Genomic DNA, 142,729 nt, shown 5'->3' on the forward strand with positions numbered 1-142,729 from the left:
ATAATTCTGGACTTTTATACTTTTTTCAACTTATTTTGATAAATTTAAATATCAAATTTATGGTAGAAATTTTCATATGATAAATACTTTGTTGAACAAACATTAAAGTAATTATTTACCTAACGCATCCGTAAAACACTCTACTATATGCTGGTTCATTGGTGGATCTTTGTCCATGATGAGAAGACATTAGCTGAAATATAGATAAACTGCCAACCATTTTAAAGTTTTATGACTTTATGCTAAATTATTTTTTAATCTTAAAATTTTGGTAACTTTTTATGCTTTTAATTTTAATTTTCGGATATATCCATATCATCCTACCTTCCAAAAAAAATTCATATCATCCTATGTCAAATAAACAAAGAAAAAGGAAAACGATTGTATTTTCAAGGAAAATCAATTTCCTCTTTATATATATAGTCCATTGCCGGTTTTGCTGACTTTGGGGCGATAAGATATACTTTGCTTGAATATTAGTATTTTGTATATTCTCTAATAGTATGACCTATGTGATCATAGGTTTTTTCACAAAGCTTCTTGATTTACGGTAACGGGTAAAGGCGAGTTGTGGAATTTGGAGTGCTAAAAAGTTTTTTCTTTTCTTTTCTTTTCTTTTGTGAATTGGAGTGCTAGAAAGTAAATAAGCACTATATACTATTTTCTTGAATCAGCTCAGATTGTGGATTAGTAAATGAAGTTAATAATGAATTAGATGATTATGCCTCCCTAAAAAAAATAAAGCAAACCACGCTAAAAACTTTTTAATTAAAAACATTAGTTTTTTTTTCAACCTTGTAATTAAAGTTTTTAATTCTATGGTGAAATCCCAATGTATTTCCGTAAGTTTTAGTCATTTGAACCGATTAATTCTTGATTTGAAGTTTAGTCCCACTTAAAATTTATCATTATTTTTCAAGAATGTATTTTACAGAGATTGAACCCAAGTCTTATTTCATAAATTCAACATGTGTTGTCAATGAGTTACATCTATTGGATCAAATATTAGGTATTTACATTGTAATACTTCAACTAGTTATTATAAAATTCAATAAACATAGGATACTTAAGATCTACTTGTGATTGAAAAGGATAAAAAATGTAATTATATAAAAAGTTTAACTGTCATAAACTAATAATTGTCATCCAATTACAAATTATTGATAATTGTCATCCAATTAAAAACTACTGTTGATATGAATTTTAAAAATAATTATTATAAAAATAAATAAATTTATCATATACATAATTATGATTATAAGACAATGTAAAATTATTTTATATTATTAGTATATAATTTATTTTTTCTTATATATAATAATTTATGATTAAATAACAATATAATAAAATTTCACACTAACAATGCATTTTAATTACATTTATATTTGTAAATATTTAATCTAAATTAATATTCCTTTATATTAAATAAAATATTAAAATGACATGATGTAATGAAGTAATAATTAATTTTAAACTTATATAAAATTTTATAAATTCAAGTTATTTTATTAAAATTTAAATCAAATAGTTGAATCAATAAAAATATAATTCTCAAATTATTTTTAGTGTTTGACACTTAGTCAATTAATCTTCTCAATCTCTTCATATATACACATCAACTGCAATATATTTTTTAATAAAAGAATTAAAAAATGCATATATTACAAAGTTTATTAAAGAATAACATAATTATACTTGATCTGCGTTGTTTAAATTTTTTTGAATAATTTTAAATCCTCATACAGTATTTTTCTATGAATTTATTACTTCTCTTGTATGTAAATGTTAAATGTATTTTATATTTTTAAGATATTAAATGTATTTATTTTAATTTAATTATTTTTTTTACAAGATAGTAGGAAAAAATATACGGGAATATAAAAAAATTTAGATGAATATAAATTTTTTTGCAATTTATTTTCACATCCTAATTCGGTTGGTAAGGACTAAGGAGTTAGTTGGATGTTAAAGAAAATAAAGGTTTATGCATGTCGTAACAGAGTAGGACCGGCCGATAGCAGCGGAATAAATGATAATGAGATTGAGACCAGACTACCTCATTACCCAACTAATAACTGCTATACGTCACCTAATGTTTTCTGATCCAATCACAATATATGGGGTACATTTTAACTTTTTTAACATGGAAACTTTTGTCAAAAAATATTTTATCATTATTAATTTGTACAGGTATGAAATCGATCTTTTAAAAGATGAATAATATGAGACGAATATAATAAATTTATAAAAATAGGTAAAAACACTAGTTAAGTCCTTAATATATTATTTAAGTGAATAAAAAAGAATTATTCAATTTTTTATTTGTATCTATAGATGTATGATAAAAAATAATAGAATTTAAAATATATTTAATGCGGTCACATTATTCACCCAGCACACAGTAGACAAATAGACAATCGCTTTAAATAAAACACTTTAGACATCTAAAGTTTGCATGTGGGGATAATTAGAAGCATTTAATAAAGTGCATTTATCGTTATCTAAACAATGTCCTTTATTTGGGTACATAAACAATGTCCTTGCAGTAAAAAAAAATGTCCTCGCAGTAAAAAAAAATGTCCTTGATTAGTACACTTGATATAATAATATGACCCACATATAAATATATAAATATATTTAATTGAAGGAAGGAAAATAAAACTGTAACAAAGAAGGTGCGGTCCTCAAGCAGATGTAAGCAAGCATCTTTTCCTTGATCGAGCACTAAATGCAAATTTTCCCATAGAAAAGAAATTAAAACATAGAAAATGTGCTTGCCCTTACAACAGTTTTCTACATTTAATAACCAAAATCAATTTGGTTTAAACCAAAAAAAGAATGTGTGCAATCATCTGTAAAATGTTATAGCTAGTGGTAGAGTCTGGAAATTGTGATATGGTGCTATCATTTTTTGACACATACCCTAGAACGATGAAGCAACTAAAGATAAATAAGCAATAGACTTTTTGCAAGATTAATTAATTCAATTGGGTTTAATGGGGTTCGAGGAAGTGTTGGATGAGGATGTAATAATGCAGTGGGGATACTAAGCATTTGCTTTGCCGTTCAAACCTTGGTAGTACGAATTATGAGACATTAAATACAAAAGGTACAAAAATCTTTTTCTGAGCAAACTGCGTTTGAGAACTTTGAAACGGTGCTCCAAACATGTTCTAACAGATGTCAAAAATGGCTTTCTTGTGAGTTCTTCAATGTTTATCATTTTTTTTTCCAATGAAACGTGTTAGATGGACAAATGACATGGAGAATAATCCACATGATATTAATAGCCAAGGATACATGTTGCATGATTTAGCGGAGCGAAGTTTCCAGAAATTTAATTAAAAATATTTAAAACTGTGAGGATTGTCTGAAATCATTTAAAATTATATAACTACTTAATTTTAACCGAAGGATAAGAATTTGTTTTTTTTTTTTAAAAAAAAACTAATGAAAGTGAAACTGTACTGCAGATTGAGTGAAAAAATGAGTTGAGTGTGTTGTTAAAAAGTTAGTACATCTTAACTTTTTTTTTTTGACAGGTTTTACATCTTAACTTCTAACACTAAGTGTTAATTAAAACTAATTTATTGGATCAAATTGCCCACCATGCATCCAAAACGAACTACAATTGGAATTGGATTGTCACCGCACTTGATTTTAAAGAACTTTACAAAAACCATTAACAGTTCCATGTACATTATCAGCCCTAACTCTATCACGATTTACATTGGCAAAACGTCAACAAGAGAAGGACTGAATTGTTAACCTGTCTCAAGAACGTCACCAACAAAACGTACACATATTTACCAAAGGAAAAAAAAAAACCCTATCTTCAATCAATAATTGAGAAATAGAAAAAGAAACCCAAAAACGAAAAGGAACGAACATATAAAATGATGAATCCTCACAAACTTTTCTGGTGGCCATGTTTCCCTGAATTATTGTCATTTGAATAAGCCTTGGAATCACCACTTCTTGGAGAAGCTAAATCTTCAGGATTCACCATCTTCACATCATTCAGCCACCCCCTAACATAATCTCTCTTCTTAGAATTCATCATCATCGATTTGTTTCTTGGTTTTGAACTATCATAATATTCACTCAATGTGGGGACCACATACCACACAACACAAGTGCAAAGTGTAGCAACCGATCTCCCAAGAACAACCAAAAAAACCAAAATCAACATCACAACCGCTGGCACATAGAAAGATGGTCTCTTCAACACGTTCCAAGAAAAGCTCAAATTCTTCTTCTTATGAGCTTCCAACTTATTGAGTTTTTGCTTCCTTTCTTCCAAGGTTGTTTCTTCAGAAGATTTCTCCAATTGCTCCGAGAAAGATGTTATGTGTCTTGCTTTGAGTTCTTCACTCTTGTGCTTCTTCTGATCCTTATTATTTTTTTTCACTTTGACCACTATGGGAACGAAATCATCATTGCTGGAATACGCAAACCGAACAAAAGATATGTCCTGAGGACTCATCTGTGAGTAAACCTTTTGCCTTCTCTCGTCAAGATCAGCCAAAAGTGCAGAAAACTTGTCTAAGCCTCGATTGGAGTATGGGTTTTTGTTAATATTCCTACTTTCTTTTCTCCTGGAGTACTTCTTGGGGCTTGAACATGGTACATCTTCTTCTTGGTGATGGAAACTGCCACAAATAAAATGGTTCAACATATGGAAATTTTGAAGAACAACAAAGATGGGTTTTGGTCAATTAACGTTGTTGGGTAGAGTTTTTTCGGAAGGTTTAAGATTATAGTGAAACAATGAAAAAGATGAGATGAGAAATGTATTTATTCATGGAGGAAAAGATGACTTGACTTTCCATTCAAATAATAAATCCAAAACACGCCTTAGGGTTAAAACAAAAGTTTGAAATTTAATCATGAAAAAGTTTCCAACGTGGCTATCTTCATCTTTGACTTATTCGAGAGAGAGAGAAAAAAAAGGGTTGCTTCATTGCTTAGGTTGTTTTTCTCTAACCATATATGTAATCCAATATTTTATAACATGACGATGGCGTAGAAAAATGAATTGTGGACAAGTTGTTGCTTGGGGAGGAGGGTGTTGATTAAATATTGAATAGGTCTATGTCATTCATTAGTAATAACGTATTCGACGTTAACGTTGACATTGACATTAATGCCGTCAATATTTTACTAGTATCAATCAATTAACCGTGTCTTATTGAAGGATGTAAGGAAAATAGGAAATTGGGTTTATCGAATCCTCAATCTGAAACTGGGCGGCAGCAGAAGGGGAATTATTATATGGTCTAATTTATAAAAATTAATTAATAATATATTTCATGAAAATTAGATGGGACTATATAGTCCAGTATCATGTAATAATTTCACGCAACAAAGGTAGTTAACAAGGAAAAAACCATAATGCTTTGGTTGGAAACACATTTTTTTAAATTAAGCAGCATTTAATTGCAACAAAATTTATTAATAGCATGTAATTTGATTTTGAATTTTTTTCATTTTAATTGGTATACAAAATAATCTAATCAAATACCTCACTGAAAAAATATATTCATAATATAACAAGATTTAAATGATTTCAATTTGATTTATGTTAATTGTTTGAATTGGACCCGTTTGATTAAACTTATCAAAAGTTAAATTTTTGTCTGAAAAATAATTTAATTTTAGAAATTTAATTTAAAGTAAATTTATTTTTCATTTAATTATAATCTTATCACTTTTTAAGATTATAATTTCGTTAATAACTTGAACAAGTACACTGACTAATTTTTAGAAATGATATTTATAAAATATGACTAAATTTCCATCGAAAAGATGAATCAATCTGCTTTAGTTTCATCTGTATATTCTTTATGGATGGTTTGTTTCTCTAATAATTCATATGGGGTATTTTACAAGAATAAACTTGTATGTGCAATTTCGCAAGTATAATTCATACATAACTTCTAATAACATGATTTAAATCTCTTAAGTAAGTTCTTCATTCAAATTTTAAATATTGATATAATCCAATTCAATCATAAATAATTTACATAAACAATTAATTTTTAGTTTTTATTTTGATTTATTTTTTAAAAGTAAGAAATAAATCATATAATAAAAAATAATTCAAAATGTCAAATATTTTATTTTATAAATTAATTTCTACAAGTTTGCAATTAATACAGTTCATTTTAGATTCAAATTGTTGAATTTTTACACAATATCATAACTAGCAATTATAAGTCACAACTAACTTATTTTCTTTAGTTGTGTTTTTTTAACTTTACTGGTGATGCCTTTTGCTTTTTTTTATCCTTCCACCCATTATTTATTGAAAATTTATTCTTTATATAAATAAAAGCTAGTATTGTTAGAACCAATCTCAAACCTGTGTAGAAATTCAGTGTAGTAAAATTTGCTCGTATTCAATAAATATTCAAATACAGATTGAGAACTAACACGGTAATCATTGACATGTTCAATTCAATGTCAAACTCAACTCAACATTTTCCTATTTTATATCCCTTAAGAAACAAGTGGCTCTGACACGCATTTTCAATTTTCATGACAGTCAACTGCGTTATTTTAACACATGTTTAGGGAACTATCCACGGCTTCTGGTGGAAGAAGGGTGCCTCTGACTAAATGATAGCAAAAATTAAAATGTGTCATTTTAATTCTTGAAATTATAAACAATTACTTTATTCTCTATCTTTAGAAAATGTACTTCAATTTAGTATATTGTGATATGAATAGATATTACTTAGTTCCCAAGCAAAACCCATCTCCAAGAAAAGATACACTTGATGCGATCATGAATTGACTTCAAAAAACAAACAAAAATCTCATTCAGAACTCTAAGCTACAGAATTATAATATTATACAAAGTTAGCCAAATCTTAAAATAGTTCTTTGGCCGTTGGACAAGCCCTGAATTAGCTAATATCTTGAAAGTAGTAACTCCCCTGCCTCCACTATGTTTTCATGATCTTTCATTACTACTAGGGCGAGAAATCCAAACTGTCACAATAAATTACCTGTGCAATAACTGCAACCAGAGTCACACGCTATAAGTAGAGTTCACCATGGTTTCATACGTCACAGAACACAAAATTGAAAGCAACTTAACAATGAATGAAGAAAGTAAAATTACTTACCAAGGTGTCATTCTCTTTCAATTATTTAGCTTTCTCCATCATTCATTATCATCATCCTTCATGTACTTCTCTTGCACTGCTGCAACTGTAAATTGCTGAATTAAGGGAAGCTCAGAATTCAAGTGAAACTTTGACCACGAAAATAAGCAACATAATTGATACATTCATGATTATCAGAACACTAATTAAGACTTCAGCATTAGCAAGCTCCAAAATGCAACTTAGAGACTATTGTTTTATTCCTTTTCATTATCCATGCATCCTTCATGAAGCCAGGGAAGTCATTTCACGGCATCATTGAAGACTTGGATTGATCACCCAAGTGATTTTCTAAAATCAAGACAATGTAGACTGAGCGTGTAATTCATGAGATTTGAGATCAATAATGCAACAAAGTATTTTTCCAATGGGATTGAGAGCAATGTCATAATTTCTATATCAGATTAAACATATAACACAAAGGAACTTTTTATTTATATAAATATATAATAGATCCTCAAGAGGATGAAATTCTAAATTATGGTTGAGCAATAATTGCTAATATGTCCACCTACCTGAACAGAGCTACAGAGCTCATTATGATGTCCAAAGACTAACAGGTCGGTCATGCAATGCTCCCATGAACAACTGATTTGAAAAATAGGACAATTTTCCCTCCCAGAACATTTCCTATGAGGTTTTACATGAATCCTCCATGTTTCAACCAGTCATTTCTGCCTACTAATGCATTTAATTCCCAGTCCACAATAATTTAGTTAATTGGTTCCCTAAAGGAAAGACAAATAGACAATTATTGTGTATATAATTTATATAGTGCCACATCATCACTGTTGATACTAGAGGCCTGCCAAAGAAGCAGTTAAAACTTAAAAACAGTATATGCATGGAAAGCAATGAACAATGGTAGTTCTATTACACAATATTACAAGTAATGGTACTTTCTATAGTAAATCATCCAGAGGTATCAGAATATACACATGAGGAAAAAAAGGATATCTATAATAATCCCAATCAACAGGACCAACCGCAATCTTGCTAAATTCAACTGCACTTGTTTCCATCCCAACAAATATGTACCCATTGCTTTTGTCTATCAGCTTCACTAAATTCCCTACACTCTCTTTGTCCTGAAAAGAGAAACTCCAACTTAGGATTCCAAACATTTGACACAAACAGATGAAAAACCTGGGCATAATTGGTGTACCTGAATATCTAAGGTTGAAAAGCTTACAAGACTGAAGTTTTCAATAACATCACATAATTCCTTTGTGAGCTTTCTGCAAATATAATTATTATATATAGTACTCAGAATATAAAAAAAAAAATGTCTATCTTAAGGATTAATTAGAGAACACAAGGTAAACAACAAGAAAGAGTTAATTATGATGCATACTGACAAAATTTTCTTTCCATCTGACCCATTTAAACCATCCTTAATAACCATTTCCAACATTTTACTTCAAATTGTAGGCTGGCTAGCATTCAAAATGTACTCAGAAAGAATAATAAAATATGGACCCTAAACATCAACCAGGGAATTTGATTCATTCACTCACCCACATTGGCATATTTCAACATCTGGACAGATTGGATCCTAGCAAATTATAAACATTTCAAGTGAGGCAAATGAACAAATAAATGACCCAATCAACACATTTTTTTTCATTTTTTTTATATACATTTGCTGCACATTTGTCATTATAAGTTGACACAAGCCTATAACCAATGAGAAATCATAGAATTGAACTTTAGGTGTATGAATATTTATTTCATATTTTAGCCTAGTATCTCTCCATCAAAGAGAGAGCTGTTGACAGAAGCACTAAAATTTAAAATCTGCGTCTTTATTCCTGTTTGTCTCATGGAGTATACAGAACCTATTAAAAACAACGTAACATTGCAACAATTCAAAATGGCATTAATGGCCAGGGTAAACAAGATAAATACTATTAGAAACAAAAGCAAGGTTAGCAGGCAAAGAATCACCACATAGCACATCACACCTGTACTTAGCAGAGCGAGGATCCTGATCAAGATGGTATTGTAAATATGACAAGTCTTGCACGTCTGTATAGAAATCAAGGTTAAAGGCTGCAATAATCAAACATAAAGTCAGCATGAAAATCTGTCACTGTAACCAGGATAAAATAAAATACATCTAACCCCTGAAATCTAAAAATAAGTAATTACCACACCTAGCTTTCCATAGCTCTCAATTAAATCAATTTTTGACAAGACATTTATGTGAGGGAGTTCTAGATGTAGCATTGTGGACAAGGATAAAAGCAATGCACTAATATACTTCCCAGGGTCACTGCAAAGATGGGCATCAATCAAATGCACTGCAGTTAACTGCATAGATAACATATACATGAGTTCTTAAAATAACATATGGTTCGACATCAGCAAGACATAAAGGACAGAACTATACCCTTAGGTTCAATTTCTTTATGAGCTTCAGGATGACATTCTTGGCACTTGAATGGAGAAAAAAAAGTTCCACTTGGCCAGGAAAATCAAAGAGTAGGTAGTGATCTAAAATGTGAATACTATCGTCAGGTTACTAGAGTGTGCGAACTGAACAAGTAGAGCAATAGTTTGTAGTCTATATAAGGATAATGTTGGAATTTATAGTGTGATTATTTAGCCTACATCTAGAAATTAAGGCATGATAATGCACTGACCTTTCAGAAGAGGTTCCAATTTTGCTTCCAACCAGTCAATATTTTTCTCAAGATAATCCATACAATACACAAGACCTGCTTGTACAAGACAATAGAAACTTCAGAATACGTACACAGTAAGGCAAAATACCTTTTACAAGAACCATTGATTTGCATACTGAGTAACTTGTTGAATTTCTTGTCATGCATAATCAAGAAGACCATCAGCCTGTGTCTACACTTTTGGCAGTTCAACACCCACAGTACTATGGGTTTCATGACATTATAAATGCAAATTTCTTAAAATAAATAAACAATTTAAACAAGAAAAAAAGGAACCAGCTTACCCCCATTTGGTCCAAGCGAATGTTCCACCATTACATCACTTAGTTTCACAAGATCCTCAATGTTCACAGCACAATCATATCTATATTCTTTATTAGGGGAAACAATAATAATTGAACTATACAACTAAAATGTGACATGTATCAATTGAACTATACAACTAAAATTTAACACCTTTGAGAAAAATGATGTCTGAAAGAGGTAAAGGGAAGGATACGGTAACGAATCATTAGCAGGATCCAAATTGATAACAGCAACCTTCCTACATTCCAAGAGCAGCACATTTAAGGCAAACACAAAACCCAAATTAGTAGAAAACTAACAATTAACATAATAAAAACATATTCTATGTTATCTCCCTTTAGAGAGTAAGGCTTACCTTCCAATAAGACTAAGAAACTGAGACATGCCATTGCAGTAAGTTGTTTTGCCAGAGCCAGGAGGACCAACCACTATTTGCCCAAACACCATTTTCCTTCCTTCCTTTCTTATGACCAAATGCTATTTCCCTAAATAATAAAAACTAAAAACTTAAATAAGTAAAATTGACCTTGTAAAAGGACAACACAGAATCTGAGCAACTGATTTAACCAAAACAGCCAGGCGTTTTATCAAACAATCTATGTGCAACCAAGTAAAAGAAGCTACAGGATAAAAGTAAAGAAACAAACCAGCTTAACTTTGCATTATACTATATAACCAGAAGCAGAAATTGTAAGCACTAAGATGAACATCTATCTCTATTGGCAAACCTCACACAGACATCAAATGTAAAACCCAACCCAACAATTATTTTAAATTATCTGACAAAAATAATAAGTTATCCAAATTGTTGATCCTTAATAAAAAAAATTGTGGACAAAACAACACCATCTATGACTCAAACAACTATATTCCGACGGAGCCTTCACAATCAACAATGATGATTAAAATGAACAAACAGAAGTGGTGCACACTGCACTCCCGACACCTTACACAGTTATTCGCCAAAGCACCCATACCTATCAGTGGTGAATGCTAATGCCAAAGCTAAATCCCCATTACTTAACCAATTTATCTTTCACATTTCAACTGTGAAATTTTGTTAAATCGAGTATATACGAAGGTAATCAGTGAGAACGGTTAGTAGAAACAAACTGAAAAGGGAGTTATAAGGTTGGCTTGGTGATAAAAGGAGAAGGGAGGAAGGGAAAGGTCCTGGGTTGATTGACAAAAAACTAACAATTAACAACTAAAATTTGCCAATACAAAAAAAAAAAAAAAAAAAAACTGAAAATAAAAATTTGAAAACAAAAAATTAGGATGAGAGAGGGATTTTGCTCCAATTAGAGAATTCAACAACATAAAAATCCACATCGTTAATCAAATGTGAACAACCAACAACCTTTCCTATGAGACGAAAAAGGAAAACAGTGGACTTAAAAACCGATCCGGTCAAGGCACTGTGTCACTGCAGCGAGTGAGTCACTGACTGAGCTGCATGACTCGGTCTGTATTAAAAAAATATGAAAATGTTTGTTTACACATGCATTAAACCCACCGCACTGATTAAGAACTTACTAAGAAGTAAGAAGAGCAACAAACTAAGAGCACCGTACCTTGTTAACTGGAAGCGGCTGAGGCGTGCGACGGTGGGAGCTTGCGCCGACGAGTGCGAGTGCAGTTGAGTAGAAGGAAGGTGGTTCGAGCCTTTGAGGTCGACGGCGCCGGTGGAACGATGGTGGTCCGATTCGACGGTCCGGATTTTAAAATAGTCCTCGCGTCTATTAGGATAGCAAAACAATATGAAAAAAAACGTTCTTCTACTCTTTACTACTAGCACTAGGTAAAGGCGTAAAGCCCGATAACTCAGATAAATAACTATTTTAAATAAAAGAAGAAAAATAAAAAAGGGGCATTCCGAGAATCGAACTCGGGACCTCTCGCACCCAAAGCGAGAATCATACCACTAGACCAAATGCCCTCTATATACCTATTTCATTTAAAAATAAAAAAGTAAACTGGATGTAAAATGTGAAGTTGCAGAGTGTGGGACAATAAACATATGAAACCCTAGCTGTCATCATAGTTGGAGTGCTACTAAAGATTGCACTTGCACACACCAAACCCCATCATTGTAGGTACTTTGTGCTAAATTATACACCCTGACGTTGATCTCTGAACTTTTCCATAAACAAATAAAATCCCCACACCAATATATTTTACTCCGACAATGGTAACCGTAAAAGTAATGCAACTAATGAAAATCCAAGGTTTCTATACAGTTAATAGTAAGGGTTGCATTGCAATCCATCCCTTGTAACTCAAGGAAAATATTTGAAATGAGAGATTCGAGAATGAAAGCAAGCCAGCTAGATGTTGAACGATGCAGTGCCATATGGAACCCCACATTACAAAGTGGCTTTCAAATCTAATGCGTATATTTAATAATAAGAGATCTATTTTATTTAACAGAAACTAACTCTATTTTATATTGATTAATTAAGGACTTAGTTGGAGACTTTGGCGATTCTTTAATTTAGTTCAAGGATACAATAATAGATGGAAAGGACTCTGCAAAAAGATTTAGGTCAAACGCCAGAGAGTTATGGTCGGTAGGGTCATGTTGTCCACCTATCTTACATTATATTATATGTAACATTATGATTCTCCATCTTCCAATCTTAATAAATATAAATTTAATAATGATGGCACGAGGCAGTTATAGGAAAAAAAAAGGATCTTGTAATTTTATTTTCTTTTTCTCTATGCCACCGTAATTGGAAGTTACTGTAGTCTGTACTTGACTAAAAAGTTAAACTTCATATTTTTTTTTGTTGCGTATATGTTGTTATTATGGTTTGTTTCTTGTCCTTTAGTTTGTACGCCATTTAACTTGAAACAGTTGAAGACATTAAAAAACTGTAGGAGAAAATGCTAGTTAGGACTTAGGTGGTTAAAATATTGGACAAAATGATTGTCAACGACAGTATATTTGTTGGGGTGTCTGCTTTTTGTCTCCTGCCTCCTACATTTCACCACCCCCTTTATCCTTATCTCCTCTCTTCTTCATTTGTTCTGCTCTTCCCCTCTATTTAAAGCTCACACAAAGGGATCATATACCTTGGTTGCACTTTGGTAAGGTGAGAGAATAGGAAAAAGGGAAATATGGCATTTGCAGGAACAACTCAGAAGTGCATGGCTTGTGACAAAACAGTTTATCTGGTTGATAAGTTGACAGCAGATAACCGAGTGTACCATAAGGCTTGCTTCAGATGCCACCACTGCAAAGGAACACTCAAGGTCTCTCTCTCTCTCTCTCTCTCTCTTATGCACTCTTTGGATTTGTATCTACAGATATATATAATAATAATGATAATTCTTCATGGTTATGTAGCGTTTGACTCTAGTTGTTCAGATCTTTCTGTACCTGGATCTGGTGTCTCTAGTTGATCATCTGAACAAACCAGTGGCATCAATTTTAGCACTTGCTTTGATTGATTGTTCTGTGTTTTTAAAATTAAGCATTTTCATTACAAGACACTTCCTGTGAGGACTCTTACCTGTTCTTGATATTGTTGTAATTTTTTTTCTCTTAATTTTCTTTCCAAAAACTCGCCTGGATTTCATTTTGTCGAATTATGAACCAGCTTTTGAAATTAAAAAGTGAAAAAACATGTATTATACCTCAGAATACAATCCATCCAAATTTAGATTGGCAAATCTATCTACTTGTGCTCATTTATTTTCTTTTATTTTTTGATTGATGAGGTGGATGGATCTAACTCTGCCTCCTCCCTTTTACGAGAAATTACAGTCTTGGCCAATTACCACGTGATGCATTATTAACTCCTTTTCATAAATTAAAAATTGATTATACTAATAATTTAGGACAACATAATTCTGAACTATACAATAATTTTTTTCCCTTTTACTGTTTTTCCACTAAAACTGAAATTGGTTTGGCAATCTTTAGTTTTTGGTTGATATGGTTTAATTTGTAGATGTTCTGTTAGTTTTCAAAAACTGGCTATGGCAAATAATATTGGTACCTCTTTGCCTTCTTGTGTATTGAGGTGTGTAACTGGATTTAATTTTATAAAGTTTACTCACAGAGTATTGTACTTTTAATTGCAGCTTAGCAACTATAACTCTTTTGAGGGGGTTCTTTACTGCAGGCCACACTTCGACCAACTGTTCAAAAGAACTGGTAGTCTTGACAAAAGCTTCGAAGGTAACAAAGGATCAAAATCCTATTATTCAAAGCCTCACTAACTCTATTTTTCAAATGGGTCACTTATCTTTACTTCCTTTTGGCTTATTAGGGACACCAAAAATTGCTAAACCAGAAAAAACCGGGGAAGAGGTAACCAATCTTAAATCTAAATACCTACTGATGCGCAACAAAACACCTTAGCAGCACACCCTTTAGAACACATTTTTTATCATTGGTTTAAATATATTTGGAATCACAAAGTTTTGTATTTTCAATTCTTATTTAATGAGAGTTACTCATGACTTTGTAGTTTCAAATAAACTCTAAGCAATAGTGGAGAATGTGTTAAAGAATGTAGCCACAACTCAAAGCATTTATCTAATTTTTGAGCTGTTTTTAATCAGAAACCTGCAGCAACCAAAGTCTCAAGTATGTTTGGTGGAACTAGAGATAAATGTGCCGGTTGTCAAAAAACAGTGTATCCCACTGAAAAGGTAATAACACAACCATAATTTTTGTCCATTAAGGCATTTTTGTGCCACATTCATAAGTGCAAAGCATCGATTGCACCTCCTTCTCTAACCCAAAACCTTGATGCAAAGTGCTAAAATTTCTGCTTCAGAAAGGAATATTAAGTTTTTTTATGTTTGGAGTCCTTACTATCAATTAAGTGATGACATGACATCATCTTAGCTGCTAATTATATTAAGTTTTATATATTACACAAACTAAATCAGTGTTTTGAAATGGTGTAGGTTACTGTGAATGGAACTCCTTATCACAAGAGTTGTTTCAAATGCACTCATGGAGGGTGTGTTATTAGTCCCTCCAACTACATTGCACACGAGGGCAAACTCTACTGCAAGCACCACCACGTCCAACTGATCAAGGAGAAGGGTAATTTAAGCCAACTTGAAGGTGACCATGAGAAGAGTGCAGAGCAAGAGAAAATCAACGGTGAAGTAGTTGCAGCTGAGACATGAAATGAAATGAAATGAAATGCTTGAGTTATCACAGATGAATATTCCCTTCCTCAAGTTCCATATTTCTGTATCATGTGTTTATGCTATCTCTCCTGCTTTGCCAATATGGAGTCCATAATGCTCTTGAAAAATATGGTACTCCCTTTTTTTGTGGTTGGGGTGTGTGCAAATCCATCGTTTTGTTTTCTGTTGTTGTGAAGTTGTGGATTCTAAAAATGAGACTTAATGGCATGCAATTCTGAATATGTGATTCAGAAGCCAGTGCTACTGAATTTCTTTGAACTCTCTCTTTATTCATATTGATACATATACATACATCATCCTAATCTCCGAATGTCATTTCCCACCTACCAAATTATCACCCAAATATATGATGAATGCAACCAACTTGCTATTTCGACTCTGCAGATTGTTGAACATATGCAGAGTCCGGTGCATTCTAAGATGGTGGTAAAACCCGGACCAGTTTTTCAACTGGGTCATTTTTGTTATAAATTAGTAAAAAAAAAAAAAAAAGTGATTCAAATGTAAAATGTAATAATTGTGAATACTTTGTTTTAGATTAAAAAATAAATCCCCTAAAAAATTAAAAAATAAATAAATTTTGGTGAATATAAAATAATTTTATATCATAATTCAATTATAATTCATAATATATGATTATTTTATTGATTTTTATACTAATTATTTTTAAAATTATATTAATAGTAATTATAATTAGATGATAGTATAAATTATTAAATTGTGCAAATCAATTTATATTTATATTTGTGATTTGAAAATCATAAATCAATTTTATCATGATTATTAAACTCAAAATAATTTAATGATTATTTTCTAGAGATTTAAAAAACGTAGAAGTTAATTTATATTTATATCCAATAACAAAAATCAATTTGAAATAAGTAGTTGATTTCATGAAAAATTATGCGAAATAGTTTATCAGTTTTTTTTTTTTATTTCTGATTATAAACATAAAATTCTAAAACTATTTTTTAAAAAATTATTGTTTTGTGATAAAAAAAAAGTAATTAAACCAATGCAGATAAATAAATAAATAAGAAAATTACCCGAACCTCTCTAAAGTTTGTTTACGCCAGAGAGAGAAGGTTGGCATAACCAAAGCACAAATTTCAAGGAGTTTTCTATAGATTTAAAAAATGAAAAAGGTATTTGATGTAATAAGGACAAACTCAGGGATCCATATAATTTAATCTAAATAAATTAAACATGATCAGATATAATTTCCTTTAAGGATTTTCATATAATTGCTAATTAATATTTGTGGGAGAATTTACCTTTAATACGTATTTCTCTAAACTCTCCATTTTATATATATATATATATATATATATATATATATATATATATATATATATATTACCTAGATTCAAATCAAAATCTTGCTAAGGAGACCAAACTAATGATATATTGATATTTTTCTTTTATACCATGACATTTGTGCAAGGTATTCATCGGTTTGCTAATGACTAAAATCCGTTAAATAACTTATATTAGTCATTTTTAGTGAGATTTTTCTTTTCAATCATTTTTTTCATCAACAAGACTCGAACCTTGTTTAAGGAGACCGAGTCTAGTATCACTTGGATCAACGACTTGTTGGTATCATATAATAACATGCAGGAGTAAAAGTAGGTGAAATTGTCCATTAGGAACTCATGGCTCGGCTTGTTTAAGGTCTAGAGTGACCCAACTCATTTAACAAAAAGATCAAACTTAAACTTTTTAAAAAAACTTATTTAGTTAAATAGGTCAAGTCACAAGCCTTAAAAAAATATTAAGTGTGACAGATCGACCTATTTAGTAATAATATTTTATATAAAAATTATTATTAATATGATATAAAATATTATAATTATTTTAGTAATTTGATGATTTGAATTATTTTAGTTAATGTTTAAAGTATGTTAATTCGGATAAGTATAGATGGATAGTAAAAATTTAAATTTTTCTTTTGGTGAGACTTAAAAAACTTTAGTAACATGTTATATCTAATGTTTGTAGGCCAATTTTATCCATATCTTATGGTTTAAAATTGTTTTATTGTTTATAATGAAAAAATTTGTTTTTATTTAAAAAATAATATTATTTTTTACATTTTTTAATATGAAACAAGTTTTAAATGACTAATAGGTATGAAGAATTTTTAGATAGATCAAACTCAAGTCTAAAAATAGAGTTATGATGAATAATAGATTCAAATTTAAACTATAAAAGTATAAAATAGATCAAATTAAACTTAGGTAAAAGTCCATCTAAGTAAACCAATTTCCAACAATTTCCACCATGCCACATCCTCATAAGAGTACGTAGCATCCAGCCATTGCACCTGTAGCGCCTCGCTATTGATAAAAAATAAAATATCTTAATTAAAAAAATAATATAACTAAAATCATAAATTTAAAAAAATGAACGCACTAAAATTACATTCAAACCTTAAATATATAAATTACTTTAGGAATAACATCTATCGGTTCTACATAATAATAACACTCTAAAATTTATGTAGTATTAAGTTGTACCCCACAAGAATGAGATAATAATAAACTGAATAAAGTTCCACATATGGATTGGTCGTAGGACACATGTAGAATGATTCAATTGTAAGTTTGATGCAGGTCAACACTCAACAACATATTTCGTCGCACGCCTCCAGGTAGCAGCACATCTCGAGGCAGCAGAGCCCAAGTCTACAACACAAAATAGCATATATAAGCACTACTCTATAACGAAATTGAACCAATAAATAAAAAAATGGGATATACATATATATATATATATATATATATACTTTTATCGCAATCTCAACCAATGTTTTTTTAATTAATGGCCAAATCCGACCTAGTTTTATTTCTTATAATAATTTTCATTTGTAACTTTATTAATATTGACATTAGTTTTACTTTTTATGATTGAAGAAATAAACTAACCTTAATTATTTCTTAAATTAATATAATTTGCATATTCAAAAGAGTAGAAAAATTATATTCACGTTATTAATATAATTTACATATTCAAAAGATTAAAATAAATTTCATGTTGTATGTATACTTTTATGAAATTTATATCAATTGGATTAATTTTAAAGATTATAATTAGAGAAAAATAAAATCTTTTACATTACGAAACAAAAAATCGGCGCATTTTCTCCCTCCCAAAATAAGGGCACTCTAGACATTTTTTTAATATTTTATTTTTATTATTTAATAAATTATATAAATTAATGAGATGTTTAATAGAACGTGGATTTTAAATATATTATTATTATTATTATTATTTATCGTGGAAAGGATGATGGATTTTAAAAGCATCTGACCATTTGAATTCATGCATTTATTAATTATTTATTATGCATTCATTTATTATATTTATAAACTTTAATGTTTAATAATAAAAATATTATTAAAAATAAAATAAAAAATAAAAGGTATTAACCTGTAATTATTGCTTAATTAAATATTTTCAATTATTTGTTGGACAAAAGTTTGACAGTGTTTCAATAATTATTTTCAATTATTTTATGATATATATATATATATATATATATATATATATATATATATATATATATATATATATATATATGTATCGGAATCATAAAAGAAATTGAGTCATGTTATTTAATATGAAAATAACATCTTTTATAATGTAAAAAAACTAATTTTGAAACATTTTTTCTAGTCCAAAATAAGGACAAGACAATTTATTTTTAGCTTTTTTATTTTTATTTATTTAATAAGTCATATTAATTAGTGAGACATCAATAGAAAATAACTTTTAAATACAAAATTATTATTTTTTACTGTGAGAAGGATAATGATTTTTAATTGACATCATTAATGAATATTTGTATTCATGCCTTTATAAATTTGTTATTATACATTCATTTATTATATTTTTTAATTTAATTTGTAAGAATAAAAAATATACTAGAATTAAAAAAACAAAGGTATTAACCTGTAATTATTGGCTAATTAATTATTTGCAATTACATGTAGTGTGTAAAATTTTTTTATTAATAGGAATGAAAGATAATATCTTTATAATAATTCAGACATAATGTTTAATCAATTAAATTAAATCCCATTGATCAGAAGTGTGTGTAAATTTGAAAATGCTTTAAAAAGTTATTAATGTATAATCATTAAAGAAAAAATATTCACTTACTTTAAAAAAGTTATTTTTCATTCTCATGTTCATTCTATTTTTTGAGATCTAATAATTATAATAAATAATTAATTTTAATAGTTAGATTTTACGAAAGTGGACGATGAAGGTTTTAAAAGAGTCATAAATATTAAATTATTTTTGGTTATTTCTACAAGAAATAAGTGTAGTGTATTTTACACTTGTTTCTTATAAAAAAACTGCAAATAATATATATCAAAATCATAATGATAAAAAGAATTGAATCATGACTTTTTTTCAGAAAAATTTAACCATGCCATCTAGTATAAAAATAGCAAAATGACGAAAAACTCTTTTAACCAATCACAAACGCGTTACAACACATGGTGTTGTCAAGAGGTTGAAAGTTTATTTCCAATAAAACTTGACCAATTACAATTCGTGCAATTTGTGTTAATTGGTTCGTACCATTTATCTTTTTTCCCGAAAAAAATATATTTCTACCTTCAAAAAATTAATAGTGGGTAAATTAAATAAGCACAATAAATAAAGAATTTTTTTTCAACAATTAGTACATAACTTCGAGTGATTATAATAGGAAATGTAATTTATTAAGATGATGATGATTGTTAATTATTATTATTGATAATAAATAAGTTGGTTTACTGATTAATTAGTATATTATAATATTAATTCTTATAAAAATTAATTTTATACTTCACTTTATATTTTTATCTAATATTTTCATTTGAATAATATTAACTTTTTTGGTAAAAGTTATATTTATGTGTTATTAATAATACCTCCAATCTTTTGCTCGGTCTTATTTGAATGCATGCCACAAAAATTGTTAGATAAAACAAAAAAATGTGTTCCCTAAAAAATAAAAAATTAAAAATGTGTTTAATTTAGTATTTAATTTTATGGTTCTTCTGGACTCAATATCATTAGTACGTGTTTAATTTAGTTTTGTTATCTTTTGTTCTTTTATCAGTAGCAGTACGTAGACTCATGCAATACACCAAAAAGAAAAATAATTATATTATTTAATTGATATGTAATATTAAATTTTATTATATATATATATATATATATTTATTAATATGTAAATTTCTAAACGCATTTATTTTAATATTTATTATAATAAAAGGATTATAAATTTTAATAATATTAGTGACATTAAGTGAATGATTTTTTTAAAAATGATGATGTTTATTTCCATGTTAATATTGTAGTGATGGTTATATATATATATATATATCATATGATAATTTTTAAATGTGCATATTATATAAAATATTGGTGACTTTTATAAATATAATTTTATATTGTATAAACTAAATTTTTTTACGTATATTAATCAAAGATAATAACTACTGAAAATCTTAAAAGGTTTGATAATGTTTTCAAAGGTTGATATTTACATGATCAATTTAATAAACAAAGATAATCATGTATAAAACAATTAATGAATATATTTTCACTATAAATTCAAAGGAGCTTAAACAATAATGTTAAGGTCAGTGTAATACTATTTTTTTTTTTTTTACAAAAGGTCAGTCTAGCACTATTAAGTTTAGGTCAATCAATTAGTTTGAGGACTGTTAATTTATGATCAATGTAGTAGAAATTGTGATGTCAATCGCTTTTAAATTAATTCAAGGTAAACGCGTTGAGTTTAATCACTTTCAAATTGATTTGAAGTTAAGATTAAAATGAAATAGCCCCTTCATGTGTTATTGATATTATATTGACCCTAAATCAATTTATTTCAATTTTAAGTAAAAAATAAAATTTATATGATATACATTAGAAAAGTAGATTATATCTTAATTAATGTAATTTTAATTTAACAAAATATAATTTATACCACCATTAATTTGATTGGTTTAAAGAAAGTAATTCATATAAACAATTGATTATAATTTTTATAAAAAAATAATAAAATGGAAACTTTATTCCGTAGATAAGAGAAAGTGTAAAAAGAATATTTTCATTATATACTTTGATAAAAAAAAGATTATGAAATAATGTAGAAAAGGTAAGTACGTAGGTCTCTCACATATGTGAAAAGATTTTTAAACCGTTGGATTTTTGAACCTTTGAATGAAAGGCTCGAATTTTTTCTTTTAATTTTTCTTTCTCACTTTCCTGATTTACTCCCTTATTATTTTCTTTCTTTTTCCCTCTTGTTTCTCCTTCTTCCCCTTTGTGCTTCTATGCAAGGATTGCATCCAGACGCTAGTGTCGCGGACACCGGTGGCTCAACATCGAACCTGGAATTAGATTCCGTCAACTCGTTCGACACCAGCGAGCATATGTTCTTGATGACACGAAAATCACAAAGACTGTCTCTTGAAAGTCTTTTTATGGTTTCATACTTTTTTTTAAAAATTAATTATTTGGTTATTGTAGTTTCAGGATTCGTAGTGTATAATTTTTGTAACCTGTAAGTTATATTTTTAATCTTTATAATTTAAGTAACTTTTTTTAGTTTTTATTATTTATTTTTTAAGTTTTACTAAAAAAATATATAAATAATTAACTTTAAATTAATTATTAATTATTTTTTATTATAAATTATTTTAAATTAATTATAAATTATTTGTTAATATTTTTATAACTAATTGAAATAAAAAATATTACTTATATTTTAATAATAAGTATTAAACAAAAATTAAAATATAAAATATAGAGATTAAAAAAATTATTTTTAAATTATAAGAATTAAAAAATTTAAAATATAAATTATAAGAATTAAAAAATTTATTTTTAAACTACAAGAATCAGAATTAAAATCTAAATTATAAAGATTAAAAAAAATAAAAAAATAAAAATGATAAAATTATAGTGAGATTAGAACTTTTTTCATCGTGTTAGTTCACCCATCACCGTAAGAGTAAAAAACTAAGCAACAAGCTTGAACCTCGCAAAATATTGGGCAAATACCCAGAGAAACCCCCTCTGCCTTTCATCCGTGGCTCCAATTTTCCGGCTTCGTCGACATCGTTGGTTGCCCCAAATTTTCCGACTTTCGAATCGGAGACCTGTCTGTTCCTTCGCCGGCCTTGGCTTCTTTTCTCAGTTCACCGTGGTGTCCACTCCTCTTCGGCCGTCATGGATATTGGGAAGGGAAAGGTTGAAAACGGTAGGGAATAAGGGGTAATTTGGGAAAGAATGAGAAAATAATAGAAAAATAAAAAAAGAAAAGGGGAAAAAAATCTGAGCTTTAATTTAAAACTAAATAAATCTAACGGTCCAAATACCTTTTTTCATTATGGGAGACCTGCATGTCTTTCTAGTGCCAACCGTCACCTATGCTTTACAAAATAGAATCCTATTTCTATTATATATTTTATAAATAAAAATGCATTTTTTTGTGTGAGAGAAAATGAAAAAAAATTGCACAATTTGATAACAAAATATATGACAAAATTAAGTTTTCATTATATTTCTTTTTTCAATTTTTCTTATAGAATGAAAATATATTTTCATTATTTAGCTTCACAATATAATTACGGTTTCATGAAAAGGGCATGTTGAAAAATAATATTTAAAGCACGAGGGGGTATGAATAGTAATTTCCGTCTCTCATTCTTTTCTTCTCAATACATAGATTCAAACACCTCTTACCATGCTAAATCAAATTTGAATAGGTGCATAAAGATGTTAAAAAAGCAAAAGAGAAGTTTAAACAACTTGATGCTCAGTACTCAATACTCCGTACATTACGTACAATTTTTTTTTTTAAACGCCAACTTGTATCAAGTCGTTAAGAAATTAATTATCTGCCTCTTAAAAATAAGATGATTTCTAAACTTTTAAATTATTTTATGTATTTATTTTTTATTTATCAATTACAATATATTTTCAGATAAAAAATTCAAAACTTACTATGTTTAAAAACCTGTTGGAGCATTATTAAAATGGCCATTGTATTTGTACACCACCTGTATGTACAAACTTTCTTGAAAATAGAGTATACTAGAAATTTACTAGCGTATACCAATTTTTTTTAAGAATATATATATTGTTTGCAAGTAAGTGAAAGATATGACATATCATAATATAGATTTTAAAATAATCTTAATTACCTTAATTAAAACATATAAGTTTGAGAATAATTAATTTAATTATTTCAAGCCTTTTAAAAAAATTAATTATTTCAAATTAGAAGATATACTTGTTCTAATTATCTTAATTACTACAATTACATAATTATGAATTAAAAAAATTCAAAAAAAATTCTACTCAATGAAATAAAATTTCTCTCAGAGACTTGTTTACTTTCATTATAATAAAGAAGACAATTCTTACATATAAATCATTTTTCTATTTTAAAATAATCATAATTACCTTAATTGAAAATATATATTTTCTGATGATAATTAATTTAATAATTTTAAATTGGAATATATATTTTTTAAATTACCTTTATTACCATATTTTATAATTTTATGAATTAAAAATTAGAAAAAAAAATCCTCTAAAATTTTTCTGCTCAATTGCATAAAATTTCTCTTCCAAACTTGAACATTACTTTTATTATAATAATTTTAAAAATAATCTTAATTTACTCAAATAAATCATATACATGTGTTTATAATAATAAATAGTTAATTTAATTATTTCAAATTAGAATCTATGTTTGTTATAATATATAATTTAGTTACACATTATATATACGATTCGTTAATTATTAATTAGAATCAAAGTTATGTGACTTTTTGATATTAAATTTCAATCCTTTATATACATATTTATACGGCTCAAATTTAATTCTTTTATTCTCATATTTTCTCTCATAATATATATGAGAGGAATTTATCTTATAAATAATTAAATATGGATCATATAATTAAATATGGATGATCAAGATTTAATGTCATGTAACTACTTAAAAAGTCATATGATTTTTTGACATTAAATCTCAACATCCATGTATGGTTATATGATCAAAATTTAATTCCCTCCCACTCATATAATATATTTTTTCTCATAAGATATGTCTTCTTTATTCTAATTACCTTAATTATTATATTTATATAATTTTATGAATTAAAAACAGAATAAAATTCTCTAAAAAATTTCATTCAGTTGCATAGTATTTTCCTCTAATACTTGTTTACTTTTATTATAATAAAAATAAAGATAAAAGTATCTTTGATATTATAATCAAATCTGTGTAACAGACATCTTATATTAAAAAAAATGAATTATCTTGTGTTATTAACATGTCATGGTTATATTTTTATAAAAAAGACATACTTTATTATAATATATATATATATATATATATATATATATATATATATATATATATATATATATATATATATATAATGTGTAATTTTTTTATAATTTCAAATCAATCAATTTTTTACAACAATGAGAATGCCACGTTAATGTTTATATAAACAATTTCAATAAGAATATGTCAGCATATTATTATTCTTTTTATTTCATAATCAATATTAAAATATTATTTATTTTTGTATTTGTTTAGCTTGTTTTTGCATACCTTGTAGATTTGGAGCCACGTCTCTTTAATTACATAGACGAATGAATATTAAAATGTTTTTTTATAAATATTTTTGGCCAGTGTTTCTTTACAAGTGTCTCACTGGCTTGTTTTTTGTTTTTTGTATTTATTTATTAATTAAAATGATAATTTTATAATTTCAATAAGAATATGTTTTTACACAGACGACAATCAATTCAGATATAAAATAAAATATATATGGGAAAATAACTGTTTCAGAATATTGATTGTCGTCTATAATTTCAGTTTTAGTAACTGAAAATCACATAATAATTTGTAATATTTTGTCATCATGACATTGTAACTGTTATTTTGCAATAATTTAGTTGATGAGGTTCCTTTTAAAAATAGAAAATATATTGAACTGTTCCTCTATTATTTCAGTTGTAGCCTGCGTTTTCTTTGTTTGTGCAACCATGGCTGAGAGCAGTGACCATTCTGGTGGTGGCAACTCACAGTCTCAAGTGATTCAGGTTCCTGAACCTCAACCACACCCAGTCATGGAGCAATTACCTGATGTTGAGTATTGCATTAACAGTCCTCCTCCTTGGCGTCAGTATATTCATTACTTATTGTTTTTTCTTTTTATGGCAAAACAAATTGGAAACTAGACTAGACTAATATGCATTCATGCATAATATATTTGTTTCTTTGCCATACACAGTCCAAAGGAATATGAAATGACTAAGCATTCAATAATGCAAAGTGTTATGAATTTTCCTTTGGAACATTTTGGCAGAAACAAACATGCACATACTTTTCATGAAGCGAAATTTATCTTCTTGCTTGTTTCAACATTTTAATTATCTGGATTTGTTATTGCCATGCATGCAGCACATGCACTGCTATTGGGATTCCAGCATTATATTCTGACTCTTGGCATGACCGTTCTGATTCCAACTACGATTGTTCCTGAAATGGGTGGAGGCCATGTAATAATTTTTTTTTCTATTTATTTTCCTTTCACTTTTTCTTTTCTTTTTCAAATTTTACAATGCTATTATCAATAAACTGAAAATCATTAATTCAACGTAGGCTGAGAAGGCCAAGGTGATACAGAATCTATTGTTTGTTTCTGGATTAAGCACACTTTTGCAAACTTGGTTCGGAACACGATTGCCAACTGTAGTTGTTGGTTCATACAGTTACATAATACCCGCAATGTCAATTATCCATGCCAAGAGATACACTAAATATACAGATCCTTATGAGGTCAAGGAGATTATCTTTTATGCTTTTACAATTGCTTATGGATAAGCTTACCTTAAAGAAGAAAATACAATGGAAAAATGAAATAAAACTTCTTTCAAAGCTAAAAATAACTTAGGCATAAGTTAAAATCATTTAGTTTCTCCAAAATCTGATTTTGTAGCTTATGGAAGAAGTTCATTTCAATTTTTCTTTTTTATTTTCTTTTTATTAGAAAAACTTGTCCAAATACGCCTTTATTCACTGTGGACCTGTGGTTCTACTTGGGGATGTTCATTCCTTGTTATTATATGTTGTTGATGAACAGAGGTTCACTCACACAATTAGAGGAATACAAGGCGCCTTGATCATAAGTTCAATTTTCCATGTGTGTATGGGATTCTTGGGCATTTGGAGGTTTGCTGTCAGGTTAGTAAGTGCATGGCATGCATCTTTTTTGGCATGTTAGAGCTTATAAAATCCTTTAATCAATTTTAGCATTTTATATCCATCAGTTAATTGCTTCTTTTTGTGCTGCTTTAGGTTCCTAAGCCCACTTTCTGTAGTCCCTTTTGTAACTTTCACTGGACTCGGTCTCTATCATCTTGGATTCCCAATGGTAAAAAGTTCTACATTAGTCTCTCAAATTTTCAGTCAAATAGGTTGAACGCTTGAATCTTAATTCTCAACTTTTATGCAATTTAGCTAACTGTAAGTCTAGGACTTGATTATAGGATTATATTACTGAATTTAGTTCTATTTCGGTCTATCACTGCTGTAGCTGGCAAACTGTGTTGAAGTGGGGCTTCCAGCACTGATTGTTATGGTTTTCATCTCACAGGCAAGTCGTTAATCTTGCTCGTGTCATGCAGAATATGTGGATGATAATAATATGTATTATGAAGGCACTTGAAATAATGTTGGTTACGGAATACTTATGTGATAGTAATATAAATTATGAAAGCTGTAATATGATACGCTAAATTTTAAATTCACTATTTCTTATTCTTAAATTTTGGGCCATAGTGTGTTTATTATCAACTATTCTCCTGCAGTATCTTAATCGTTTTATTAGCACCAAGAGGCTTATTTATGAGCGATATGGGCTGTTGTTTTCCATCGCAAGTGCATGGTTACTTGCACAGCTTCTGACTTCAAGCACTGCATATAACAACAAGCCAGAAAGTACTCAGAATAGTTGCCGCACTGATCGTTCTGGTCTTATTAGTGCTTCTGAATGGTAAGTTTGTGGACTCATTAAGTTAACTTTTCCCAATTAATGATCTATTAACTAGTATGCCTTTCAGAATCCAGGTTTGTTTTATCCATCCAGTTTCATTCTTTCAATGAGATCTTGATTTTATGGTTTATAGGGGAATCAAGGAGCTTATGATCTGAATAAAAATGCTCTCTCACTTTGTGGATGTTTACAAGTTAATTAAAAGAATTTGTCTGCATTTATACAGGTTTCATATCCCTTTTATTCCATTCCCATGGGGGTTTCCTACCTTCAACTTCGGAGAAGCTCTTGCTATGATAGCCGCTTCTTTTGTTACTCTATTTGAGGTAAGCCTTAGGACCCTTAATAGACACCCATATTTTAATAATTATGCTGGTGGACTATGCAACTCACTAGCCTTTCATCACGAAAAACTACTTTAAACTGAAAAAAACACTTGAAAATGCATCCAGTCCCATCTTATATTTGCTTCAAATTTCAACATTTTTCATGTTTACATGCAGTCTACTGGTACATTTTTTGCTGCGGCAAGATATGGAAGTGGAACACCCGTGCCACCACATATTATCTGCCGCGGAACTGGCTGGGTGGTAAGATACACATGAACTATATTTTGCAATTCTTTCTGGAATCATAAACACAGGAAGCTTACAATTGATTTTTGGTCGTGTCATTCTTATTGTTGTTTTAGGGAGTAGCTTCTATGGTCAATGGCTTTCTTGGTTCTGTAACTGGATGTACGGCATCAGTGTAAGTTTAGGTCAACAATGAACCCCCTTGAATGTATTTGTAGATGAGCTTTGACATATCAGATATCACTCATGATTTCAAGTTCAACCAATTTAAGGGCCATGCTTGTTTGGTTTGAAGAAATATTTTTCTTTTCATTTCTTTCTTGTATAAAATTTGTGCAGGAAAGAGTGGAACAACATTCGTTTTAAACATTCCCTACACAAATCTTTAAACTAAATAAATACAGTATGATGTTGGTAAAAAAATACTAAAAACTAGAGAGTTTTCTTTGCCATCCTAGTTCCTGTTACTCTGTTAGTACCTAGTCCTGCTCCAAAAACCATGTTGGAGTTGAGCCTCATTATCCATCTGCATAATTTTGCGTATATGCATTGCTCTTGTTTCAGGGAGAATGCTGGATTATTGGCATTGACAAAAGTGGGAAGCCGAAGAGTCATCCAAATATCAGCCGGCTTTATGGTTTTTTTCTCTATAGCTGGTATGATAGACTAACATCTTTGGTAGTCTGTGCAACTTAATGCTCTTCCTTTAATAAATCTGGAATTTCCCAATGGGGCGAAACATACATCCAATTCCTTAAATACGGTTGGTGTTGTTCTCCAATTAGACCTCATTAAAAACCTAAAGAACTGTATCTATGTTTTGTTCATCCTAATGTTGCCTATGAAATGTTATTATTATTATTCTTTAATTAGTGATATCTCATGTTGCACACTTTCCCTTCAACCAGGAAAATTTGGAGCAGTTTTGGCTTCTATACCTTTGCCAATCATGGCAGCAATGAACTGTTTATTCTTTGGCTATGTCTGTAAGTTCTCTCTAACTATCTGTCTTTGTAGCTTTGGCAATCCATAGAACTTGACAAGAGTTTGCAACTTGGGATGTGCAGCTTCTGCAGGTCTTGATTTTCTCCAGTTCTGTAACCTCAACAGTTTCAGAATCAAATTCGTGTTGGGCCTGTCATTCTTCCTTGGCATCTCCATACCACAGTATTTCGTAGAATATTTTTATGTAAAGCATCATCACGGATGGGTGAGATATCTGAACATAAATCAATCAAACGATACATAATTGTGCCTAGGTGTTGTTCAAATATGATTGTGGTATACATGATTCTTTGCGAGTGATTGTGATTTCAATGAATTTGCAGTTCAACGATATCCTTAACGTGTTCTTCATGTCGCATACGACGGTGGCTGTGTTGGTTGCGTTCATTTTGGACATCACACTCTCACGTGATGATGATGAAGTCCGTAAGGACATTGGTTTGCAATGGTGGGAGAAGTTCCGTGTATATAGTGCTGATGGTCGGAATGCTGATTTCTATAAGTTACCTTGCAGACTCAATGAGTTCTTCCCCGCCCTTTAAGCAGCTTCTTTTGTTATATTATAGATGTTCATTTTTTAACCCTTTAAGCCAATTCATCACCTTTTTTTTTATCTCAAAACAATTTATATGTAATTTCCCATACCATTATTGTTTTGACTGGAGTAATGTTGGACAATTGGAATAATTTATTTATTTATATCCTTGATAGTATTACACTATTCATTATTGTATTTGTTGAAGAGAAGTGATTTAGTTAGTTTTAATGAAAGTGGTCACAACGCATGGATCAGATCAGAGGCTAGTGCTCATTTTAAGAATACATGAATCCAGAGAGAGAGAGAGAGAAAGGATTGACCTTTTCTGCCAGAGAATATATGGGATCACATTAGTAATTAGTGCTCATTTTAAGAATACATGAATCCAGAGAGAGAGAGAGAAAGGATTGACCTTTTCTGCCAGAGAATATATGGGATCAGATTAGTAATGAATGGCAAATAACGGTTATTTTTTAAGGTTGAGTTGTCTCAATTTGAGGTTGCAACTTGGCGAAACTAAGAAATAGGGGTATTAGGTGTCACATTGAGGTTTATGCAATGTCATTCTTAATACCCGCTGGTATGGTGCAATGTCCTATGCCGGGACTGGGACACCATCTTCCGGTACCACCTTATCATCTTTTCCCTCCAATTATTGTCTCTTTCCTTTTCCCGGCAAATCAGTTTTTTTTATTCGGGTAAATCTTTATTTAGTCCCACCAAAATTTCAGGCAAGTCCAAATTTCATACAATTTGTTTGTTCTGATTTACATTGGATGGCACTTTTTATTTACACGTGAGAACTTTGATCAATATCAGCAATCTCTGAACATATGTATATGGTGCAAGAAGGCACTTTCCAAATAGAAGAAATAGAGCGAAAATATCCAATTACAGGTGTTTGAACTTGAATTGAAAGGTGGAAAGATGGGCGGAGTCCTGAATGATTAGGTATTTAGTCATTAAAAAAAAAAAATAGAAGCATAGGCTTCCATTTTCTAGTTTGCCAACTCAGTTACAAGGTTCCTATACTGCTTTCACACTCATAAATTCTCCAAAAACTTGACTGGACTAGGTAGTATACTAGTTTTAGCTTTAGTCTTTCTAGCAAATACTCACGTTAAACCTTTTCCTTTGAGTGTAAAATTCACTGTATCAATTTTTTTTAGGCTACTTAGTTTTTCTGCTTAAAATCTGTGTGGAAGATTAAAGGTCATAGGAGCGAAGTTAGCTCATTGATTCTATGGAACCTTATAGCATCAATTTAATCAACATCGTGTTTCATTTTGGTTGCCTGCTTCTGCAGTTTTGGCCTTTTGGATTTTCTTTTCTTTTTTCCCCTTTTACTTAAAAACTAGTCTGTTGTTTTGGTTCACTTTAGGGTGAAGAATTTCTTGAACGTTCATAAACTGACTTAATCTTCTCAAGAACAAAAAGTTGTGAGCTAGCAGTTGATCATTGGAAAGTGGTTTCTATCTATATGCAATCTAGTTTCTTGATTTGAAGTTGACATTTTGAAAATGATCCGTTGTACCCACATTGCAGAGATGACACCTGGTGCATATGACGGGTTGATTGCTACGCCCGAAAAAATCAATGATTTTGTTGATTGTGAAGATGAAAGAGCAAGTTCAAAGTTTCGGAAGGGAGTAAGACTATGGAGAAAACTAAAATATCAGCTTGTAGAATACAATTCACTGCCACCCTACATGAGGGACAACGAATTTATCTTGGGTTATTATCGAGCAGAGTGGCCATTGAAACAGATCTTCCTTAGCATTTTCTCAATTCATAATGAGACACTTAATGTATGGACGTAAGTACTTATTTTTCTTCATTCGAGTACAAATTTCCTTCATTATCTGATGAACTTGATGCCCTTTTAATATCATATTTTTCCACTTGAGGTGCCTTTTTTAGTTTTGAAAAATTCTTGTATTGTAAGAGTGTGAATTAAATTAATGTTACTTCTTCTATTTTATATATGTTGTCCATATTTGAGCTTATTTTTGTTTATTTTTTCTACTGGCCATAATAGTCTTCTTTCTAACAAGTCCTATTAAGATATCCTACAAGATAACGTATTTTTATCACACAGCAGAATTAACCACAGGTGGGAGAAATAAAAGAGTAGTAGGTACTTATGTTTAAGAGCTTTCTTCTATTGTTGTGAACAGTGTTCAATAACAAATAATGAAAAGATCTACTTTTCTGAACTTCTAATTTCATTTGTGTTTACCTGACAACAATATTTTGATTCTAGTTTTCCAAACTGGCCAAAACTTAAATGGTGTATTTTAGTTGCTTGTGTTATTTTCTAATTACAATTGAAATTTCATCTTAGTAACTTACATTAAATGTTAAACATTAAAGGATAGCATAGATTAGTGAGATGAAACTCCAACTTTAATTGCAAAACAGCACCACAATCACTTGAGCTGCAGCTTGAATATTTTATCTTGACATATGATGATGGCATATGTCGCTTACTTTTATGTCACTATATAAGAAACAACATCAAAGGTGCGTAGTTAACTGTCTAAATTACATTTCATTACTTGACGTTAATGGCATTATTTCAGGCATTTGATTGGGTTCTTCCTTTTTCTCTTTCTCACCATATACACAGCTAAGAGAGCTCCAATGATTGTGGATTTCAATTCTGTTCAACATTTGTCTGAAATGATAGGGAAAGCTGATTTAAATAAGATTCGTTTAGAGCTCTTGAAATGCCTGCCTTCACTGCCCAACATGCCCGAGATTCTCAAATTAAATGACTTGAGTACATCTCTTTATTCTTTGGACTTCTCCTCATTATCAGGTTGGGCTCTAGTGGAACTTCTCACCAATTGCTTGCCTGAGCAGTTTTCCCTAGTAAGTTCCTCTTCCTCTTCATGGAGTGTCCTCCAAGATTCTGTTTATCTGTTCTTAAACTGATGCATCTTAAAACATTACATTCTTTTAAATGATTTATGAAAATGGAAATAATGTAAGTATTACAAGTATGAATTTTAAGGTAGTTATTATAAAAGTTAACAAACTTATCATACATGACAATTTATGATTGGATAACAGTGTAAAAACTCTTTATAGGATCAGTGCATCAACTATTTACTCATAAACTAACCACAATGAATCATGTTTTTTTTAACAAAAACAAGCATATGAGAAATAAGAACCGAGTTAAATACATTTTATTCAAGTTTAAGAGTAAACATGTGTTATTATACACCACTGATATTCATTTAGATTGGGAGAATTTAACTTATCACAGTTGTTACATTGTTACAGAATGGTCTGAAAGATGACATGAACATGGTATCCCCCTTAATGCAACCGATTACAAGGTGGCCTTTCTATGCCTTCTTAGGTGGGGCCATGTTCTGCTTGCTAGCCAGCAGCACATGCCACCTCCTTACTTGCCACTCACAGCGCCTTTCCTACATCATGCTCAGAATTGACTATGCTGGGATTGCTGCATTGATTGCAACTTCATTTTACCCTCCTGTGTATTACTCATTTATGTGCAACCCCTTTTTTTGCTACCTCTACTTAGGCTTCATAACATTAATGGGGATTGCTACTATTGTCTTCTCTCTTCTCCCATTTTTCCAAAAGTCCGAGTTCAGGAAGTACCGCGCTTCCCTCTTCTTTTTAATGGGATTTTCTGGTGTGGCGCCCATAATACATAAGTTGATATTGCACAAGCATCAACCTGAGGCCTTGCAAACTACTGGTTATGAGATACTAATGGGAGTTCTTTATGGTTTGGGAGCAGCAATCTATGTCACAAGGATACCAGAGAGGTGGATGCCTGGCAAGTTTGATATTGCTGGCCACAGTCACCAACTCTTTCATATCTTGGTTGTGGCAGGGGCATACACACACTATCATGATGGGTTGATCTATCTAAGATGGAGAGATTCTCAAGGTTGCTAGGTTGATATTAGTGAATCTTCATCAATATTAACTAAGATATCAATTGGATGGAAAGTGAATCAAATCAAGAAAATGATATTATTATCTAGCATATCCTACATTGTTCTTTGCTGTGTTGGATGTATGATCATACAAACCAAGGGGGGCTGAGGGCGGTGTCGTGGTTATGTTATGCCACGGTAGCCTGAGTTTGTGAAATTTTACATATACTACCCCATGCATGTGTGTTGTTGATGGGCCTCACAGAATAAAATTTTCCCACAACCAATTTAGTTGATGATCTTTTTTCCTTTCATAGATATATGTGTTTGGCCTAGCCACTTCTCATTAGAATTTCAGACTCCATCCAAGTCATGCAAGACCTGAGTGTCTAATCAATTTTCAAAAGAGCTTCACTTGATGCATTTCGTTGGATAGCTCTTGAACAAGATTAACAGATTAATGTTACTAACTTGGTGGTGCGTTGGTTTGCGCATGATGAAAAACTATTGTGTTGTATATGATATAGCAGGCACGTTGACTGTTGACAAATCTTTCATATAGAAATTAGTTTCTGTCCTTTGTGCTTACTGCTCAGTGCTCAATGCTCAATGCTTAGAGTCACATGTTGTGTCTGAGTCCTTAAGATGAGAAATAAAATACCTCACGTGAGACTATAATAAAATACCTTAATTGATAGTTAAAATTGGTGTTCATAACATATAGTACTACAGAATAAATAGATTTATTTTGTACTTCAAATATACTACATAAAAAAAACTTATGTGCTTAGATATTGAAGCAGAGAAGGTTTATGAAACAAGAAGGAATCATGGAGTATGTGTTTTTTGCCAAATTGTAGAACAGCAATGGCAACAAGAAGATGGAATCATTCCAAGATTTTGGAAAGGTAGACTAGAACAGTAGCACTATCTTTTCCATCATGTCCCTAATGCAGAAAGACCAATCATTAACAAGAGATAATGGTGGAGACCTGTCGTAAGATGTTACAAATGCGATCAATTAGAACACATGGAGAAAAAAATGCAAGGCTCATCAATAAGAAAATATCAACATTGATGAAGATCAAGTAGAACAAGAAGAACTACTTGCAATCGTCATGCTTTACAACCAACAAATCTACAAAAGTTTGGTTTATCGTTAATGTTTGTACAAATTATATGACTTATGATTGAGAACTAAGAGCTCAACAAAACTGCTATTGAAAAGTCAGAATTAACCATGGAGCCAGGAGGTACAAAGAAGCTGAAATTGACAAAAAAAAAAAAAAGAAAGGATGAATGCAACGAAGAAGCTCAAGTTGAATATAGAGGTGATCCCACACAAGAAAGGTATCGATAAAATTTACAAGCAAAAGGAAGAAAACATGCATATAAAAGAAGAAAGTTATATTTCAAACTTAAAATTCAAATAGGATGTGCAAAGATATTAAGGTAAGCAAGAGAGTTGAGAATATGCCAAAATATATTTAGTTTAAAAAACTAATTATTTTTTTAGAAATTTTTTATTTATGTTTCAAATCTTTAGGATGCTATTTAAATTTAAAGATATTATCAATTTGATTTTATTATTTTAGAATTTGTTTCTTCTTTAAAGAATGATATGCTATTGTTGTAAATAATAAAAGAATAATATGCTAATAATATTTGAATTGTGTATTACAGTTTAGCTCTGTATAGAGATAGCCAAGATATAAAAAAATTCATACGCTATTCTGTATAACATATCTCCTCTTCTTTTGAAAAGTATTTTTCTATAAAAAAAAAACCAACAAAAATGTGTTGTTGGATTAGTTCATAATTAAGATGGAAAATGCTTATTAGTACGAATTTGATTTCGTACTAATCACACAAGGTAATTGATTTCCCGTAAAAAAAACCACTTTGTCTTTTTTCATTTTTAATTTATAAATATTTTTAAAAGGAATAACAACCTATACATGATCATTTGTGCCTTTCGTGTGAATAGCAAAACGAATGATACAGAGAGCAAAATATCACTTTACTCCATTTTCTTCATAGTGAATAGCAGTACAAAAGATTATATATTTATGTTTGTAGCACATCATATATCTGATAGTATCGCACTAATACACATTGCAAATAATAGTTATATATCATTTCCCTGTAATCTCTACATCTCATTTACTTAACATATTGTGGAAATGCTTGATGATAGAACGAAAGTAAGAAATTGATCCATTGCCTATGCTACTTGTATCATTCTGGCTGCAACATAGTTGGAATGTACCCTCTAATTTTGATGCTTTAGAAAAACTTGTACTATTCTGGCAGGTACTCCGTTAAGATTTGAAAACATAGCAAGTACAATAATAGAAGAAGGGGAGTTGCAATGCTGAAATCTAGAGCATTAGTAGGCAATAGGCTATTGGCTAGCCCTATTGCAGGTGTTTTTGCAAATTGCAATATGATGGAGAAGGGTCGTAAGCAAGCATATCAAAACTGCTAGATAGGGTGATCACATGGGTCCTTTGTGGCTTTTGTCATGTGCGTTTATAACACCACACACGAGTATATCATCCGGAAAACATGGTCAGCTGTAATAGGATTGCCGCCGCTTTGAGGCTCAAACACGCTCGCTCCTATGCCCTATTCTATTCTATTTAGCAATTAGTCTTTCCTTCTGTGTCCAATTACATTGCCTCTCTTTTCTTTTTCATCTTTTGGGAACTTGGAACCTGCTTGTGCTTCAAATCCCTGAGGATTAAAAATCCAAACAATTATTGCCCTAAAGACAATATTTGGAATTTTTTTTTTTTGGTTTCCCCTTGTGTTGTCATCAGGTATATTCCCAAAATGTTATCGCTTTCTTCTACTATTTTTTATTCAACACACATACACAATTAGAATTTTAATCTCTTACATATTTTAAAAATTTAACTATCTAGCTAACAATTGTGTCCTGTTTTATATAGGTTCCTTCGAAAATTGTATTTTTTTTTACTCAACAAACGCAATGCTTTAATTTATATAAAAATCATTAATTGTTAGCATACTTTAAGCCAAAATGTATTCTTTTTCTTTATTTTTTAATTCATGATTTTAATTCCCTTATTTTTTAATTGAAATATTTTATAGTCAATTTTATATATTGATTATGTATTTTGTAAATATTGACTAACAGATGTTATTTATTATTCACATAACAATTAATTTTTAACTATTTAATTACTAACAGGCTTAATTAATAAAAAAATATATAATCAAATCTAAAATTGATAAAGGAGATTAAAGTCATAGATTTTTTTAGAAAACAAAATATCTCAATTAAAAAAATAGTGAGATTAAAATCAATTTTTGAAAAGTTGGGTAAAATGTTTCAATTAAAAAATAAATGGACTAAAATTATGAACTTTTAAAAAATGAGAATGAAATATCTTAATTAAAAAAATAAAAAAACTAAAATTATATATATGAAAAACTAGAAAAATAAAAATTACATTTTAGTCTAAATAAAATAAATTCACCAATATAATATGATATAATTAAAAGATAATTATGTCCTTTAATCATACTATATATACTCAAAGGTTTCATTTATAAGTCCTTGTGTTGTACATATAGAAGAATATTGGTTGAAAGATGTTAATTCTTTAAATAAATTTAATTATTTTAAGAAATTAGTTTTTAATTTCCTAAACAGGAGATACTCCAAATTCATCTAAAAGAAAAGATAATAATAGATTGAGATTCCTGGAAGGAAAAAAAATACAGTGATGCATCATGAGAGGACAAATAGTACCAAAACCACGACACTTAAAATCACGTGCTTCATTAGGGCCGTGGGGTCGTTGGCAATTTGTCATTTTTGGCTAAATTCTGGTCTTTCAGGAGGGTGAAGAACCAGTGATTGTTTCTGTCACACTTGAGAGCTCGTAGTTTATGCGCATGCCAATGCCAGTGTCCATAAACTAAAGTAAACTCGTCAACAACACTAGATTTCCATGCCTCGCCTTTCAATCTTTAACGTCGCTCTTCATAATAATTGAGATCATCATGTCATGTGTAAGCTTATTTTTATTTTTATTTTAAATTTTAAATCTAATAGAATATTCATCAATAATAAACTCAATCAGTATAATTGAATTGATAACATATATTGAATTTGCAGTAAATAATGACCTAATTCAATTCTCAGAGAATAACTCTTGAAAGTTGAAAAGAATGAATTAAGTCTAATAAAGATAACACTAAAGAGCCTAAAATCTTTAATTAAGTTGGTAACAAATAAAAAAAATATTAATTAATATTTTATTTCTTAACACAATTTATTTTTTGGTAGAAGGGGATTGAAGCAATATATCTGTAAAGAAAGAAGATTTGGTGGAAGAAAAGGGTAGGGAATCTTGAAAGACTTTGAGTATAAGCAATATATCGGTTTGCACCGTCGCAATCGGCAATCTTTGACTTTGCTATTAAAAAGTGACTATAATAGCAATGCTCGTGCGGTAGGAAAAGCCATGCAAGCTGTTACATACACAGTTCTACTATTGCTGCATAATAAGGTGGGGAAATAGAAAGAGGAAGAAAGAAGAGAGAAAACGATAGATTTAACAAGTGAGATTGAAAGAGAAAAAAAAACAGTATGAGATGGGTAAAAAATGTAAAAAACTAATTAAAATTTTAAGATAACCTCAACACTTTTGACAAAAACTATTATGATTAATATACTTTTAACTTTTGATCGACTCTCCTTGTATAAAGTAAACGGGTAAATTATATTTTTGTTTCTTCAAAATATTTTAAAATATTTGTTTTAATTCTTATAAAAATGTAATATATTTTAATAAAAATACTTGTTTTAAATTTATAATGAGAAATCAAAACCACATCATTATTTTTAAATATAAGAATTAAAAATGTATTATTCATCCTCCCCGTGAATATAAAACCATATATCATATATGGATGCAAGCTTGATTCTCTTTAACGTCACTAATATTTGACTTGGTTCGCCTTCCTTCTTTCACTTTTTATTTATAAGAGAATCCAATTTTAACATATTTTGGGGGAATTAAAATATATGTTAACTAATGTAAAATTATTTTGGAGATACTCTCTCCATCATGCTTCTATATTTGCGTCTTTTTTCTTTCAATAAATAACAGTGCAGTAGAACAGTGCATGTAACCCGTGTCCTCATAACACACACACACACATATATATATATATATATATAACGACAAAAGTAAACTTCCACTTCAGAGTTTGGGAATCTTTAATTCTTAGTTTTATAAAAAAAATATTTTAATTTTCTTAAACATTGCTTACTTTATAGAATTTTTTATTGGCATTAATTACTATAGTGAATAAAAGTTAGAAATCAATGGCAGAATTTTGTAAAATCATTAAATTAATCACTAAAATTACATTCACTTACAATATCTAGAAATCAAGGTGTCGGTAAAAATAAAAATAAAAAGAATAACATCAAGGTTTATTGGTAAAAACAAACAGCACGGGTCACTATTCACGCCCCCGGGTCCTCTCCAAAGAAATAAAAAAACAAAACAGAAAAAAGAAGATTGAAAAAGGGAATGTGATATAAAGTCTGTCTCATTGTCTCGTTCTGATTCTATAAACCCTGGAGCCCCAAATTCTAAAAGTGAATTTGCATGCTGTTGTTTAATTTAATAAGGTTTAGTTGACTATGTATACATATTTCAGTTTGATAATCCCCGTGCTTAACAGAGTAGCATGCATCAGAAATTTTGCAGAAGGACACAATCTACTAAAAGAGAGGGACATCTTTGCATAAAGTCACATTTCATTGTCCACATACTAAACAATTTTTCTTATAAAAAAAATAAATAATATATGAATAGAGATTCACTAGCTTCTTGCATCGAGCAAGGGCCACTGGGGTGATTACACTCAATTGATTATTCGCAAATAAGTCCAAACCAATATAGAAAAGCAAAATTTATTGTCATTGCCACGTTTCCAACGTCAATCACGAATTGTTTTTTTTCTTCTCACTTTTTACTGTTTAAATTGGTATCTATCCGTACATTGCATAATATAGTAAGCTAGGTAGATACCTGCCACACAGTGTTCCCCAAATATGACATTATTTTCTGTGTACAAAATCACACATATAGTAAGAGCTGGCCTATTATGCTGGGCCCTTCATGTGTTATAAGTACCATATGGATTTTCTACCATTTGGGAAGGGTAAGTTTTTGTCTCAAAAAGCAAATTGTACACATGCGGGGTATATCTTAATGTACAGTACCTGCCCCAGTCTCTTGGATGTTATGCAAAATATTATTTTCTACTGTGTCCTTGTTTTTTCACTTTCTGCATTTAACTTACCCCCCCGATACATTTATTAATTAATTTAAGTATTACTATTTGGGTAGTAACGTTTTGCATTTGAAAAAGAAAGTCCAAGAGAACATACATGACATGAATATGTGAGTCCTGTGCTTGTCTGGTAAAAATCACATTATTCATCACTGCATTAAAGAGAATATTCTACATAAAATAACCAGCAGTCTTTTTTTTCTGTAAGCATAATTGTTTTTTGTTGGCATTACATTCAAGTCGGTGCTTACCTTTGGTTCCTCTTTATGAAACATGGCTGTGTCTAACTCCAAGAGTGGTGTTTAATCCTTTACTTACATATCTCGGTATATGGCTAAACTTTTTCAGCACCCCACTATTTATCAACGAAAAAGTGGAAGAAGCCAAAACAACCTATTGAATGTGATAAAGGAGCACCAAACGAACATCACAGCAGAAATTAATTTACTAAACGCATGTGGTGTGTGTTGGTGATTGTGACAAAATTGCCGTTCAGTAAAAACATTAAAAAAAGGACAAAGGTGAAGAAATTAGTTTGTTGGTTGTTTCAAAGCACACACTGTGAACCATTAACGGGAACAAAAGACTAATCATTAAAGCATGATTAGTAGTGACTGCACCAAATTAAAATTAACTTTTTAACTTGAAAGGACAGCACTTACTCCTATTATTATTATCTATGGTAATTGGTGATGCTGCCACAAACATGTGAAAAACCTCTCTCTTTCACACACACACTCTCGTTCTACAGTCTACACAAATGGACACTTTAGTACACACACGCACACAATGCCAACTGGCAGTGTTGATTCATTCGCATAAAGATAAAATAAGAAGGCGAAAGGAGTGAGCAAAGGGACAAGCAGTTTAGAATTCTAGTGTGATTCGTTTGTTTCTCTCTCTCTCCCTTTTTTGTTTGTCAATGATTTATTTTTTTCTCCATCCTTTAGTGTTCCTCATCTTCTACTTAAACTGAGAAGAACCACATTGAGAAGCACAAAAAGGAGAGAAAAAGAGAGAAAAATAGGTCCTTTATTTACTACTCCACACACACTCTTTCACTTGATCACAATATAAGAGTGTACTACTACTTACCAATCACTCAAAGAAAGCAGGGCTAAATGGATATATCAAGTTCACAATACAATAGTGCTGGTGAGTCTGGTTGGACACGTTACTTGGATCATTCCTCTCTCTCTGAGAGTTATTTCCAGAGGAGAGGTGGGATAGAAGACTATGGAGGAAAGGGGGCAACACTGGAGGAAGAGGAAGAAGATTTGTCCATGATCTCTGATGCTTCATCTGGTCCTCCACATTACCATGAAGATGATGATCAAAACTACTGTGTAAATTGGTATCCTTCTACTTCTCACTACACCAAAGAATCAGAAAACAACAAGAACAAGAAGGTCAAAGAATATGGTAACAATCAACAACCTTCATCACCTCTTGATGACACTGCCAGTTCCCCTGTTCTTAACTGTCCCAAGGCAAGTCAAAATGCAATTGTAATTGTAATGTCATCTCCATTGGCATAAACTATTTATCTATATAATTTCTCCTTAGCAGCAACTCGTTTTAGGGAGGCTAATGCTTATTTTTTAAAAAATTAAATAGAAGAAAGCCAGTTTCTCAGGGAATGGAGCAGTGGAAAATGCAGTGGATTTTCCCCCATGTTTTTCGGGAACAAGAATTAAGGTACTCCTCTAGTTTTAGTATTAAATACTATTTAATATTTCTATTGCATTTTGCTTATTGCCTGGTTGCACATTTTGTTGTGTTGAGCTAAACAGTAAACTAATCAATTTCTGCAGAGAAAGTCTAAATTCCAGAAGCACTTCAGTTTCTTTGAGCGTTCTCTTGGTGGAAAACAAGCTTCAGAGGAACCAGGTGATCCATTGTTTCTGTACATTATGTTTTTATGTTTGTGTACTTTCTATAATTAAGTTACAGGTGTCACATTTGTCGCATCATTTATCTCCTGATTAGGTGGTTTCGATGAAGGAAGGAAATGAACATTTTAGCGGTTGTAGCTTTTGCTTCTGCTGTGGAAAGAAAGACTAGGGGATTTCAAAGTAGATGTTGTTCAAGGTCAAAGAGAAACCCCTTTGATTTTTATTTCTTCTAGAAAGGAAATAAAGGGAAAATCTCTTTTGTTGTAATTTTATTGTTTTTTAATATGTGCTACTGTGCCACTGCCAATGCAGTTTGGAACAACATAAGAGAATATAAGAAACTGAAGAGGGTTTCTGATTCCATTTTCTTGGATGCCATCAGTGACAGGCATGTCTGAATATGGTCACAAATTGTTTTTTTTTTTCCCTGGTATCGAGAACACAAGCATTAAGTTGCTAAATTCGAATATAAGGTAGCTGGAAACTAACTGTTCACACATCAAAGCAGGAACTATGGTCCTTGATTTTCATTTCAATAACATTGAAATACCTGTTAATATAATCTCAGATAAATGTTCACATGTTCAATTTCACTTTAAAGGCTTGATTTTAAGTTCAGAATTGATAAATGATTTAAAACAACCTTAAATGTATGTTTGTTTCCCCATCCATAATTCACATTTAGTGCAAAACCACATCAAAATTAACGCAAAAGTAACTATTATAGTATGTTTGATCCATGTATCGGAGGTGATTTTCATCGTTGCGAATGTAATTTTCCGAAGCTAACAGTTATAGCTTTCACATCTCAAATGTGATTCCTTCATCCTTAACGAGTTTTCAAGCACGTTATTAGTTGTGTTGGAGGTCCAAATTCAATAGGGTATCTAATGTATTTCCAAACACACTATTAAGTAGCTTTTTTGTGTTGGAATTTTTTTTATGTACTGAATATTACTATCTTACTTCTAGAATAAAAACATTAAAATATAAATCACGTACTTCAAAATTAATTTTGTAAACGTCACTCAAATACACAGTCAAAGGATATGCAGCAACCAAAGAGCCAAGCACCACCAAGCATATGTGAAACCAAAAAGGCCTAGTAAGGAGTGGTGTGACCCACTATATTAAGTTCAGCTATTGCCAGCCTAGCTCTCAACCACTTTGGGCGGGTTAATATGGTAACCTAAGCTGCTTGAATGCTTGACACCAAAAATAGACAAGTATCCAAATGAAACCAACAGTCAATTAAGCTGCATTCTCTGCCAAAGTAGGCACCCCCACCACCACCTGATAGCTAACCCACCTAAAGTGTGTCATCCATATACAACACAACACTCGTACAATTATTGATTTTTTGTTTTTCATAGAATATCCTACCAAATCTCTTATTCCAAGTGTTATATATCCTCCTCAGACTCAAACCCAACTCATGGATCTATCGGAAAAGCAGCTTAGATGTTGGGAAACCGACAACACCCATGCCTTTCACTTTCACTACTCATCCCTGTTTTTATGGCCATTCTAAATTGGCGTTTGCGACTTACAGTTAACAAATTATTGCGGCCTTGCTTGCTTTTCGGCATTATCCACATAGTGGAATGTAAAGATGTAGAATGAAAACAACAAAACATTGCATTGAAATGAGTAACACAACGGAACGGTTTAAAGTAGAATTTGGTCCTACAATTTTTACCTTCTATATTTATATCTAGGATATTTCTAACCAATACTCTGGTTAGAAATCGCATTCAAGTGCAATAAAAATCATAATAAGCGTATATTAATAATGTTTTTCTTAATATTTTTTTTAACCAAGTTAGCATTTGTCTAATAAGGATTAAAAACAAACTGACATAATTGTAAAAATACAAAGTCAACAAACTTAGCTAACTTACCATACCATGAATGACCGTGTAAAATTGTGTTTTACATTATTAGTGTTCTGTCTTCTTCTTTTTTCTTCTTAAAAATATTTTTATTTGAGAAATATGATGAATTGGTTATGACATTGATTTTGGAAACAAAAAAATCAATTAAGTAAACAAATTGTTGAAAATCAGTTAACAAAAGCTAAAAGAACGTGTTTGATCCAACTTTTTGTTAAATTATATTTTTTTTAATTTCATTTAAAGATATTTTTAAATCAAGTATCAACTATTTTTCAAACATTTTAAATTTTGAAATATATGTTATCCTATATGTATTTTACATTTTATTAGATTTTTTTTTCATTTCAACTTTTTTATCACTATAAACTATTTTAAAACTTTTACATAACATAAATTAGTTTTCTTCTTGCGTGCGCACACATAATAAAGATAGAAAGTTGTATGAGAAAAAACAAAACGAATTTGATAAAAGTATATATAAAATTATAATTAAAATTGTATATAAGTGATAAATTAAATATATGATGAATTGTAGAATAAATAATATATTACTTTGAAATTATAATATTGTTATGAAGATTGAGTATAAGTGTAAAGTTGAATATATCATAAATTTTTATATGTTTTATTTAATTATATGTATGTTGAGGTAAAGGGTATCACAAAACATATCTAAAAAAACATTTATATAAAACCTTTATTATTATAGCTGATAAAAATAAATAAAAACATTCGTTATTGTCGTAGTTGAGTGCTGCATGACTAATGGATTCCATAGCAATGTCAAGAAGTTGTACCAATTTCTCATTCGGAATGTCCTTCTTTCTGAGATCAGTAGTTTTGATGTTTTAACAGTTATTTCACCTTGGGTAACCTCGGCATTATCTCAAGAGGCCAGATGCAATTTTGGAATTTGGGATAATTCAATGGCATGTGAGCCTCTGTTGCTAATTAACTTAAAAATGTATAATTGATTATTGATAAATTCTATTCTTATCCCTATACTGAGTATACTCCGGTAGTTGTTCATTCGCCATACTCATACCCTGGGACTTTTGTTGAATAAGTCTTCCTAGTTAACGTAGTTGTTGTAACTATTAGGAGAATTGTTCCTAAACTTTAGGAGAAAGTTATTCTGTTTTATCTCAGTTAGTTTTTGGTTTACTCCAATCACTATAAATGTATTGCATTGGCAGCTGAATAAATTGAACTCCCACAATCTGTTTCTCAAAATATTTATATTCTCCAGAATTTTATTTCTTTGTTTTTTTTACTGCCTTTATTCCCTAAAAACCAACAGCTTTCCTGTTATAATGAGAGAAATACACATTGATTCACTGAATGACAAAATGGCCAGTAAACTTGCTAGTTTTTCTTGACATGACATTAGGATAAAGCAATTGCCCCGTAGCATTGTATCACATTGACTCAGTCGGGTATTCCTACAATGGCATATTAGATATCCATCTACTGAACATGGCTAAACATTCTTCAGGTTTGTACTCGGGAGCTGTATGTCCTCCACCCTACAAGTAAACCCCTCAACAACAGAGGTGAAGTTAATTATATAAGTGAAACAGTAGAACAGGGCTTACCTTCACAGTTGCAAATGTCATCCGATTTGAGTAAGTCCTTGTATAACTATCAGCAATTTAGTAAACAAAGTGAGGTTAGTCAAGCTTCTCAGATAATTGAAAGGTAGTTTGGATAAATTTTCCCATAAATAAATATAGGAGAAGAAAATAAAAAAAAAATGCATTGAATTTTTCTACGATAAAAAATCAACTTGTATATCTTAACTTTTGAAGAAACTAAACTAAAAAATCTTCTACAAAAATGAAGTGCATATATTAATTGAAAGTTTACTTTACTTTATTTTATTATTTTATTGTATTCTCTTGTAAATACGGGTGAAAAGTTTATCTAAACAAAACCCTCATCTTGTATCACTTTCCAGTTGGCGCATACCCTGCTACTTGGCCATCGTAATACCACTGCCTCCAGTCAGATACGATGGAATAGTTTAAAGATCTTATCCACGCTTGAGTAGCCAAGAATGGAACTACCATGTCATGATCCCCACTGTTAGCAAACAAAAATAATATTTACACTCTAAATGTTAGTTGATACCTAATAAGAGAAATAAAAGAGTAAAAAGTATATATATATATATGATAGGTAATACAATACGATAAGAAAAAAATGACGAGTGTTAATTAAGTGTTAAAATAAAATAGGATGTTCAAAAACCATTGCTTGTTGACAAAATTTAGTTAAATGCCCTCTGTAAAAACCAAGCCACTAGGGCAGTACTAAAAACAATAAATCAGAATCAGATACTACTACATTGTAGCAATATACATGAAAATCTTGACCTGTATATTAATGAACGATAGCCTTTTCTGCTGAGATTTACGTGATATTGGAAGCTGCTAGGGATATCGGCATTAAACTTAGATTTTAAGTCATCGTTACACCGCGTCCATTTTCCTATACTTCCCTAGAGCACATACAGTCAGATAGTTTATTCAGTAGTTGCTGTTCTGCTAGCAGTAACACTTTAAAGAAAATTACGCCGATAAATACCTTCCGAACATGCAATGCTTTGCGAACATTATCATCATTGGCCCAATAGCTACAGAGGACATATGCATGAGACTGCAGATGGAAATATTAGAAAATAAGAACTTTTAAAATAGATATGGAATAACAATTGCATGATCGATCAATTCTGAAACCTAAGGATATTTATCAACTTCGACCGTTGGATCGATCATGCACAAATGTTCAGTAATAAAAATTGCTAAATGTTAGCTGATCATTTAAAGTAGTTAGCATGATCTTTTCAAAAAGTTGTTTATTTTTTTAAGAAGTTATTATTTCCAACTACTATAAAAAGATGGTGAAACAGAATTTTTTTAAAGGTGTTTCTGAAGCTTACATAATCACTATAATTTTTTTTAACTAGTTTACTCGTAGATACCTTACTGATGGCATTTTATTGTATGAGTAATGATCCTCGTAAATTTCATTTTTGGTTTGTGTGGTGAAAGGAAGGAAACAGAAAAAAATATAAAGAGAAAGAAAGTGGTAAATATGATAAATAATGTGATAAGAAAGTAAAAAAAGATAAGAATTTTTTTTGGAGCGGAAGTAAAACGAAAAAGAAGTTGGGTGTATGTATAGTATTTTCCTTATTGCTCACAGTTATAGAGAATCTAGCTAGTTCCTGCACACACATATATAACTTGGTAGGTATGAATATTTACTCGACAGTATAAGGGTGGCAATGTGAGACGAGGACTGAAAAACGCTGAGGTTTTATGAGCAAGAGAACTTCTTCTCCAAGTGACTTCCATATCATTACGCAGATCGGACTCGTCGCAAAGGGGTGCCAAAACATGGCCAGTTTCAATTCCTGAAATAGACTGAGGAAGTGCAAGGAATGAGTGAGTAAACCAGCTTTGTGATTGTGACTGTTGTTATCCCAATTCATCACGTTTTGTTTCAAGAACAAGAAAAAAGAGATTAATTACTTATTTCGTCCTACACTTAAAAATTATTTGTGTTAGTCTTACACATATACCTTTTAGTCCATTTTACTCTATCATCCAAAATTGTAAGAATAGGTTAACTAAGTGGTTTATGGTGGTTCATTTTTTTTTTAAGCTATTGGAATCACAATTTCATCCTTATAGTTTGTATACATTGCACAAAGACGCTATCAATTAAATGTTTGTGATTAAATGGGTATTGTGGACAACGAACAAAATGGATTTGAGTACCAATATGGACCTCTGATATGAACATTACGAGGCACAAAGTGTTGTCCATATGAATTGATTCCAGATGGATCGATCACGGCGGGGATTCCCGTTGGTCCGGGATTCCGTACAGGCGCTTCCGCGGCCTGCAGTTGCACCTGTGCGTGTGGTTGAAGCTGAAGAGAGCGACGTTGCTGATTTGGTTTCTGTCAGATCTTGGTTTGAATTTGGAGAGGGAAGGGTTGGGACAGAGGAGGAGGAAGTTGAGGGAAGAAGAAGAAGAAAAAGAAGTAAAGAGAGGTAGCGACACCGCCGGAGATCGCCTCTGGCGGCGGCGCACGGTGAGGAAGGAGATAATGTAAATTAATTTTAATTACTAAGATTAACTAAAAGTTTAATCTCAACCGTTCAATATTTTATTATTAAATCTATTGGTTGAAAATTACTGCTCCACCAAAGATCACTTAATCACCTAGCCCATCCTAGAGACCGTCTTTAAAAATGTGTGAAACTAGGACGAGTTAAAAAGTATATCTAAAAGGACTAAAAAGTATAAACACCAATCTAGTAATTAAACTAAAAAAGAAATAGAAAAGTGACACAAAGAAATGAAATGGCTTACCTCCTCGTACGATTGCATGTCTCTTAGACATAACGCGTTTCTTGGGTCTATGTTGCGATACTCTCCTCTACAATTCTTTTGCAGTGACTGTTCACTCGGTAAATTATTTGAATTTATTAGTATTTCATCTTTTGGAATTTAATAAACATAAACAGAACAACAATCAAAAAAGAAAAAAAATCATTGGTCAATTCCTTCTACTAATAAAAATTAGCAATCCTAATAATTAAGGTCTGTCCGTAAAAATAGAAAAAAGAAAAAAGTAAACAAAGAACAATTGCTATTACTAACTCGCGCGTAAAGGCAAAATCACCTCGTAGAGTTCATCTGAAATTAATGCCATGCCATGATTAAATGGTATTTCATAGTTTTTTTCAGTTGATGTTGTTATGGGATTTCCCAGCAGGTATCCCTGTAAAAAGAACGGTTCCTAATCAATCTGCCTGATTAATAAAAGCATAATTTTATTTTATACCCGTCCATTTATAGTGGAAATCATTATGCAAACTATTCAAAGTAAATAATGCACTCATTTATCCTGCGGATGGATAGCTTGCTCGATAAAATATATAGAAGAAAAAAAACAGAATAGGTATTAATAAATAAATGTGGCATGTGATAATAATATAGGAAGAGAGGTGTGATAGTATAGAATTTTGGGTGTCTTGAAATCGTAGTTGTAATTTAAATGCACAAACCTGGATGTATATCCATGGTTGCATACCACCTTCGTTTCCTGCGGGTATGGAAAATTGGGCAAAAGGTGAAATCCATAGTAACACTAACATATTGGAATATAATGATGTTTCTATATATTTAAGTTTAGTTTCAACTTTAGCGTACAATTTGATCCTTTTGTTAGTGCGAGCGATACCATTTGAAATTTCTTGAACAATAACTGGGACAGGAATGCCGCAGTATGAGTCACCAGCAATGTAGACTTCATTTGAGAGAAATTCCGGATGATCAATTAGCCACTACACAGATTTAAACATCACTATCACAACTTATTCCAGTTATTCTCAATTTACATTTGCAAAACTGACACTGTAGGGAGGTTATTATGTCAACGAAAAGATTTTGTTCTGCTAAGTTTACCTTTAAATTTAGTAAATTTGGTCTTCCGTGTACTTTTTTTCTAGGGATGAAATAATTTTAGAAGCATAGAAGTAAGAAATAAGTTGAAAAAATTCCATAAATTTTATGAGATGTGAAATTAAGATTTGAAGAAGGAAAGTTTTGAATTTCTTTTTATATTTAGGTGAAAATTTTGATATTTTGACAAATGAGTTTTGAGCAAAACAATTTTAATCAAATCTAATTTGTAAAGATTTTAAGTAAAAAAGAGAAGTAACAAATGAGCCAAATTTATTAAAGTTCAAAAATAAAGAAACTAAAACCACACTTAATACAAATTAGAAAAATGAAAAGGGAAGTAAGGCAATGAAAATTAAGATGGATGTACCTTCCTAATAAATTGATGAGCATGGCGAACAAGCTTAGAGCTACTTTGCTGAACAGCACGTTCTGTTTTGGGATAAGAGAAGCCAGTACCCGCAGGCAGATCCACAAATATAATGCTACTTACCTGATCATAATCACAACTTTAAGCAATTAAGCTTAAAATTTGAATAAAAAGAATTAGCTGCAAGAAATCAAATCAATCTATTATATCAACCTTTGTCCATGATTGTGGCTTCAAGGTCAAATTAGGTAGGCTCCCATTGTATTCCTCGTTTTTAAATGTCAGTGGACCTGCAACTCCACCAAAATAATTACAATGTATAAGCAAAGTAACTGTTTATTATTATCATACAGAATATAAGTTTATCACGTTAAGTGACTAGAAGTTACATAGTATGCATAAAATTTCTGGCAACTAGCATTCTTTACCTATTTCAAAGACAAGGCCAGAGAAAGCAGAGCAACCGGGACCCCCGGTTAGCCAAAGTAGGAGAGGGTTCCCTTTAGGATCGTTCTCTGACTCGATAAAATAATAGAAGAGTTCTGCGTGCTCCTCTGCTTCAGTTTCACCCACTTCCACGTAACTGATATCAAGCGCAACAACGATTATTGGTCTTTAATCAGAGAAATTATTAACTAGTCTTGCATCATTGTGCATTCATAGTTTCGTCCATTTTTATATGATTGGTATTTTATAATAAAGAATTAGTAATTAAATATTATGCACCAATGTCATAATAATAAACAGTTAATTTGTCAATAATAATTTCTCCTTTATTCCATTGTTGAAAATTTTCATAAGATAAATTGGAAGTTTAGCTTACCCAGTTTCAAGTAGAAAAGGAAGGGGTCCCTGGAAGCCAGGAAGGAAGCGAACTATGTTGTGACATTCTGCAAGTTTTGATGAAATGAGCAACACGAACGCAAGGACAACAATGTGCGATCCTGGACTTGCCATCGTTTCTTCTTTATCCACTCCAATGACCAATTTTATAATTAAAAAAAATATATCTGCCATATGAACACGGTTCAAAAACGTCACTTTTGCATACATTAAATGATTCGTCTAATCAAATTAAAATATCTCAACCAAAGTGTCGCCGAAACAGTCTAAAAGGTTAATTATTTTTTAAATTATAAATTTTAAATAAATATTCAAGATAAGTTTAAGATATCTCATAATTTTTACATTTAAGTTTAAAGTGATAAATCATTTTATGATTTTTTCTTTTTTTAATATTTTTTATTGAAGTTATAAGAAAATTTACAACTTCTTAATTATTTTTAAATGTAAATTTAAAATGGTAAATTTTTTATAACTTTAAATTCGTAAATTAATTAATTACGAGCTTAAAGTCATAAATAATTTTATTTAAATTAATATTTTTATTTTTATTTTTATACATTATTTTATTCAATATTTTTATATTTTTAAATATTTTTTATATTTGTTATTTAATATTTTTATATTAATTTATTTTTTTATTTTTAAATTTTATTTAATATTTTCTATATTAAATAAATCCTTAACATTATTAAAAATATATAAAATATTAAATAAAATAAAAATATTAATTTAAAATAAATTATATATGAATTTAAGGTCATAAATAATTTACACTTTAAAAATAAATTTTAAAAAGGTAAGAAATCATAAAAAAATTTATGATTTCAATAAAATAAAAATCATAAAATAATTTATGATTTTAAAATTAGAAGTAATAAAATATTCTATGACTTATTATTTTTTATATTTATTTAAAATCTATTCTCATTTGATAATTTTTTATACTAAAAGATAGTTTGGCCCCAAATTGGCTTTTTCCTTTCGTTTTCTTCCTTGACGTTCTCTCACATCGTTGTCAATAGTGGCAGCCTTCTTCACGACTCTGGTTTATAACCATTCTCATCAGAAATTTATCAAAAATGGACTCCTGTTTCTTATTGTGAAGTCTCTCTTGATGCACTAGTGACAAGAACTGCTGGCAGTGGCAGTGGCAGTGATAGTGACAGTGACGGATCTATATTGGGTTGAGGGTATGTTTTTGCATCTTTTTATTTTATAAAATTCATTAAATTTGTAAATAAAATCTTATATTTTTATATTTTATTTTATTTATATTTATATAATTGAATCCATTAATTTTATTTTTTATAATTTGTACTTATTGATTGAAGGTCTTGAATCCGTCGCTAATTAGGAAAAAAAAAAGTGACAAAAACGGTGCCAGACTCTTCTGAATGTCTTTTCTTTTTATATAATATCAATATCAATTACTCGATGACAATGGTGTTGATTGTTAACAGTAATTCCACCTTCAGTAACTTCGGCATTATCGCAATAGCAATGGCATGTGAACCTCTAATGCTAACAATTGAAAACACTGACAAGCATTTATTGTAATATAGTAAAAAATGTACAGTGTAACTGACAAGCATTTATTGTCGTACCGTAGGCCTTTTCTCTTTGGATTAATTTAATATGGACTACCTTTGTATTGATTTCAAGTATTAGGGTATGTTGTTAGACCTAATTATATGATTATTATTTATAATATCTATAGCCTTTTTTTTATGGAAATACACATTTTTAACGAGTTTTTCTTAACTCGCATTTGATAAAAAAAATTAAAAAATAGAAAATTAAATTTTAAAATTAAAATTTAACCCATTTTAAATTATTTTAAAAATTAATTATAAATTATCTAATAAAAATTTATTTGTCCAAAATAATAACATAATTTATATCTTAAATTTCTTAAAAATAATTTTACTTCATGTTTACTTGATTTATAATTTTATCCTAAATCAAAATATTATGTCTTTTCACCGATTGAACCATATAAAAAATATTTAAATTTTACATATTTTTTACTTTATTTACATTGTTTATTTATTAGTATTATATTATTTTTATATTAAAATGCAAAAAATTCAGGGGCCCACAAATAAAACCGTTTAATTTGTAAGTTAAGCTCGGAGTAAAACACCTACAAATTAAGTGGGCTCAAAATTTCAAGGTCCATATACCATGTAATGTAAGTTGTGAGTTTGATGTGTGATCCATGTCCTCAAGTCTGATTGCCCATAAATGAATTAATCAGGCACGGTAGAATATGAATCATTTCTCTCCTCACCCGGTGGATCAAATGTATTTGGCATATTTACGTACTTTTTTGAACAATTATATTGTAGGTTTAATTGTTATTTTTGGTTTTTTAGTTTATTTTTTAAGTTTAATTTGATCTTTTTATTATTAAAATATTCAATCTAATCTTGTAATTTTTTAAAATTTTGTAAGATCTTTTAATTATTAAAAATTTCAATTAGGTCCCTTATTTTTTAAAAGAGGTTCAATTTAATCTTATTTTATGAAAAAAATTATCAAATGAGAAATCTAATTTTAAATAGGTTAAATTACTCATTTGATCTCTATAGTTTCATCATTATTATCTTTTTAGTCCTTATAGTTTGAAAGTGATTTTTTTAGTTCATATAATTTATATTTTAATTTTCTTTTAGTCCGTATAGTTTAAAAGTGTTTTTTTAATTCTTATAATTTCATGATTCTTAATTTTTTAGTCCTTATAGTTTTCAAATTATATAGATTAAAAGAGAATTAAAATTCAAATTATAAAGACTAAAAAAATACTTTTAAAATGCAGGGACTAAAAGATAATTAAATTATAAATTATAGGAACCAAATGATTAATTTAACCTTTTAAATAAAAACTGTCAAGAAAAAAAAGCTTGTTTCATTTAAAAAAAAAAAAAGAGTTGAGAACGAAAAGTAAACACAATTTAAACTGAAGAAACTAGAGTAGTGGAAGTTACTTTGTCTTGTAACAAAAAAAAAAAAAAACAAGACTAATTTGAAGGGACTTTTAGGTGTAAAATTTTTATTATTTTTTCTTTAAATTTTAGTTTCAAAATATATAAAACTCACTTTTCCTATCTTGTTAAATTTAATTTATTAGTTTATATAGATGTGTTTATGTGGTGATAATAATAATAATGATGTTAACGATAATGATTGTGATAATAATGGTAACAATAGTAATAATGTTTAATTTTAAATATGAATGTAAAAATATTTTAAAATAAAATTAAAAAATATTTCAATTTTACTTTTATAAAACACATTTTATTTTTAAATTACATTTAAAAATAACAAACTCATGACAAACCCAAATAAATCCTAAAGGAACTAAAATCAAATTAACAAATACTAAACATTCGACCACTAAACTACCAAAGCCTTAAATTGCCACTTTAATTTTTAATCTTATAAATTATTAATGATAAAAAATGCAATTAAAAAATCAAAGTATATATAGCATTTTATGAAATTTAAAACTACACAGGATTCTTTTAAGAAAAAAAATAATGCAACTAAGTTTATAATCTTTAGTACTACTAGGAATTAGGGATTTACTATATATAAAAAAAAAAAAAAGCACAAAAGTCTTGCGATGATGACATTTATTGTGCATTTGATGCGGCTTATATTAAAAAGATTAGTTATTTTTTTAATTTTTTTTAAAAAATGTCAGATATAATTGTTCCATATATGATAAGAAAAATTTCAGACCATGACCCCTCACCCCTAGTGACTTGTGAGTTGTCCTGAACAATAAGCATGAGCCTCGATTTATTTAACCTGTTATAATTAATTGGATCGATTTAATAAGTACATTAATTTTGAGTACAGTATAATCCACTACTAGAATAAATCAGATCGAATTAATTTAGTTTAAACCCATCCCGTAACATATGGACCTGAATGAAATTGGCCCTAGACATCGCTGTCTAAAATGCTAGGAAATGAGGCAAATTTTCTGAGAGCATATTAGCCATAATTAACTCTTCTGTTATCACAAACTTTAATTTCTCTGTCTCATTTAATCATTTTTTTTTAATGAATGATCCATTTAATCATTTATTACATTTTATACCTACCAAAATACTACTACTAATCTGACTCGTTCCTCGGATAGTATCTTCCATTAAGGACCGACAAATTAATATCATTTTAATTCTCTTTCGCCGTCGACTGCCGCTCAATCAACCGAAATCTAAAAGCATGTAAGAAAATAGATAGAATAATTCAAAATTAGAATCAACCAATTTTTTCATTGTTAAATAATAATATAAAAGAAACATGTTTGTAGGACATTTTTATTTAATATTTTTTAAAATGCTATAACAATGAGAAAAAAATAATCTTTACAAGATTTTTTTAATAATCACAAATCATAATACGATTATCTGATAATTGTTCCAATAATTGTTTTAAAAAATATATTATGATGAGAGTATGAAACTATTTTAATAGTTTATAAAAATTAAAAATTAAAAATCTAGCAATTACTAAAAAGATATTTGAAGATACAATACCAAAGAAAAAATTCACTTTACACAACCGTTGCTTTCAATGCACTATCCACCACCCCCACCCACAATGGAAAACCAAACAAAATCACATGATATTCCGATCAAATATAATTAATCTCAATAAAATTACCAGAATCTATCTCAGAATGCATTCATAGATTGAACCATTGAAGCGAGCAACTAGCTAGGTTCACAACTTGAGTACTTGACAATTTACAAAACAGCACTTGTCTTTCCAACAGCATAGCTTCTACTTCTTGGATAGGCTTTGGGCACAACGGGAACTTCCCCTTCCCCCAAATCATAAGGCGTGTCCTCGTCGATCCGGCCCATGCCAACGCTCGTCGACTTGGGCAACCCATTTGAGGAAACGGGCCGGGTCTGGGTTTGGGCCTGCTGTTTTACAACCAAATCTACATCGATTATGTTGCCCAAAGTCCTGGCGGAAGCCGCTCTCAAAAGTTCGGCGAAATCCTCGTTGTTGTCGGAGCGTGACGTGGCAGCACTGTAACTCCTGGGCAAAGCCTGGAATCTGCCAGCAGCATCCACGGGGTTGCTGTAATTCATGTTGTGACCGCACTTCGTTATGCTGCTCACGTACATGTCCCTCGCTTTCCCCAACACCCTAAACGGCGTCGCTATCATCCACACCAGCTTGTTCTTCTTCTTGTTCCCCTTCCTCATATCGCCAGCTTCAATCAAAAACCTCTTTCCTAATTGCTTTAATGGTGAAAGAGATGATGATTTTTCTAGCGGTGTTAATTATTGTTCTTGTTATAAGAAAGGGGAGGAAGGTGGGTATGAAACTCTGAATATCTCATGGACTTTTTCAGAGCACACCGTATCAGAAAACCAAAACTTAGATAAGAACAAAGGCGTGCAACGTGTTAGCCTAATTTCTGCCTGATTATTTTAATTGATAATGAAGTTGTTCAATTTTTTTTTTTTTTTGCCAATAGTGAAAGGTGGCTTGGCTTGGGTTTGAAGGACCGCTACTATTTCAACTTTCGACACCATAGTTTGACTTGTTTTATACTATGAACACGATAAACGCGTAAAGGATAAAACTAAAATAATGTAATGAAAAGAAATAAAATAAGAGATTAAACGCTATACTTGTTGATAATTATTATCGTTTTTCTTGGACAAGCTTGATTGAAGAGCACGTGAATATTTATAAATGGTTTAATTACGATAACTATTTTTATAAACTTTCGCATAATAATTGCCAATATATAATATGATGATATATATGCATAACACGTTTCCGTACACGCTGTATACTTGTTCTTTTTTTTTTTTTTTTTTTTGCGAAACATGCTGTACTATACTTGTATTAGAAATATTAATATTGATTTTTATTTTATATAGAACCATTTTTGTAGGGTATAAATGAAGGACAAAGAAAATATCACATGAAAAATTAAAGTGCCGAGCAGGTTAAAAGAAACACGACATTCGTACGTATGGCTGACAATACAAATTAGAGCGTCAAGCCTCCGTCAACGAATGTAATCAAATAAAAATTCCACTCGTTTAACGACGTTCTTTTTAAAATAATAATAATTAAAAAAAACTTAACTTGCTAAATAAAGAGTGTGTTTTGTGCTTACATTCTGGTATGGAAGATTGACTCTATTAATTATAATGTTCAAATTGTAATGTGGACACGTATATAATAAAATAAAACAATTTCGGTGTTATGCAAGCAATTAATGGAAGTTAAATCATGTATTTAACAAAGGTTTAATTACTCTACGATCTCCGATCCACGTTCAAACAAACACCGCATAAGTAGATATTTTAATTTTAAATCCATGATTTTTCTTATAAAACTCTTTGAAAAAGCACCAGTCACTAAAAACAAATGACTTTTAAAAAGTTTAACCTAAGATATTAATTAAATACGAAGTTTTGTGTCGTGAGCTTAAGATTGATAATCAACAATTCAATATGACAGCCTAGCTACCCCTTCAACTGAAAACAAGAATGTTTGAAGATTTAAAAAGGAAAAAAAAAATCGTGATCCCCATCATAATGTTTTGCAGGCGAGTATGCAGTATTATTAATAATAAAAAAAAACGTACTTTTTAAAAGCACTGATGAACAGACATTCAAAAGCATGGTTAATTAACATGTCTTTATGGTGAAGGGAAAAACTTTACTAATTTTCTTTCAAATAAAGACAGCACCGAGTGGGCATTTTTAAAAGTTTTAAAAGTCATTTGTAAAAGTTCACAAAAGAACTCACATAAAAGACGTTGCCTATATAAAATATATGATACAAATATTCATTCATTACGTAGAAATTTATTAATTTTACAATTAATGAAAAAAGATAATAATGATGCAAGATGTACAATAATCAATGAAAAATCTTAAGAAAAATTTTCTTATATCATTGTCAAAATGTTCTTCAAGTAAACAGTAACATTTGAATATTACTTTCAATAGAGACTGTTTATTATTAGGAAAAACAAAGTCTACCTGTTAATGTTTAGTAGAAAATTTCGACGCTATGAATATAACAAAATTTATTTTAGTTTTGCCCATGATAAAATACTATTTTAAAATACAAAATTAAACATGCATGTTAAATATACTATATTTTATTTAATTTATTTATGTATTAGTGAAACATATTATAAATTTTTGAAATTTATAATTCTTTTAATGTTATTCTGTAAGTGTTTATTTATAATTATGCTCAACATTATTCATGAGAATATGTGATAATATTTAAAATGCAAAACTGTTAGACCAGCGAAAGACTATCACGTGTCTGTGAATGAAAATTAAGCGATGACATTGAAAACAAGTGTAGAATGGAGGCTACCATGGCCCTTCAAGAAGAAGAAAAAAAGCCTCCCCTTGACAATAACAGAGAATATCATTATTGAAGTGTTTCTCACTACTTTCCAACTAACATCTAAATTCTAAACTTAACTACTAGAAATCGCCAATAATTGTAGCCGTCCTGCTTTCAAATTTCAACTCGCAAACTTTTTCTTCCTCCTAATATATATACTAGTCTTTGTACCTGTGTGATGAATGAGGCTTTTTTATATGTAAATTTTTATAACATTGTGTTAATAAAAAATTATGTACACAATCCAAAATAAAAATGCACAATAGTTTTAATGGAAATACATGTTAGAAATGGGTACACAATAATGTAAAGCTATAAAAAAATTAGACAATAATAATAATATTAATGACAATCATTTCAAAAAAAACTAAATAACTGCTTGGTGTTTCTGTAAAAACATAAAAGAAAACATAAGTATAGTACATATGCAAAAGTTGTCATATAACAAAAATACAATACATAAAAATATAATTAATATAATTGGCTTTTTTCCTAAAAAAATTCTTTATAAATTACATTTGAAGTAGTGTCTAACATATTTCCATCATTGTCACGTATATATTAGTATCTTTAGACAATATACGATTAGTAATTTTTATACCCCATCATATAACTATCTATAAGAGAATAAAAAAAATACTTTAGGAGATAAATTTTAATTGATTTGACTTTATTTAATGAATCTATTATTAAAATATTCATTATTTAGTTGAAAATTTATTTCCAGTAACTTATTCTTAATATCAAAATATAATATCAATTAATAAACAAATTAAAAAATAATTTTTTCTCCTAAAAGAATTAATAAAATTAAATAATATTAACCAATTTTTAATTAATATAATTTCTTACTTATATATTTAAGACAGAAAAAAGTATAACCTAATCAAGATTTTGGTGTTGATGGCCACTTGGCACTATCAAACAATAAAGAAGTCATCGAATGACACGTGTCACTAGATAAAATGAATGACCCGATTCCACCAGGTGCTAGCTAGTCCTACTTCTGTGGATGGTAAAACCTCATCTCCATTGAGAAAATCAGGTGATGAGCTATCAGCTATGTCTTTTGGCAAGAAGTAGCAGAACAAGTATAATGTTTGTTTGTATCATGCCTATCTTGTTTACTATTTCTTTCTCTTCTGTTCTTCTGTATACTAATCCACATCTTTTCTTTATTGGTATAAATTATAATCAAGCCGAATAAAGGAACAGATGAGTAAATGAGTTTGAGTTACATTTTGGTATTATGTCTATTGTATTTCTCATGCCTTTTTTGATATATAAAATAAAATATTAAACTTTGTTTGTTAGACAATATTAAAAAATATAGTTTATACACTTCACTATTTTGCATGACAGACAATATTAAACTGAACCAGAAAGCAAAAGCATGCCTAATGAAGGGTAGAAGTGTAGAACCAGAAAGCTTGATGTCAGCATATAAATATAATTGTGCATATACAACCGAGATTAAAAAATATACAAAATATTTATACAAGCTTTAACAACGTCTTGAACAGATTACCAACCTACCCTATACATCCTTTTGATAAGGCACGGTACCACAACGGACACAAAATAGTGAGGTGTATAAATTATAATAAAAAAAATTCATCTTCTGATGTGACATTTTTATATTCTTCGTTGGGACTAATGAAAATAAAACTTTGCAGCAGGGCCACAGGTTGTGGGATGGCCACCAATTTGATCTTTTGGAAAGAACGATGATGAAGCAGAGGAAAAACAACGGTGTCTCTCTGTAAAACTCAGTTTGGATGGTGTCCCTTATCATTGAAAGGTCAATCTCAAAACCTATAACAACTATATGGAACTTTCTTCAGTTATTGAGAAGATGTTCAGTTGCTTTACCATTAACATTAGCTAGTACTTCTGCCTTCAAAATTCTTTCATTAGCTAGTTTTTTTTTTTATATTTTTGATAGATCGTTTTTTATCAGATGTAAAATTAATTACGAGCCTTTTTTTTTTTCATAACTTAGTTTTCTTTCAAAGGCATACAGAATTTCAGGAATTGGGACCAATTGATTAACACGGAAACATATTAGTGCAAATTCAAATTTGTATTTAATAAATCTATAAATTGGAATTCAACATTTGGTTAATTTCACTTGGCAAGAAAGAGACTAAGCATGTTCTTTAGCCACCATATTTCCCTTATTGAAATTCTACATAACCACTTTGCATCATAACATTTTCCTATTCATAAAATTAGGTCAATGCCATTCTCCTGGCCTTCCTGGGAAAGATGGACTAAGTGAGAGCTCTTTGAGGGATCTTCTCCCTGCTCCTCTTGTCATGATTTATTATTTATACTCTCATTTCTCCAGGCTCATTTTAAAAATATGTTTGTTCTTTTTTATAATACTTTCTTCAAATTATCTCTTGCATTAATTATTTTTTTATCAAAATAATAATAATTACTTCACAATTTTTTTAGCCAATAAACAATATATTTTGTAAATTAATTAGATAAATTTATTTTTTCTCTTGTCAAGATCCAAGAAGATAAATAACTAACACATATTAAGTAACTGGGTGAGACCTTATTAAGTGAAAAATGTGAGATGATGAGTTCCAATAATTTTAAAGGTAATTTTGAAAAAAAAATTATTAACAAATTTATGGTTACTAGCTAGATTAACCAACTTTCTTAATTCTTGTGAATTAGTTAAAATGGTCATGCTTTGTATAATGTTATTTTTCAACTATGATACTTCATTGGATGAACTCATAAACTTGAATTCTTTGTTAATGCAGGATGTCCAGTGATTCATGTCGGTGACTAAGGACTATAAAAGGCTATGAAAAAATTGGAGTGACTAAAGTTGTAGTATTAATGCATCTTGCAATGGTAGAGTATGTATCATATATGAATTTCTTCATATCATCCGAGGTAAAGTTGTGTTCATCTCAGAAGACATAATAATGAGTGGACTTGAATGTTCATGACCATAGTGACAACAAAGGTTAAAGTCAAATGTAAAAGGGTGTACTCCTAATTGTTCCAGGGAAAGAGAACCTACAAGATTTAAAGTTAGTGTTTTGTTGCTCAGGTTACTTCCCAAAAAATCAACCTTGCTGTAGCACAAAAAAGCGACATTAGAGTTTACACTCGATTTTTCCTACGCCTAATGAGGACAGGATTCCTTATGGTAATGTGTTCCCAGGAACAGTTGTGGACACAAAAAGTAGAACACTCTTTTGCATTTGACTTTTACTTTGTAGTCGTCCCTCGCTATTATGTCTTGTGGTACCTTTGATGATTTGCAGAAACTCAAATATGATATGTGAAGGTGCACTAATCCTACATTTTTAGCCCCTCTAGTGTACTACGTTGACCTAACTGCATATAAAGGATGCTTAACTATGAAACAACGAATTGGATGTAATCTCAAGGTTCTGTTGCATCCTTTTCGTCACTACTTATTGCTTCTTCATCACTTCAACAGACTCCTCAAGTTTAAATGACCTGGGGTATTACAACAAGTTACATGCTGATGTGGAAAAAGTAATATTCTGTCTGAAGGGCATATATCTACTCTTCTGTTTTGGCAGAATAACTTGTTTTGCTCCTCTTTTTAAGGCAACATTTCTCTGCTCTCTTTACATTGACTTTTACTACTTGAGTCTAATGGGTCAATTGCCTTGAAACTGTCTTGTCCTTTATATAGTTTTTACAAGTTTCATGTTGTTCACTGTAACAGAGCAGAAGTTCTTCATTCTCTATATGCACTGTAATTTAGGAATACCGAAGTTCTGCATTGTAGTGACATCTCCACAAACTGCTATGCAACTATTACATTATTTTGGGATGGCTGCAATGTGCTGCGTTCTGCTGCTAACTACATTGATGGCTACTCAACTTCTTATCAACCTAATCTGCCAGGTTTAGTGGTGATGTGTCAACAAAAAATGCTTTATGTCATGCCAATCATTTTCATTTTTCAGGTTAAAATGATATAACAACCGAAGCCTTTTCCCACTGGATTGGCTGTACAAATCAAATGTTGCCTTTGTACATAAAATTCATTTGTAATATTTCCTACCAAATAATATCTTCAGCAAACATTTTCAGTAAAGGGCATATTAAGTACTTTGGCATAAAAAATGGAGCTAAAATGATGGCCACAGGGTAAGCTTGTTTATGTATCTTGTAGGAAAAGGTAAGTCATTTTTGTTTTGGTCTATTGGTAAAAGTGTAGCAGGACACTTCAGTCATGCATTATTGGTGGACATGTAAACACTTTGTCTTCTATCTAATCTTGATTATATTTAAAATGGAATGAGAATTAGATTTTTATAAAATAATTCTCTCTGGAAAGGGCTTTGAATGCTCTTTTCCTTCTTTTCTGTCTTTGTTTTTCCAGTATTCTTATTTTTCCTCTAGTAAGTAATAACCTTTTTTTGTCTTCTGTGTTTCTTCTCTCCCTCATGTAGGTTGAGATGCTGAATCCTCCAAGAGATGTAGTAGGAAATACAATGCTTTTTTGTATGATATACGCGTTAATGATAGGTGCTTCAGTGCTTTTGACCATTTGATAGATTTTGCTGAACATTCTTCTAGTTTGAAGAACTTCCAATATGGAACTTTTACCAGGTTATTGGTTAACATCTTTGCTCTAATATTTTATTTTCTTGGATGATTACATAATAAAAGAACAATTTGTCTTTGTTCAACTTTTTCTACACGTGCTCCCTCAAGCGTATGCTGAATAAGAAAAGCTTTCTACACATGTGCTCCATCAAATGTAGAATAAAATGTGTCAAGTATTCTAAATATAATAAAATTATACGCATGATTATGACATACAGTATTACCTTTTTGGTTGACGAAGGAAGTAAAGTACTTGCAGTTGTTGCAAGTGGAAGAAAACAAATATAGAGGACAGAGCTGATATCCAAAATTAATAAATAAAGTGGAAGTTGAAATACAATGCTAAGTTGTCATATTTATGAAACTTGAACTTGACTTGTTTATAAAATATATACATAAGTATGAACTTTGCGTTTAATCGAAAATATAATAAATTAAATTCATATAATTTAAAAATAGTTCGTCTTATTTCTATTTTTAACCTTAAGGAAGGTTTTGGTGTCCAAATGTGGATATAAAAACAACTTCTACCTGACAACCTGGAAGTTCATGCACCATTCTTCAATTGCAATTTTTTTCCTTACTCTCTTTTAAAAAACCTTTGAGTAAATTTTTAATAAAAAAATTGCATTGGAAATCAAATAGGGGAAAAAAATTAAAATAAATTAGTTACATACTCATCAATAAAAAATTATTAATGAATAAGTTAAATTATTTTAAGTAAACGAAAAATGAATAACTTAATTTTTAATATATTTTAAATAATAATAATTTATTTTTTACTCATTTATTAAAATTAAATTAAAAATATATCTAATTTAAATAATAATAATAATAATAGTATTAGTAAGTTTAAAATAACTCCTTTTTTGCTCCATAATGAAAATAGCTCTCTGTGGCGAAAGTTTTGAACGACACACAAAGCAAACCTAGACAGGCCCGTTAAAGAAACAAAAAATGGAGCTAGGCCCAATCGTATGACTTGGTCGTGTGTATTTCAGTTTCTGATGAACGACATCCTTTGACCATCCCATAAAACGAAGAACAAATGGCATCTATGTGACGTGCCTTGCAGATAACAAGTGATAAAACAAGTGACAACGTGGCACCTTAGCTACCCGATTTCTTGTTCACAATATTCAAAATTGGAAAAAAAAAAAAAAAACTCCACCATTTATACTTTCCTCCTTTGCATATCACACCTCTGCCATGATAATGCATCCATCCAGAGCACTAAAAACAAATCCCAACATCTGAAAGGGGTAGAGTAGGTATTTCAATCTATTATCCATATTGTGATGAAGAAGGAACAAGAAGAGGGTCTCAAGATTGAGGTTGCTACACTCACAGTTACAGTAGTTGTTGTGATGCTGTCATTGCTATGCACATGTGGGGCAAGCAACCTCGACCCTTTGATTCTAATACCAGGTAACGGAGGGAACCAACTAGAAGCAAGGTTGACCAATCAGTACAAGCCCTCTACTTTCATCTGCGAATCATGGTACCCTCTCATCAAGAAAAAGAATGGATGGTTCAGACTTTGGTTTGATTCCAGTGTCATACTTGCTCCTTTCACTCAATGCTTTGCCGAACGCATGACCCTTCATTACCACCAAGAACTCGATGATTACTTCAACACTCCTGGGGTTGAGACCCGGGTCCCTCACTTTGGTTCCACCAACTCTCTTCTCTATCTCAATCCTCGTCTCAAGTAAGCACTTCCTTTTGTTTTAACTCTTTCTCCCTAACTCAATTGATTGTTGGATTTTTTGTCTTCACCCCTTACTAATTGAACAAGAGTGTTAGGTAGTACCTCAGTGTTTTTGTTTTATTAGGCAAATACATAATAACAACTTCTGATGAATATATGTATTGTGTAATGTCAAATATGATCATTAAAATTTAATATTCAAATAATATAACCTTAGATAATGAAGTAGACCTACTTAATAATTTATTGTAATATAATTTAACACCAATTAACGAAGACCAACTGTACCTCTATATCATATTGGTACCTTGTGTTTAACATTTTTCATTCATAAATGCTACCTTATACACTTACATGAATAGGCATATCACCGGATACATGGCACCCCTGGTAGATTCATTACAAAAGCTTGGCTACGCTGATGGTGAGACTCTGTTTGGAGCCCCTTATGACTTTAGATATGGTCTAGCTGCTGAAGGTCACCCTTCACAAGTGGGTTCCAAGTTCCTCAAAGATCTAAAGAATTTGATAGAAGAAGCAAGCAATTCCAATAATGGGAAGCCAGTGATACTTCTCTCCCACAGTTTAGGAGGCCTATTTGTCCTACAACTACTAAATAGAAACCCCCCCTCTTGGCGCAAAAAATTCATCAAACACTTCATTGCTCTTTCAGCTCCATGGGGTGGTGCTATAGACGAAATGTACACCTTTGCATCTGGCAACACTTTGGGAGTGCCCCTAGTGGACCCTTTATTAGTGAGGGATGAACAAAGAAGCTCCGAGAGTAACCTTTGGCTTTTGCCTAACCCAAAAATTTTTGGTCCTCAAAAACCAATAGTGATAACTCCAAATAAGACCTATTCAGCTCATGACATGGTTGATTTTCTAAAAGACATTGGTTTTCCTGAAGGGGTTTATCCTTATGAAACACGAATTCTACCCTTGATAGGGAACATAAAAGCACCACAAGTGCCTATAACTTGTATTATGGGAACGGGAGTGGGAACCTTGGAAACATTGTTTTATGGGAAAGGTGATTTTGATGAACGGCCAGAAATATCATATGGGGATGGTGATGGAACGGTGAACTTGGTGAGCTTGTTGGCGCTTCAATCACTATGGAAAGAGGAGAAAAATCAATACCTTAAAGTGGTTAAGATAGATGGGGTGTCTCATACTTCAATACTTAAGGATGAAGTTGCACTAAATGAAATAGTAGGTGAGATTACTTCAATTAATTCTCATGCTGAGCTCGGTTTAAGTAATTTGTTTTCGGGGTAAATGATCAGGGTGTTTGAACGACAATTATAGATCCGTTGTCTGCAAATTAAATTTTGTGTGGGGATTTATATTGGCATGTTTCTTGTTGATACGAGAATTAAAATGTTATGATAGGGCTAAAGATGAAAGTCGTACGTAGGACTTGCTTTAGTTTTATAAATTTATTTATTTAGTTTTTAAAAGTAAAATAGTAAACGTGTTGGGATAATTATTTTCTGTATATGTACTTCTAATATTATTTTCAAAATTACAGTTTTGGAAACAAGAAAACAGAGATAGCTAAACAGTTGTTTTTGTGTTTTTCTTGTTAAATTTGGTAATATTCTTCTAATATATAAAGAACATTTAACCTACTAGTTAGCCTAATGGTGGATGGTTTGAGTAATTTGTGTGAAAAAGTTTAAATATCATTACTGTCATTACAAAAAAAAAAAATCTCACAACTTGTAATCAATAAAATTGGCATCTCTTGTATAATGCTTTTAAAATTTATTTTAAAACTTTTCTTGTTTAGTTTTTTAAAATTAAAAACTTATACTGAAAACAAATTTTAAAAATTGAAGTGTGTAAATAAGTTTTGAAAAATTAAAAAAGTATATATAAAATAAAACAAGCCATAGTGGGAGAATTATCATTGTGTGAATGTGTGTCCACAAATACAAAATGAAAAGTTAAAGGTCCTTATCATGAATATCCTAAAAGCATTGATTTTTTTTAAATGTATCTTAAGAATATATTGGAAATTATGATGAAAGTATGTTGATAATGCATTTTCATAAAAACTTGTGATACTTATTAATGTTCTACAAAGTTAATATATAGTTTTTATCGAAAAAAATATTTATTTTTTGGTAACAGAAATATATATAAAAAAAACTCCTTTTTTCTTTAAATTCATTGACTCGTATAAATAAACAATTGGATATACACCTTACCCTAATAAATCTGTTTCCTTTAAAAAATATAAAATAAAATAAATTTGATTGATGGTGATATATATGATGTGTAAAAATGAATTTCAAACTAAGTTTGGATTCGATCTGGTGAGCTACATTAATTTATTTATATGAACCAACAAATATTTATATACCAAATACACAATTTTACTTCAGAATAACTAAATTTTATTTTTTAAAGTATTTATCTGTGTGTATTAAATACTTTCACACAATATACTTATCGGCATTCAATATACAATCTCTATATTTATTATTGTATTCATATTTTTTTTTTCTAACAAGTATTCTTGTGCAAATGCAATCATATTTGAAGTATTGTTAGACATTAAATTTGAATATTTCTCTAAATTTGGATATCCCGTTGTGAGGGACTAACATTTTCTACTAGACCTAACACTATCAGTATAACTATTTTGATAATGTTTATTAAGTTTATCTTTTAATAATTAATAAGTAAAATTTTCAAAAGCATAATATAATATTTAATATGCTGAAATTTTTTAAGAAAAACTTTCACTTCAAGTTCTTTTTTTTTTTATTCGTGATTCTAATAATAATGATTAGCAGTGATCGATGTTTCTCCTGTAATAAAACATTATGTAAATAAATATCATAAAAGATTCATGATCAAAATTATTCATATTTAAAGCATGTTAACTAATGCATTTAGATAAAGATTTGATTGCAATAGTAAATTTAAAATGATTTTTTTGAAAAATTAAAATGATTGTTTATTCACTGTTCTTTAAAGAATTGACAAAAATATTTTTAGACAAAATTATAGTGGGAATGAATTTATTTAATGTTATTTTTTACAATATAAATTTTTATTGTTCATTCCTTGACCATTATCTTAACAAAAAAAAAAAAAATAACAGCATCGAATTTAAGCCAAACTACTTGAGACCTTTTCCTTAGTTGTGAACACCTGCAATGTGACGTGTTTTGTTGTTATTATAAAAGTTGTTAAGTTTATTACAATTTCAAAAAGTAACATCTCTATTAACGTACTGCTGCTATAAAAGAGACACGCAGCTTTAGGAGAACTTGAAACACAATTTCCTCCATTAGTTGAAGAACATGTTCGTTGTTTGGAGTATCAAGTCCGTGCTGCTATATTGACATATAATGAATGGAAGATGTGTGGAATGGTTTGGAAACATTAATTAAATCTTGTATAAGTGCAGCTCCTCGGGTGAATGCGTCATGTGTGGAATATTAAGTGCTAGGAATATTTAAATTGTTTAAACGGAGCAAAAATTGATGGAATAGATGACGTTTATTAGTTCTATGAATGTTTTTCTCTTTCAAATTTGAAAAGAATAAGATAAAATTATTCATTTTCTTCATCATAATATGTATCGATCAAAGTAAAAAAAATAGTAATAATTTAACTTATTTCATTTTCCTCTGGTTCACTTTATCACACGCTCTTGTTTACATTTAAATGCCCAAACATGGTCGCAGGTGTCCCAACCCAACCGAACTTCGAAGTTGAAGCTTGGAAAGTTGAATTCCTCCGTGAGGTTCAGTTCAGTTCACACATGGGCATGACTTTATGAAGGGAAAGAAAATAAAGGGTTCAAAGGCTTCGTACGAGACACCCATTGGCCTCGGTTAAGTGCCAGCTAAATATTTTGACTAGATTTACTTTTGTTAAGGGAATTTAGAATTTAATTCATTCTTTGTTTGGGCTTTGGCCTTTGCCTTTCTGACAGTTGGTTTTGACCACTTTTTGGCGGAAAGAGAAAGAGGGCATGCCCTCGTGCACCCTTTTTTTCTTTTTTTTTTTTATGGCCACGGGTTTGGTTTGCTGCATGCCCTCTTCCTGGAAAGTCTCTCCTCCAATTTTGAGCTTCACTGTTTGGGTAAGACCGTAAGAATATTACTATTATATATGCTCAGCGATATAAGAATCGTGTGGATAATATTGTACTAATTGGTGGACTTGTTATCTGCATGAATTTTTACACGTTTTTTATTGTATTTTATTGTTATCAATACAATTTGTGAGTTTTATTAGATAGAAAATTTGAATTTGTCTTGTATTTTTTTTTTCAATTGTACCATCTAGGTCGTATTCATCATCAACCCAATCACAACCAATCTATTTTACTTTAGTCTCTCTTTGTCCTTTAAGTTTGAAGCTAGAGGGGATGTATGCCATTTAAGTCGATTTCATCACCGACCCGATCACTACTGGTACTTGATCTTAAGTAAATTTGTGGTAAAATTCAATCCCACCCCATAACATCACCCGGAAAGCCTAGGGGAGAGGAGTTTATATTTATTTTTGAAGTTGGATTTAATCTCTCTTGACAGAAAGACCATTCAAATTTAAAATTAGAATAATTTTCAAAATATTGTGAAAAAATGGTTACAATGTGCTTCATTCAAATTTACTTTTAACAAATTTGATTAAAAAAATCATTTTAAAAGTGAAGTAACAAATACTAGCTTTAGTTTTTTCTTGGTGCCACCATGATTTTATGGTTTAGAATCAATTCTTACTTGTTACTTAAACACACTATTAAAAAATATGTATTTTGTATTTGAAATAAAAGGAATTTTATTTTAAAATATCTTTAAAAAAATTCTAATTAAAATTAAAAATAATTTAATACTTTTTCAAAATTAATTAATAACAACAAAATTTTAAAAGTAAATGTTATGAAAGAATTGAAGTTTCATCAATGCACTGATTAAAAGTTTAAACGATTTTACTAATCATATCCTTAAATCAAAGGATAAAAAATAAAAATTTAGAAATGTTTTTATTAAATACGATAATATACTTTATTTAATCTTATTAATACATTTTGATTATAATATTTAACAAATGTTTCTTTTAATAACTATTTTATCGTTATTCTCTTATGAATGAATAAAAAAATAAAGTTGGAAAGTCTCGAGAACTATGAAGACATGAAGCAACTGAGTGATAGAAGCGACGTCGCACAGTGAGCACAGTCTTCAATAATTATCGTTTGGTGGCATCTGGTTACAACCTTTTTGACTATCTGTCCGGGTCCCAGGTTGCGTCTTCAAGGTCAAGATTGTCCCTTATCTGGTCCACAATTCATGCATAGAGAATCAAACTCTTTTACTACTATCAGATAAAAAAGAAATTTAAAAGAAACACACACCCCACTGCGTCACTCGTGTGCTGCAGGGTCGTTTAATAAAGGATGACCCGGTAGCCAATCACCATTTGAAAAGCAAGCAAGCATTTATTTTTAGATCTAACCCTGATTATTTTAACACGTTAGTATTTTACTTGAATATAATTTTAATTTATAAAATAGATACACTAGTTAATATAGTTTTGAAGAATATTCTACGGTTATTTCATGGCTGTCTCTATTCATTCTTTCAACTATATTTTTGTATCTTTTGACACCCTCGGCCGCAGTATTTGTTCTTGTAGTCTGTAGAATTCATATTGTTCTTTTCAAACACTATTCTTACTTGTTTTTCTATTTCCTTTTTAAAATTATGGTCCGGGGTCGATGATTTCCTACACTTTTTCGAAGCTTGAGGAGGAAGAGTGCCTCGGTATTGGCGATGAAAAATTAAGACTCAATCATGGCGTTCATGATGAATAAGCGGGGCACTACTTTTTTGACCAAAGAAAGGCAACAAAAATAAAAGAAGCAAAGGGTGGAAATAAAAGTTGTCCCTTTGACAAGCACTTCTTAGCTCGCTATCTCTCCACTTTTCTTTATTGCTCCCTCCCTCCTCTCTCCCACACGCTTCTTCTTATCCTCGTTCCCAAATTTTCCCTTCAATTCCATTTCACATCCTACCTTCAACTTCCACTATTAGAAAGTGCACGTATGCAACAATGCTTCTTTACCAGCCACTCAAAGAAGAGGTAGAAACCACCATCATGATGAAGGGCGACAACGTTTTGGATCTGAAAACATTAATTGAGGAGCTTGAGTCATCAACAATTGAAGTCCCTTCCGTTTTCATCTGCCCAATTTCACTTGAGCCAATGCAAGACCCGGTGACCCTTTGCACGGGACAAACCTACGACCGTTCCAACATCCTCAAATGGTTCTCCCTCGGTCACAACACGTGTCCCACGACAATGCAAGAGCTTTGGGATGATTCTGTCACACCAAACACCACTCTTTACCACTTCATACTCTCTTGGTTCTCGCAGAAGTATTTGGTCATGAAGAAGAAGCTCGAGGACGTGCAAGGCACAGCCTTGGAGCTCTTGGACACGTTAAAGAAGAAGGTAAAGGGTCAAAATAGAGTTCGAGCTCTCAAAAAACTTCGCCAACTCGTTGATTCCCACGTGTCCACGAGGAAAACCGTTGAGGAAAATAATGGTTCTTCTTTGATTTCTTCATTGTTGGGTCCTTTCACTTCCCACGCTGTTGGGTCCGAAGCTATTGGGATTCTCGTGAATTTGGAGTTGGGTTCGGAGTTGAAGAGAAATCTCATGCACCCCGCGAAGGTGTCGTTGTTGGTTGACATCATGAACGAGGGAACAATTCAGACAAAGATGAATTGTGCCAAATTGATTCAAACGTTGTTGGTCGAAGGTAACCCTTCCGAGACAGTTGTTTTATCAAGTTTGAGTCTTTTGGTTGGGGTGTTGAGGTTAGTGAGAGATAAGAAACACCCAACTAGTGTTTTAACCGGACTCATATTACTCAAAATTGTATGTTCACGTGAACCGGTTAGAAGCTCGATTATAAGCATAGGAGCGGTGCCTCAATTGATTCAGCTTTTACCCACTTTGAATAACGAGTGTTTGGAGATAGCACTTCATATTCTTGAGGTTTTGTCAACACTTCCTGAAGGTAGATTGGCTTTGAAAGAGTGTCCAAATATTATTCCCAATGTGGTCAAGTTGTTGATGAGAGTTTCGGAGAGTTGCACACAATTTGCATTGTCGATATTGTGGGCTATTTACAAGCTTGCCCCGGAGGAATGTGCTTCGAAAGCTGTGGAGGCAGGGTTGGCGGCGAAGCTACTACTAGTAATTCAGAGTGGTTGCAACCCTGTGTTGAAGCAGAAATCTACCGAGTTTTTGAAAATGTGTAGTCTAGATTACTCTACTAGTATTTTTATTTCCAAATGTATGCTTACTGCAACAATACAATGAAATTCAAAACCAAAACAAATTTGTTCATAATTAAATAACTTCATACGTACATGTTTTTTTTTTTTTTCTGTTTTTTGACTTTTTGGTGTATTTCTATTTCATATATGTTTTTTAATACAGCCAAAAGTTTTTTTTTTCTTGTACCAATTTCGGGTGTATAGGGTGATTGCAAATTGACGGATGTAAACTAGTTGGCAGTACTAATTAGGTTAGAGTTAGTTGGAAATTCAAATCAGCATTGATCGTATAACGCTGTGTGCTTTTGAAATAATTGTGGGAGGCTGAGTTGTAAGATCATAGAAAACGATAATGTAATAGTAGTCCAATTTATTTTGAACCCCACTTTTTTGTTCCTGTATGGTAGGATTAGCTGGAAGTTGGAGTGATTTAATTAATGCTCAGTTTGGTTTAATGAAAATAAAGTGGGGAAATACAGAAAAAATAAATTGGAATTAAGATGATAATAAAAGGAAATATAAAATTTAATTTTTTGTTTTCGAAAGATTTTTTTTCTTTAATTAAATAAAAGAAAATGTGTGTATTTGCTCTCGTCCAAACAGATAATTAATTTACTTGTGTTATTGTGAGAAGAGGCTATTGTTCATTACAGGACATAAAGTGTTATTTTTGGGAGCAAAGCTAAATTGTCAACATGAAAGAATCAGGATTAGGTGTGGTCAAGATCGGGTGGCTATTGACTGTAGTTTGTATGTCTCTGTTTAAAAATGAAAACTGTAGTCATTTTAAAAGTTGAGGAAGACAAGATAACAGACATAATTTATGGCATGCTTTTTCATATTTAAATTTTGTCAAATCTCGTATTCAGTGGCTGGGCGGGCTGAGGGCTCATTTAATTGAACTGTCTCAAAATCTTGGAGCTAATTCTTGCGCTCAATTGAAGTTTTTTTTTTTTTTTAATTCTCAAAAACTGTAGTCATTTTTATGGATTTTTTAACATAAAGTTTTTCGTTTTATGTTGGGAGCGCATGTTTTTCCAGTTTGAATATTTTGTGGGCTATTCCTAAAATTACTAATGCACTCCCCATTTTTTTCCCAAAATTACCCTGAATTTTTTTGTTAGTTATGATTCCTGAATTTAGAATTATTTACAAATAAATTAGCATAACCTGTTACTGATGGGAGATCCAATAAAATGGAAGACAAACCATCATCCATACTAAGAGTAGATCAACAACCAGGTCTTTTACACAATCAAAACCTTGCATATGCCTTTAAATATACCTAGGCTCAACCATTGACAGAATAAGTATACTAAAACTGTCATTTTTGTAATATAAATACCTAGGATCAACAAATTCTTATTGTCCTCCTCTTCTTTGTTAATATAAAGGCCAATAATATGATGAGTAATGGGATCATTCAACCAATAATTCGATCCCATAGTTGTATACTTGAATTACACTTGTGGCCTCATGGTTGTTGTAGAATTTTTTGCAAAAGCATTGTTACCGTTGTTGGGATCAACAGTCGCCTTCGCACTGTATCGTTCCATGGTCGTAAAAAAGACTTTAATTATTTTGATGGGAATGCATTAATAAATAGGAGGAGTGGAATTAGCAATAGTATGTTTTGTGGAGAAAAGCTTAACTTCCAGTGGTGATAGATAGCCCAATGCATAATGCATAAACTATTAAAAACAAGGAAAGCGATGCAATCACAAGGAAGAAGATGTTCTGCCATGGAAACTTGTCATAGGGATAGTTGTCATTCTAGAAGTAATTATTGTAGTGGTTATTGTAGCGGTTATCGTAATGGGAGTGCGGTTATTATAGTGGGATTGTGATTATTATATATATTATAGGCCTTATTGTAGCGGTTATCATAGTGGGATTGCAATTATTATACATATTATAGGCCTTTAAATATAAAGAGGCACTAAATAAAACGTATAACATCCAAGCTTAAGTCTCCAAGAAGAGGAAAGGAAATAACAAACTTAAGCCTGAATGTTCTACGTTTTACTACTTCTAGAATGACAACTACCACTATGACAAGTTTCCATGGCAGAGCATCTTCTTCCTAACACACCTACAAAAGAAGAAATACAGCATTTGTGCCTAAATTATTGTTATTTAAGGTTAATGATCTAATGGGATAAAAAAGAAGAAAAAAGAATGTTGAATAGGTATTTATAATTTTTTATATCCATATTATTATTTATTGGTATAAAATATTTATTGATTTTATTATTGACTAATATGTGTCAGACTCTTCATCCTTCTCCAATTTAATTTTTTTTAATCTAAAAAATTCAAACTTAAAATATTATTTAAAGATATCCTGTCCAATTTCATTTAATCAACCACTTATTGGTAATATATATATATATATATATATATATATATATATATATATATATATATATATATATATTATTGTTCTAAATAAAAAAAAATTCAATAGCAATTGAGTTTAGCAACAAAGGTCCATTTTTCACAATATAAGGAATTCAAGTTTGAATTTCCAATAAAAGAACTATCTACATTTGATGATGTTCAATTGAATCTCAAACAAAATTATTTCAAAAAATATAAGCTAAAATGTAATTTTCGTCTTTTTATTTTTTAAATTAGTAATTTTAGTTTTTATTTTATTTTTTAATTTATAAATTTAATTTTTCTTTTTTAAAAAAAATATGATTTTAATCTCATATTTTTTAATTGAAACATTTTATTTTTAACTTATAAAAAATTTGAAAATTTGAAATTAAAAATAAGGGGCTTATAGTTATTTTTTAGAAGAAGAATATAGTTGTTAAGAAATAAATAAAATATTTATTATTAAGAATTACGTTAATAATATTTTTTTTCCAAGGGACGTTAATAATATATTTAAAAAAACATTAAAACGTATTAATAATAATTTTTCTAATTTTTTACTTCCTTCATTTGTTATGCACTTATGCCACGTGCGACCTGGGTGGATTTCCTCTTTGTCTCATCTGCATTTTGTTAGAGCGACATGTGTAATTAGAGTAGACTCCCACCGTAGAGCACAAACCACCTGATCCGCGCCCTCAACCTCCCCCTTTACCCTCTCTTCAATCAAAATATTCGAAACCATAAACCTTTTTTCAAAGGTCACATTCCCTGGATCCCTCCATTTTGTTGTTATTTTTATTTATTTATAATACACAATGTCATGGCTGGCTCGTTCCTTCGCAAGCTCTCTCCGACTCGATGACGACGAAAACGACATCGTACTGGATCCACCTACCACGTCATCGAGAGAACCCCCGCAACAGCAACACGAGGCACGAGAAAATGCATTCGGATCAGAAGAAGCTGAAGAAGAAGAAGACGACGACGAAGAGACGCAAGAGCGTGGTGGAGTCAAAGAGGACCTCGACGAAATCAAGGAAACCCTAACTCGTCAATTTTGGGGAATGGCCTCCTTCCTCGCTCCACCGCCATCAGATTCTCATTCTCCATCCGATCCCTCTTCGTTCGTTTCCGATCAATCCAATCATCGCGCTGTTTCTCCGAACGAAGTACCGCAATTGGATGACGCTGCGATTTCCAATCACTCTAATTCGGTTTCGGTGGGATCCGATTCGGATGGGGATTGTGGTCTCGCGCAACGCGCGGTTGGAATTACCGAAGAGGTGCTGGTCTTCGCGATGAACATTGCTATGCATCCCGAGACGTGGTTGGATTTTCCTATTGATGAGGAAGACGACACCGATGGTAACCTCTTTTTATTGGATCGGATCACATAATCATTAGTTAATTAATGCACTTTCGAATTTTAATTTGGTTATAGTTATAGAACAGATCGATCACTCTTGAATGTTAATTATCGCGTGTTACCTTAGATGCCTTGCCTTCATTACTTGGATGATAACACATTGACAGTGTTAGTGTTTGGTAACTGATATGGTAACGCGTTGCATGTTCAATTGGATATCTTTTGAGATTTTGACGTGATGAATTCTACTCATAGATTTTGACATGTCTGGTGCACAACAAGAGCATGCTGCGGTTGTTGAAAGATTGACTCCCAGATTAGCTGCGCTTAGAATTGAACTGTGCCCTTGTCATATGAGTGAAAGTTACTTCTGGAAAGTGTATTTTGTTCTTTTGCATTCAAGGCTTAATAAGGAAGATGCAGGGATTTTGTCTACACCCCAGGTCAGTTACATAGGTTTTTGCTTTTGGCTTTCATGTCGCTCTTGCAATCACCCTATTTTGTGAGATGTTGGTGATGAAATCATTTTAAATTGGTTTCACCATTTATTTGTATAATTATGATTGCCTAGACCCTTTGAGCTAGGAATGAGTGTTCCAATATCTTTATCAGATGTAAGAGCAAACTCAAAAGTTTGGAAATAGGTGGTTTTCAAAATCACCTGTTGGGAATTTACTTGGGAATTAAATTACTGGATAAGAATGACCAATTATCCTTTGTGATTAATTGGGGGATGTATTACCAAGTTTTAATGGTGTATCTGACAGTTGTAAAATATAAGTAATAATAAACCAGACTGAATGATATGGAGTGCAAAAGTTACCTTACTGCTATGTTCATTCAATTGGTTCCTGGCTTCCTGCTGCTCAGTGCCCAACTTTGTACACCATGGAATTTGATCATTTGAACTGAAAAGGTTTATATGTTAAATACAATTCAAAGTTTTTCAGTGGTTCAAGTTATTTTCTTCTAGAATTCATAGACGATGTACTTTCTGATTTGCTTTTTAACAAGATGAATGAAACTATTGCAGTCTCATAATGATTTTGTCATTGTAAATTCTCAATGGTTATCTAAAGAATATTTAATATCTATTTCACTTGGGAGATTTCCTTAGATTTCAAAAATATATCGTCATTACCTTGTGAAAGATGTTTCACTCGAAATATTTTTGTTATTGCTTTGACTCTTGGGCCTATGACTTAAACCAATCAATAAAATATTCTAACACTCTTCCTTTGTCATATGCAAAGTTACACACTAGATACATATCATATTCATGGAATATGATTCACTTTCAAGATGCCTTGGTGGTGAAATCGTGGACACACAAGACTCTAAATCTTGATTTCTATGGAATTGAGAGTCTGTATTAGTTTTTGTTTATGGTGCACTATTGGTTTCAAAAGTATATTGTCATTACCAGTCCATTTCTGTCTTTCTGCTGTCTCTTTGGACTTCAATAAGTGCAAATCTATTTGTTATGTGCTCCATTTTGTAAATTCTTTTTTTTTATTATTCTTTTAATTTTCTTCTAATTTTGTGAAACATATTGAGATTGTTTGATTCTTTTGGCATGGAAGATTACTAAATTCTGAATCATTCTATTCACATGTGATTCTCTATTATGAAAAGTATATTATCATTGATGTTGTAAATGTGTAATCCTTTTGTCTGTACTGAACTTGATGGCACAAGTTATTGATATTAACATTATATGCAATTGAAAGTATTTATAATCTACATTCTTCAAATATTATATCTCATACTTGAAAGATAGACAAATAGTAAGCCTCGAGAAGAAATATCTGCCATTATTGGGTGTCTTTTAAGTTTTATTCTCTTCTTGACTCAATATAGTTATGCATTATGATTGGATGGCTAATATTTGAATTGGTTACAGAGATTTTTTTTCTTCCAGAATGAAATGTATATAACAATTTTGAAAAGAGAAAATAGTTCAAAACTGGAATGAGTATGATCTTTATTGTTCAGCTACAAAGAAAATTTAGTTTATTTATTTAAATGTTCCTTTGCTTAGATTGGTTCAGTGATCATGAACAATATTGGTCTCTAATGTTCATCAAAATTTACCTGCACTTCTACAGTCAGCGAGTATTGTATATCTACACCTTAATGGGTAGATGAACTTTTCTGATGTCTTACTTTTAAGTTGACACTTGCAGGTCATGGCAGCAAGAGCAATGTGGATGCAGGAATTGCATAAACAAACAAAGCCTGAATTTGAAATTTCCGGAAGAAGTGTTTCCTACTCAAGAGACAATGCAGCACAACACAATGATTTTTCTCCCGACTTATTAGATGACACTTATTCTGATGACATGCCTAGTCAGACATATGGATATAGAACAACCTCTTTGTCCATGTTGTCAGATTGTGAGACTGATAAGCACATGGTTGAAAGTTCTGGAACACATTTCACTGATAAGTCTGTTATTGAGAAAAATTCCATTATTAAAACTGAAAACAAGGATCTAAAATGTGGTCAGCCCTCTCAAATTATTATTCAGGATTATGATGATGATGATGGTGATGAATGGCCAGAGGAAGATTCTGATTTAGGGGGATATGGTGGAACAACTCATCCCATGGTGAATGAAGAAGACATATCTTTCAGTGATCTGGAGGATGATGATTATGGCATTAAACCCGTTAGTTCCAGTACAGGTTCAAAGGTGGTATGAAACTTCAAACCAGATACGATTGTGGTAATTTTAGGACCAGTGAATCCTCACTCAGCACCAAGAACAATGAAGAGATTGCCTGATGTTTGGAAAAACACAAGTACTGGTGTCTGGAGCATTCTTTTGTATATAATGAATGGCGGTGAATGAAGTTGCTAAAATGCTGTGATGCTATATGAAGCTGTAAAAAGAACTTGTTAATCCTTTTTTTCCCTACATCTTTTTTGCCGCAAGGTTAGGTTGGGACTATGGATTCTAAAGTGGAAGTTGAATTTTGAAACAACTTAAATGAAAAGGAAAGAGTGGAGCTAATACTGTGATTTAATGCTTAATCCCTGTTTTTCGGAGATCCAAAATGAGAATATGGGATGAAATATGTGCTTCAATCCGATCTGTTCCAGAAGGTACATCATATAGGGGCAAGAAGTGTATATAAAACCTCTTGTTTGTCATCAAAAATAGATACTGAAATTTCTCATGTATTTTTGGCGGTTGTAGTGGGGTTTGGGATGCTCTCTCTGTTTCTTTCTTTATTTGGGTGTCGTCCTGCTGATTGCCTTGCTGTCAACTGTGTTTGAAAACAATAAAGTTGTTATTTGATTAACTTTGAATGATCGGATGAAATGATACTCATCTAAGTATATACCTCTGCCGTTCAGGTCAAAAGCATGAGAAAAAATACCTCTAGTTTTAATGATGACCTGCGTTCTATTGTGCATTATGTTTTCGAAACTTACAAAAGATTATGTAAATCATTATTTTAAAGGCAATGATTAACGAATCAAAGTTTTTACTACTAATCCCAGATAGATAACACACTTTTAAATAAAATAATTTATTTTAATGGTATTTTAAATTTTATAGTTGTAAATATTTTTATCAAGATAATATTAAACATGAAAAATATAAAATGTAAATGGATGAGGAACAACAGTAAAAACTTTATCATTTTTTGTCTTAATTCTTAAAAATAATTTGATATTTTTAAATTATAAAAGATCTCTTTTTCCAATTATAAAAGAAAAATATTTTGTTATCACTCTTATTATTATCATTGTCCCTCCACCCTTATAATATTATTCTCTTTTCACCTATTATCATCATTATTATTATTACTATCATCTCTATCTTTATCATTGTTATAAATACAGTCATTTCCATTATGATTTTTACCAGTTCTATTATTATCATTATTGTTATTTTGACTATCAATCTAATCATTTTACCAATGTCTGTCGTCATTTTCATCACTTTGATTAAATGATATTATAAAAATATTTTACACCACAAGTATATAAACCATTTTTTCTTAAAAATATTTATATATTAAATGTTTTTTTAAGTATTATATAATTTACATGTTCAAAAATACATTCAATAAAAAAAGTTCAAAAATACATATTTATTGTAAATTTTAATCATATAAAATAGATATTTATCCTATATAAGGCAAATACCAAAATATTAATTATATAAAAAAAATGTTATCTCTTAATATCTCTAATTAGAAGTTTAACCCTAAGAATACAGGTGAATTGTGCTATCTTAGCTGCAACAAAGGACGAGGAGTTCAACAACCCTGTATTTGGCGCGGTAAGTCTTGGTCTCCCCTCCTTTTATTAAAAAAATATCCAAAGCATATGAACGAAGCTTATCAGATATTTCCCCAATTCAATGCTCTCCTGGCTACCTGGAAACTAAATTAAAGAAAAACCGTTAAGCCAAAGCAAAGTAACTAACTGCATTTATTTTCTTTCTCCCGGTCAATTCAAGATCCGCTGTTAAGTAACTACATTACCAATCTTCCGCCATTCAATACAAAGAAACCCTCTGTCTAGGGTTTTCACTTCCATGGACCTTCCGCTCCTCAGGAAGAGTCTCCAATTCTCTCGAAGAAACAAAAAGTACCTTCTCCTAATTGCTTTATTCGGCGCCTCCGGTTACGGTGCCTACAGGGCCTACAATTCACCCTATGTCGCTCAGAAACGATGCCGTATCGCCAAGCTCCTCAGAGCCTTCGTTTCCGTCGCCGAGTTAATTTCCAACTCCGCGGACACCGTTACCGTTATCTCTAACGACTTGAACCGTTTCCTCGCTTCCGAATCCGACGAAATCCCAAACAGTTTGAAGCAGTTAGCCAAAATAGCAAAATCCAACGAGTTCTCCATGTCGTTGGCTAGGGTTTCCGAGGCTGTGACGCTTGGGATTTTGCTAGGGTATAAATCACAGCCTGGTAACGATAAAAAAGATACGAAAATCACCGCGGAAGCTTCTGGATTCTCGGATAGGGTGTTGGAGAGGTTTTTCTCCAAGGCTGGAACGGGTTTTGTGTCTGTTGTGGTTGGAAGCTTTGCGAGGAACTTGGTTTTGGGTTTCTACGACGCCGAACCGGTCGGTGCGAGATTCCAATCGGATGTTCCTGGATGGGTGAATGTGATTTGTGATGAGAGGTGTGGGAAGCTTATAGGGGATTGTGTGCAGACTTTTGTGAGTACCGCTGTTGCTGTTTTTCTTGATAAGACAATGGATGTCAATACCTATGACGAAATGTTTGCCGGGTTGTCAAATCCGAAGCACCAGGAAAATGTGAAGGGGATTTTGGTTTCCATGTGTAATGGTGCTATGGAAACCTTTGTTAGAACCTCTCACCAGGTTCTGACTAACGGAACTGCGAGGCCGAATACGGGTTTGTCTGTGGCTCCTGTTGTTGTTCCGGTGAGTGAAGATGGGTGCCTGAAACCGGAGGTGTTTCAGCTCAAAATTGGAAGCTTGATTAATGGTGTTCAGGATGTTGGGTGGCTTGAACAGATCAAGTCAGTGCTGTCGGTGCCTGCAAACCGGAGGTTCGTGCTTGATGTCACAGGGAGAGTGACGTTTGAAACTGTGAGGTCGTTCGTGGCGTTTTTGGTTTGGAGAATATCAGATGGATTCAAGAGGAGTGTTAGTAAGGTTCATGAAGAGGTTATGGGCAAAGGACTGGAGGTGGTTAGATATGTTGGAGCTAAGTCATCGGTTATTCTTACCTTGTGCCTTGCTTTGTATTTGCATATTATGGGTGGTAGTAGAATTCTTTTGCCTGCTTAGTGTGATGTTTGATCATCTAACCTTATATTTGTAATGCAGTTGGAATATAATGGTAGCAAAATCAGATCATTAAGTTAGATAGCATGTATATGTTTCCGAGTATTAAATTTGAGGTCATACTTCAGTGGGTGAAAAAGAAAAAATTTGGCTGTAATTTTCAAGTTACTACTTTTAGTCTTTTTCCATACCCAAAAAGAAATGCAATGATTTGAGCCATCTTGCTCAAAATTTACATTGCTTCAATGCTGGATGTATGTAACTCAACACCTCTGAAAATTGTGATAATTACCATTAAAATAAAACCCAATTTTGAGTACATTGCTTTTTTTTTAATATATATATATATGGCAAATCAACAATCATATTTGTTTGAATTTTCTCTATAAAGTTGAGATTTCATAGCAGATTTGACTCTCTGCACTGCTAACTGGAACTGGCTGCCAGGTATGTGGCTGCCAGGTATGTATCTGACTGAGTTTAAATCCACTTCTTTCTGTTGAGAATTCCAGATATTTGTGCATGAGACTTGGATTTGTGAATAACTGTATGAGCAGAAAACTGCATACTTAATGTTAATGTGCCCTAATACATTCCTCTCTAAAAAGAATATCACAAGCATATGCATTTTATTTTTATCCATAGGAATTGAACACGGTACCAGAAAGTTTACAACACTCACATGTCCTGCTCAATCAACTGAGCTAGACCGCCTTCCCTAGCATATGCATGCTTTACATCGTTGTTAATATATATTAATCAGTATTGTTCCTGTTTCATGCATTGTATATCTTGCAATGGTTTATTTTGGATTAAATTAAGAAGTCTTTATCATGAGAGAACTCTTCCATTTAATTACCTCAGTTGAATCAGTGATACTCTTTCTGAGTCCCCAGAAGTTTACAATCAGAGTGTTTTCTCTAGGTATGGCTATTAAATCTTTAAACCATGGCTACTCATATCCAATGCCCTGATTTTGATGGAGAAGTATGCTTTGACTGAGTGAGTTTGGGTTTTACCAATTTGCAGAAGTGAGGGTGGGTTTGGATATGTATCTGCATGCCCCTGAACCTACTTTGAAGTCACACTTGTATATGAAAGCATATCTAGGAAGAATTGAGATTTTAAGAAAAGCGAATCTCAACCAAATTTTTTGAATGAATGATTCAGATTGAAACTAATGAAAACAATCTTAACTATACTTATATGATTGTGCTGTCAAGGTTTACTCTTCTCACCTGATACTCTCTATCTGACAAACACACATGTGCTCTCGTTCTTATTTCTTGTAATTATTGAGAATATAAATTAATTATCATAATTGCTAAATAATTTAAATTATGATAAATAATAATGTTGAAATCATATGTTTAGTTCTTAGGTATCTTATTTTTAGGATTCGTTTTTATCTACTATTTGAATTAAAATGTAGTTGACCCTGATGAAGATAAGGTTGGATTTAAATTTTCCATACCCAGCATCCCCAAATCTGAACCTGAAGCTGGGAGGATAAAATCTATCCTAGACTCATCCTGTTGTGATACCTAGTTTTCTTTTCGGCAGCATTCTTGACTGTTATACCTTGAAATGGGCCAGTTGCCTTCTATTCATCTAGTGATTCCAGTCTAGTGTCAATGGGGTATAAAGTTGTCTTCAGTGCTCTTACTCTATCCTGCGTAATAGTGATGCTTTTTCTCTAGGATTCGTAGAACAATGCCAGTCCAACTCTATCAAGCTGATTAGAATATTATAATTTGATTCTTTGTTTCTTTGAAATTGACAAAGTTGTAGATTTGTGTTCTCTTGTTCTGCTTTCTCTTTTGCCACGAATGAGCTGTGTGCGGTTTAAGACTTAACAATTAAAAAGCTCTGTAAATCTGTGTGCGACCAAGAGGTTATCTTTTCGGAGAATTAATTATAATTTGGTTGCTTCTTTAGTTGTGACGTTTTCTTTAAGCTTCAGGACCTCCACAAGATTCCATATGTAGCCTGGTTAAATCAATCTTCCAGCGAGTTTGCACAGCAAAAAATAACTTGGAGTCTAGTAAATCAAATGACATCCGCATTGAGACTTTTGGCATTTCAGAACCAATTACATCATGGAGAAGTTGTCATTGCGGATCTGGATTTACGTGTCACGGCTCATGGACGATGGGTTATGGGCAGATTCCTGGCTAACATGTGTCCTTACTCCTTAACCCTTGGGGCTGCTAAGCAGCTAAAACTATTTTTGGACACTACACCTCTGCCAATAAATATATGATATACCTTCATCGTCGTGGTTAGCATCTAATTATATATTGATAAATTAAAGTATTTATTCTTAAGCAAAAATAATTTAAGAATTTTTATCTTTTTCTTAAATCGCATAATTTCTCACTTGTTGAGTGTTTAATTCTTTAGTTATATGTTTTTATTTATTTAAATTTTAAATTGAAATATTATATCAATTTGAATTTTTTAAAAAAAACTAAATTTTAATATTACTATAATCATAATTGATTCCAACTAAAATTTGCATTCAACTATTAGTAAAAAAATGCTTAATTGTAAATTTTATTATCAAATTTTTATTATTTTGTGAATTTTATCACTCGAATTTTATTTTTGCAGATTTTATCATGCAACTTTTATAATTTTGTGGATTTTATCCTTCAAGTTTATTTTCACAAATTTTATCATTTAACTTTTAACATTTTACAAATTTGATTATTTAAATTTTTTAGTTTTTTGTATTTTACCATCACCTGATGAAAAAAGTCAATTTATTAGATTTTGTACACTAATTATAGTTATTATCGATGTTGAAAAGTGATTTTCTATATTAATTGTTGTAATCAATAAAAAAGTCAATTTTTTACATCGTTTATTATTATAACTTATGTAAAAAATTAAAATTATTTATCTATTGTCAGTAAAATATATAAAAATTAAAAACTTTAATAATAAAATTTGTAAAAATAAAACTTAGATGGTAAAATATAAAAATAATAAAAGTTGAGGGGTAAAATTTACAATTAAACCTAAAGAAATCATGTAATTTAATTCAAATAATTTACTTTGCAAAAATTTTATTTTAAAAATATTTCTTTGCTTTATTCTTATTTAATATCGTTATCAAATATTCATTACTTATTTTAATTTTAAAAAATGGTTAATAGAAAAAAGCTGTTATAAAATATGATTGAATTTCATTTTACAATATACTATTTTGATAAGTAAAACAAAGGAGTTCTATCCTATGATTTGAGGGCGACAGTGGCAGTCCATTTCAGAGACTTTTATGGCTCAACGCTCGAAAAATAATCGGGAAATTAGTCCGATTTAGATTAGATGAGGTAGTATTAATATATGACAAAAATGATTATTTATTTATATTGGGGCAAGGCATCAATCATAGAGGGCTCATCAGTGGATGCGAGATGACTCCGAATTTGACAGTTTCAATTATCAATATGAATATTGAGAATTTAGATCCACATTATTGTAATCGAACCTTTGGTTTCATAACAGAATAGCTCACGCAGGAAGCGGTTTCAAGAACGGAAAACATTGAAGAAAATTTTCGGTGTACTCAAATGATTTGTATGTTCCAGCATGCATTAGAGATCCAATTATAAACTTTCAGAAGTATAAGAACTAATATATACATTTATCAACCAGATTGGAAAATTTATTATATACAGGAAGTGTATATTATTTATTTAAATCTATATGGGTGCATGTGATTCAAGTGTTGATCTTCTATTTCAAGAATCAATTATGGTTTATGCTTTTGAGTGTAGATATAATCAACATGAGCCACTAGAGTTCTTCTCATCAAACATTCCTCACTCCCGTCTATTCCTTCGCAACTCTCATCGTCCAACACTGCTAAGGCTGTTTTGTATGCCGAAACATCCTTCAATCGAAAGTCGAAACATAGCAATTCCAATGAGTCTGAATTAATACAAAGTGAACAAAATATCAAACATGACAGATTGCATGATGATTGATGAGGTCTACGAAGAATTTGTGCCATGCCTTAGGTTGTGGAGGCAAATCAAGATTGAGAAAAATATGTTACGTACCCTGTGCGGTGAAATGATTGCGTCGAACTCAACGTTAGGACGAGAGGCATAGGTTAAGCCGAAGCAAATGAGAAGATACAAGAAGGTGGCCAGTTTAGACATACTTTCTCCACTATTTTTGTGATCAGTTTTGGGGGGGGGGGGGGGTAGAGACCCTTTCTAATATAGACAAAGAAGGAATAAACCCCACAGATTAGTCTACGCCTAACAGTCTGTGACTCTCAATTTCTGGACTTTAATTAATAGCCACGAATCAAATTATGGCATGTTTTATGAGAGTTTTTTTATCTCAAAAATACTATAAAATAAAAAAGTATGCAAATAATACAAGTGCAAAATAATTTACATAAATAATAGAAATTATTGTTGGAAATGATAATCGGTTTTCCACAATCCGATTTCTTAAAGTATAACAAATTTTTTCATTGTTGAGAAATGGGTTGTCCATGCATCAATTTCTCAACATGTCTTTTTTTTAATTGTATATTTTTTTCTTAATTTTGTTTTTCTTTATTTTCTACATTGGTTTTTCAATGTACCATTTATTTATTTATTTTTTTTGGTTTTTTTTTAGAGTGAACTTTCATTTTCGTTTTATTTTCGAGCACGATTATGAAGCATTATTATATCTTTTCAATATATGAAATTTGTTCCATCGAATTCATCTACATAAAATTTATGGGACAAGATAATTGTTTGGGAAAACGTGCATGCATGGGCAACCAATTTCTCAACATTGAAAATAAAAAAAATCATGCTGCACTTTGAGAAATTGGCATGGGGTGGGGAAACGAATTTCTCATTTTCAATAATATTTTTTATCATCTATATAAATAATTTCTCATTTCTCATTTTCAATAATATTTTTTATCATCTACTAGTCAAATATATAATTAAATTAATAATATTTATAATTAATGTATTTTTTTTACATTATAATTTATGAATGCTAATCCATAAATAAATAGTCCAACTTATCTTTTATAAACACAGATTCACTTCCTTTTGAAAGGTCATGTCCAATTTCAATAGTTACTTTCAAAACCTGGATTTGCAATCCATTTTTACACAGGTCTTTGTCTAGAAACTAAATTGCAGAAAATTTTCATTTCAAAGTAGCCATTTATTGACGTTTAGATTGAGCCTTGATTTCAAAAACACGCATTTGCATATAATGTTTCGTTTTACAGAGTAGGTGATGGGTTAGAAAATGTAACGACTGATGTAGTAAATACAGTATCTATTGAGAGTGGGTAGGCCCAGTGGGGTAATCCATAATTAGATGCACTATTTCCACGGTTCCACGTATCATTTCATCCTTCCTTTCTCGTTAGGTTCATGTTTAGTTTTCAAATTATGATTTATACACATCAACAATAGTATACAAGAATATTGTAATATTATTTGTATACAGCCAATTCTTTATCAACGATTTTATTTAAAAATATGTAAAAATATTTTTTCTTCGTTTGATTTAATTTATTTTAAAAATAAATACTTATTTTTTTTATTCAGTTCAAAATATTTTAAAATAAAAAAAAAATATTTTTTAAATAATTCTTATCAAATAGTATGTTATAAGTTGCATCTATTAAATGTTTTTTTTATACTGTTATCTTTACCTAAAGTATGGAGTCTTAACCATTGTAATCACCTTCAACAACCTATGAAAATAAGAGTTACACTTACAGACAAGGGTGGCAAAGCGGATCAGCTCACCCCGTTTTGACCCGCAACACTATTAGCCCGCCAAAAATGGGTCCATATGCTAATGATGGGTTAAAAAATCTGGCCTGCCGTGCTTAAAGATGAATCGGCCCGTTGACGGGGCAACTTGTCCAAAATGAAAAATAAAGTATTTTATTTCATTAAATTAATCCAAGTCAACAAAATTAGTTAAAAAATGTAAAGTATATCAATTTTTTATTTTAAATTTTATTTTAATATAAATTTTCCTATAAGTATTAGAAAATTTGAATTTATAAATAATATAAAAACAATAATATATATATATTTTTTTAAAAAAAACATTATAAACTAAAAAAAAATACAAAGTGACAACCCAAATCTTAATCACCTATTAGTATTTATATTTTAAAAAAAAAAAGATATATCTATGGTTGGCCAACCTGTCCTGTCTCTCGTTGGCCCATCAGGCCAATAGGTTAGGGAAGACAAGCTACAACAGCGCAGATGACTTGTCGTGTTTTGTCATCTCTATTTACAAGCACAAGACTACATCACACAAATAAATTGCTAATGTCTTTGGAAGACAATATAACATAATTTATGTGAGATTGTAATTAAGGTATTCATGTATTATGACGTTTCATGTATCTTTATCTTAAAAATGATAGCCTAACTTAAAGTACATGAGAAAATTACACCAATAAAACAATTAATACTTACAATCAATTATATTAAAGGATAGGATAAATTGTAATTTAAGTTCTTATAATATTGATGTGGAGTTTATAAAGACCATTGACACAATGCCTTATGTGAAAAAAGATTAAATAAAGTATAAAATAAAAAATATCTTAATAAGAATTAAACTTGTGATCTTTTATGCATAGAAAAATAATAAACCATTAAGATAATTATTTTTTTAGTTAAATAATATTATTTTTTATGTATCATTAGTCAATAATTATTGATTTTTTTAAATTATTAAAATTTATAAACTAAAAAATACTTAATACATAAATATTTTAAATTTTATGTAAATAAGCAGAGTAAAAATAATTTGTATATTAAAATCAATTTTTTTTAAAAAAATATTTAAATTTTTACACATTAACTTATGAAATTTAATTATAAATTGATAAAATAAAATATATAAATTATTTAAAATAAAACATATTAAATGATATAAAATAAAATTGAAAAAAATTATATGTTAAATATTTTTTAATTTCTTAATTTTGATAATTTTTAAAAAAATTAATAATTCTTAATTAATAATAATAAATAATGTTAATATAATTAATTAAAAAAACAAAGGTGTTAATAGTTTATTGGATTGTCTAAGATTAAAGAATAAGTTCAATTTCTATCAAAAAATTATATTTTTTTTATTTAATTTTGTTTACATAAATATCATATCAACAATAAATTTATTTAATCTCAATCTTAAAAATATTTTTATATATGATAGTATATTTAATGATAAAAAATAAAAAAATAGAATCAACCATTTCCAAAGGAAAGACAAATTAGGAATCATGAATATGGAAGAAAAAACAGTTCCTCCTCACCCCATTTTGTTATATACGTTTCATAAATATTATAATGTCCATAAAAAAAACTAAAAAAAAAAGTATTAGAATGTCCACTGTCCAACTCATGTTGCATGTAAGAGAGAGAGATATATTCTGACAAAAATCTTAATCTAAATGTATTCAATAACTGGTACACGAAGATGTTATTATTGATCATTACTTGTCAACGTAACTTATGATCAAATTTAAGAAATGGTTTAAATAATAGTTGTCTCTGGCGTGTATTTTATGTCAGATGCAACGCAACTAGAGTAGATTGTTTTCATTCGTCTGTCATTGATTATTGAGTATAATAGTATATAGAGGCGCGTGCTACGTACGTACATAGCAAATGCAGCTTTAGGATAAAAGGTCTTTATACTTAATTATATTATTATATTTCATTAAAATTAATAATCTTCTCTTCATTTTTTTTACAGAATATAATCTTCTCTTTTAAAACTTTTTTCTTGACAGAACTAGAGTACATAACTTTTTATTTTTCATTATCTAATACTATTCATATAGTTTTTGTATATTTTAAATTATAATAAGCAAAAAAATAAATTAAAAGTTTTCTTATTCTTAAAATGTTAATAAAACATGAAATTTATCCATATATTGTACAATTTAAAATACTGGCTCATTAAACTAATTATAAAATACACATTCATTTATGATAAATTCTTTCTGTTATAAATATACTCCACCAAGGGCGAACCCTGGTGCAGCGATAAAGTTGTGCCTTGGTGACTTGTTGGTCATGGGTTCGAATCCGGAAACAGCCTCTTTGCATATGCAAGGGTAAGGCCGCGTACAACATCCCTCCCCCATACCTTCGCATAGCGAAGAGCCTCCGGGCAATGGGGTACGAAGTTTTTTATAAATATACTCCACCAAACAAACCTATTAATTTTCATCAACTCACCCCATCTCCCTACTGCCCTCTCCACCTTAATTTCTTCTTTACCAAATAAATAGAAGAAAAATATGGATAATTTATAATAATTCATATATTTTATTCAATTTACTGAAGTAACATATCTCAATGTTGTATTTATAAGACTTAAATATATTTTTAATCTATTAAATTTATGAGTTAATTTTTTAGTTTTTTAGATTAAAATTTCCATTTTTTATTTTCTTAAATTTGTTAAATATTTTCTTTGGTCTTTTATGTGGTGAAAAATTGTTATAAATCATGCATCTAAATCATCAAAAATCAGATAAGAGTGAGTAAAAACATATTTTATAAATTTGAGAAATTAAAAAATTTAAGGCTAAAAATGACATCAATCAAAATTTGAGAATTAGATAAAATATTTCATGAATTCGAGGAATAAAAACATATTTAAAATTATTTATGAACATATTTCTATTATAGGTTATTGTATCATCTATAACTATATTATAAAGAAAAAATTTATTTGATGTCATCTTTTTTCTAAATATTTTTATTCTCAATTATTATAAACCATTACTACATTTTATTTTAACTTTCAACTATCTTTCAAAATAAATTACACCCAATTAGATATATAGGTCATTTTAAAGTTTAGACACAAAGTGTCTTTTTTTGTACTATTTTAAAATAATACTTAATTACAAGAGAAAAATAATTATATACTAATAATGTAAATTTTCTATATAGTCACCCGATCATATATATATAAAATATGTTTGTTAATTTTTGCATTCTAAGTGCACTTGCTTGGTAAACTGTAATTATAAATCGTTTGTATAAAAATTAATTTCTTATTTGTTGATTAAACTTTGTAGAGTCCGTTAGTTACGAAAGCTGAAGCTTCTTAAGCACTTCCCTTGGTTCTGGGTGTGTCCTTTATTTCCAACATAGCTACTTTCATGGCTGTGACTACCTCTTCCAGTTCCACCAGCGGCTTCTTCAGTCTCCGGTCACCAAATTCGGTCGATTCCAGCAGGGTCTCCTCCACCCACGGCTCTTCCTCCGCTTGCGGAAAGTTCGATGGGGTGGCCATGTGGTTCATCAACGGCGTCACAACCGCTTTCTTCGCCTCCTTGAACCGTTGCTCTTGCATTCGCATCGCCACCGAAGAAGACGGCGACGATGCCAACGACTTGCCGTTGATGCTCAACGACGGAAACCTCCGCCAGGATGGCGTCGTCGTTGCGTGCACCACCAGCAGGAGAAGGACGGGTAAAGGGAAGAAGAGTGAAGCTGTTCTCGTCGACGACGACTGAAAAAAAGTGGTAACAAATACGTACTACGTACCCTTTGATGAGGCCTTGAACAAATTAAATCATATCAATGTCTCTCTTAATTTTCTTGCTAAGTGATCATATATTATAATGTTATATGGGTTTGTTAAAATTGTGCTTCACAGCTTACTTATGTTAATTTTGGAGAGCGAAAATGAAATTATAAGAAATTAATCTTCCTTGCCTTTGATATATACAGAATCAAGTACGATTAACGCGTAATGAAATAAAATAAACGAAGCTTGATTGCCCTACGTTTAGTATTCTTTGTGCGATTTTCTGTTGTTTCTTTGCTTGGCACAACTTCCATTCACCATCATGAATAATTTTTAAAATATCAGTGAGCTAGAATATGATAAAATTTTGAATCTCATATTTGCAACAAGTTATTGATTCGGATCGATTGAATGTTGTATATTCATTTTTAGCTCGAGTATCCACTGACTGAGCTATTTGATCATTTGATAATGAGATATTTTGTTGGATCAACATTATTGAAAATTGGTTACCAATTTGTTTAACTTCAAGTCGCCTAGTAATTGGTAATTTACCATATTTGGAATATTCATTACTTATAGATTTTTTGATTTACATTGTGTTTGAATTGAACTTTCATTTCTTATCCATCAGAAAGAGAAAATGCTAAAAGAAATTAATTAAAGTGATGCGGGTGAGGGATGGCCGGGGCAGGAAGATGAGCGTTTAAGAGTTGAGTTGGGGACATGATTATTGGGATCGGAATGATAATCATACCTTGTTTGGTAGCTTTTGATATATGTGGCAATTAATTTAAAATTAACAAGTTGTTGAAGATTTAGTTTACTATTGAAGATTGAGCATGTTCTGTGGACTAAAGTTGCTTTTAAAAAATTAACATGTACACACACACTCTCTCACTCGATTGTTTTATATTACATGATGTTGTCGTTTGGGTCGTGATCATTGCGTTGCTTCGGTGGACAAAGTTTCTTTTACTTTCAAAACTTTGTCCCATGACTTAACATCAGCTACAAGGAATCCAAGAAATAGTAGACGCGTTTGAAAGGTGCTGTTGAGACAATTAATTAGCGAGAGTTTAAACTAGTAGGTTATTTTTAATTAACCATCTTTATAAATTCTTGATAAGCCTGGAATTCTGTCCTAACAGTTTCCTAGGTCTAAATTTTCTTTCTTAATTTCTTTTTGTTTCAAAAAGGGCAACTGAATAATTGCTTATATCAACCTTGTAAATCCTATCTTGTTCACTCATGCATGGCGTGTCAGAAATTTTACTCGTATTCTGTTCATGGTTTCTAGAATGCGTTTAAAAAACCAACTGAAGTTAAGTTTACTAGAATTTGTACATGTTTGGATTTAAGTTCAGAGAGTTTAAAAGTACTTTTATTTTAAATAATAAATTTCTCATTTTCATTTTGTTTATTAGAAATTGTAATTGTATTCTAAAAAAATTTATGAATCCTAAAAAAAAACTATGAAAAATTTATCTTTAGTTTATTTACACTGATCTTATAACAAGTTAAAATGTACATTAAAAGATAATTTACATAAAAATAATTATTTTTAGATTATTTAGTATTATCATATAAAAATTTAACTTTTATTTAAAAAATAAAAAAGAACAGAAATTAACTTATATTTTTTTTGTGTTTGTATTTTCTTCTAAAAATAATGAATCTTTAATAGATGGTGCAAATAAATTACCTAAAACTTGGTTTGCTTCATCTTGTGGACAAAAATGCATGTTTATTTTTGTGTATTTAAACTTTAAATTATGTTGATTTATATAAAGTTGTCTTGACCAAGTTGTGCATGTTTATGTTAAGATTTTGGATTCAAGTCCAGCACAGTGAAAAAAATTATTGCCGGAAGAATTAGTTCAATCATGTTATAAATGTTCGCGATTCAAATAAAATTGATTTTCTTGAAAAATACTTCTAATATTAATAATAATTGTATTAAAAGTCAAAAACACTTAAAGAGATCAACATGTGAAGATGGCATTGAACCCATTATGAATGATTCCGACGTGTTATCAACCGTGGAAGCAAATTGTTGAAAGTAATGCAAAATTTCTTTAAGAGAGTTATATATATATATATATATATATATATAGTCTCTCTAAGAGTTATTTTTTGTGTAACTTAATCTCCCTCTATCTATCTCTATAAAGAGAGACATTAATTTTAATTTTTTTTCCTCTTTTACTTCACATTTCATATTCTTTTACTGTTTTTTTTTTTCTTTTTAACTGTCTCTTCATTTCATCCGATTGGCATCCAACAAAAAAAGGGTTAAAAACACATTATCCCCACAGTGCTTCCATTTGTGTGGAAAGAAACAGAAAAATAAGAAGAAAAAATTAAAATTTGATGAATTACACATTTTTACCCTTTATTGTAATTTTAAATTTTCATCTTAATTTTTTTTTTCGCTCTACTGAAAGGTACTGCCTTGATGATAAAATCAACAAATATTCGGTTTAATCGTTTTTCCACCACTCAATCATTGTCCGTCCTCCTTTCAGTCACTAACTAAGGTACAATTAGGATTTCTCTCGAGGCTTAATTAGTTGATTTAATTAATATTTTTATTTATTTCTTACAGAGAATAATAAAAATGTAATTTTTTAATTTAATGTTTTACTTTATAAGATTTAAATAAAATTAGAGAACACAATAACTATGTTTTATTATTTCATGTAAATTTTTTAAATAAAATAAAAATAATTTAATTTTTATAATTGTTTAAAGAATAACAAGTCACAAAATTTGAGGTTCCTACCATTTAATATTCCCAGTGTCCCATAAAGCATGCACAACGCCTCAAGCTTTGTGCCCAGGTATATGACAGGAAACTAGTCAGGGTTGTGCAAGATCCAACCCAAGTGGTTCGATCTGACCCATCCTATTTTGACTCGTAAATCATCTAGTTCATTTGAATCTAGGGATAGGTTAGGGTCTAAAAATTGACCTAATCAAAATTTAAGGATGAGTTAGGATAAACATAACCTGGCCAATTTTGTCTTTTGGTCGCCCCTCATTTTAATAGTAATTATTATATCTTAGCAGTACATTTGATTTTTTTTTATTGTTTTTTGTGTTTCATTGAAAAATTCCAACCTATATTATCTTCTTTTGTCTATATTTTTCGAACTACTTCTTTTGTCTATATTTTTTGAATGCCAAAAAAAATATTTTTCTAAAAGGGTTATAAGTAACTATAATTTAAGTTACATAATATCATATATAATTATGATATACAAATTATTGTTGAAATGCTTATCCTTATTATATTAATAGGAAGTGAAAACTTGTGTTATACTTTAGATCAATCCAGTGTGGTCCAAAATAGACCCAATCCTAATTTAACTCATAGATCATTAAGTTCATGTTGGTTTAGGATAGGCTAGGGACTTAGGATCTAACAAATTCGCCCAGTCAAAATTTAGGAAGATTTTATTATCTTAAAAATAATGAAAGGAAAGAATATAACTATTTTTTACTACAGAATTAATTGCTCCAAATAAAATTGTTGCCCATTAACAGGGCATAGTGCATTTTTTTCCATTTGGACTTGAGGCCCATCTCTATGGGATTGTAATGACTAAACGAAATACAAGACAACAAAAATACGTCATAATCGAAAACCAAAACGCCGTTGCCGGGGATCGAACCCGGGTCACCCGCGTGACAGGCGGGAATACTTACCACTATACTACAACGACTTATTTGTTATTTATCTGGAATATTGTTTAATGAACAATTATAAATAGGGTTTTCTCTACTCTGATGCTGCATCGTGTCAAAGCACCGAACAACTTCTCCAATCTCTCTTCTTCTCGTGCACTGTAGAAATTCAGAAGCTCATCGTCATCGCGAGAAATCTTGGTCATAAACCCTAAACTAGTTTTAGTTTCTGGAACATTGATAACCAATTCAACAATTGAGAAGCGATGCTTGGCGATGGAGGCGAAACCCCCTCAAGGTACATTCAATTTCACGATCACGTTTTTCTGTATTCTTCTCCTCTCTCTCTCTCTGTCTCTATACCTTCATTCGTATTCAATTTTATGATTATGATTCGGTTGTGGAAGCTTAATGCAATCGCCCATGATGTTGCATCTTGCATTCTTCTTTTCTAATGACTTTCTTTTTAATTATTATTATTATTATTTTGTGTTCCTAAGGTATGAATTGTTGAGCATGGTGAAGAAGCATTCCAATTTAATAGGGAAAACGGTAGTTGAGGAGCAAGATGCTTCTGATATCGAAATGGATATGAGGTTTTGGCACGATGTCTTTGATTTGTATTTTGTCTGTGGCAAGGAATCAAGGGGACGCCAAGATGATGATCTTGTTTTCTTTGTCAGAAAATTGGTATGTCTTTCTTAACTTGAATTTTTTTCGGTTGATTTGTTCTTAATATTTGTTCACATTGGGTAATAATGATTCAATAGTTACTATCTTTAAGCTATCTTCTTTGGTTGTAAAGTTGTATTGGAAGCAATATTGTTGATCCTTTTAGAAGTTTTGTTTTGCTACAGGGTTCCCATGGTTCTGGTTCCAACAATAAAACAGAGAGCGTTGATCCTTATTTTGTACGCAGGTGGGCACCTAAGGTAAATTCAGCTTTAAATGGGTGCTGCTGAAGTTCAAATGGTATCTAGTGCTTGTTGTCAATGTTCTTCACACTAAATACTAAATTGTTTTCCTGTGTCCTTAGTTCTTACATATGACACTACTAGTAGTGTTCTAACTTGTATTTCTGTCTCAATCATTTACATCTCCAAATATGAGCAAAAACATGGAAAAAATGTTTATTACAGATTGATCCTTTACCCCTGAATATGCAATCGAAGATGCAAACTGTTGGCATACGTGTTTGAGACTTTGAGTGTCAATGGAATTCTTGGATATTTAGTTGTTAAACACTTTCAAAATTTCTTATAACAAACCCACATGTTAATGTAATGTCATTTTTAAACTTGTTCCTCTTATAATTTGGGTTTGAGCCTTAATCAACTACAAAAGCTAGCCCATGATGTGAGGATTGTGACCAGTATTGATAGCATAAGGGTGTTTACTTATGATATGCCATGTCATTATTTACCTTGTGAACCAATTCTATTTTTTAATTGCTAAAATCCTTTTGGCTTATTGGATAACTCTTTTCACGTAGGATTTGGTAGTCCATCGATTGTCATGCCAAATAATTTTGTTAACTTTTTCTCAACCAGTTGAGCGACTTAGTGGATGAAACTTCTATAGATGTGGACTGGAGGCGTTCGTTTTACTTGAATTTAATTGCTCATACATCATTCAGTGTAACTGTTGCAATTTGCAGGTAATGATTTTCTTCACTTAATTTCATGTCCACCTTTGTGTTTCCCATGCCCAGTCTTTTAGATGGTTTCACAACCATTCAGGTTGCCTTTAGGATTTATGTCACTCACAGCCATATGCATGCTTCCGTTGATTTTTGCAGAGCATGTAGAAAACTGATTTCTAACTTGTTTTCTTAAATGTTACCAAGGTAGAAGAGTTATATGATTGTATCATTACGTGGCTATTTCTCATCAGCAAGATTTCCTTTATGGCAAATACCAGAGTTCATTTCAGTTTCAATAGTTGTCCATCGTAATTTTTGTTGTAAATAGATTAACTTTGCAAATTTTGATTGAAACATTCTGCAATTTTAAAGAAGAAAATAAGGCCAAGAAAGGGTTTGGATGAACTTTATAAACCCTTGCAATTTAGTATTATTACTCACTTGTTCCTCAATTTGATTTGTGCTATCTATTTCTCTAGTCACCAGGATCTTCTTAACCATCGAGCTGGAGAGGATACACCTTTATCCCCTATATATAAGGTAAGTGTAGTGTTATGAATCATTCTTTCCCATTTGAATTATCCACACTTCCTTTACTTGTAGTTGTTTGTTAAAGATAATGTTCAATTTTTTTATTTGTTCTCCTATCCCCTTGTGCTATTTAATATCCGTAAGTAAAATGATTTTACAAATTTTGTGATATATGTCAATTTAAGGTTCAGAAAAGGGCAGATTTGTCAACACCAAGTCCCATTTTGGTGGGATAATGGTGAATCATTTTTCCATCTTCAAGCTTCTGTTTTGGAAGGTCTTGAACCTTAGTTTCTCTTCAATGGAGGTCTAGTTTTTTAGGGTTTATTCAATCCCCCCCCCCCCCTCCCCATCACAAATCTTTTAGTCCCAGGCAGTTGTGTCTCAGTAGTATATACTTTACAGTGGTGTCTTGGAAGTTCAAAATATTTACAACTCTAAATGTAAATACATACAATATCCTCTGATTTGGCAGTGTGGCCCATTGTACTTTCTCAGGTTGTGAAGACTGTTTATGCATCCCCAAGTCGTGTAAATTTTCAATTGGACTCTAAAAAGGCAAGTATACCTATCTTTTCTTAGGAACAAAGAATGAATACTATTGTTTTTAGATACATTATAATTTTATTGACAATTACACTGCCATTGACATGTGTATAGGAAGTGGAAACGACTCCTGCTTATCCAGATATATGTTTCGCAATTGATGATTTTGACTCCACTTTTGATGCTGTGGTAATATACCACTTTAGTAAGTTATTACATTTTTAACCACATTTTAATGTATGGAATGTTTACACTTATTCCACATCCTTTGTGGTTCACATTTTCTAATTAATTAAGATGTCCATTAATAATACTTGAAATATGATCTGCTTTATCTAGCTTGTTTCATATTGAAAAATAAGGTTACCTTGAGATTCTCCACTTTTTCATTTACATGTGAAACTTCCACTTCCATTAAAAAAAATGTATAGTTACAGATTAATGGCTGCTCTTGTTAGTTGCTAATGCCTATGTTGTTCAATTAAGAGCTGAATTTTTTTATTGATTTTAATGCTAAATTCCTAATTCACATTGTCATGTTGTATTTATTTTCTCTCTGAATGCTTGCTCCTGGTTTATTGTTCTTGACTTGCCCCATATATTAGGAGCAGACATATCATGGAATACTTTATCATTATGATCGTGATCTCTTCATAAAGTAAGTCTTGGTGATTTTATTTCCCTGCAGGTTTTGACTGAAAAAGATCATTGCTATTGTGTAGTTCTAAATGCACATGATGGGGCAGCATTTCCGAGTGAAAAGGTGTCCAATGATTGTAGTACTAGTGATAGCTCCTCTTTGCAAGTCCACACTATTTCTGCAAAGAAAAAGGATACAAAGGTTTGACTACTTCTTGGTTACTATATCGAAATTTATTTTCTTTTAAAATTTTAATAATCTGATTCGATCTTTCTATTAATAGTTTTTTTATGTATATGCTACATAATATGGACTTCATATCGTTTCTGTGTGCTTTAATAATGAAATATGAAGCTGAAATAATTGTCACTTTTTGCACATGGTAGGGCTAAGATAGTGCTTGTACTTTGAAATTGAAATGTGAATTATCAGCATGGACACTTTGCCAATTGTCTTTACTTTTTGCTGATTACAGCATGGACAGTATAAGTTGAAACTTGAAACTATTCATGCTACATTCATATGAATCTGGTTTTTAAAAAATCAAATTCAGTGGCAAGAGGAACTTCCAGAGTTCCAGTTCTAAAACAGGTGGAGTTTTGTTGTTTATAAACAATTTGTTCACAGGACATACTCTGACAGAGCAGCTAAACTCAATGGAAATAAGACCATGCTTGAAATCCATGTTAGTTCCTAATGGGCTTTCATATATTGGTGTGACTTCTTCAGAGATGCTCTCTGTTAACCCATCAATGAAGAAGTAAATGGAAATTTCAATTTTATCTGAACTTGGTTCCTTCTGCACTCAAAGATGTATAAACTTTACAACAAAGTCACTGTAATCATGCCATTTTAATGAATAAACCAAGTATTATTTTCAACATTCTCTGTCTGATGCATCTAAGTATCTCCTTAAATGTGTATGTCAACAAACAAAACTAACGTGGAAAGTGTTAAAAAACTAACTTTTAAACATTCTGATTTTCTGCTATCTCCAATTTGCAGCTTACACTTTTCTCAGGATTTGTGAGCTATCAGATGGTCCGAGATGCTTATGATGGTAATTTTTTTACAGTATCCTACATTTAGATATTTGAAGCAGCAACATTTTTTGAAGTCTTTTCTGCAGATTGAATGGTTGGGGATGTGTTTTTGCACATTTAACATCATGTGTCACCAGATTAATTGACAAAGATATGTGGATGTGGATGTATTCCTTTTCTTGACTTGATACATCAATGGTATTTGGAATCTATGAATCTTTTACAACTCATTAACTATGGTTGGGAAATTTTATTCATCCTTGCTGAAAAAAAAGTGCCAAACCGCATTTGATATTTCACAAATTCTATTTGCTGACATTTTCATATGTAAAGCAGTTTAATGGATTAATTCTTAGTACCCTTTGTTTTTTGCTTCTTTTAAAGATACCTTTCTCTCTTAAATGTTACGACAACACTTTATTTCCCGTATATAGGGAAATTCCACCAGCTCTTTATTGTACATAGCTAATGGGTGCCGCATATCATATATATGTTGTCTCATTAGTCAGTTACAATATATTCCCTTTTGCTTCACTGCAGCTGGTAGGTCTAGATTTGGGAGCCTTTTATCAGTGGTCCATTCTTCGGGCAAAACAGACAGGATTTACATGAAAGGTCCTGGAGGCCGAGGGGAAGTTGAAGTAGCTGTTTCTGGTGTTGCAGGTAAGAAACCTTTTTATGCGTGGGGTTTCCAAAATTTGTATTGACATGCTATGATTTTTTTAGCCTCCCTGGATTTCTATATTATAAGATATTATAATGTATTACTAAACATTCATCACTTGAAACATTTTTTACATATTACTGTTTGTTTTTCGTTATGTGATTCTGTATTAAATTTTATTCTATCAGGATAGCAAGTGCTTCTACAGTGTATAGGTTTAAATACTTGATAGCTAAGATCAATGTCTCGTAGCAATGTTGTTTCTTGTTTGACTATTTTTGCCAAATATGTTGTGAAGCTTGTGTGTGTTCCAATCTTATCATTTAAAAGGTAAGATATAAAGATGGCTGAAATGGAATCTCTCTGTTGCCATGTCAGATCAAAGCCACGAAGATTCAGGCCCATTTTCTCCGGTTATATCAAAGAAAGGGTTTGGGCTTGGTGTAATTGTCCGCAAAGCAGCATCTGCTGCATCAGTAGCTGCAAGGCATGCTTATGCAGCTGCCTCTGCCTCTAGCCCTACTTTTGATGAGTTGATACCTTTGAAATGCAGCTTAATGTCCATATCATTGCCCTGGGAATATATTGCGTATGATCTTCTGTTTAAGGTGAGGTTTTGCATTGACCAGCTAGGGTTAAAATGAATATCATTGCCCTGGGAAAACGTTTCTTTGCATTTGGTCTTGACAATTTGCTTGTTTTGAGAATGTTACTCTAATATTACATTCCCCAATTAAATGTCCTACATAGCTGAAATGGCTTACGGGACGTATTTTTGTTCTCATTGCTACCCTTCGATTTTATTTATTTATTACCCACTCGGGCAGTACTGATTATAATAATGTGATTGCCAATTTAGGGAGCTCCTCCAGTGAACATGTGACCATCCAATGTATCTGTGGGCGCAATGAAAATCGAAATAGAGATTTCTGCGAGCAACTTTTTCCTAGTTATGAAATTCATTTCTCTTCTGACATGTCGTGTGCACTTGCATGCTCAGAAATGTGCATATTTGGTGTTGGGCTGAGTAACCCGGGGTAATTTGCTTTTTGCATCTGGTTATAAATCCATATTAGTTGGTGTATATGTTGGATTATTGTAATTTCAACATTTCAAATCGCCACCAGGTTCTTCCTGACAAGGTATTTTTTTTAATTGTTTATACTACCTCCTAGTCAATTACGCCAGAGAAAAGATAAAAAGGTGAAAGAAACTGGTCTGCGGTCAAAGCTGAACTGCACGCAGGCAGCGATGGCCACTAAAGATGGGAACCTTTTAATAGATGAATTTATTTATGAAAAATTATGCATTCACTTTTCGGTGTTAATCTTCATAAACAACTTCATCCATAAGTGTCAGTGCTTGCGTTTTTTATTTTTAATTTTTAAATCAGAAATAGACAAATAAGCGAGCTGTATGAGTTTTGGGCAGGGTTGTAGGCTGGGTTGCACTGATTAGAATTTATGAATATCTACCGATTCATCTAAATTTGGTTGACTCTTACTTCGTTGCATATTTTTTTAAGTCACATAACCCATCCATTGTCTCATTTTTTTAAATAAATCTACTGGTCTAATGCATACATTTTTTTTTGAAAGATAATGCATACATTTCTAGATTATTGTTGTTATTGTTGATATATTATCCTTTCGATAACAAGTTCACTACATTACCTATTGGCTTAATTAATTGCGGGTTTGAATGTTTTTCATGTTGTGGCAATATCATGCTACGCCTACGGCATAAAGGTAATTTATTTAATTTTATACAATAATATCAGTAGCAGTCGGGAAAATCAGTGGGCAGTGTTGTTTTTACTTTCCGAAGTTTTCATCAAATCAAATAATCTCAAAGGGGAGAAAGTGACAATTTATTATTATTATTATTTAATTTTTTGAAATAATTATATTTAATAACTTGCAAATTCTCATGTATTAATTGATGTAGTTGACAAAATAATGGCTAGTTTTCCTTTCAAGACATAAAGAAATTAACTTGAAAATAAATAGGGACTGAACAAGTAAAAAAACGACGTGATTGGTAAAAGTTTATTATTTTTAGAAGAAGAAAAAATTCGAAAACTTCTCACGAAATCATATAAGAAAATTATCTTCACACATATGACACAATACTTTGCACTTCGAATCTATTTTCTTTTTCATCTCACTTCTATTCCTTTTTTCTCTCTATCTCTATCTCTCTCTTCACTTTTTATCATATCATTTGCTACATTAATTATTTTCTCTCTATCTTTCTCTTATTTCCACCCATACACCCATTAGGTTGTACGTTTCTCACTACTCTTTCGCAAAATAAATCCAACCGCAATGTGTGCATTTGTCCATTGTGTGATCAATCATACAACATTCTCTTGGTGTTTTATATATAGTTACGTACATAGAATGTATGAATATCGATTATATTTATCGAATCACATACTTCACGTGTATAATAATCGAGAATGAAATTTGATTTTCAATTTAATTTAATAGTGTGATTTGATTAGTTTTCTGCATCGCATGCAAATGATGGAATACATCATCCATGACTATGTTCATTGTAAATGCATTCCTTTCGTCATCATACACACGTTTCAGTCACTAATCTTAGTGTTGTAAATAATTGTAATTTCTTTGACCAAATAATTAATTCTGCGTCCTTCAACAAATATATGTAATTAATTTCTCCCCAAATCGGATTAGTCTCGTAGCTAAAGATCGAGTATATATGAAAATATTTTATCGTTATCAAAGACTCCAAAATTATTTGCAACTCTTTTCTTATGTTTGTAATGATTCCAGAAGAGAAGCCAACAAATAAAAAAATAATTGGGGGGACAAATTATACGATGATACCTTTACACGAGGGATGACCCTTCTCATTTCGTCCTTCCTTGTGTATTGGAGATTTGTTCCCTATTGTCTAAAGAAGCAAAAGCTAATTAACCGATTAACTACATGAGAAGAGATGTGATTGTAATGTTATTGCGGCCACAAGCTAGGGTGCTAACTGCCTTAGGTTAAGGAAAAGGAAACATTGCAGTGGCTAAAGGGACCTTTGCAGTAGATAAAGAAGAAGCACCTAAATTGTACTGTTCTTCTTTCCATTACATTTACTTGCATTGATGCACATGCAAGCTACTTTAGCAAGCTAAAAAAAAGCGATTGCTTAATTATCTTTTTCCTTCCTTCAATTAATCAGGGTTAACTAAAATAGCAAACAGAAGTGATTGCATGTTATCCTCCACTCAACAGTGGTGCTTTAATATTTGCTAATAGTCCAGGGGAACCAACTTCCAACCAATACAAAATTGCCCCAAATTAAAAGAAGCATCAACTAAGAAAACTACCCAAGAATATTCCTTTCAATTGTGTAAAAAATAAGTTCAAAGTTATACATCAAGATATATATAGCAATGTCCATCAGTCTTTGCTATCGTTGGGCTAGTTCATATTACTTTGGAAAAAACTAGTGGGAAAACTAGTTATATTTTACATAGACAAATGTACTTGATATGATATGATTAAATCAATTACATGGATGGGTGTATGAACGCATCTACGTCTCCATCTACATTTGATAACTTGATAGATTGTGAATTTCGCTTTCCCTGTTTATTATCTACTTTTTAATTTTCACCTCCACACACTTTAAATCAGCCAGTGACTTTTGTATTTTTGTGTATATCCTTATCATCTAGACAATTCTGTACTTGATATATACGAGAGTAATTAACTACTTTTTTACAAGAAATTCCATTGGTCGTTTAGACAATGTGTGCTTTGCAAATTGAACAATGTCTCGGGAACCCTTCTCTAAATTATTCAATCAGAACATGTCATATTATCTTGATGACTAAAGCTTTACAGTTTTTGTTTTTTCTTTTTTAAAACTGGTAACACAATATGCTTTATATAATGATGATATAAAATTATTTCCACAGTCAATCGGCCAAAATTAAATATTTTACTATGATTAAGCAATTTCGTTTCTTCCTTCTCAACTTGTTTACTTTTTTCATCGCCACTTTTACATCAGCAATTTCTTGATAGCTATGAAGAATCAAATGGCGTAAACTGTATATAGTCAAAAGGTTAAGAAGTATTTGTGTATATATCATAACTTTCATATTATTATATCATTTATCAATTTTACGATTAAATCGTAGTTATATTAATGATCATGTATATAAAACTTGAGATGATTTAAATGTTATACATATATAACATTTCTGAATTTTAGTTTTATTTGTGTAAACTTACAAAGTGATTGAAGCCAATATATAACTAACGCGTGGGTACGTGGGCTTGGGAGAGGAAAATAATAGCACAAACATAAAAGCAATATAGACCAATAAATACGGGACTACTTTCTCAAAAATCATATTAGTTTAACTTCTCATTTTCATAATATTTTTTCATTACATCATCATTCAAATTTCTCACCTTCTTTTCTTTGAGACAGAAGTTAGATATAACACTTTTCAAATTCTTTTTGGTACTGCTTTCTAATTAAAATAAAATAAATTGTTTTGGTAATCTCTGCTCTAACTTCTAACCTCAGACTTTATTGCTACGTAAGCTACTTGTATAATATTTCAGTTTTAAGTCAATTAATAATAATACAAGAACAGGTTAAAGTACAAGCGACACCAAATGGAACGTAGAAATACCCTTAGCCTTTTTTTCTCGAGCCCTAAGCCGTCATTAGGTTAGTACTTAGTCCACCTTGACGTTAATGTTTGTTGGTGGCAACTTTCACACCGACTTTTTCACTTCAAAATCAAATTAGTGTGCGTTTCCAAAATGACTTCGGCGCACACTAGTTGCGGTATCCGGCAGCTTTCTAATCCAGTTTGTTGTTTATATGTTTTTGTTTGATCCTTCGTGATTAAGATAAAGCTAATCTTCCCAAAGGAACACCCTATTCTCTTTCTCTTACCATAACAAAAAGCTTACCCATCTGAATCCCCACCACTCACCTGACACACTAAAGTTTGCATCAGATATTGCTACTCTTCATGGTCTACAGTATTCATTTATTTTCCATAAAATCAAATCTGAACCCTACTTTTAACATTATTATTATTATTATTATATGTACGTGTAACTTTAGCATCAAAACCTAATTACATTGATTTTAAAAATAATATTATTTTTTGTGACCAATATACGTTACGTGCCATTAGTTTCCCAAAATCTTTTGCGCTAATGGATCCCACGTGTTCCATTCCCACTCCTTCAAATACCCCTCTCCAATGCTTCCTTTCCTCCCTTTTCTCCTCCTCTCCTCCCTCCGGTTCATTCTTTTGAATTTACGGGGTTTTTTTCTTCTCTCTCGTATTTTGATCTTTGCATTTGAACCAAGCCATGTTTTTCCACCAAGATGAAGCGGTTCAGTACCCGTGCACTCCAGTTCACGAGACCATGCTGACCGAAAGCGAAATAGAAGACTTGTTTTCTCTCATTAACCATTCGACAGACCCGGCTAGCCCGGGGTCCGGTTCCCAGGGTTCAAACCGGGTGGTTTACTCGCCAGAGGAACGAAAGCTGAGACGCATGCAATCGAACCGGGAATCGGCCCGAAGGTCCCGCTACAGAAAGAAGCAGCATATAGAGAACCTCACGAGCCAACTGAACCGGTTGAGAATCCAAAACCGATTACTCAAAAACCAACTCGCCTCCACCATGCACCAGAACCTCCTACTATCCCTACATAACGACCATCTTAAATCCGAATCCGTTGCCCTTATGGCCACACTTTCGGATCTGTGTGGGATTTTAGGCACCATGCTTTCACATTAATAATATATACCAACCAAGTAACAAAGCAATGAGACGACTATATATATAATTTATAGACTAAACTTCTCGATGTTATCTATGTTAATTACTAGCTGTATATATGTAATTGAAGAATAAAGTTTTCTACTTCACGCATTCAACCATTGAAAATGTCTGGTTGGGGCATCGAGGTAGGGGAAGAGTAATGCTATAGCTAGCTAAAAGGTACTCCTTTATGTTTATTTTTTTGAGGGGTCTAGGTTTTTTTTTTTTTTTTGCTGTTGCTTAATTTCTACTAAGAGAGGGAAACATCAAACGTGGTTACGTGAAGTGTAGTAGCTGAGAGAAACCCCGCGTTGTTGGAAGTACGATGTAGGGATTTTGAGGGTCTGCTTTTTTTTTATCATGTTTTGCAACCTTTATCTTTTGGGAGCTTTTCGTAAATTTTTATAACGTTAGTGAGTGGTGAAACCATGAGGTACTGGCGAGCATTTGGAGAAGAAGTGTTTAGGCTCGATCGGCATCTTCGTGGAATATGTTAACCTTGGCATCAAGAAAGCCTCAATCTCATATAATGTAAATATGCTAACTATGGGCAATTTTTGGAACGCATCTTGTATGTTATTTTTTTTTGTCTTTTTGGATCATTTTCAATTCAATGCTTCGACTAATAGACTTGACTTTGGCCTTGGTCGGTTAAGGTTTACGTGGCTTTTCTTTGAAAATAACAGAGAGACAAGTGGCAAAAATTACGGTCGTGAGGTCATACATAGGACCCACACATGAACGATTATTTCTAATCATGTGACGAAAATTGCTTTTGTTAGCAGCGACGTGACGTGAGTTAACAAAATAAGCAAGAATAATGACCGTTTCACGGTATATTGGCCAAGTCAGAATAGAATAAAATAATGGATCACACGTGTGATGTAATGAGAAGAGAATAGGGTTAATATGTTTGCATTCATTTTACTACAATAAAACTTAAATATATTACAGTACCACAGAATAACTTTTCACACTTGATATATAAATTCTATGGGTTATTTCAACAATTATTTTTACATAAAAACAATTATTTTTATACCATTAATTAGAGAGGTATTTTTTAACTTACTGATTTCATTTTTGAGTACCCCTTAAATGTAATTATGTTAGAAATTGGATGAGAGAATTTTATCGTTGTAATAATTTTAACCAATTCTATTCGAATGAGTCAAATGTTTAATACAATATTCGGATATTTAGGGTTTGTTTGATTCCCATTTTATTTTAAAAAAATGGTTTTTAAAATGATTTTGTATCACTTAGTTATCAATTTATTCTTCAAAATTTATTAAATTTTTAAATTTAGTTTCAACACAATTGTTTTAAAAATACAATTGTTTGCATATTGTTTTTTTTAATAAACAATTGTTTTAAGAATAAATAAATATAAATAGTTGGAACTTGGAAGATATTTTTCATATTCTTTTTCTGTTTGCATTTTGTTCAACATATTCCTCAATTTCACACTTTACTGTGTGCCTTACAGCACAACTCGCTATATGTTTCCCAGTCAAAAAAACTCACTAGATGTTTAAGAAACCTCATTTAATTCCATTTTGAAAAGAAAAAAATAGTATTAAAAAATAAAAATCAACTGTTAATGTTTCTAATAAAAAAAAGTGAAAAATGTTATATGTGTTATTGCACCACTATTGAATGCCTATGCATGTGCTATACCGAAATTCCTTTTAGCATAACCTTGTAAGTTGTAAGGAATCCAGTGGTTAAAAAAATTTGTAATTTTTGACAATTAAATTGCAGAAATTTAAAAGAAACGGCCTTGAATATTACTCCAACCTTTTAAAAAATGTAGTACTGTATATAATAGTGGTGGTTATTTGGGTGGTCTCCATAAGCCTTTAATTTGGTCCCCATTTGTTCAATTCAACCTTTCATTTTCGCTTCATGTGTTTCAGTTTTTCGTGTCACCACCACCACCAACCAGTTTGCTTCAAATCCGGACATCACCGAACTCTATTTTTCAATCTACCTTATTCTTCTCAAATTATCTTACAAACTTTAACTTCTAACAGCCACAAAATGTGTATTCGATCTATTGCAGTTGTTCTGCATATAAGTTGTGTTTTTTAATATAAAAAAATGTTTTATGTAAATAAATGAATTCTAAAATAAATGGAAATTGTACTAACAAGATTCAACACCATTGGTTTGATTTTTTAAACATGTTGATAGAGGTTTTGACTCTCTATAAGTATGAAAAAAACAAAATTACTTCAACGTCTCGAATTGATACCAATTCATTCAGTCAAAGTGTCCACGGCGTTTTCATGCCCCTTAACTGAGAGGTGCACTGTGTTGATGGGGAATCGGCAAAGACCTTCATGTACACGTCCTCGAGGGCAGCAATCATGGCAATCAGAACGTCTTAGCTTTCAATTATATATGGGAATATATACCTTTTTGGCAAAACTAAAAAAATAAAATGAATATTATAAATCTTGGTCTTATAATTATATATCAATGATCAAAATTAAAAATTAGTTAGTAATTATATCAACACTCAGAAAAAGTTATTTTCATAACACTAACCAGACACTTCTAGATACTTCTTACTACCGAAAATAAAATGAACACAAGACAACCATGGTCAACCTGAAACAAGAAAGTACCTATCGGACAATAACACTTATGGATCGAGTTAGTGCGAATTGCTTGTGCAGTGTATGAATATCTTTTGACACTAACCAGACACATATTCACGGGCAAGTTCTTAGAAGTTAGAGCTAACCAAACACTTGTTTTGTGTCCAAAAGTTTTGATAAAAAGGAATGTTATCTTTTGACCTAATAACGTGGATTAGAGGCACTGACAATGATTTGTAAGGTAGCTTTAATTTTAGAAAAGCATCATTAAGACAATACGTTCGATATTAAATTATCAATCCATGATTGTGTGAATTATCTATATGCATGTAGTGTAATGAAAAAGAGCCCCTTCACGTCAATTTTCGATACAACAAAATTATTTTTAAATTTTGTATCTATTTTTTGCTCTTGCCGTGATCAGACCTATCTACCAACTGTTAAAAGGAAGACAAGTTCAAGAGTTAAACATGATTTGTAATATACATAAGGTAAGATGATCCATTTTTGTAGACCATGTGTAACCTATTAGCGTTCGTTTTATTTTCGGTAGTAAGAAGTATCTATGTATTATAAGGATATGGTTTAAAAGTTATTTAAGAAAATATTATTTTAATGGAATTATTTATAATTTTAAAAAACATAGAATTAGTTTAATTAATAGAATATTATTTTTAATAGTAATGAGTAAAAATCTCATTTTACGTAGTGTTGATTGGAAATTTTTAAATAATGACTAAAATTATCAAAATAATTTATTTATTCATTTTAGTTAAATATCTAATTAAAGTGAAAAATTATTAATTTAATTTAATTTAATAATTGAACACATGTTACAAAATAAAAAGACAATAGTTATATGATGATAAAGAAAAAATGTATAAAGATTATTACTTTTTAAAATTGAATACTGAGAAATTCATAATACAATTATAAATTACAAACCATCCTATATTTCTAATGGAAGCCTTTTTCCTATTGGTTACCACGCGTTTAAATTGCGCTTGCATACTTTTTGAAAGTGAAATTACAGTAAATCATCATCGAAATTATGTTGAAAAGTATCATACACTTTGTGTGTGTGTGTCTAATTTTACACTGCTACTTGTTCAGAAATTTTAAAAGTTTTAAAGTTCGAATTGGACAACAGTCACAACACTCATTTTATTAAACGGAGAAATTAGGTCAGTAGTTTGCATGCAGTACTAATTTAGAACTGATAATTTGAATTTACCAAAGAAATTACCTTATAATGACAAAATAATTACTACTCAAAATCAATCACTTCGTATTGCATTAAAAATAATTTTATTGAATTACCCAAAATGTTCTTGCATTTTTTTATCCTTACAACGACCTCCCTTACAGGAGTTTGTAACGTTGCTAAACCTTATGGCGTTGTAACATAAAAGAAAAAAAAAAAACATCACTGTAATATTTTTTAGGCAAAATTGTATTTTTATTTCTCAATTTGTCTTCAATTTTGATTTTGATTTTGATTGAATGTTGAATCCATGGAAGATGAAATGTATTGTTATTGTTATTGGTTAAACAAAACATGACACATGACATTCATCATCTAACAAGAACGTGACACGTGTCAGTCAAGATTTCTCAATCAACATCTAATTCTTTATTGAGGGACTAAAATTGTGTGATTGGATAAATAAAATGACAAAATTCGTCAATAATTTTAAGGGGAATCAAAATTAAACATAAATTAGGAACCAAAAATATAATTTTATGTATTTTTTAAGCAATTACGAGAGATGTGTCTTGGGGATAAAAAAAATAAACATTTATGTAATTTGACAAAATTCTAGGAAGTGTCAGTATTATTTGCTCGAAATAAAACGACTTGAAATCAATTACCTTGCATTGTCCCTATAAAAACAATGTAAACAGGCGTTGTTAAAAATTAGAGTAAATTAATACATAAATATTGATCTTTAAGAAAAAATTTCTTATATAAATTAATTTATCTGTCAAATTAAAAGCGATTCAAAATCTAGCATACAATAACATGCCATTAATTCAATTCGAGTAAAACTGGACCTAAATATATATCTCAAGCAAGATAACAAATTTAAAGCATGCGGATAAAGAAAAATATAATTAGGAGGGAAACTCTGCTAAGGTATAATTATAAAGAAAGAAATTAACATAATATAAAATAATTATAGCTAAAATTAATATGAACAGTTAAAAGTAATTATAGCAATTAATAACATATATTATTATGCTTAATGTTAAAAATTATTGTTAAAAATAAAATTTACAAAATAAAATAAAAGAAAAATATATGTTTTTTTATTCGTTCTCAATATTCAAATTTGAGATTATATCTAAGAAAATTAAGTTTAATTTTACTCAAACCAACATCCTAAGGAATCAAATTTAATTTTACTTTGAACCAATACCTGCTTAATTGATAAAACTTGTTGTTTTATATTGTGTTGATTAGGGAATATAAAATATTTTTTAAGAAAATGTGTCCTAAGGGATTAGTATTAATGAACACATTTAATGTAGTAAAAGTATATATTTACTCTGAAAATGATATAATTTATAATTTTTTATAAGAATAGAATTTATTATTTAAATCTTGAATTTTTGTTTTAAAATACAGAGAGAGAGAAATTATGCATTGACATATTAAGAGTTTTAAACAATCCTTTAATTATAACACATCATTTACTTTATTAACTTTTAAAATAATTGAAACGGTGATTTATGATTAGATTACGGCATAAAACAATTTGACAATATTATTTAATTATAAATTATTATTTTAATTACTTTAAAATAATTATTGTAAAAATGATATTAGTGTAATTTTACTCTAAAATTTATGAATCCCGAACCTCAAGACACCTTGTGTGATATATATTAATTTAGTTAATAACTCCGGTCCTTTGATTTTTTTTTTCTCCACAAGTATTCTTAAAAAACAATCCTATCCGAGACATCCATAATCCCTGCAAGTGAACATCTGATAAAACCGGATATTTATTTATTTATTTTTATCCATGATAACTCTGATCCATGCATCAGCGTTAAATCCTAAACGTTGGGCCCATTACAATCATACGAGATATGTCCAAAATGGTAGGCCCGTCAAGATACGAAACAGGCCTGTCAGAAATTAGTACTGACTACTGAGTTAACTAACTCAACTGAAAATAAAATATAGGGAGCTTGTTTTTGTACATCCTCTTTTTTTAATATTCTCTTGTGTATTCTGAGTTGTGGAATTATTTATATGTATATTTTGAAAACTAATTTTTGGAATGTAAAAAAAGAAGTGTAGTACAAAGAGAACAAAAGGAGTAAAAAAAAGAAATTACCTAAAATATACATACTTAAGTGGATATAATTACTTAAAAAATTATGGAAAAATGTTTATATTTTTTTAGAAACATTATGAACATAAATTATTTTGACACTGAATTGGGGAGGTTAACAATGCAGACATATAACCAAAAAATACAATGCAGATAGACATTAAATTGCACTACATTTATATTTTGATCCAACAAACAAAAAACACATCCAACGGCCCAGACCCAGCTACAGTACTTTACTTATTAGAAGAAAAAAAAAACTATGCTTGGGTGGCATCAATCTAAAATCATAGTAAAATACCATTTTGGTCCCTAAAAGAATTATAGTCATGAAAGATGAAGATCTTAATTTTATTATTGAAAGAGATATAAGAAATGTCAATTAATTTTGATAACTTTTATTACTTTATTTTGTTCCTTAAAAATACTAAATTGATTGAGATATTCATTTTTGGAAGTCAAAAAAAAAAAAATTCAACACTAATTTGACCATCTCAAGTCTTTTAAAATTTAAAATGTTAATTAGCGTTTAAGATTAGGGCAAATACAAAATGACACATGAACTCCAAAATTTAAAGCATTTTTTTTATATCCAGAAGATATTTAAAACTTCTTATTTTACATTTAATAGTTTTTCTCCTATCAAATCAATCTATTTTAAGATAAAATGATACTCTCAGTATTTCGTATCCAAATTGAAAACAACTTTATTTATGCTTTTTTTTCTTCCTATTGTGTTGTGTTATACTTCTTGCTTCTCGATTGTTTAACCCACTTTTTAAGAAAGAGTTCCGTAACTTAATAAAAAAAATATCAAGTGATAAAAAATTTACTTTATCCCTATAAGGGTGAGGGAGGAAAGGAAGAACAAAAATAACGTAACACCAAAATCCAGCGAGAGACCATATTTTGCAAGTCTGTTAATAATGAGAAATAACCAATAAAATCCAACTTAAAAAATGATTATGTACACAGAAGAAAAACTTTAAAATTTATTGTCATAATAATCAGTTCACTACTTCGTTCATGATCAATAACATTTTTAAAAAAAAATTGAGATACTTAATTGTGTTCAAGTCAACCATTGGTTGAAGTTAATAACATGGGTGTAATTAAAGTAAAATTTTACAATCACTAATTAAATTATGAATTGAGATGCACTGAAATTTTCTAAGCATTGGAAGTTGATTTTAATATTTTTGAATTATTGGAAGAAAAAAAACTATATAGACTGTACAACTTAAAGAATCGAGAATATTTTTGCACCAAGGCTAGTTTTGAAGAATTGATAATATGTTTTCAATTGTTGAAAGGATCTATACTAATGGATGTTCAAAGGGTATTATGATAAAATCGAGAATATGTTTTCAATGCAAAAGAAGGATGTTTACTAAAGGAGTCCAAGAACAAAAGTCGTAGGATTGATTAATTAAATTAACGAAAGCATTTATGATTCTAATAATTTGGAAAAGCAAGGGACATGTGTTAAGTTCTCGACTAAGCAATTATTCATTGAAAGACACGAGTTCCAGGCAATTTATTATTCCGTTATTTTTACATTTCTATAAGAATTTTTTTATCGTGTGCAACTTTAACGTGTTAAAAGGATCATTAATCATCAACTTTTCCCTTGAAAAAACATTTATCTATATCCTGTTTATTTCACAAAAGACTCATCTCTTTCTAATCCTTTTTTTTACCACAAAATTATTTTTTATTTACTGTCTCTCCGTGTATATTTTTTTAATTGTTGAAAGGGCTATTATCTTTATAATACTGGCTAATTATAAATTTAAATTAAAAAGTCAGGTCGTTTATCGGATGATTCCAACATGTTCTTTATGCAAACTCTAAAATGATATACAATTATTTCAGAAGGAAGGAAGTATAGTTTTATACTTATTGTAGCTAATGATTTTGCTAAATAAATGATTGGAGAAACGAAATATGAATAGATTTTTCCCTAAGCCATTTGTTATTATTATACTGGATCGAAATGACTTTTTTAGCAAAAGTACATAGTAGTATCCTTGGATATATAAACAATCCGCTTTTTAATTTAATAAGGCAGTGTTTTTATATAAAATAAAAAAAATCCGTCGGATCGAAATAAATATGAATATAGCCCTTTAACGTTTTTTTTAAGGAAAAAATAAGAAGTTAAATAGACAGTAAATAAAAACTAAATATAATTTTGCAGTAAGAGAGATTATAAACTAGGAAGAGAGTCTGTGTGAAATAAATAGGAGAAGAACAAATGTTTTTTTTTTCTTTCTTTCAAGAAAACGTAATTAATAAACTGCTTGAAATTAATGAAAAGTTGATAATTAATGATGTGCAAAGTGCAAAGTTGTACATAATAAAAAAAATCCTTTCTGTAAATAGGTAACTTTTGTAATCTTATTTGGTTTTTGAACCGTACACTATTCTTCTTGTATATCAATTACGCCACACTCATGACAATCAGATTTTATGGAAAGATATATATTATGAACCAATTTTTTTATTCGTTTAGTTTTACTTTCTTGCCCTTATCTTTAGGGATGGACCTATGCATTAGGCAAGGGGAGCCATGACCCCCTCCATTTTTTAAAAGTTTCATAATTAACATACATATTTTAATTATAGTTTTTTATTTTGTTATTTTTTATTAGATAAAATATCACTCTACTTTAAAAGGCTTTGTTACGTGACCCATTTGACTTTTCTTTGCGGTTCGGCCCATGAATGTTAAATAAATTTCCTTAAAAAAATATAGGATAAATATTAAAAATTAATTTAATTTTAATGTATTTTAAATTTTTTAATTCTTCTATTAGTAAAAGTGTAGAACATGTCCATGATATTGATATAAGCAATTTAATTTATGTGATTTTAATCTTTAAGTAACTCAATTAAAATTTTCTTTCCAATAAGTATTTTTATTAACAAGTTATTTAATTCATAAATTTTTTATTTTTCTTTTCTAATTTTTTTTGTCTATAGGAATGAGAGATACTACTCAGAAATCTACAACACTCATATACTCTCTGCGTAACCAATTAAGTTAGATTCCTCGGTAATAGTTAAACAATTTATGAGTGATAATTATTTATATAAATAAGTCTCTAATTTTAAACTTCTAAAAATCACATGTGATACACCAAAATAATATTTTTTTATTAAACAACTCATTAAGTAACTCTCATTGTAGATGGTCTAATAAATTCTTTTATTAATAGAACATATCACATTCAATTATGTAATCAATATAGACCAACATAAGTATATTATAAGAGTTTAATGATTAAGCATGGATAATATAAAACTATTTTATATTATCATTCAATCACAAATCATTATTTATATGACTTTTAAGTTAATTATTATAAAAGTTAACAAATTTATTATACATTGTTAAAAATTATTTTATATTATTAATGCATATTACTTTTCATATATTGTAATATTAGCAATTTTATTTGTTTCTTATCTCATGAAGTTTTTTTAAATTTATTTTCATGTATGTTAATTTTTACTGTTGGCATAAAAAACGTAATTAATTTAAATATTTATTTACGTAATTTAATTATTTTAATTTCTATTATTAACGGTTGTTAGTGACAAATAAAAAAAATCAGAAAATTTGTCATTATTGGCCCCTAATTTTCGATCTTGGATCTGCTCCTGCTTATCTTATAACTTTTCCTTTAGATTGGATTTATGATATTATCGAATTTATATTCATTAATTATTTTGTGCATTAAGTACTAATGCTTGCAAGCCGAAATCATCAGCTATATTTTATCTTAAAAATTTGACATTTTGTTAGAAATACAAGTACTTTTGTTAAAATCTATACAATCGGTAAAATCGGATTCTAAAGTTAACATTTTCTCCTCTAAAAAAATTGGACATTTTCTCAAATTGAAAATAAATTTTGTTGTCAGTTCGATTAAAGAATCTTAAAGACATTTTGGTTACTGTAAAGTTCCATTTTATTTTTATTTTGTTGATTAAGTTGTTTTTGGAACCTTTAACTAGAATTTTCTATTAACACCCGTAAAAGATAATAAAGTTTTTTTTAAGGGAAGACAATAAAGTTATTGTATTTGTTACTGTAAGATTTTATATGCAACGCCATCGATCGATATCAACAGGTAATTATAATTTTATATCTAGTTATTAATTGTCCTTTTTTCTCCCTTCTCTATTCAGTTAACACCCGTAGACATTACATTACATGGGATATTTAATGTTATTTATATCATATTTAATGGAGTGTAATGTAAACAGACACCCTGTGAATAAGACAACTGACAATGAACTCCCATCTAGTGGCATTAATTGTTAGTGCAGGAAGCACCCCTATAATTTTTATTTGTTACACTACATATTCATCAAGATTTTGAGTAAATTTTTTCGGTTACAATTTTTGAGTAAATTTGATGCCATGGCATTATACCTTCATTTTTAATCATAGCTATAAGAAAATTTGACACTTACAGCATTTTTGTACTATATATTTTTTTCTTTTGAAGTTTGATCTCTTAAACTCCTTGTTTCGAAATTACTATCAGTTGCTAGAAATATGACATAGCATATAAGATGTTCTCTAAAACCCCTTATTTTTTTAAGTGACCATCACAATGATAATAAAATGGCAGAAACCTCCGAGGAGTTGTCGCTCTTCTCTTAGTGACTTGTTTTCTCACAAAGGTGTGCCATTGAAAAACAAGTTCGAAGAAGAGAGATACCTAAAATAATGAACTAATAGGAACAACCAAACAAATAGAACAAATGGTCGTCAAAAACCATGGTACGTAGAATATGTGAGTTCATAAGAAAAAGTGGTAGAAAGAGGAGGGAGAAACCCCTCGAAAAATGTCACAAAGCAAAGAGTAGGAAATTTTGAAAATACAAAAAATGCGAGAAATGGAAGAAGAAAGGAGGGACATTTTTTTTTACAGTCATGCATGGACGCAAAGTTAAAAAAGTATTTCACCCAACTCAATAGGGGCAAATGGTAAATTACCTTAATTGTTTTTTTTAAGAAAAAATTACCTTATTTGTTAATTGCCTTGATTAATGGATTGTGATAATCATCGCACCCCTTTAAGTCACCATAAAAATTGAGGATGACCTTAGGAAATTTTAGATGGCACGGATGAAAGGAGTAAAAAAAATTGCAAATATATGGAATGAAATTAAAAGTTATTATTATTATAAGATTACGTTTCACAAGTTATTTTATATTAGTTGAAAACTAAAATTATAATACTTCAAAAATATATTTTTGTCCATAAAATAAAATTGAAATTTATATAAAATATTATATAAAAATATTTATTTTTGTTATTTTATTTTTTAAAATTACTTCCACACGTAATTTTGCTAAACAAATGTTATTTAAAAAGTTATTAATTTTCAACTCTTAACTATTCAGTTTTAGCTTTCGATTACATGTTAATTTTTTAATTTTCAATTAATTTTGTTAAATTAACTTAAGACTAAAAGAATAATTAAATCCCGCAAATATTATTATTTGAAATCAATCATAAATCATAATTGCACTGTCTTTAATCATGGTGCCGTGTATAATCAAATTTAATCCACATTTAAAGTGAGAGTTGTTTAATCAAACTAATATGTCGTTTCAATTGCATGTCACCTAACCTTTTTATGTTCCCATCTAGACGCCTATCAATTATAATTGCATTGCTTCTTTTAATTGTTTAGTCATAATATTTTGTTTCGTACCATTTATCTTTTCTCATATTTTATTCACTCACAATACAGACGTTCTAGAAAGGTAAGTAATACCTATCGATAATTAAACTAATCCTCACATATCAATCATTAAGAACATTGAGTGACATGTCAATAACGTGTAAGTTCTTGTTTGGACAGTGATCGTTCCTTACTCTTTCATATCAGATTCCAATGTGAACAGCAGTGTTTGTTTTGTTCTTTCCAGTGACTTTATATGCCATATGTAGTGCAAAGTGCTTATGTATTCTAACAGAGAAATAACTAACGAAATAGTATGTATTATTTTTTTTGCTCACTAAACATTTCATTTCATTTATAAGATATGAACGATAATGAATCACAAATATGATAAATTTAGTTAGATCGCGTCGTCTCTTTAATTATCATACTTATAAAATGTAAGTCCCTTATATGATACTTATCATATGTTGAAATATTATAGTGTCAAAATAAAATTATATTCTTCTGTCAAAAATGAAAATCATATTCCAGTCCAAGTCGAAAAATATCTGAATTATTTTATTTGTGGGTCAATCCAAATCAAATATAATCTAGAATTGGTTACGAATTACACATCATTTAAATTTGGTTTTGAATTACATTAGCCTATAGTAATTTATGATTTTTTTAAGAAAACAAAAGTGATGGCATTTCATTTATAATCAGATAATCAATACAAATAGGGATATATATTGTTAAAAACTTGAATACAAGGGTGAAATCTTAATGTCTTTGCAAAAGAATGGACAACATGATTAATTTGCCTCCTCACAAAACTGACTTTAGAGTTTTTAAAACTCTAGATTTAACTAATAAGACGTTGAAATCAGGTATCTCAGGTGGGTTGCTATTGAGGCTATCTACAATCATCTTATAGTAATTTATGATACACAATAGCATACATACCTAGTTGGTTATAAAATTGTCCCAGACAAAATTAATTTTTTATTTGATAGAATTAAGTTTAGAAGTAAAATGTTTTTTTAAATCATTAGACAGAATTGATTTACATAAGCGACTTGTGAATTACTAGTATATCTATTCATATTTGTATTTTATAAACAATTTTATGTTAAATAAAATACAATATTCTGAATTCACTTTAAAATATTGTATATAAACATAAATTGATTTTATTTAAATCAATTTTATCAAAATTAATTCTTTCAAACTTAACTTTATCAAAATTAATTCTATTATAGTTTAATACTCATTGTAGAACATCGCATATTATCTCTCCGTATTACAATGTGGAACCGACATCCCCTACTTTTATGTTTTCAAAATTTTGACGTTTGACCATGAGAATGAAGCTTTTTAAAGTGTCATATTTCCTAGAAATTAAATGAAAAAAATTATTTTAAAAATAATAGGTTAAATTATTTTTTTAATCTTCTAATTTATTTTTTGATTTAATTTAATCCTCTAATTTTTTTGATTTAATTTAATTCTCTAATTTTTAAATTGATTCAATTTGATCTTTAGTCAAAATGGTAAGAAATTACATTTTACATTAATTTAAATCTGTCACTAAATAATTTTAAACCGTCATAAAATATGTAAATTTTCAAAAAAAAAATTAAAAATTAAATTGAATAAAAAAATTAAAAGACCAAATTTAATCTAAATAATGAATTTAAGGATAAAAAATTAATTTTTAAAAAACAAATACTAACACAGTATCCACTAACCACGTAAAGCTATTTTACACATAGTAATCTAACTGTAAATTATCATATATAATTGTATATTACTCCTATGTTAATAACCAGCTTAACAATCATATTAAACATGTTTTTTTATTAGTTAAACTCGTATGTTAATATCTGTAATTTTTTACCATACTGGAAGGTAGATATGTTTGTAATTAATAAAGATACCTTTTTAATTTGATTAGATATTCGAATTTCAAAGTTTAAACCATCAACATTAATGTAAGAGAACGAAAGGATGACAGAAGGGAGTGGAGGCTATTTATGACAATATCACATCTAGACATCTACTGGTATTTAAATTGATTCGAATTCATATTACTGTAGTTCAAAATGTCAAGCACGGGTAGGGAATTTGCAGGTTCATAAATTTTTTTTGAAGTTGGGACTTGGAAGCATCAGACAGAAGAGGAGGTAGGTAAATACATCCATAGAGATTCGGATCACGTAACTTCCAAACTTGTTATAGTGTAGCATCCTTATTTCTCTGCCACCATAGTGTCCCAAACTCTGTCAGATATGCTGTCTATTCAAATTTATTGCTCTGCCTCTTATCACGCCCCCATTTAATTTTCCACATCTTTATATTCCTACCCAATTCCACTATTCCAATTCTCACCCCTTCAAACGGAGTTTTAAGTCCCTTTCTATGGCTTCAGCAAAAGCCAAACCAAGGAAAAGACTAGGAGAATTTCTAAAGGAGCAACAAGAGCCTTTCATCCTAGAGCTTTACCTTTTAGAAAAAGGGTACTCAACAAATATTGGAGAATCTGGCAAGAGCAAAGAGAGATGGTCAATAAGCAAAAAGAGAGAGCCTCTCTTCCAATTCTCCAAAGTTCTAACAACTCTACACAAGAAGCTTGTTTTCCACAACCAAAGTTGTATTTTAATTAGGGACTCCGACATTATAGACGAACATGTTAATGTTAATGTTAACGTCAGTGTCCCTCGTGAAGCTGAGAGCACTGATCAAAGTCATCAAACAATTGAGGACACAGATCGGTTCTCATTCTCAACATCTATCAACTCAACCGTGTACCTTTCGTGCTCAGATATTGATGAAGATGGAACCTCGTTGTCGCCGCATAAAGACAAAGCTTTGTTTTCTCCAAACACTTTCCAAGCTTCCAATATAGAAGTACTGCAGAGGTATGGACTCAGATTCTGATGTACCCTCAGTCTCAAATCTGACCACAAGTGCTTTTAGTACTATTATTTATTCACTCAGATTTAGAATTTTACTCTATTAAACTTAATTTGTTAACCTTTATTGTACAGATCATGGAAATGAAACTTCAAATTTAAATACACAACATTAAAAACACTATCTTTAAGCTTTTGTCCAAAATTAATTATATATATGATGGGAACTAAGATCCAAGCTAGTTTCATGTGTAGAAATAATATATTAGAAACTGACGATGACAGTCCTGTACTAGAAATTGTAGGATAACCTTTTTTTTTTTTTAAATAACTGCTAACAGTTGTGTAATTAAGCAATGTGAAGTTATTTACTGTTTGTTTGTAAACAGAAAATGCTCTCTGTTTGTCTATGAGACAGCAAGCGTATGTGTTGTGTATATTTTAGTGTTCATTATCATATTTTATTATTATTTTATCAGTATATCTAAAAAAAACGTGTATTGATTAGTTTTCTTACTCTTGTCTCACGAACAAAGCCAGCAGGCTACCAACAATGAAGAGCACCACCAGAGATGCTTAGAAGGTAGCCCTGTTCCAGAGTCTCGAAATAGTAAGCTTCGTTGGTTATTATAAACGTGTGTTTTAACTTACTTTATTATTATCGTCTTTTTTAATGATGTAGTAATAATGTACCAGTTTCTGTGGCGCACGCGACATTAAATCAGGATGTTTCGGGAATGGAAGAAAGAAGAATGAGCAGTTGCTGTGTCTTTGTACCGAAGAAAATCACGGAGGATTCGCTGCTATCGGTGGCTCTATGGAGTTCGCTTATTCAATCAGTCAAGAGAGAAAGGTGTAGCAAGGAGTTGCGAGAGTTCCTTGGGGCAAATCCAGATGTTTGCCACGTGTTGAAGTCTAGAACGTTGTTGCATAAGGCAAAACAGCTTTTGTTTTATTGTGTGAGAGAAATTAGTACTCCTAAAAATCTTTCGAGAAAAGATTGTAGACAAAAACAATGTTTGAAACAATTAACTAGGGGACCTGAAGAGCTGGGGAAGATAATATGGGAGAGGACAAGGGAATTGGGTGGAAATGAGACAAATCTAATAACCAAGTTACTGAGTTTGGAATACTTGAATTCGATGGATGAATGGAGTGAGTTGAAACCGCAAGTGAGACATATTTGCGTTGAGGTTGCCGAAGCGGTTTTGGAACGTTTGACCTACGAAATTGTAGAAGAGATGATTCAAGTCTTGTCACCAACCTTATAACAAGTTTGATTTATCTCCATTGTAATGACTCCTGCCCCATTTCAGATAATTCTGATCCTTCTTATATGATGCGTTTCCTTGTCTTTATTTTTTATAAATTAAAAAAAATAAAAAATCAAACGTGCCCCCACCCAACCCTCCCATTGGAATATGAATTTTGATGATTTATTTTTTCATTTTTTGTTAGCTGCAATGGCGATGTCATTCTTTATGCCTGGAACGAAATTTAAGCTAGCATTTTCACTACATCAATGTGATCACTTCTAGGATCACAATGGTACGTATTATTTAGTTAGAGTTCTTAAACGTCTGCTTCTGTAATTGTATTTTAAAACAATACTAGCATTCAATTGGATTATATTCGTATGTACAGTCATTTTAACATTAATACTTCAGTCATGCCTTTTTTTTTGAGAAAAATACTTCAGTCATGCTATTTAGTGTGAAAATGCTTACGAAATCGGGTAGGAAAAGTAAGAATCAACCATACATGTGGAATTCATGTAAAAAAATGTAATGGTAATGTAAAAAGAAAAAAAAAATTGACCAAAATTAAGAATGTGCTTAATTTTTTATCATAAAAAGTTTTTCCCTTCTCTTCGCTTTTTACTTTTTATAGATAATTTTTTTTACGAAAACAAGAATATATTGCACATATAAAAACCAATTCATAGGGATTAAATTAAGAAAAAGTAAAGGAGTTAATTATTAGGATCGATCCTGATATTTTTTGACCAAAGATAAAATAGTTAATAATATTCCAGTACTATAAACATATATTTCTTTAAAAAGGAATAAACACACAATTTCATTAAAATGACACGACATAACTACATGTAAATATAAAATATTATCCCCAAATAAGTATTTTATTTTTTTAAAAAAATGTTAATTATTTTTTTTTTTCACCAAGAATATTCCTCAACTGATCGTAAAAGTCTAATTACTTTCGAAATAGAAATATAATAATAGGTTTTGTCTCTTTCAACAAAACAAATTTTATAGGAATCAAAAGTGATTGGATAAGTCAAAGTTTGGAAAGTAAATGTTGTTAAGGGTTATTAATAACATAATGTAAATAACTAAATTGGCAACACTTGTATATATAAAAACAATTTAATAAACTTAATGTAAAAATTAAATTGAGAACCCGCAACACGTAAGTACTAAATTATGTATTTAACATTTATTTTATTTTTTTAGGTTTTATAACTACCGTGAGAGGATATAATCTGTTTATAAAATATGCATGGTTAGTGAAAACTAAAAGTGTGGCTCTAACAGCTCATCAGCATCACTATTGAAATTTCTGTGAGGACAAAAGATAATTATTTCTCCACCCACTATGGCCGCTGCCATTGAGCCATTCTCCTTTTCCATTAAAAGATGCGATTTTGCCTCAATGTGGGCTCAACACCGCACTTAAAAAAGGAGGCAAGCATAGGAGCATATGTAGTACTTTTATAGCTACATGATTGAGATGCACTACTGACTATGTTTAACTAACCGCATACATTTAAGAGTAGTAGATGAAGGATTTTGTTTTATTACCTAGTATAATCTGCTTTCAAATTTAATTTCAGTTTGCAATTTTAAATAAATATTTCAAGTAGTGCATTTTCTAGAAAGTCATTACTTTAAACTACAACCTGCTATTTTTTATTTGTACGAAGTATAGGCTTAGAACCTCTAATTATATAATATTTTTTTTTTATGAAACAATGACTTTAAAACCAAAATTAACCTTTGATTTTTGTAAAGTGATTCAAATTTCAAAATCTTGGTAGTATTGTTTTTTTATTAGAAAACCATGGTTTCAAATGACGATTTATTGAAATTTGTATTGTATCATATAAAGTCACGATATATTTAGTTTTTGCTTTGAAATCACAGTTTTTAGTTTCTCAATCTCAATAGGAGTTATGGATAAGACTCATAACTTATTTTTCATTTATTTTGCCAACAACAAAGATAGAAGAAATAGAATTCCATTGTAGCTTATTGATAGATTGAAGAAAAGTCAACAATGACCATTAAAAACCCGTCTTCTTTTTTGCTGAAAATTAAAAACCCCTCTAACACACATAGGAAATAAATTTTATTCTTTTAAAATGAAAGAATGTATTTTTAAAAAAAATCATAATTGTATATTAATATATTATAAAACGAACAATAGTGAAATCATATTTCCTTTTTTAAATTTCCAGAATTATTTTTTATTTTTTTACTCTCAATGGCTCGCAGTCTCGCACTGTTATCTTCCAAGTTTAGTGCCATTTCAATCACAACCGAATCACTTAACGGCGCACACAAAAATGGAAACACTGGGCACAGAGATCAAACCCACAATCAAGGACAAGGCTAATGTAGTTACTTCTTGCACCTTTAATTTTGCTTCCTACCCCTTTTAAAATTCGGAACACCTATTCTGCAGTGTAAGATTACATTTCGGAAAGGATTTTCTAGAATTCAATTTTTTATGTAAATTTTTACATTCCAGGAAAGCCTTTCTGGAATATAATTTTGCATTCTGGATTAGGCGCAGAAAGCAATTTGAGAGGTGCAGGAACTAATTGACCAAGGTTAAAAAATAAACAAGCTATAAAATTAGCGTTAAACCGTTAAGTGATTCAACCATTTAGAAATATAAAAAAGACCTATATTACATTCCACTGTTCTCATGCAATGTAAACAAATAACAAGCTACCTTCACTCATCATTATGTAAACAAATTATAAAACCATAATGTAGATGGATAAAAAAAAAAACCATAATGTATAAAATTAATATAAAATATAAATCTCTTAATTAGAAGAGAAAATGGATACTTTAAAATTTAAATGAGTTATAAACATGATAAAATACATCAACTTATATAATTATTGTAACAGGGTATTTGACGGATATAAAAATATAAGTTCAAAAAGAGATGAATAAAATCTATATAAATTGCAACTAAAAAGATTCATGCGCAGTTACTAGTATAATTAACACACCGTTAAGCACCCGGGTATGCAAATTGTTCTAATGCGATCCTTTTGCAAACTATTTTTGAGAATAGGTCTGTTTTCAACCTATTTCCATAGAGGGTTTGTTTTATTTACGTGAAACTGCATGGATATCACCATTGCAACTGGTAAAATGACCCTCAAAGCAACACGTGGCTTTTCGTCACTATCACTGGCGAGAAAGCCAATGGTTTCGCCACTCATGCTGGCGATATAGTCATGCACTGAATTTTGCTAGTTTGACTGGCGATTTCGCCAATTTGACTAGCAATGTAATTACTTTCTGACGCAACCTAAATCGCCAGTCAAATTGGCGAAATCCAGGGCATGGCTATATCATTAGCATAAGTGACAAAATCAGTGAGGGTCATTTCACCAGTTGCAATGGCGATATTCATGCAGTTCCACACACGTAAAAAATAAACTCCCCATGAAAATAGTTTGCAAAAGGACCCATTAGGGCAATTAGCCCACCCAAATATCCTTGCTTACATAATTTACACACCGATAATACAGTAACTTTTTGTTTGTTTATTTATTGATTACATATTTTTTATTTGTAAGAATTGAATAAAGTAGGAGGAGAAGAAGCACAACACTCTTACACTATGCTAAATGAACAAAGCTAGACCCTTGGTTAAATGATAATACAATAATCGGATTCTGTAAAGCAAAAAAAGAAAATACAATAATCAGATTATGTAACGAGAATGTATGTCCCCGACACAATATGAATTAAAATTAAAAAAGTTGTACACAATTAACCTTCATCTACGTTTTGCGGCAAGCGAGAGACTCTGACCAAATTGTTGTCACGAACGGCGCAGGATCGCTTACAAGAGATGAATGACATGCTAATGCTATTCCTTAACCTCGTTTGAGTCGTCTCCATGCTAGTGTTAATTTGTAACTTGCTGTTCCTGTCAACACTTTTCGTACTCTTGGTGCATTTTTTATAAGCTGCAAAGAATGGATCACCGTCTTGCATCTTCGAAAAAGTTTCATAATTAGGAGGCTGAAAAGCACAAGGAGGAAGTGGAATTTGGAAAACATCAACAGAATTTCTTTGGAAATTACTTGTGTACGGAGGGGGTTGTAGCTTGTGCACAAACTTGTGCTCTCTTCGGAAACTTTCAGCAGTAGTTACCTTGGGCACACCAGGTTTTCTTTCCCATGAGAAGGGTATATTTCCCTGTGAATGAGTTCTTGGTTGACCCATATTGCCGAAAAGGAAATGCCTTTACATCAATATATATATGATCAAGGTGGTGACTGATTAATTGAACTTTGATTGTGTAAGGCTTTTTATATTTATTCCATTATATAAAATAACTCTTAACAAACATCGATCGTGTCAAGGGACACAAGCAAATTAAACGTGACATAGACAGTTAGATTTTTGGCTTTGAAACAAAATTAATTTACTGAGAGAAGACAGAAGAGTTAGAGAAAGAAGACCAAGTTCACACGGTATGGGTTAGTCAAAGAAGATAACTATTAAGTGTCTAGAAAGCTATAAAACAAATACTAGATGGTTAAGTTGGCTCATATATGGAGGAAACTAAAATAATTTTTTATATAAAAAATAGTGTTTTAATGAGATTTTCTTAACTAAAGCACTAATTTTTTTTCCTTCAAAATTACACATTTTTCCAACTATTTTTTATGCTTTTGGAAGAAGACTTTTCCATAACATGAAAAAACTATTCAAAACAAAATTCTGCATCCAAAATTTGTTTACTTTTGGAATACTAGTATACTGTGTGCAACAGTAAATAGCTTTGATTTTTTTTAATAAAATAGCACATAATTAAAAGGATATATCCGAAAAAGTTGATAACGTTTTTTATGTTGAGAAATAGATCACACTTCGCTTATTCTCAGTCAATATATCAGGTATCAACCCCAAAATTACACTGCAAAATATTCAGAAAATAATATGCTTTTTACGACCACGATGAATGTTTAATAAATTTGGACTATTTTCCTCGAACACCAAGAAAAAGAAAGTTTGAATCAATTAGGAGGTGTTTGGTTTGTTCATTTTCTGTTTTCATTTTTACTGAAAATAGAAAATAGTGATGAAAATATGTTTGGTTGGATTTTTAAAGATATTTTCAGTGAAAATATTTTCTCAAACGAACCAAAAACTGAAAATAATAAAATCTTGTTTTTAGTGTTTTCAATTGAAATCAGAAATCTCATTTTGGGTAAAATGAAAACGCAGTACAATGAATGTAATTTTAAGCAAATCTAAAAATACATTTCCTTTTAAAAATGCTCAGTATTTTTATTTCTTGAAAGCAGAAAACAAGAAGTCAAACCAAACATATTTTAGAATTCTAATCTTTTAAAAATGAAAAAACAATTTTCAGAAAATAAAAATGAAAAATAAAAATCCAAACCAAACCTACCCTTAAGAATTTGTCATTTTTAATTTTAAAATTCTTATACGACCATTAGTTTTTTCTATTGATATTGATTAGGATATCATGCATAGTGATCAAAATCATTCTTGTACCCATTTGTTTATTCCTCAAACTATGACTTTTATGAGTTATTTAAGAGTCTTTATGAATACTATTCTAGACATATGTCATGTGGTTGTTTCGTTATCCTTTATGAGTCAATTTCAATAGTAAATTACACGGTTGTAGATATATTTAAAGAAATAACTAAATGATTTAAAATCATCAGGTTATTTATAATCTTAATCATATATAAATAATTTTATATTTTAAATTGATTATGATCATAAATGATATAATGATCCTGAACCACTTTTTCTCATATATTTAGACTTAATAATTTCTCATATATTTGGGTTCTTGCTTCAAATAAGATTTTTTTTAAGTCCTATTCGAAAAATGCTAACACAAAGCTGACGATTATTTTCTATTTTTTACGGTCAAACAAAAATAATTTTATTTATTGATACTTCTTAAAGGCAACCTAATGACAATTAATGGCTGTATTTATATATTGCTAATATTTTTATTTGTATGTATTGTTCTAACTTGAATTTGGAATGAGCAGATTTCCTATATGAACTGACATGTTCAATTGTTCATATTGTTCCGGTGGCCATTGAGTTGTTTCCATCAATCAAGTATCATCTGAGTTTTAATGTGGGCCAAGTACTGACGGGCCCGGCTTTTTTTTCATTAAAAGGGTATTTTTTAAAAAGGCATTTTCTGTATTCATTCACTTGTTTCTAAGTACACTCACCTTCTTCTTGTTTAAATCCAGACAACTTAAATAACCTTCTCCTTCCCCCACCTAATAATGCACTCCTTCCATGACAACAAAACATTTCCCCTCTCATTAGAATCCTTCCTTTATTTAATTTAAACTATATTCTTTTCTTCCTGGCTTTCTTGGTTTTAATAATCTAGTAGCTTTATCCTCTTGCTATAAATTAGAAAAAATACTTATAAGCTTTGAATTTCCATATATTATTTGCAAATGTTGTGATAGAGGAAAATTAAATAACAATTTACAACTTCTGTGTACAATATTGTGTTTATTTATGACTTATTTTTAAATGGATTTTTTTTTTCAAAATCTACTCCCATTTGGTAAGTTTTGAATCATTTTTACCTTAATTCAGTTTGGAAAGTTATTAGTCTCACGCAGGCGAACCTTTGGTGAGCGGAGCTAATCCATTTGCTAGAAGTTTTAAAATTAAAAAATAAATTACTCCGATGCAAATATTTTATTTAAAATTTTATAATTTATTTATTTCATAAACAAAATATTTATAATTTGTTATTGATAAAGTGTTAAGATTTGAGATTTTTTACGGGGTTCATCTAATAATCCAAAAAGAAGTACAATGTTGGATAAGAAAATAGTAAAAATGAGTGATATATATACCCGAGACACATTTAAGCATCCAAATAGAGATTCTTCGCCAGATATGCCCCGTAACTGGTAAGTCTTGATCATCATTAATTTGATATGAACATAAATAATAAAGTGATCACAATGATCCAGTTCAACTTAAACAAATTCCCAAATAATTAAGAATACACATTTATTTATATAAAAAAGCAAAGTGATCATCAACATCAGGATATAGTTTAAATTATTTAAGTGTTTTCAACAGCTTTGCGATTACAATTAAACAATGCTCATAACATCGTTGGAAAACTTACAAGAAAAAATATCCATATACTTCATTATGTTAAACCAAGATCCACTGTTTTTATTACTCTTACTAGACCCTTTATGCATAAAGGGGTACTCTTTGGGGGTTTCGGTGCATTTCTTGTAAGCTTCGACAAAAGGATCTCCTTTCTGATCACTCTCCAACCGAAACGATCTAATTCTCAAGGAAGAAGGCTGAACTGCACATAGAATAAAATTAGGACCCTTTGTGTCCTCAACTTGAAGTTGCTTCTTGCGTCCAATATTCATAGATGATGATTGTGGTGGAGGAGGTTGTAACACTAAATTACTGTGCCTTGAGTCATTTTTTTTATGAGTGACTTTGGAGAGACCAGGCTTGTGTTCCCAAGAGAAGGGTATGCTTACTTTTTCTTGAAAGTAAACATCGTTATTAAGAGTGTGCTCCATGGTGTGTATGTGATGCTATGCTATTGCTATTTGTGTTATATATGCAACTCTCGCTTCTCCTCACGAAAGTATATGCATGTCACGAGTTTCTCGATTTGTTTTTTAACTAAAATAATCCGGATTCTGTTGGAGAGGGAGATGGCTTCTGGATTAATTAATTCATAGACAAACAAACAAGCAAGAAACATTATAGGTTCACGCCATATTTGGCCAATCATGATCAAATTTTGCAACCGTGGAAACTCACAATAGGATACTTGGGTATGATAACACGACAGCAGCATAAAAAAATAATTTTAAATTATTTTTTTAAAGATATATGTAAAATTTTCTTCTTAAAAAAAGCAAAAAAAATTCTTTATTTTAAAAAAATAATTTAGACGAATACATAAAAAAGTTACTAATTTATTTTAAAAAATAAACTAACCCAATTTCAGCCAACATATACGCAAATATATTTTAATATCCCCCATAATTCTTACGGACATCATATTTCCTAGCATAGAAACAAAAGAATGACATTGAGAAACTCTTTTACTTGTGGGATAATTGAAAAGTATCAAGTAATTAGTTAATCTTCCCCTACAAAAATAATATTATTTACCAACAGTTTAATTAATATTTGATTAATTTCTTCTAGTGTAATTTTGTATATAACACAAAAATTAAATTATCAATATATGATAAATATGATACCAACAAACAATTTTATTAATTAGTATAAATATTAATGCGTATTATTAATACATTACATATTAGTATAATGCATATCGTACTATATTTTAGTGTTGTAGACATTTAAATTCTATACTAGTAGTTTATTTTTTTTTATCTAAAAAAAAGTAGTTTAATTTTTATTAGACAAAAAGTATATTGTCAAAGACAATTTTAACACTCGATAAAAAATTATTGTCTGAAAGCAAATGACATTTTTTAGTTGATGTTGTTAATGTCATTATGTCAACAACAACAAAAATGGTATTTGGAATGCTAAAGCACGTAAGTTTACAGATACTGTAATAGTCATCACATGCATTATATGACATACATGCTTTTCTTACATTGATTGCCCGCAATGTTCGCCAAAAGTACTTTCCATCTTTGAATAACCGAAGTTGTATTATATATATTGGCACTCTGCTCAGTCAAGAAACGTTATATATGACGACGATGATGTCAAATTTAATAATGGTATTTTCCGTCATTGTTTCATAAATAATACGTATGGTATGCCGTAACTTTCAATGTTCAACCACTATGATTCATGAACCAAAAAAACTAATTCTGTTCAAATAATAACGGTGGTGCGCAAAACCATTAGTTTTGGGCTCTCTGCCAGTCTGCCATAATTTATAAATGGGGGCTGCTATTGGCATTGTTGACTACAAACTTTGTTATTGACACTACCAAATTATGTGAAATTCCTCTTTTGCTCCCTCACCTAATTGTTCTCACTCCCTTTCCTTTCCTACATCCAAACCTCACCAGCTCCACTCCTTTGAGCCAGCCATGGCTATGGGGGTTGCTTGGGTGGATATATGTGTCGTGCGTGTGAGGAGGGTGACAAGATAAGAGTCGTGCGTGGTCTGGTTGATGTTGTTGCGGTTGATGACGAGATTCGGGTGTGATCATAGTGGGATGGTGTGGGTTGTTGTATGGGTTACTAGGTGGAGGTCTTGTTTATCTACGCAATGATGTTGTTGGTATGGTAGTGATTGCGCGACGCTAGGATGGTGATGACAGTGAATGGCATGGCGATTACCTGGGTGATTCACGCTAGCAGTGACGTGATGGAAGGTGTGGTGATTCACGCTTGGATAATTTTGGAATTATGCAATAAAAGACCCACATGGATAGTTTGAATAGCAAAAGTTAATAGTAACTCCTTTTATAGATTTGGTCGCCTCAGTTTGTAGCTTGGAGCTAGTTTCAGTTGACAGTTTTTATTTTCATTATTATTTTGAAATTTAACAACCAGATAAACATGCGATTAATATAGCCGTTCAGAACAAAGAAACTTTGGGCCACCAGCTGTGATAATTAATCATATGGATTTTTCAAGCTTTTTATGTTACTACTATATGGTGATAATATTGATATCTCCATAATCATTCCTAGTTATTGGTTCTATTACGTCTAATTGTAGAGCCTTCCATAGTCCATGTCAAAACGTCATGATTTATTTTATCTGGAGACAAAAACTTGTTAAATCATTTAGAGATGTTAAATGATATAATACTCCATGACACAGGAAATACCTGTATGCTATTTTTGTATGGCCTGTCCGGCCTCCTACGAAGCAAAAAAAAACTATTTTTGTATATTTCACACGATGAAATGAAACATGTCAGTAGTAATGTCTAACAGAAATCAGTTTTTGAAAATTTATATTTTAACACTTTTGGAATTTGGTTTTCAAAATGTGCAAAATAATTAATATTTTTGATAAATAATTTCTGTGATAAATTGACTATATTTTGGAAACTAATTTTTTAAATATCTACCAATTAGTAAAATTATGTTGGAAATTTAATTTTAAAAATAAGATATTTTTGATGAAAATAAAACCAAAAAATGTGAGAGGAGAGTGCATAACTGAAAAAAAGATTTACAAAAAGCAATACCCTAGTAATTATAGTAAAATTTGCCCTATGACAAAGCTTACGAATAATATATATACAAAAAAAAAAAAAAAAAGCTTATGAATAACACCGGCGGTCCAAGCCCATATATATGTAGCTGAAAACCTTCTTCGTCTTGGGCTACTATTACAACAAGGCCCAAAAGATAGCGGGTTACTTAGGGTTAAGGGGTTTTGAGCGGCGTGGCGTGTCAATCCCAGCTTTAAATACGACCCTCATTTCGTTGATTACAAATCGTCAGGGAGCCATCTCCGTAGCTGAAAACGGCGCCTGAGTTCGTAGTTACATTCCCTAATTGTAAATCTTTCGTTGCGCATTTCATCTCACTTTTTTTGTTCACTTGTGAAATGCTAACAAGCATTTTCATTGTCAATTTTTGTACACCAATGTTGTGTGTTGATGAATTATAGGTTTCATATCTCATTCCTATAGTTTTGTTTTTTGTTTACCGATTTTTGCTATAAAACAGAAGAGAGAAAGGGGTTGTCTGCGATGATTATAAAATAATTCCTCGTTCTGAATGCTACGCCATGGCATGACAGACACGTTTACACCCATAGAATATGAGCACTGCCCCTTTTTATTTGCATTCTGATTTTGTGTTTTCCGTTTATTTTATTTATGCTCTATGGTTTTGCTTGGTTTGTCTATAATTTCGTTGACCCGTGTGTGTGAAATTGAAAATTGGAAAGGGAGTTAGGTCTATGATTTGCAGAGCATATTTTTACGACATGACTGCTTTGTGTTTAGGCAACTCCTCATATTGATCGAGTGGTGTTTAAAGCCCTAACCTTAAATCATTGGGGTTTGGGTTACGCACACCTCCATACTCCAATTGTAACTCCTCAGATGTATTTTTTTTTTTATTGCGGAGTTGAAATGAGGTTCAGTCATGTTTTGGAGGATCACATATTTTTTTTAAGAAGTGATCAAATTATTTTGTTCACCCTTAAATTGAAAACAGAACCTAATGAGATTACTCCCTTTTTTATATTTTACTTACCTTAATGTTTCACTTCACGGAATACCATTTGATCAGTTTTACTCTTTAGTTGATTATTGGATTTGCACATTATGCAGACTGAATTTTTTGGCTGAATATGATTCCTTTTGCTCCATACGATTTTAGTTAGACATAAATTCAGATATTCTGCATTTGTTTTGGGAGAACATCTACACGGAACAGAGCAATCTATTACACCGAATACACCATTTATAGCTAATACACCATAAAGAATTAAGAGAACCCCAAAATATTGCAGAACATCTTTTACTATATTAAAAAAATACTATTATCTCATGAAAAATATTTTTACAACATAAATTGTTTAAACCAAAATTTGATAAAAAAAAAATAGGGAGTTCAAAAGAAAAAGAAAAACCTCCTAAAAAAAGCTGTTTTTTTATTGACAAAAGAACAAATTATGGTCTGTAAAATGACAGTCAAACAAAATGATGCTGCAGACCAATCCTATCATGGTATCATTATCGACTCTTACTACTAAAACTTCAATAGGCTAACCAAAGCTTACACTGTCCTAAATTCTTTTTTGGTAAAAATATAAATTATATTAAACTCAAAATGATACAACAATAACTGGGACATATTCTGTAGCTAGAACAAATCAAAAGTCTCCCTAATATAAGAAGACCTATATATCAAGATGTTAAAACAAACTGCAGCTAGAACAAATCAAAAGCCTCTCTAATATAAGAAGGCCTATATATCAAGATGTTAAAACAAATGCTATAGATAGAGGTCCTAGATTCTTGATTATACTTATACAAGCTTTATTTATGCTAAATATGCCTACCACTGTTTCCAAAACCCTTGTTTCCATCAACCATATAGCCTTATCAAAATAACTCGTTTAGATATCCCTTGCATTGACTTATCATCGCAGCAAGCAGCACAGCACCTTGTTCGTTCCTGACATTGCCTTATGGAGCTTCCCAAATCTATCCTCCCTTCGTCAAAAACAGAACCGAGTAATCAAGCGAACCAGAAAAGAAATCACTAAGCACACAACTGATAAATTTTACAAATCACGGAGTAATCAACTGATAAATTTACAAATTTGATAAAAATGAATCCAACATCTAATTTCTGCTTGGCTTATGATCCTTAGTTATTAGCACTACTTGGGCCACTTGAATCAGAATAATTTCGATTGGTGTTTATAAAAATTGTGCAATGAATGATTATATAATCATCGATTCTCCGTATAATCACAATTGCCAATGCATTCTAAAAAGAGATCGAGAATCGGTACTAGAAAAGAACAAAAACAGGAATTTCAAATGTGTTGCTTGAAAGTTGGAAATAATGTTCACATCAAAATTTAATATCACACTTCAACCCAAAAACTTGAGGTTTAAGTTTATAGGTTTTTTTTTTATTTATATGATACTTAACTTTTTCACTTTTGTTTAATGTGAGACTTCTTCTTACACTTTATTTCAACGATCTCTTCTTAAAGTATAAGTCTTTTCCACATGATAATATCTCCCGTAAGTCATTATCATCTACTAGTATTTCATGATAGAGCACATTGCTTAGCGAGTTAATAATGGGATGTTGACAAACTTCTGGAGTGATGAATGGGTCCCTACAGTGGGGAAACTGAATATCGGTGTCTGAAAACTATACCTGGGATTGTGATCCTTTAAGGGATGTTTTACCAGTGGCAGTAATCCAACGTATCAAGGCGATGCTAGTTCCAAGGATGGATGGTGGGAATGATGTTCTGTTTTGGAAAAAAATCTCATGGTGGGGGATTTCAATCTAAAGGTACTTATTTATCTTTATTGTCTGCTGATAATAGGCTAAACCGATCGGTGTTTAAGCTGATTTGGAGACTCCCGAGCGATAGAGCGTATTAAAGTTCATGTGTGGAAGGTTGCTCGTCGAATGTTATTGACTAATGAGGCCCTTAGTGTAGACCGTAGACAACACCTGATGAATAATGCTACATGCCCGGTTTGTAAAATGGAACCAGAATCTGTTCTTCATTTGCTGTGGGACTGTGGTAGAGTAAGGAGTATCTGGATGGAACTTCTGAATGGTAGGACTATCCCTCACTTTAACAGTGATGTAGTGTACTACTGTGTATTGGATTCAAGCAAATATTAATCCTCAAAGACAGTTGCCTTTGGATCGGCCTGACTCTTTTTGCTATTACCATCGATGCCAGATGGTTTAGAAGAAATGAGCTAGTTTTTAATAATAGATGGAGAAGTGAGAATTCTATAGTTTATAAAGTGAGACAAACGTTTCAGGGTATGGTACAAAGCTTGTTGATGATTGGTAGGATGGGAGGTATTCGAAGAGTAGGAGTGCTCATAATTTGAGTATTTACATAACTATAATCTACTTAATAAATAACTAGAGTAAATATCATAAGTATAACCATAACTAATTTTTAAAATATGGGTATATAACTAGTTATATAACTAATTAGACAACGATAAAACAAGTTATATCTAAAATCAATTACATAATTAATTATGAATGAATAAAAAAAAGTTATTTGAAATATTCATTTCTATAAAATTAGTTATAGTTTTATAACTATAATTATTTTTTAAATAAAAATAAGTTATTTGAAATACCAATAACTATAAAATTGTTTATAGTTTTATGATGATGTCTAACGTGTGTGACCTCTTTAGGTCTCCTTAAGTCTATGGTGTGTTACTTTTTAACACTCTTGGAAGAAATAATCATATATTAATGATAAAGATACTAAAGGTATAACATGTTCAAAAAATATAAAATATCATTTTTATTTCAAGCAATGATCCACATGTAAACATAGCATTGAAAAATTACATGTGTGTATGAGTTTTGTATTTTCTCTCTCATCATAGTAATTTGGGTTGTAGTCGGTGATGATAGTGCTCTGCTCAGCAGATTTGTTGTTCAACAAAACTTGTAAGTAGTTGAGGGTTTTTTTTAGCAAGAATCTTGCACATGTCCCTATCATTCATGGCAAGAAGAAATATCTTGCCGCATTGGTTGATATTCAATTTTGGAGGTATTTGTTCACAAAACCATAGCTTTAAATCATATTAGTTAAATAAAAACTTTCTTTGAGAATGAAAAGGTTTTCATAACAAAGCTTATCATCTCAATGTTCATGCACTTTTAATTCATTAGTAGAATCCACTTTTCCTTCACCAAAAAAATTGAAAACAAAACTTTTTTTTTTCTATTATTCTCTTTCAAGCCAAAACAACAAGGAGGATCAATAAACACGCTTGTCCAAATATATAATAGCGAGAATTTCCAACTTTTTTTTTTGGCTGGATTATGAAATCAAAACGATGGTTTCATATAAGAAGAATCATTGGATATGTATCGTGTGGCTGGTTCGACTTTTATTTAAGTAGGTGGAGATGCAAATGTATGAATTACCTGCTTTATGACCACGCTATACCCTCGATTATTTTTTTTTATTGTATATTAAAAACTTGCGTACCGTGCAGGACTTGAGGAGGTTACGCACGCTAGACTCCGCTTAATCTTGTACCTACTTTTATATAACTAGTTATAGTTTTTTTTTAAACTAATTTTTTTGAGCATCCCTTTCCACGAAGGATTGTTCATAGTGGTATCTCGTGGAAACCACCGCATCCTAATTGTATCAAGATTAATGCCGATGCTACAGTAAGTACAATGGATGGAAAAAGCTTCTTGTGGTGGGGTGGGTATGAAGCACAAACACCTCTTTTTGTTCAAAGTGTCACTGTATTGGACAAGTTTTTAATATTGATACATCTGGATACTTTTTTTACATGTTAGGTGTTTGATTCAAAAATTAATTTTTGTTGACTTAAATCCTTAAATTGATACTTTTACATAACTAATATACTTAAAAAAATATATAAAAGATTGATTTAAAAAGATGAATATATCATTATTTTTACATTTTGTTATATGTTACTCATATATCATTTAATTAGATTGTGTTTGTGTTGGAACTTTGGACTCCTTTATTTCATAAAACATATAAATTGAACTAAGGATAATAAATAAAATCAACACGGAAAAAACTTGTTCCCCTTCAACTCTATGGCTTCATCAAAGTGCTTTTGTAGAGTTGTTACAACTTAAGCAATGAGGAACAGATCTATAGAATTGAACCGAGGTAATTGCACAAACTTGCTCCTTCTTGGGTTTTATTCTTTGTCCTTGGACTTAGTGGCGGAGCTTTTTGGGAGCGGGGAGGCCATGGCCCCCCAAATTTTTTTCTTCACTTTTATAAGCATATAATTTCATTATAAATAAAGTTATAAATAATCTTAAATATATTTATTCAATCATTTGGCCCCCCAAAAGTTTTGGAGCAACATCCGTCATTGCTTGGACTACTCTCAACACTCCTATTGGTAAAGATCCAAACGAACAAAATTCCAGTAGGAGAAAGCCTTAATGAGGGACTATTGTCGCATTCATTGTTGAGAGCACTATTAGCTTAAACATTCACTTTAACCACTTTTAATATTGGAATAATCTTCTCTGCGGAAGTGTTTAAATTTATGTGATATTAAAAGATATGCAAAATTAAAATTAAGAATTCATTTAAGTAAATTATGCACTATAGATATTCTAAAAGATATTGTTCTTGATTTTAAAATTATTCATTACGTTAAAATCATGATGCACTTTATTTTAAATTAATGTTATATTGACGTTTACTTTATATTTTAAAGTTTTTTTTCTATAGAAATTGAAGCTAAAATTAGAAGATTTATAATAATTTAGACACTTTATTTAATCAATTCAACTAGATCTCTTAATTTTTTATTTTAAATATAAACATATTTAAATTTGTTTATTTATTATAAAGTAATTATAATATAATTTGTATATTCAAATTATTAATTTATTATAAATTTTAATTATGTAAAATAAATAGTTATTATATGTATTCCAAAAAGTCACAAACTAAAATGATAATCATTTTTACATTAAAATACAAAAAAAAAATCTGTTTGCTCACCTTTTATAATTACATAATTTTTTCAGTTAAATATTGCAATTTTTAGTTGGTTATTGTTCCCTCGGGTGAAGTTTGGCGCAGTAAGTTGACGATGCATAGGTTAAAAAGGAAAACGGGCTTATTTGGGCCCATAAAGAAAATCCATTTATTAATGGACAACGACAGAAGAGGGGTTTAGTTTAGTGTACTAGTGTTGGGAAGGAGGAAAGGAAACAAGAAGAGGAGGGGTTTTTGTTTTGGTGATTGAATTGGGGATTTAGGGATTGTGTACGGTAACAATGAATTTCAAGATGGATTCCGATAGAGCGAAGCTGTTCGTAGGAGGCATTTCTCGCGACACCACCGAAGACGTTCTCAAACTCCACTTCGCCAAGTACGGCGTCGTTTCCGACTCCACAATATCCGTAGACCGCACCACCCGAAGCCCTAGAGGTTTTGGCTTTGTCACTTTCTCCGACCTCTCCGCAGCTGATAAAGCCCTCCAAGACACCCACGTCATCCTCGGAAGAACGGTTAGTTACTTTTTTCCCCTTTTCTTTCGAGCCTCGCACGTTTACGAATTTCAAGCAAATTATGTTTTCTTGGTATGCGTTAATAATTTATATGTTTGATTTATGGTTAGTTCTTTCTGTTTGCTTGTTTGTTGTGTATTATAGGTAGAAGTGAAAAAAGCGATTCCCAGGAGTGAACAACATCAACACCAAAACCAATTACAGAGTAGAGTGGGTGGTTATTATAATAATAATAATAATAATAATAATAATTATAGTAATGACTGTAGCAGTGACTACAACGTTAGGACTAAAAAGATTTTTGTTGGGGGTTTACCTGCTGGTATATCTGAGGAGGAGTTTAAGAACTACTTTGAGAGGTTTGGTCGGATTACCGATGTCGTGGTGATGCAGGACAGTGTAACTCACCGGCCCAGGGGATTTGGGTTTATCACTTTTGAGTCCGAGGATTCCGTTCAAAACGTTATGGTGAAGAGTTTTCATGACTTGAATGGTAGACAGGTGGAGGTGAAGAGGGCTGTTCCGAAAGAAGGGAACCATGGCTATGATGGGTTTAGTAAATTCAGAAATAAGAGTGAAAGAGGAGTTCCTAAGAGTTTGCCTCCTTATAGTCCTAGGAATATGTTCCCGGGTTTCTCACCTTCGCCGTGGTATAGTGGTGATGGAGTATATGCATATGGGTCTAATGCGTATGGTTGCTGGTACCCTGTGGGTGGGTATGGGGGGAATGGTTATGCGGTTTTGTGTGATGCTCCTAGGAACTTCTGGTATGGGCCAATGATGACTGGTCCTCAGGCATGTCAGGTGCCTTACACTAGTGCTGTTCCGGATGTTGTGTATGTGGGGGGTAGGATTGGAGTAGTAGGTAGTGGTGCTGGATCTTGGGGGTACAGTGGCATTCTTGGACCTGCAACAAATTTGAAATTTGATCAAGCTTTTAATGCCAATGGATTTGTTCCTGGCAATGTGACATCACTTCATGGTGTACAGCAGGATGTTATCGACTCGTCAAGTCTTAAAGGAAGCAATGGTGGAATTTCTAGTTGACAGACTAAAAGGGTCCTTCAACCTTAATTCATGTAGGTAAATACTTACTGACTGCTTCAAGGGCTGTGAAAGGTTGGCATATTCTTTTGCTAGATGTTGTAAGGGCTAGTCACTCATTTTATTTGTTTTAATTTGTGAAGATACCTTTTTATGTGTCATAAACATGTAGTTTAGCAACTCTTCATGTTTAGTTATGGATTTTTATTAGAGGTTTCATGCATCTGTAAAATAATTCCCATGCAAATCCTTCTCTATTGTTCTTTTAATATTTGTTCAGTGTGTGCCATTTGATTTTTTTGCTGTATTTTTCTCCCGCATCCACTATCACATACCAGTGCTTCATGAGTCCTTTGCACCTTTGTTGATTGAAATGAGTATTTTTGGTTCTTTGTTTGGCTTTTAGGTGATTAGTTGTTTCCCTTAGAATGCTGTTAGCTGATGTGGCTCATGGTGTTTGTTTGGGTTATGTTAGTTATAAATCATTTGATGTTGACGTTGATAGATAAAATTATAAATCAACTTTGATCTGCCATTTTGTGTTATTGCAAATGATTACATGGAATGCTGATGACCATCCTATTGGAATTGTTTTTTAGTTGTTAATTTCCTGTCAAGGCCACAATGGAGGAAAGAAAAAGAAATGGACACCTCGGGATAAAATTTATTTCTTTAATATTTAATAAAATCTCCATTTGCTGGATAATTGATAGTACTAATAATAAACATGATGTACTATGTTAACTTGTTACCATTTCCCAGTAGTAGTATATCTGGTATCATATTCAATTTTCTCTTGGGAACTATAATAATAGATTTCTCGTATCAGAATCTATCTATAATTGTTAGAAGCCGTTACATTCTATTGGTAATTTGAAATCGGGGGTAGAGGAGTCTCTCACGGGTGAGGTTGGGAGATAATTTCGGCCTATAAGCCGACAAATGATGTGACAGTTGTGTTTGTAAGAACATCTTTAAACATGGATCTTGAGCAAGGATCTTTCACCAAAGGAGGAGTCAAGATCTCCAAAATGGAGAATGGGATCTTTTAAATAATCCTTGAAGATCTTCAAATTTATTATAAAAAAAAATTATTCTCTCCCTAGCAGCAAAATGGGGGGGACGAACTGTTCAACAAGAACTGATCACCAGGAGATAAAGAAGAAAGGAAAATAAAAAAGCAAAAATTGACATGCCGCGGATGGGGGGGGGGGGGGGGATGTTGGCATGGAGGTCCAAATGGGGGAAGGGGGTGGATCGACAAGAAAGAAGAGAACATGAGGAGAAAGAGCAAAGGTGAAGGAGAAAAGAAAAAAGAAAGGAGAACGTAAGAGGAGGAAATATTTAATTATATTTAAATAAAATATTAAAAAGAAGAGTTTATGAGGGATTTATTAAAAATTATTTAAGATCCTAAGATGAGATTTATCATTGAAGAAAAAAAATGAGAGATTTTGAGAGATGTTTAATCTTAGATGGTGTTGTGCGATTCATCAGAAAATAGTTTACGATTTCAATTTGAAACCTACCTACCTACCATTGATGTTCCCACAATTTTTTCGAGTTGGTTAGATTGGAACTTTTCATGTTTTTTTCTTGACACGAATAGGAAATTACGGTCATTTAATGAGTATGAACGGGTTTCTCAAGGATCCATGGGCGTTGGGGAAACCCAGAAAAAGGATTTGCAGAAAGGGCAAAAAGAGAAAGAAATGAAATGTATTATAAGATTTGAAATTTCGAGTTGTCATAATTTTACAAATCGAGCTGTCTCCCAAGAACTGTGTAACTTAGTCATTTAGATATCTGAAAAATGAGTTTTTTTTTTTAAGTACTTGTAGTAAGGGGATTATATCTTTCACCTGATTTATCATGATTCTAATTAATTTCTTAAAAGTGATTAATCTATGAGTGCTATTTAACTTTTTATATCAATACGGTAATAGGCAATTGTATTATCTAATCTTGTCATAATATTTTTCGTCTTTTTAGAAAAACTAGCAATGTTTTTCTGTTTGCATTGTACGTGCACTTTTAAATTTAAGAGAATTTGGAAATTTGAAATGTATGAGTGAAAAATATTACCAGTATTTATGAAATAATTTTCACTGAGGTGTCTCAATTTTAATTGTAAATTTTATTTTTTAAAATATGGATCATTAATAAAAAATTAAAATTATAAATTTTTTGGAAATAAAATATTTGAGAATAGATACAGTCTACAAGTCTATTAATTTGATAAGTTGAATAAAAATTTAAAACATAACATTTAATTTAAAATTGACTAAATTGCAAAAAAAATAGAAGTATAAAATGAGATTCCTAATGTAACTACTAAAAATTCATGTTTTAGGATGAGAATTTGATTTATATTACATGGAAGGATTTCTCAGACATGGAATTGTCAAAAGTTATCAACTATCAAACGATTTTTGCTAAGAAAATATTTGGAAAAGGAGATATTTTCTGATCCTTTGGTTTTAAGGTTGGTTTGGGCCCGTTAGTTTTATGTAGAGGAAGGCTGGCCTTTGTGATTTGAGAGATAATAACAGGGCACATTTGTTTCATGTACTCTTACTATTGAATCTTGGGCTGCTCCTAGGGTGGGGGACCGAAACAAATCTCCCATCATGAGAAAATAAATTTGGTCCGTAAGATATAGGCTTTTTTGAAGATGTGCATGAGATTACCATAGGCATGCATACACCAAAATAAAATTTAAAAATTTGTACACTAATCCAAAATAATATTAGAATGTCATTTCGTCTTCTATGTTGTTCTGCCGTTGTTGACGTCGGCATCGTTCATATGCGACATCCTTTTGAGACACACATCAAGCCATATTTTTAGGTAAGGCTTTTCCTCTTTGTGCCAATATTGCTCCATCTAACTTCATAAGGCTTTTAATGTTGGATCAAGAATCATTTTGGGCAACGACTTGGCAAAAAGCCTTGGGGGCACTGAAATGATGAGATATGATAGCGTGACACTTTATTTGTTATATTATTATTTAATAAAAAATAATTAATGACAAATAGTAAAATAATTTTTTTTCAGATAAATATTTAATAAAAAATAAATTTTTAGATAGTAATATAAAAATGACATATTTTTCAAGTATAAAAAATTATTTAATATATGACATAAAAAACTTATTTAAATTATATATAATTGGTGTTTTACGATTTATGATAAATGTACACATGTACATGTTATGATTTCAATCACTCTCCCTTCACTATTATTTGGTGAAATTAAAGATGCGTACATTTGATCTTATTAGATTCTCTTTTAGTTTTGTCTAGAAATTAAATCTTTAATATTATCTTATTAATATAGTTAAGTTGATTATACATGATAAATTGATATGTGATTTATTGTAAACTTCAAATAGTATTTTTTTTCTACTAATAAAAAATATCTTATTAATTTAATATATTTCTTACTTTGAATGAGGAATTATCTTTAAAAAATAAATAAAATAATGTTTCTTTCAGTCTATATAAAAGTAAGTTACATGTATGTTCATAAAGTTATTTTTAATTAATTTTTAATTTTTTGACAAGTGTACAAATATTTGATCAAATAAAAGTGTTAGAAAAACGATTTTTTTCTTATTGACTTATAAAATTTGTTTTTGAATTTATGATTACCCTTTTTATTTTATTTTCAATAAAATAATAAAATTTATCATTTTATTTGAAATTAAATTATTTATTTTGATAAAATTCCTCCTTATCATTTGTTAACTATTTTTTTTCATATTGATTTCATAAGTTTTTTATACTTGAAAAATAGGTCATTTTCATTTACTATCTAAAAATTCAATTTTTTATGTCAAATACCTACCTGAAAAAGTTTTTAAATTCATTTTACTATTTCGTTAGGTGATGACGTGGTAGACAGAGTGTTACGTCATTACGCTCTACCATCAACACGTCACGTTACTAAAGGTGATGACGTGATAATGAGATTTTTGTGATAAGACATGATGATGTGACACTCCATTTGTCATGTTATTATTTAATGAAAGACAATTAAACAGTAAAATGAAATT

At 30.6% G+C, this 142,729-nt stretch overlaps 18 protein-coding genes, 1 long non-coding RNA gene and 3 other non-coding genes across 32 annotated transcripts; 14 read left to right on the plus strand and 8 right to left on the minus strand.

The window, feature by feature from the left end:
* Positions 1-3,572: 3,572 nt before the first annotated feature.
* Positions 3,573-4,954, minus strand: LOC114414774. Its single transcript, XM_028379177.1, has one exon. The coding sequence runs from the start codon at positions 4,676-4,678 to the stop codon at positions 3,908-3,910; it is 771 nt and encodes a 256-aa protein (XP_028234978.1). The 5' UTR covers positions 4,679-4,954; the 3' UTR covers positions 3,573-3,907.
* A 1,744-nt stretch (positions 4,955-6,698) lies between these two features.
* LOC114414775 (GPN-loop GTPase QQT1-like) lies at positions 6,699-11,971 on the minus strand. 5 transcript variants are annotated; one of them, XR_003667265.1, is made up of 13 exons: positions 11,740-11,971; positions 10,521-10,650; positions 10,359-10,403; positions 10,144-10,223; positions 9,818-9,892; positions 9,565-9,668; positions 9,329-9,485; positions 9,137-9,224; positions 8,690-8,727; positions 8,338-8,410; positions 8,130-8,260; positions 7,134-7,220; positions 6,699-7,024 (listed from the first exon to the last, which is right to left on the minus strand). XR_003667265.1 is itself a non-coding variant. In XM_028379179.1 (13 exons), the coding sequence occupies exons 3-12, from the start codon at positions 10,610-10,612 to the stop codon at positions 7,172-7,174; spliced, it is 894 nt and encodes a 297-aa protein (XP_028234980.1). In that variant the 5' UTR covers positions 10,613-10,650; positions 11,526-11,631; positions 11,740-11,970; the 3' UTR covers positions 6,699-7,024; positions 7,134-7,171. The 5 variants fall into 5 exon arrangements, 4 of the variants coding, with proteins under 4 accessions (XP_028234980.1, XP_028234982.1, XP_028234979.1 ...); XM_028379179.1 differs by lacking the exon at positions 8,690-8,727 and adding an exon at positions 11,526-11,631 and having other exon boundaries at positions 11,740-11,970; XM_028379181.1 differs by lacking the exon at positions 8,690-8,727 and having other exon boundaries at positions 6,699-7,013; positions 11,740-11,970.
* Positions 11,972-12,032: 61 nt separating this feature from the next.
* Positions 12,033-12,104, minus strand: TRNAP-UGG. Its single transcript has one exon. It is a non-coding gene; the product is annotated as a tRNA-Pro (tRNA).
* Positions 12,105-13,049: 945 nt separating this feature from the next.
* LOC114414776 (LIM domain-containing protein WLIM1-like) lies at positions 13,050-15,645 on the plus strand. The gene is made up of 5 exons (XM_028379182.1): positions 13,050-13,423; positions 14,258-14,354; positions 14,446-14,486; positions 14,741-14,830; positions 15,092-15,645. Exons 1-5 carry the CDS (start codon positions 13,289-13,291, stop codon positions 15,317-15,319), a joined length of 591 nt encoding a protein of 196 aa, XP_028234983.1. The 5' UTR covers positions 13,050-13,288; the 3' UTR covers positions 15,320-15,645.
* A 9,781-nt stretch (positions 15,646-25,426) lies between these two features.
* LOC114414319 (putative nucleobase-ascorbate transporter 10) lies at positions 25,427-29,670 on the plus strand. The gene is made up of 14 exons (XM_028378595.1): positions 25,427-25,562; positions 25,845-25,942; positions 26,046-26,222; positions 26,527-26,627; positions 26,742-26,817; positions 26,980-27,039; positions 27,254-27,438; positions 27,665-27,764; positions 27,942-28,028; positions 28,130-28,188; positions 28,578-28,669; positions 28,922-28,999; positions 29,081-29,223; positions 29,342-29,670. Exons 1-14 carry the CDS (start codon positions 25,427-25,429, stop codon positions 29,558-29,560), a joined length of 1,611 nt encoding a protein of 536 aa, XP_028234396.1. The 3' UTR covers positions 29,561-29,670.
* A 749-nt stretch (positions 29,671-30,419) lies between these two features.
* On the plus strand, positions 30,420-34,053 carry LOC114414777 (heptahelical transmembrane protein 4-like). Of its 2 annotated transcripts, none has more exons than XM_028379185.1 (4): positions 30,420-30,507; positions 31,102-31,372; positions 32,139-32,430; positions 32,848-34,053. In XM_028379185.1, the coding sequence occupies exons 2-4, from the start codon at positions 31,104-31,106 to the stop codon at positions 33,493-33,495; spliced, it is 1,209 nt and encodes a 402-aa protein (XP_028234986.1). In that variant the 5' UTR covers positions 30,420-30,507; positions 31,102-31,103; the 3' UTR covers positions 33,496-34,053. The 2 variants fall into 2 exon arrangements, with proteins under 2 accessions (XP_028234986.1, XP_028234984.1); XM_028379183.1 differs by lacking the exon at positions 30,420-30,507 and adding an exon at positions 30,546-30,631.
* Positions 34,054-40,688: 6,635 nt separating this feature from the next.
* LOC114414778 lies at positions 40,689-42,074 on the plus strand. The gene is made up of 4 exons (XM_028379186.1): positions 40,689-41,311; positions 41,439-41,519; positions 41,636-41,711; positions 41,811-42,074. The coding sequence occupies exons 1-4, from the start codon at positions 40,943-40,945 to the stop codon at positions 41,834-41,836; spliced, it is 552 nt and encodes a 183-aa protein (XP_028234987.1). The 5' UTR covers positions 40,689-40,942; the 3' UTR covers positions 41,837-42,074.
* A 2,758-nt stretch (positions 42,075-44,832) lies between these two features.
* LOC114414779 (serine carboxypeptidase-like 7) lies at positions 44,833-50,447 on the minus strand. 5 transcript variants are annotated; one of them, XM_028379187.1, is made up of 14 exons: positions 50,286-50,446; positions 49,891-50,045; positions 49,676-49,752; positions 49,463-49,585; positions 48,872-48,974; positions 48,696-48,733; positions 48,311-48,409; positions 47,998-48,084; positions 46,881-47,039; positions 46,198-46,269; positions 45,987-46,111; positions 45,580-45,693; positions 45,207-45,252; positions 44,833-45,137 (listed from the first exon to the last, which is right to left on the minus strand). In XM_028379187.1, the coding sequence occupies exons 1-14, from the start codon at positions 50,417-50,419 to the stop codon at positions 45,054-45,056; spliced, it is 1,416 nt and encodes a 471-aa protein (XP_028234988.1). In that variant the 5' UTR covers positions 50,420-50,446; the 3' UTR covers positions 44,833-45,053. The 5 variants fall into 5 exon arrangements, with proteins under 5 accessions (XP_028234988.1, XP_028234990.1, XP_028234989.1 ...); XM_028379189.1 differs by lacking the exon at positions 45,580-45,693 and having other exon boundaries at positions 50,286-50,447; XM_028379188.1 differs by lacking the exon at positions 48,311-48,409.
* A 4,359-nt stretch (positions 50,448-54,806) lies between these two features.
* Positions 54,807-55,806, minus strand: LOC114414781. Its single transcript, XM_028379192.1, has one exon. The coding sequence runs from the start codon at positions 55,537-55,539 to the stop codon at positions 55,069-55,071; it is 471 nt and encodes a 156-aa protein (XP_028234993.1). The 5' UTR covers positions 55,540-55,806; the 3' UTR covers positions 54,807-55,068.
* Positions 55,807-63,483: 7,677 nt separating this feature from the next.
* LOC114414782 (lecithin-cholesterol acyltransferase-like 1) lies at positions 63,484-65,553 on the plus strand. The gene is made up of 2 exons (XM_028379193.1): positions 63,484-64,052; positions 64,415-65,553. The coding sequence occupies exons 1-2, from the start codon at positions 63,640-63,642 to the stop codon at positions 65,331-65,333; spliced, it is 1,332 nt and encodes a 443-aa protein (XP_028234994.1). The 5' UTR covers positions 63,484-63,639; the 3' UTR covers positions 65,334-65,553.
* A 4,140-nt stretch (positions 65,554-69,693) lies between these two features.
* Positions 69,694-71,476, plus strand: LOC114414784 (U-box domain-containing protein 30-like). The gene has a single exon (XM_028379194.1). It carries the CDS (start codon positions 70,137-70,139, stop codon positions 71,412-71,414), a length of 1,278 nt encoding a protein of 425 aa, XP_028234995.1. The 5' UTR covers positions 69,694-70,136; the 3' UTR covers positions 71,415-71,476.
* Positions 71,477-74,489: 3,013 nt separating this feature from the next.
* On the plus strand, positions 74,490-78,451 carry LOC114414785. The gene is made up of 3 exons (XM_028379195.1): positions 74,490-75,121; positions 75,378-75,565; positions 77,309-78,451. The coding sequence occupies exons 1-3, from the start codon at positions 74,572-74,574 to the stop codon at positions 77,825-77,827; spliced, it is 1,257 nt and encodes a 418-aa protein (XP_028234996.1). The 5' UTR covers positions 74,490-74,571; the 3' UTR covers positions 77,828-78,451.
* Positions 78,452-79,399: 948 nt separating this feature from the next.
* LOC114414786 (protein PHLOEM PROTEIN 2-LIKE A10-like) lies at positions 79,400-81,227 on the plus strand. Its single transcript, XM_028379196.1, has one exon. It carries the CDS (start codon positions 79,679-79,681, stop codon positions 80,909-80,911), a length of 1,233 nt encoding a protein of 410 aa, XP_028234997.1. The 5' UTR covers positions 79,400-79,678; the 3' UTR covers positions 80,912-81,227.
* A 3,360-nt stretch (positions 81,228-84,587) lies between these two features.
* LOC114414181 lies at positions 84,588-85,099 on the minus strand. Its single transcript, XR_003667149.1, has 2 exons — positions 84,979-85,099; positions 84,588-84,847 (listed from the first exon to the last, which is right to left on the minus strand). It is a non-coding gene; the product is annotated as an uncharacterized LOC114414181 (long non-coding RNA).
* Positions 85,100-90,001: 4,902 nt separating this feature from the next.
* On the plus strand, positions 90,002-90,668 carry LOC114414787. The gene has a single exon (XM_028379198.1). The coding sequence runs from the start codon at positions 90,102-90,104 to the stop codon at positions 90,456-90,458; it is 357 nt and encodes a 118-aa protein (XP_028234999.1). The 5' UTR covers positions 90,002-90,101; the 3' UTR covers positions 90,459-90,668.
* A 3,460-nt stretch (positions 90,669-94,128) lies between these two features.
* Positions 94,129-94,200, minus strand: TRNAD-GUC. Its single transcript has one exon. It is a non-coding gene; the product is annotated as a tRNA-Asp (tRNA).
* Positions 94,201-94,271: 71 nt separating this feature from the next.
* Positions 94,272-100,547, plus strand: LOC114414788 (uncharacterized protein KIAA0930 homolog). The gene is made up of 12 exons (XM_028379199.1): positions 94,272-94,460; positions 94,663-94,852; positions 95,020-95,094; positions 95,713-95,819; positions 96,284-96,344; positions 96,834-96,893; positions 96,996-97,070; positions 97,570-97,722; positions 98,527-98,581; positions 99,105-99,227; positions 99,607-99,836; positions 100,088-100,547. Exons 1-12 carry the CDS (start codon positions 94,429-94,431, stop codon positions 100,109-100,111), a joined length of 1,185 nt encoding a protein of 394 aa, XP_028235000.1. The 5' UTR covers positions 94,272-94,428; the 3' UTR covers positions 100,112-100,547.
* A 4,050-nt stretch (positions 100,548-104,597) lies between these two features.
* LOC114414141 (basic leucine zipper 4-like) lies at positions 104,598-105,032 on the plus strand. Its single transcript, XM_028378480.1, has one exon. It carries the CDS (start codon positions 104,598-104,600, stop codon positions 105,030-105,032), a length of 435 nt encoding a protein of 144 aa, XP_028234281.1.
* A 13,729-nt stretch (positions 105,033-118,761) lies between these two features.
* Positions 118,762-121,018, plus strand: LOC114414789. 2 transcript variants are annotated; one of them, XM_028379201.1, is made up of 3 exons: positions 118,762-119,618; positions 120,149-120,195; positions 120,309-121,018. In XM_028379201.1, the coding sequence occupies exons 1-3, from the start codon at positions 119,119-119,121 to the stop codon at positions 120,881-120,883; spliced, it is 1,122 nt and encodes a 373-aa protein (XP_028235002.1). In that variant the 5' UTR covers positions 118,762-119,118; the 3' UTR covers positions 120,884-121,018. The 2 variants fall into 2 exon arrangements, with proteins under 2 accessions (XP_028235002.1, XP_028235001.1); XM_028379200.1 differs by having other exon boundaries at positions 118,764-119,618; positions 120,149-120,222.
* Positions 121,019-124,464: 3,446 nt separating this feature from the next.
* LOC114413992 lies at positions 124,465-125,171 on the minus strand. Its single transcript, XM_028378375.1, has 2 exons — positions 124,657-125,171; positions 124,465-124,554 (listed from the first exon to the last, which is right to left on the minus strand). The coding sequence occupies exons 1-2, from the start codon at positions 125,108-125,110 to the stop codon at positions 124,529-124,531; spliced, it is 480 nt and encodes a 159-aa protein (XP_028234176.1). The 5' UTR covers positions 125,111-125,171; the 3' UTR covers positions 124,465-124,528.
* Positions 125,172-131,594: 6,423 nt separating this feature from the next.
* On the plus strand, positions 131,595-131,683 carry LOC114417557. Its single transcript, XR_003667819.1, has one exon. It is a non-coding gene; the product is annotated as a small nucleolar RNA snoR8a (small nucleolar RNA).
* Positions 131,684-137,280: 5,597 nt separating this feature from the next.
* LOC114414790 (RNA-binding protein 1-like) lies at positions 137,281-139,207 on the plus strand. Its single transcript, XM_028379202.1, has 2 exons — positions 137,281-137,628; positions 137,773-139,207. Exons 1-2 carry the CDS (start codon positions 137,395-137,397, stop codon positions 138,673-138,675), a joined length of 1,137 nt encoding a protein of 378 aa, XP_028235003.1. The 5' UTR covers positions 137,281-137,394; the 3' UTR covers positions 138,676-139,207.
* Positions 139,208-142,729: the final 3,522 nt, after the last annotated feature.

Source organism: Glycine soja, chromosome 6, assembly GCF_004193775.1.
Source record: "Glycine soja cultivar W05 chromosome 6, ASM419377v2, whole genome shotgun sequence".
Taxonomy (NCBI): domain Eukaryota; kingdom Viridiplantae; phylum Streptophyta; class Magnoliopsida; order Fabales; family Fabaceae; genus Glycine; species Glycine soja.

Coding starts and splice junctions, on each gene's coding strand:
- LOC114414774 (XM_028379177.1), bottom strand. CDS start 4,678: ATGTTGAACCATTTTATTTGTGGCAGTTTCCATCACCAAGAAGAAGAT.
- LOC114414775 (XM_028379181.1), bottom strand. CDS start 10,612: ATGGTGTTTGGGCAAATAGTGGTTGGTCCTCCTGGCTCTGGCAAAACA. Junction 9,225..9,328: donor TGAGAGCTATGGAAAGCTAG/GTGTGGTAATTA, acceptor TGATTATTGCAG/CCTTTAACCTTGATTTCTAT. Junction 8,411..9,136: donor CCTCGCTCTGCTAAGTACAG/GTGTGATGTGCT, acceptor TTATATTTGCAG/AAAGCTCACAAAGGAATTAT.
- LOC114414776 (XM_028379182.1), top strand. CDS start 13,289: ATGGCATTTGCAGGAACAACTCAGAAGTGCATGGCTTGTGACAAAACA. Junction 14,355..14,445: donor TCTTGACAAAAGCTTCGAAG/GTAACAAAGGAT, acceptor TTGGCTTATTAG/GGACACCAAAAATTGCTAAA. Junction 14,831..15,091: donor CAGTGTATCCCACTGAAAAG/GTAATAACACAA, acceptor GAAATGGTGTAG/GTTACTGTGAATGGAACTCC.
- LOC114414319 (XM_028378595.1), top strand. CDS start 25,427: ATGGCTGAGAGCAGTGACCATTCTGGTGGTGGCAACTCACAGTCTCAA. Junction 28,670..28,921: donor GGTTTTTTTCTCTATAGCTG/GTATGATAGACT, acceptor CCCTTCAACCAG/GAAAATTTGGAGCAGTTTTG. Junction 29,224..29,341: donor TAAAGCATCATCACGGATGG/GTGAGATATCTG, acceptor ATGAATTTGCAG/TTCAACGATATCCTTAACGT.
- LOC114414777 (XM_028379185.1), top strand. CDS start 31,104: ATGACACCTGGTGCATATGACGGGTTGATTGCTACGCCCGAAAAAATC. Junction 31,373..32,138: donor GAGACACTTAATGTATGGAC/GTAAGTACTTAT, acceptor GCATTATTTCAG/GCATTTGATTGGGTTCTTCC. Junction 32,431..32,847: donor TGCCTGAGCAGTTTTCCCTA/GTAAGTTCCTCT, acceptor ACATTGTTACAG/AATGGTCTGAAAGATGACAT.
- LOC114414778 (XM_028379186.1), top strand. CDS start 40,943: ATGGATATATCAAGTTCACAATACAATAGTGCTGGTGAGTCTGGTTGG. Junction 41,520..41,635: donor TTTCGGGAACAAGAATTAAG/GTACTCCTCTAG, acceptor CAATTTCTGCAG/AGAAAGTCTAAATTCCAGAA. Junction 41,712..41,810: donor ACAAGCTTCAGAGGAACCAG/GTGATCCATTGT, acceptor TCTCCTGATTAG/GTGGTTTCGATGAAGGAAGG.
- LOC114414779 (XM_028379187.1), bottom strand. CDS start 50,419: ATGGCAAGTCCAGGATCGCACATTGTTGTCCTTGCGTTCGTGTTGCTC. Junction 49,753..49,890: donor TGGCCTTGTCTTTGAAATAG/GTAAAGAATGCT, acceptor GTGGAGTTGCAG/GTCCACTGACATTTAAAAAC. Junction 48,975..49,462: donor CTCATCAATTTATTAGGAAG/GTACATCCATCT, acceptor AAATCTGTGTAG/TGGCTAATTGATCATCCGGA.
- LOC114414781 (XM_028379192.1), bottom strand. CDS start 55,539: ATGAGGAAGGGGAACAAGAAGAAGAACAAGCTGGTGTGGATGATAGCG.
- LOC114414782 (XM_028379193.1), top strand. CDS start 63,640: ATGAAGAAGGAACAAGAAGAGGGTCTCAAGATTGAGGTTGCTACACTC. Junction 64,053..64,414: donor TATCTCAATCCTCGTCTCAA/GTAAGCACTTCC, acceptor TTACATGAATAG/GCATATCACCGGATACATGG.
- LOC114414784 (XM_028379194.1), top strand. CDS start 70,137: ATGCTTCTTTACCAGCCACTCAAAGAAGAGGTAGAAACCACCATCATG.
- LOC114414785 (XM_028379195.1), top strand. CDS start 74,572: ATGTCATGGCTGGCTCGTTCCTTCGCAAGCTCTCTCCGACTCGATGAC. Junction 75,122..75,377: donor TGAGGAAGACGACACCGATG/GTAACCTCTTTT, acceptor TTCTACTCATAG/ATTTTGACATGTCTGGTGCA. Junction 75,566..77,308: donor GGATTTTGTCTACACCCCAG/GTCAGTTACATA, acceptor TGACACTTGCAG/GTCATGGCAGCAAGAGCAAT.
- LOC114414786 (XM_028379196.1), top strand. CDS start 79,679: ATGGACCTTCCGCTCCTCAGGAAGAGTCTCCAATTCTCTCGAAGAAAC.
- LOC114414787 (XM_028379198.1), top strand. CDS start 90,102: ATGGCTGTGACTACCTCTTCCAGTTCCACCAGCGGCTTCTTCAGTCTC.
- LOC114414788 (XM_028379199.1), top strand. CDS start 94,429: ATGCTTGGCGATGGAGGCGAAACCCCCTCAAG. Junction 96,894..96,995: donor TTCAATTGGACTCTAAAAAG/GCAAGTATACCT, acceptor ACATGTGTATAG/GAAGTGGAAACGACTCCTGC. Junction 99,837..100,087: donor CGTATGATCTTCTGTTTAAG/GTGAGGTTTTGC, acceptor TTGCCAATTTAG/GGAGCTCCTCCAGTGAACAT.
- LOC114414141 (XM_028378480.1), top strand. CDS start 104,598: ATGTTTTTCCACCAAGATGAAGCGGTTCAGTACCCGTGCACTCCAGTT.
- LOC114414789 (XM_028379200.1), top strand. CDS start 119,119: ATGGCTTCAGCAAAAGCCAAACCAAGGAAAAGACTAGGAGAATTTCTA. Junction 119,619..120,148: donor AATATAGAAGTACTGCAGAG/GTATGGACTCAG, acceptor TCACGAACAAAG/CCAGCAGGCTACCAACAATG. Junction 120,223..120,308: donor TGTTCCAGAGTCTCGAAATA/GTAAGCTTCGTT, acceptor ATAATGTACCAG/TTTCTGTGGCGCACGCGACA.
- LOC114413992 (XM_028378375.1), bottom strand. CDS start 125,110: ATGGGTCAACCAAGAACTCATTCACAGGGAAATATACCCTTCTCATGG. Junction 124,555..124,656: donor GCCGCAAAACGTAGATGAAG/GTTAATTGTGTA, acceptor TTTGCTTTACAG/AATCCGATTATTGTATTATC.
- LOC114414790 (XM_028379202.1), top strand. CDS start 137,395: ATGAATTTCAAGATGGATTCCGATAGAGCGAAGCTGTTCGTAGGAGGC. Junction 137,629..137,772: donor ACGTCATCCTCGGAAGAACG/GTTAGTTACTTT, acceptor TGTGTATTATAG/GTAGAAGTGAAAAAAGCGAT.